We start from the raw sequence: 142779 nt of genomic DNA, 5'->3' as shown, positions 1-142779 counted from the left end.
GTCAAAGCAGGGACAGGGCAGCCTCCTCTACATGCCGTGGCACAAATGAAGCCCCTGGAACAGAAATAAAACCCCAGGGGGGAGTGGGGAAGTGTCTGTTACCTAGCAAATGGCATTTGAAATGGTAACTAAACTGTACATGCATTAGAAAGAAAACTGTATAGATACATGAGTTTTTGAACTAAGACTCTACCAGCTCTCCAGACATGATCCCCCACAGCCCTGCTAGGCAGATATTATCCCCTCATTTTAAAGAAGAGGAAACTGGAGTTCAAGGGGTTAGAGTGGCTTGCCCAGGGTCACAGGATTTGAACCAGGGATTCTGTGCCCAAATTCATCCCCTTTCTGCCATCACACACATGCAACCTCCCGTCTTCAAACCAAGGACCTGGCCTGCCCAGTAACTGGTTGTACAACCTTGAGTCAGTCCCTTTGAGGCAAGAGAAAGTCAGGAAGGAGGAAACTCCGGAGGTGCCCCAGGGCTAAGACAAAGGACATCGTGACAGGACAGAGACGCTCTTCTAACACCGGTGGTTCCTGTTTTCTGGAAAAGTGCTGAATCATGGTGAATCATGAATGCACCTGCACAAAAGATGCTGCATGACCCTTGCTTCATTATAACAACATTATAATAAGTTAGCATTGTGGGACCCCTCTCCCCGGTGGCCAATCAAGGAAAATCATGGGAGACCACACGTGCAGTAGCATTGAAGTAATACAACTACTTGTCCATGCTCAATAAAACCCTACCAAAGCTAACCAGGAAATATCTGCCCTACAAGAATAGAATCCCTCCAGTAACTGAGGGTCAGTCTCTGCTTGGAGTTGGCCTGTTCCCATGCTCTATGGAGTGTGCTATCACTTAATCAATCTGTTCTCATTCTGCTATAAATTCCCTGTGTGTTCAGTTCAGTTCTTTGTCTGCAATCACCCAGAACCTGGTTACCTGTGCTCAGCTGCGACATCTTGACTTATTTGCCTCAGTTTCCCCTCAAAGATAGTAGCAACCTAACCCAACCCATAAGAGCTGTACCAAGACATCAAAAAATAGGACCCCTTCAAGGATGATTCACAACATACAAGCTCTAGGAAGAGTCTAGTGAGTGCCTCAAAGCCATGGCCCTGGCACGTTGGAGCCACTGCAGGGGTCTCACAGGAAGAGGCAGCAGTTCCAGGGAAGGGTGAGGGAAAGAGGCACATCTCACTGGTGACGGGGGTGACGAGACACAGGGGCAAGTTCTGACTCCACTGTTCATTCGCTGTGTGTCCCAGGGAAGCAGTTGCCCTCTCTGAACCTGCGTCTCCTTATCTGATATTTGAGGGACAACAATACCAACCATTCCTGAGTAAGACAAGGTTCAAATATGGAGAGCATCCAGCAAATAGTAGGTATCCAATAAATGCATATTTTTTACTTTCTTTCTGTTGCTTCTTATAAGGTGTTAGGTTTTGCAGGGCAGGACCTGCTTTCCCTGGTCTATGACCTTTATCTCTCCATGCCTCAGTTTTGTCATCTGTGAAATAGACTCCAAAGGTCCAAGTTGTGGGGACAAATATCTTATTACTTTCCTTTGGGGAAGGGAAGAAGAAAGGGCAAATGTAGAAACCTGGATGCCACAGCATCCCTCAGGCCTGGAATCCTGGAAAGACTTTCCCAGGACATAAAGTGAAATTTCATGACAGCATGAAATTCACAAATGTGGGAAAGCACAACAGTCAGTGAATGTACAGCCCTCTGAGAAAAGGCCAGAGAAAAGGCCAGAGCGTGATTCTGAGAAAAGGCCAGAGCATGAATGCCTCAGGACCACGTCCACCGTGCAACTCTGGGCGTACCCACTCACTCTGAGCCTCCATTTCCCCCGTGTCAAGTGGGAGTACTCATTCCTGCCTCACACAGGGCTCTGAGGATTCAAGAGATGCTGCCTGTGGAAATCAATGCAGTCCTGACTTACAGCAAGGGCTCGTGTCATCTGTTGACACTGTGTTTATTATTATCATTATCCAACGAGTAGAGTTCTAACTCTTCCAGATCCTCTCTGTGTCTTTGGAATCTTATCCCCATTGGACCTCAGTCCCCCACCCTGCAAAGGAGGAGCAGCAAACCCTCCCTCCCAGGGTTCTGGTGAGAATGGATAGCCCCCAGACAAAGGGAAATGAAAGACAGTTTGACTCTTTAAGAACAAGAGACCTCTAACTGGAGAAAAAGAACAGGACCAGGAACGGAAAAGGGTCTAGATAGGAGATTGAGGTCGCTTCCTGAGCTCTGGCTGGCTGCCATCTTCAGTAACATCCTCATCTCAGGTTTTTCTTTTCACAGCTTGTCAATCAAATAGCTTAATAGTTTCACTTACTAATGCAATTGGCAATTATTTACTTTGGAGAGCCCTGAAAGACACCACTAGATCGCAAAGTTCCAAATCCTCTAGAAACCTGTCATCTGGTTCCATGTTTCCTTATTCCCACACTATAAAAAGAGGCTGACTCCTCAGTAAAAGCCAACAGGAGAGGGAAGAGGAGACCAGGACAGCCACAGGGACCTCTGAGAAGCCCAGGTGAGATCTGCCCATCATGCTCCTGCAATGCGGCTCTGGGGGGCAGGGTGCCAGGCTCCTTGCTGTGGGGTGGGCCCTGGCTGAGTGCATTAGGATCACTCATTGGGGGTCTTCTAAAAGAAATGGGGATCGCCATTTTCACGGGCATGGGATGGCCATTCACTCCACTTCCCCAAGAGGCCAGTAATGTCAATACAGAAACGTTTGAATTCGAAATGTAGAAAACGTAGAAAAAGGAGTCTGTGGTTGCAGGAGTGACTGCTGAAATTCTCTCATGGGTATGCTCTTCATACCCTAAGTCCAAATCTCTACAGCACAAGTTTTGCCTCAAGGTTGCCCTTGTGAATTCAGACCATCATCTACAAACCTCTTAAAATGTTCCCAGTTTTATACATTTTGATGCATTTTTCTGGGATCAGGGTCCTTAGCTTCTAGTGGATTCATAAAAGTTCTGCTTCCCAAAAGAGATTCAGAGGCCCAGTCCCTAGGGAGGCCACAATAGGCTCTCTGGACCAAAAAGCCCTTTCAATTTCAGTTGGCCACAGCGATGATGGTACTTTGGCCAAATAGGTCAGTTGATGGAATATTACCCCCAATATCCAGACATCTCCAAAATATAGGTACCCTAGCTTTGGACACCTCTTTCAGCAGCCAGATAAGCCTGCGAGAGGCTGATGATATCTGGGAGGAGACTGGTGCGAAAAGCAGCCATTGTCAGGGGTTCCCCAGGAGTTCACCGAGGTCAGCTTGAGCGAGAAGAGAAAGGCATAGAAAAGAGTATGTGCGCATATGTGTGTGTTGTGTGTTTGTGTGTGGGGTGCGGGCAGGTTCAGAGACCGTCCCACCACAGCTCTGCTGTCCATTTGCTGTGTGATCTCGAGACTATAATTACCCTTCTTTGGTCCCCTGATTCTCCTTGTGAAATGAAAACTTTGAAAGACCCAGGATTTCCCAAACACTGGTCTGGATGAGATGGTGACTACAGCTAGGTGACTTCTGAGAGTGTGTGACATGCACAGGATGGACCCGGACCAAAAGACTGAACAGGAATGGTGGCAAAGCAGTTCAGTTCCTCAGCCACTAGCAGGTTTAAGTTTTTCATTTGCTTTGTCTAAAGAGCAAGCACTAGGGGCAATGATTCAAATCACTGCAAGTAAGCCCAATAAGAGACTAAATCTGATAGTCACTTAATTTAGACAGAAGCCTCTGGGTCTGGCTTCAAATCCTGTCCTCATGTGTACTTGTGATTTTGAAGGAAGTTACCTAAACTCACTAGACCCCCATTTCCTCACCTGAGCAATGCACATGATTAGTGCCACACTGTAGGGTGTGGTTAAGATAAAATCAGTTACCCAGCTTGGAGAGCTCAGCCTGATGCCTGGCACAGAGGAAGTACTGAGTAGGGTTAGCTATTGCTATTCTCTCCCCAGTGTTCTGGGGGCCAGAGACAGGCAGTGGCTCAATTTCCTTCTGTTATCTGTGCCATATTGGGCTTGTCATCCTGTCTACAGACACCAAAGAGAGATGTTTAAAATTGGGGGCCTCATTGTCTTCTGTGGGCTGCTGGCCCTGCCCTTGCCTGTGGACCTGGCTTCGGATCCTACAGATCTTGCTAAAGGGTTCACGGATGGTAAGTGAGAATCTCTGACAACCTCATTCAGGGGCCTCTGTGTGTGTGTGTGTGTGTGTGTGTGTGTGTGTGTGTGTGTGTGTGTAGTTTTCCCAACTGTCCAATGAGGAGAGAGGGCAGGGATGAATGGGGGGAGGGGGCTAAGAGCCTGAAATTGTCAGGCCTGACCCCTGAGAATCTCTATACCCATCTCCAGCTGTCAAGAATAATCTGCTTTCTGGGGACCTGTTGAACGGTCTCAAAAACATTCCATTGCTGGGTGCCCTGAAGAACCTGGGAAATGGTCCTGATGGCATCGTTAGCGGTCTTCTTCAGCAAGTGATCTCTTTGCTCAATCCTCTGAAAAACATTCTTGAGTGAGTAGCCCTAAAGCAGGTCCTTGGTCTCCACCAGAGGACCCCCACTGGAGATCTGTTTGCCCCAGGCCCTGGCCTGAAAGAGGAAGAAGGGTGGTCTGAACATGAGCCCAGGACTCAGTCTGAGACCTTTCTCATGGTCTGGCAGGGAACATCAGTCCTCTTGAACCAGCAATTATCCTCAGTCCTGAAGCATATCTTGAGTCCTCAGCATCATCTGTGAGCCTCATGACGGCCATCTGAGGTCAATTTAATAGTTCCCACTTTGCAGATGGAAACACTGAAGCACAGAAAAGTGCCTGTGCTCACACAATTAGAGTGGTACAGAGAGAGGTATCTAACTCTAATTGACTTACTTCCAAAGTCAAGGTTTTTTCCCACTACACAGTGGTAATTTTGTTCTCACCTGTAGAGTCCCTTAGAAGACAGAAGAACTATGATGTAGGCAAGAAAGTGTGAACCACTCTCCTCAATTACATTGTCAATGTAATGTCCATGGAATGATCTGATATGGTGTTTCCCATGAGACATCTGAGAGCTCGCTAAGCAAGAAGGAATAATGGAAAACTTAATGCAGTGAGCTGGCAAAGCCTGGGTCCTTGATAGGGCTGGATCAAAGCCATTTCCAAGATTCCTACCCACCTAGGTGCTTGCCCCTGACTTGAAGACAGACATAGTCTTAAGTTTGGTTTCCAAATGCACCATGTACTTGCTGGGTGACCTGAGACCAGGCACTCTGGGTTCACAGAATCACTCAGTTTCTCTATTTATAAAATGAAGATTATGGTACCCACAGAGAAAAACTGTTGGGAGAAGTGGAAAAGATGTAATCACCTGCCACAATGGCTGGCTCAGAGAAGAGGTTTACTTCCATCCTCTCTCCATCCTCCCTGACTTCCTGCTCCTCAATCTCCATGACAAACATTGTTGATTAACCTGCCATTGAAAGTCATGGCAGAATGAGTGATTTCTGCTCATAAATGTTTGTTAAAGACTTACTCCACTTGACCATACATCATCCACTTACCCATTCATCTATTCATTTGTCCATCCTTCCTTCCATCTAAATATTTGTCCTTCCATGCATCCACTCACATATTCATCTACTCACCTGCTCATCAGTCCATAAAGTTAACCAATATGGTAGACTCTTTCTTTGTACAGCTCTGAACTGGCATAGAGAATGCAAATACAATCCAGATAGAATGCAAATATAATTCAGTCTCTATCCTGGAACACCTCACAGACCCGAGTTGAAAAGAGAACCATAGGTATGTCAGGATCTGGTCCAGTGCCGAGGTTGGGGAAAACTGATGCAACTCAAAACCCATGTGCTTTTTGCTTCAAGACTCCCTTCCTGTCTCCCCCATCCTACCTCATGGGTAGCTCTTCCTCTGGGATAGTTAAGATTGGGATAAATGTGGTTTATAGGCTTGGGGTGAGAAGAGCTAATGTTTCTCCCTTCATCTCCTGGGCAGTATAAATATCGCTAGCTCCAAGCTACTGGAACTTGGCCTTGTGCAGAGCGAGGATGGCCATCGTCTCTACCTCACCATCCCTCTGGACCTGGATGTCGCTGTGCAAGTGTGAGTGGGCCCGAAGGGAAGTTGGGAGGGTGGCTCACCAAAGGAGACCCTGATGACAATGCATAGTCAAAAAGGGGGCATTTGAGCCTAATGGACATGAACCGCAAAGTTCGGTTCATTTGCTGCTATGCTCAGTGACCTGGAGTCACTTGGGAAACTCACTTGATCTCGTCGAGCCTTGGTTTCCCCTACTGGGAAATGAGACGTGTATATCTACGGTCAAAATGGAATGAGGTGAGGCTGGCATTCCTGGCAAGGAGAAAAGCCTCCTCTTCTTGGAATGTGTGAGGTCACTATCCGCTCTGCAGGCCCCTCATTAAAAAACGTCTGCTAAACCTGTCTGTGAAGCTAAACACTACTGTGGAATTGGCCCCTGTGAAAGATGAAAATGGTACGGTCCACTTGGTCCTTGGTGACTGCACTCAGCCCCCTGGCAAACTGGACATCACCGTGCTTGATGGGTAAGGCCAGAGGGTTGGCTTTGCCTTCCCAGAGACAATAGGATGGGATGAGGGATAGATGGTTGGAAAGAGAAGAAGGGAAGAATGGATGAGTGGGAGGATGAATGGATGGGAAGATTGATGGGTGGGAGGGAAGATGGATGGGCAGATGGATAAATAGACTTATCCCTTCTTAGGCTAGGCTGACCAATTTTATGCTGTATTAGTGAGCAAAAAGTCTGGGTTCAATCCCCATCTACCAGAGGGCATGGGGAGAAATAGGGGGCTTCCTGTGTGAAATTGGACAGTAATTCCCCAAACTGTAATATGGAGCTGCATTGGGGTTATTGATAACCCCACTAACATAATAGGTGTGAATGTGTTTTGTCCTGGTAAGGGGTAAAATAGCTATGGAGCCTCCCTGGGATACTTATTTCAGTTACCTGTCACAAGACTGGTCATGCACAATATTCAGGTTGTCCCCATCATGGCTAAAATTTACTGAACACATATATTGTGCTTGACATGTATCATCTCATTGGATCCTCATGACTACACTCTAAGCATTGTTCATCCATTTATGGATTCTGAAAAATCTCATTGAATATCTACTGTGTATTGGAACTACATGTTTATTCTACATGTTCCACTGTGTGCACTGCTGTGTAGGGTATTACTCCCTTTGGATAGGCCGCTTTGTGTTTGCCTGCATGTGAGTGTGGACGGACAAGGCCCAGTTTCAGTTACTTAACGCTGAGAGTGTGAGGGGCCCCGTGGCCCCTCAGAAGTCTTCCCCATACCAGCCCCAGACCTCTGCACTGCCCATGGCTTTTCTCTTTCAGAGCTGACACCTTCTTCCTTCAAACATTTGCGAATACCATCACCAACATCTTGAATAAAGGCATTCCACTGGTAGTGCAGGGTCCGGTAAGTGGGTTAAAGAGAGGGCTCCTAGCCTTTGCATCTTAGAGTCTCTTAGGCTGAAAGAGGCCCCTGGGATGAGCTTTTCTGAGCTTCTCAGTTTGATGAGTAAATTCCATGAGTGTCTGTCTGTCCATTGATCCACCTTTCCATGTTTCTTCTTTCCATCCTTCAAATGCACTGATTGGTTCTTGCTCTGAGCCAGGCCCTGGGCATATTCCACACTGCAGCTGAAATAGATAGGCCCTACCCAGAGAAGCTCTCAGTCCACCCCAGCCATGGCTACAGACAAACACTCTTCTAGCCTTTGCTTGGGTACCTCCTCTGACCAGAAATATACCCCTCCCAGAGAAGCCCACCTTATTAGAAGAAGATATCATGTCATAGAGTAAACACTGGTTCGCTGTGAGATTGGGTGCTTTACACACATGCTTTCAGTTTCTCCTTCTGCCCAACAGAAGTGTAAGCATTTTTCTGTGTGAATGCTTCAAAACAAACATTCTCAGACATAGAGAAGTGGTAGAAAATCTCCCTCAGAGAATCCATCCTAAAATGATGTTGTTCCCAGGATTTCCCTCCATGTACCACTTTGTCTAACTTTTCTCTCTGCCCCTGACTCAGGTGTGCACTATAGTCAATGAACTTTTAAGCCGCTTGGATGTGTCCCTAGTGCAGGAGATCGCCAGTAAGTACCTGCTTCCAAGCCCTCTCCCCGTCTCCGAAGGAGCAGCCCTTGTCCCAAGGAGCTCTGTCCCTGTACACCATGGGGCAGATAGATCCCTCCAGCCTCAACTCTTTCCGTTTTGGGTTTCTTTTTGCCTTGATTTATCCAGATAGTGTTGAGGTATAGACTTGTCTTCCCCCATCAGCCCTAACACTGAGAAGAGCTGAGCTGATTGGAGGAAGGAGGCATTGCTCCCGCCTCAAGCCCTGCCTGAGCTTGGTCAGACCTCCAGAGTTACCATTCCTTGTGCCAGGCCTAGGGAGGAATGCGGGAAATCCTAGATGCCATCACACTGAGACCATGACTCAGGCCTGCGATGGTGGTTTTTCATTTTCCAGACAAACTGCTCACTGGAGAAGGAATTGTCATCAACATCTAAACCTTCCAGGATGGGACTCAGCCTCTCCTGAGCTAGTGAGTGCTGTCCCCCACTCCCCAGAACGTTGGGGCTATTGCTCTTCCCTGGTTGAGGGCAGCAGGGGGCTTGTGAGCTTGTGACAGTAACATCCAAAGGAACAGACAAGTGCCACATTGACAAGTACAGATGTGTCCAGAGAAGTCCACAGAGATGCTGACAGTGGCAGAGAGACACAGCTGGCAGTGCAACACAATCACAAACACAAACACACATGGTCATGGATGTATGCACATACACACCCCCAAACACATGGTCACTCAGACAGACATAGAGAGACACACACTCTCACACAAGCACACTTGCACATGCACACACACATGCAAACTCACCACACCCAAGCCTTTATGGATACACAGATACACATGCACAAGGATCCCTCTGACCCCAGGCCTGGGATCCCTTTGTGGCTTAGATAAGACCTGTAGCCCCAGGGTGTCAGCCTCCTCCCCTCTCTCTGGAGGGTTTGATGATGGACCAATACAAACAAGAGTCAGTGAGCCTGAGCCCCCATTCTGATTGGGGTCTTCTTCCAACAGAACCACTTCCTGCCACTCAATCCATTCCCTGCCCAGCTTCTGAGGACTCACAGAATGCTGCCCATGTCCTGAACAAAGACACAACCACTGTTTGGGGACCAGAGCAGCCTTTTCTCCAAGGAAACTGTTCCCCCCCCCTTTTCCCACCAGTCATGTGTTACTTTCCATAGTTGCTCAGCAAATAAAACTGCTCTTGACTGCACAAGGTGCCTTGTCATTCCTCAGTGTCACTGGAGGGCTCATTGGTTGGAAAGCACCCTGGCCTGGGTGGTTGGAGCCATGGAACAGAGTGTGAATTTTACAGCTGAGATTGTAATGGTCCTTAGCAGGACCGGGAGATGTTCAGATGAGTGTGGATTTCTGAGTGACTGCTCTGGGGTCCTTAGAATGGGTGGACAGGATGTTAGTAGGGCAAGATGTAACACCCCAGGGAGAGGTGATGGTAACACAAGGTTACCACACAAGGAGTAAACATACTTCTTGTATTTTTTGAGAGGTGTTTGGGAGGTGGACCTGGACAAGTGTAGGTGAGGGAGCAGGTGAGGCTGCTGTCCATGTCTCAGATTGGGGACCCCAAAAGTAACTGGAAATGTGGGAGGATGAGTTGATTCCAGCAGGAAGATTATGTCTTTAGCTGTGGCCACACTGCACAGAAGTGCTTGGGAGACTCCAAGAGAGAGTACTGGAAACTGAGGATGCACAAGATGTCTACTGCTCCTCTTCACTTACTTGCAACCAGTCATACTGGCCTCTTTTCTATTCTCACAGCAAGAGGATGATAAAGACGACAAAAATGAAATGTAGGAGGATGGACAAACTGGCCCAAAGTATTCACTGCTGAAAGGCTTAAGAAAAGTAAGGATAGAGAAGAGTCATTGAGTTGCAACTGAAAAGATTATTGATGCCTCAGATAGGAGTCAAAGTTTTGAAGGAAGAAGACAGATTTAAAGGAGCTAAGAAGCAGAGACCAAGGATATTGAGACTGTTAATGCAGTTAAGATTTATGAACAAACTGAATGTAAGGAGGAAGAAGAACAGGCCTATCCAGAATGGGGAAGATTGTCCCTTCTAATAAAAAACAAATGCTATCATTGTGTGAGATCCTTGTAAGACTAGCCAACCCTGTCACTGCACACATGAGAGGACTAAGCCTTGGGGCATATGTGAACAACTTGCACAAGGTCATAGAATGACAAAAGGCAAATCAAGGACCAAAACATCTCAGACTTCACAGAAAATCTTGTCCCTTGTTCTTCAGGAGACCCCACTGACCTTGTGAAAACGAGCAGGTTCAGGCTGATGTTTCTCAACTCCTGCCAAACATTTGTCATCATATCCAGACCCACCACTGCCTGCACATACTATTGCCACCAACCAACAGGGCATCAGGAGAGGACAGTCTGAGAGTTCATAACTGCAAGAAGGTTAATTGTAGGAAGCCAGCATGTGTCTCCTGATGAAGACTTAAGAGAGGAAGCCTCTTCCACTCTCACAGAAGTAGGAGATCTTTGAGCTCAGGATCAGTAGTTAAATTCCATAAATAGCTGCATGATCATTGTAAATATCTGTCTAGTTAGTGACCTGAAGTATAGAGGACCTTCCTGAATGGAAACCAGCCATCAGGAGCTGACTGGGGTTAGGGAGGATTCAGGCATTAGCTACCTTCATGTCCTTTGTGGGCAAGCATTATGTCAAGACTGAGAGTCCTCCTTTGCTGAGGCTCCAAGAATCAAGGTGGATAAGGACAGGGACACACACCTAGGACCATCAGAATTGGCCCTGCTGTCCCCTAATCATGGCACCAAAATGCATTCCTGCCTGGACACACATCCACACCCATCTCTGGACAATTTTCCTACTGCCCCCCAGGACTACTTCTTGTAGCTCACAGAGGGGTCTTTCCCCTACCCTATCAACTTCAATTCTTAACTAACTATTCCAAGACCCCTGAATACAAAACAGTCAGAGAGATGGCAGATTAATCAGAACACATTTGTGACTTTTATATAGTGACAACATTTTAACATTATTTTTTTAAACAGTTGCTTTTTCAGTTTGTTTTTTTTTAGATTTTATTTATTTATTTTTAGAGAGGGGAAAGGAGGGAGAGAGGGAGAGAAACATCAATATGTGGTTGCCTCTTGTGTGCCCCCTGCTGGGGACCTAGCCCGCAAGCCAGACATGTGCCCCAGACTGAGAATTGAACCTGTGACCCTTTGGTTTGCAGGCCAGCACTCAATCCACTGAGCCACACTAGCTAGGGGAACATTTTAACATTTTTTAAAAACTCTCTAGAAAAAAAAACAACAATCAAGATGGTGGAGGAGTAAATGGAAGTCACACTGACCTCCCCCCAGGACCAATCTGGAATTATAACTAAATTGTGGAGAAATCACCAGGAACAAACAAGTGAAAAATAGCAAGAGAGGAGGCTTATAACCTCAGACAGACAGAAGAATCAGCTTTAGTATAACCTAACTGGTAAGGAGTGCAGTAGAGACTCAATAAGGTGGGTGGGGCACCCACGGGAGGCAGCAACAGAAGGATATTGAAACGGCCAGTTTTATCTCCCTGAGAAGAGAGGGGTCTAAATCATAAGCGGGAATCTCCAGTCTACAGCACCAAAGCCCAAAAAGTAGACAGATAACAACCAGTAGCAAAAACAGCAGGGTTGCTCTCTGCCAGAGGCAGGTGGCTAGAGACACAAAGAGCTTTGTAAAGGGCCAACACATAAATTATTATTTGCAGCAACTTACCCTGGTCTCTGGCAAAGGTGGGGGCAGAGTGGGCTAGAGACACCTGAGGAGAGGCTGGGGAAGGAGGCTTTGGGGAGAGAACTGAGAGAGTAGCCGGCAGGATTCCGGTGCTGACTCATCCCCCATGTGGCAGCAGCCATCTTGCTCAGGCAGACCACTCCCCTAAGTGACACCAGTGTGAAAGGACCCAGTAACCCCACTGCCAGGAGGGATTCTGCCCCACCCTGTAGTGTCTAAGCCTAATTGCTGAGTGCAGACTGACTAGATTGACAACTGACGGAGACAGCCACAGACAGGAGATTCCTGGAAGTCTCGAACAAACTGCCTAAGGTCAGACAGGGACGACATCTGACATCATCAGAGGCAGATCCAGAAAGAAAAAACAGTGGCCTCCTAACATACAAGTTCACACCACAAAGTCAGGAAATCAAGACAGATCAATTTAAGAAGCAGAAGCAAAAAAGAAGAGTCTCACAAATAATGGGAAGACATAGACACCCCCCAATCAAAGGGAAAGGAGCAATCCCCAAAAAGAGAACTAAATAATATAGAAGCAAGTAAACTATCAGATATTGAATTCCAAACAACAGTTTTAAGGAAGCTCAATGAGGTCAGTGAGCTAAGAGAGAATTACAAAAAACAACAGGGAAACTATGAGGAACTTACTGAAAACTATATCAGCATGAGAAAGGACATAGAAACTATCAATAAAAGGCAAGAGGAAATGAAGAATACAATTTCTGAATTGAAGAACACGGTAGAAGGAATCAAAAGCTGGCTAGATGAAGCTGAGGACCGAATCAGTGAGCTGGCAGATAATGTAGGAAAAAACTTCCAGAAAAAGCTAGAAAATGAAAAAAGATTCAAAAAGAATGAAGAGAAATTTAGGGAAATGCAGAACACCTGAAACATAATAATATCCATATAATAGGGATACCAGATGGGGAAGAAGAGGAGTAAGGGATAGTGAACTTGTTTGAAAAAGTAATAATGGAAAACTTCCCTAATTTGAGGAGAGGAAAAGTCACACAAGTCCAGGAAGCACAGAGGGCCCCATTCAAGAGGAACCCAATGAGGCCCGCTCCAAGACACATCATCATTAAAATGGCAAATATCAAAGACAAAGAGAAAATCCCAAAGGCAGCAAGGGAGAAAGAGGTAGTAAGGTATAAGGGAGCCCCAATACGGCTAGCAGCTAATTTCTCAACAGAAACACTGCAAGCCAGAAGGGAATGGCAAGAAATATTCCAAGTCACGAGAAGCAAAGGCCTGCAACCAAGACTGCTCTGCCCAGCAAGGCTCTCAATTAAAATGGAAGGCGAAATAAGGAGTTTCCCAGACAAAAAAAGGTTAGAAGAGTACACCTCCACCAAGCCAGCACTGCAAGATATGCTAAAGGGACTGCTTTAAGAAGTTGAAGAAAAAGACTCTGTGAATACCCAGTTCCATTACAGTCACCAATACTTGATATTACCAATATTTTCAATACTTATTAATCTGATTGTGACAATGATGTGTTATTTAATTGTTCCTTTATTACTTGTTGAAACTAAACCTGCTTTTGTATGTTTATTGCCTATTTCTATTATTTTTAAAATGTTTTAAAAGACTTTTTGGTATTCTTTATCAATTTTTTTGATTAAATGTTTGTAGAATATTTTCCCTAGAAAAACCCAACAAACTATTATCCCTTTTATAAATGTATTGCGAATACTTTCCTATTCTATTACTTGTCCTTTAACTTTTTAATATGTATATTACTGTACAGTCTTATATGTTTAATATAGTCATATTGTCAATATTTTATTTAATTTTAAAAAAAGATTTTACTTATTTTTATTTTTGTTTTATTATTATTATTTCATTTATAAATCATGTTTATTCTATTACAGTTGTCTCAGTTTTCCCCCTTTACCCGCCTCCACCCATCCCACCCCATCCCTCACTCCCACAGTCAATTCCCACTCTGTTGTCCATGTCCATGGGTCATTCATACATGTTCTTTGTCTAGTCCCTCCCCCTTCTTTCCACCATTGTCCTCTTTCCTCCTCCCCTCTCATCGCTTTCAGTCTGCTCCATGTTTCCATGCCCGTGGTTTATTTTGTTTGTTTATTTTGTCAAATAGAGTCCACTTATAGGTGAGATCATATGGTAATTGTCTTCCATCAACTGGCTTACTCACTTAGCTTAATATTCTCCAGTTCCATCCATGTTGTCGCAAAAAGTAGGAGTTCCATCTCTCTCTCTTTCTTAAATGTAGATTGATTTTATTTATTTATTTTTAAATGTCAAAGTTAATTATAAAATATTTTTAAAAATTAAAACCATTATAGAGTCTCAGCAATTAAACCAACATGACACCAGCACAGAAATAATCAAGTAGATCAATGAAATAGAATGAACATTCTAGAGACAAACATATATATCTGATTAATATATGTATGATTAAGTTGATATTTCAAATCAATGGGGAAAATAAAGCTTATTCCACAAATAAGGTGCATGGACCACTATTACTTGAAATAAAACAGATATAGAGCCCTATTTCACACATTGTACAACAAATATTCAGGTGAGTTAAAAATCAATATGTAGAATCTATGGAGTTTTAGAAGAAAATAGAACTAATAATTTTCATAACCTGAAGTAAAATATTTAACCTCGGAAGCTATAAAGTAAATATCATATTGTCAATATTTTACTTGCACCTTATTAGTTGAATAAGCCTTATTCCCCCCCCCATTGATTTGAAATATCAATTTAATCATATATTACATTGTTAGACAGATATATACATTTGTTTTTAGAATGCTCATTTTATTTCATTGATCTACTTGATTATATCTGTGCTGGTGTCATGTTGCTTTGATTCTGAGACTTTATAATGGATTTAAATTTTTTACATTTTGACATTTAAAAAAATAAATAAAATCAATCTGCATTTAAAAAAAAATAATGAAGGAACTCCTACCTTTTGCGACAACATGGATGGAACTGGAGAATATTATGCTCAGTGAAATAAGCCAGTCGGTGAAAGACACATACCATATGATCTCACCTATAAGTGGAATCTATTCAACAAAATAAACTAATGAACAAAATAAACCACGGGCACGGAAACATGGAGCAGACTGAAAGCGACCAGAAGGGAGGAGGAAAGAGGACAATGGTGGAAAGAAGGGGGAGGGACTAGACAAAGAACATGTATGAATGACCCATGGACATGGACAACAGAGTGGGAATTGACTGTGGGAGTGGGGTGGGGGATGGGTGTAAGAGGACAAAGGGGGAAAATTGAGACAACTGTAATAGAATAAACATGATTAAAAAAAAAAAAAACTCTCTAAAAATGTCAGTGAAAATGGTAGATTAAAGACCTCCGAAAATTCTCTTCTACATAAAAGCAATGAGAAAAATGGCAAAAAAAAAAATTGTAAGAACCAACTTTTTTAAACACTTGAAAATAGCCAAAGACTTACAACAACCTGGAAAGTATTTGATCAGTAAATATATCAATCATCCTGGGTTCTGTGAACCTGCCTCATCCAGTGACACTTGCTCTTATGTTCTACAGAGGCCACTAAGGACTCCAATGAATACGCAGGGTGAATATCAAAATTTTTCAGTGAGTAGGAGTTGATCCATTAGGGGAGTGAAGACTGGTTCTCACCATAACCATGAACCCTGTGGACCACAACAGGGCAGACACTGGACCCATCAAGCCCAGGGTCTTACCCAGCAGGGGTGCTCTCCAAAGGAAAGGAGGAAGGCAGGTCATTCACAATGACTAGCCATTCAGAACCACATCTATCTTAAATATCAGCCAGTGAGAAAGAGGAAATGTGCTTGAGCTCTTGTCTTTACAACATGCTTCATGTCTCTGCTTGGTCATTAAATTCAAACTTTAACAACTTAACTTGTTTTACCTCTCTTGTGCCCCTTCTGCCACTCTCTTTTCTCACAAAGGTCTGCATCTACTGTCTCTCAGTCTCCTTCCTCCTTCCCAAGTCTTCATCATAAAACTTCAACTGTTTTTCTACCACCTGCTTTCATTCTCTTTCCTGTTCACCACCCTCCCCCCGCCATGTCCTTCTTCTCATAATTATCCTCAGTAGTAACATCTCAGAATTTGCTCACTTTTTTAAAAAATGGAATCTAAATTTCCATGGTATTAGTCAGGACAGAGCAAGTCTGTACTGCAGTAACAAAGGAGCCCTGAAACCTCGGTGGCCTAACACAATAAAGTTGGATCCTTCACTCACACACTTAAGCCATGCTCCATTTTGGAGCTACACCATCTGAAATGCACGACCTCCATGGTCACCAAGACAGTGCAGTGAGGACAGGCAAATGAGCAGGGCATTATTAAGGGCCCAGCTGAAAAGTAGCATGCATACATCACTTCCTCCACTTTCCCCTGGCCAGACACTCTGACCTCCAGTCTCCTTGTCTGCAAAAACGCCCATCCTAGAGGGGTTTTGTGGGGATTAAGTCAGCTGATGCATGTAAAACATGTGCCTATCACAATGCCTGGAATGTAGTCAGGGTTCAAGAAACATAGCTATTATCATCATTTGTGCAAATTATGTGAACCTCATTTCATTATTTGGGGGAAAAAAAGAGAAAGAGATCCTCCAATTCTTCTCACCACTATACCCAGGAAAGCTTTCTGTTTCATTTGTATCTACTTATGGTTAACTTTTATTTCTGAAAGTTGATGCTGGGCTTTTCACTGAACAATGTAACATTTCCTATTACAATAGACTTCTTTAAAGATAGTGACACAGTTTAAAAGAGAATAAAGAATTAGTAAATAAAGGTAACTGTGGATGGTACTTGGCAGAAACTGTAAAGGTAGTATGTGAATGACTGGAATCTAGGGAGCATGGGGACTGGTCCTCTGATGCCTGACTAGCCTGGATACTATGGGATACCCTGAGCGGAGAAGACCTCCCAGATCCTAACCTTGCACCAGCCTTCACATGAATGTCCTATGACCATGAGATACAGCTGTTACATGGCAACCCAGCAGTCGGCTTGAAGTTTAACATTTATTTAGCATTAATGATGGGATCAGCACCTTGCTCAGTCCTTTAAATGCAGGATTTGATTTAATCCTCACAAACTTGAGGTTGTTAAGGCTCCAGGTCATACAACTGGTGAGCAGTGGATGCAGGATTCAAATTCTGGTAGTCGAACTAGAGCCCAAGCTTTTTTCCAAGGGTTACAAATTCATGAGCACCCAGCCAAATCTGGCACATAGTTTTTCATTTTTACTTTAAATTACTTTACATGCTGATTATTATCCAATTGGCTGCTGATTATAAATGCTTTCACCATTTTCCCCACCTTCATCACATCAAGTCATCTTATGCTATTAAATGTTTGGCCCCTAAAATAGGGTTGCCAGATTTATAAATAAATATATAAGACACCCAGTTAAGCCTGAATTTCAGGTAAATAATTAAAATTTTGCAGGATTTTAATATTTAATATCTCAAATATAGCATGGCGTGTACTTAAACTAAAAAATTATTCATCTTTTATCTAAAATTCAAATTTAAATGGGCTTCCTGTATTTTTTCTGGTAACCTTACTCTGCAAGCATTTGCATTTATAACTCTCACCCTGTACTCCATCCCCTCCCCCTCAAGGGGCTGGAGAGGTGGGCAGAGCAATAAATGTCTATGCAACAGCTCCAGGCTGCAGTCCAAGCAGCACTGTCACTTGAGCCATGTGATCAGGCAGACTTCATGATACTAGAAGTATCTGTGCTAGATGAAGATGTCATTGTGGATTTTCTGACAAACCCCAATAAGCAAGTCACAGAGAAGACTGCCAAAATTCTGGACCAAGGTCATGCAATCTTCAGCAGAGAACTGTACACTATCAGAAAAAGGGCTCTGGACATGTTCCTGGGCTCTGGTAGAGAAGAGGCCTCGCTCAAGTGACTACGCAGCCAGAACTTCCCATCATGCACCAGGCACAGTTATTCACCAAGTCAGAAAGTCAGGCAGAACTGACAACAATCCATCATCAGGTGGAAGTGGTATATCTAATTTGGGCTCAAGAAGGTCCAGCGGGCGTAAGTAAGCTGCATGAATAGGCGGCCGGGACCTCCTATGTCGCTTATGTCGCCTCCCAGGGTTTCACTGATGCCTCTAACTCAGTTCACGCCAACAGAGTCATTCACCATGCCCAGCTGATGGAGAAGGGAAAAGCCCTGAGCTCTGTTCAGGGATGGGTCAGCTCAGTATGTTGGTATAAGCTCAGAATGGGTGCTGTTCCACTACAGGCCCACTTGGAGTAACTCAGAAATGCAGGATGAAAGGACATCTTCCCAGTGTGCAAAGCTGCAGGATGCACACTTGGTCATCCTCTTTGAGAAAAGAGAGAAGTGGACAAATATTTATAGTCTCATAGGCTGAGGCAAATGATAGTTTAGTCAGGGACCTGGAAGAAGCAAGGTTTAAAGACTGGGGACATCAGGCTGATTTATTATAATAACTACCACTCAATGTATTACCAGTCAGCAACAGGAACCAACAATGAGTTCCATCCATTCAGGTGACCAATCAGCCACTTGGCCCAGGGAAAATGCTGAGAAGTAGGGCAAACCGAATGGAGACCAGAGGAGGAAGATTATGCGCATCATTTAAGGCCTCCTAATCAACTACAACATCACGAACTCTAGTTAGCATTGTAAATTTCCCATAAATTATGACTATCAGTTTGCTAGGGCTGCCATAACAAAATGCTATAGACTGGAGGGCTTAAGCAACAGAAATCTATTTTCTCATGGTCTGGAGCCTAAAAGTCTAAGATCAAGGTGCCACCAGGACTGGCTCCCTTGGCTGGTGGATGGCTGCCCCCTTGTGGTCTCTTCACATGGTCATCCCTCGGGCACACACGCCCCCGACGCCTCCCTGGGGATCACCCCAATCACCTCCTCTCGGAAGGGCACCAGTCGGGTTGGATCAGGTCCCCCTACAGCAGCCCCGTTTGAATTTAATCACTGATTTAAAGGCCCTATCTCCAAATACAGTCACATTCTGAGGTCCTGAGGGTTAGGACTTCAACATATCAACTTGGGGGGATACAATTCAGTCCACAGCGATGGCCAGCCAGAATCCTGGGGCAGCTGTACCTGGATAGAGTTGAACTTACTATGAAAAGCAAGTTGATTCCAGCAACGTAAGAGTGGACCGTGGACACTGGCATTGCCTGACCCAGACTCCCCTTACCAGGCACTAACCCCCAGGAGCTGTAAATGTTGACCACTGACGACTCAGAGCCTCCCCTTTCTCTAGAGAATTGCCTTCAACTGGCAGGAGTCTCTCACGCCCTTGAGGGACAGTCCACAGCCAATGGCTAACTTTCCAACGGGAAAAAGGCCAGCCCCTGCGCCTCAAAGTAAAACACCCTGTGGTGTGTTCTTATGCTCCCTTTCATAACCGAGTGGTCAGAGCTGCTTCAGAAATAGCTGGGAGGTACCACCAGGGCCCCGATGGGGGGATGAACTCATGTGAGTGAAATGCCCATTACCGGAGGGGAGAAGTCACGAACGACACCGCCTGTGAAATGAAGTACTGAAACTACATATGCTGATGTGGAAAAATCTCCAAGACACATTAATGAGGGACAGAGGAACAAGGTGCAACACAAAATGCTGTTTGATCCTTCCAACATTTTAATATAAAAATATTCATACATACAGGAACTTTGAAATAACTTCATAATAAGCACCCGTATACCTACCACCTCGATTCTCTAATTAAGTGTGTTATGCTTGCCCTATCATGTATCTGCCTGTCTGTCCAGGCTTCCATCCATCCAACCATCTTATTTTTGATGCCTTCCAAAGTAAATTACAGATAGCAGCCCACTTTATCTTTAAACACTTCAGGATGCATTTCATTAACCAGAGTGCAACATTTATGTTCTTTAAGGAAAATTTATATGGGATAAAATGCACAAATTGTTAAGTGTATTTATGTTTCATCTTTATACCTGGTCTTCTTAAACTTTTTTGAAAAAGAGGGTGCAGGTCCTGGTGTCCATTGCTCCACTTACAACCAGCACTTACTGTGCCCCTACTGTGTGTCACACAGTGTGGCGGCATGCTGGAACAACAGTGGACATAGAGCTGCAGTTCTCATGAGCTCACTGTTGGGAGTGGGGTGCCGTGATGAGCGCATCAATGAGTAAATAGAAAAGATCATTGCTGGCTGTGACGGCGGCTCAGAAGGTCAAAAAGTGGGGCCGTGTAATGGAGAGAGATTGTAAGGCTGAGGATGGGAAGAAAATGTAAGACAACCCCTCCAGGGAGGGGGCATCTGAGCAGATGCCTGAATGGTGGGGAGAGGCCCAGGCACATCCCAGCTTTAACAAGTCCTGGCCGTTTCCTGGAACAAGTCTCTTCACCTCTCTGAGCCTCAGTTCCCCCATCTGTTACAGCGGTGGTGATAGCTCTGCCTCATAGGATTGTGGTGAACATTAAATGAGGGAATCGCTGGGCTTCTCACGGGGCCCAGCACACGGGACCACGTGACAAAAGTCAGCGGCTGTTCCAATTGCCACTGCTGCCACTGTCGGTGCTGCCCCTACGATGTGTAGAGCCCGCGCTGGGTGCTGAGGACATGGGGGTGAGTCAGACAAGTGCCTTCCCTCACAGAGTTCACAGTCTAGACCAGGCGGGGGTGTCCAAACTTTTGGCGTGTCTGGGCCACAAGGGAAGGAGGAGAGCTGCCTTGGGCCACACATTAAATATACAACACTAATGAAAACTGATGGGCAAAAACAAAGGTTTTAAGTACATTTACGATTTTGTGTTGGGCTGCATTCATAGCCCTCCTGGGCCACGGGTTGGACACCCCTGGCAGAGGGCAAGACAGTTGCAGAACAGGGTGATCAGAGCTTCAGGAGAAGTAGCTAGAAAGCATCCTTATGGCACTAAGGAGGGAGTGACTTCCTTCGAGTGAGAGGACCAGGAAGGCTTCCTGGAGAAGGTAACGTCTTAGATGAGCCTAAAAAGAAAATTGGGATGTCATCAGATGAGTGAGGGCAGGATCACAAGCCAGGCTGAAAAACCAGCCCATGTAAAAGCAGAGAAAAATGAACTGACCTGTTGCATGCAGGAGGGGAGGAAAAAAAAAAAAAACAACTCAGTTCAACAGAGTCAGAAAACTAAATGGGAGATGGAGAAGCCTGGGCAGAGAAGGGCTGGACCTGGGAGGGCTCAGAGCTGGACTTTGTCCTGAGCCATTGGGAGCCTGGGAGCCATACTTTGTAAAAAGACATCCTCGACACTCCCAGCAGAAGGCTAAAATTAAAAAGACTGACCACACCACATACTGGTGCATGAACAGAGCAACCAGAACTCTTGTACACAGCAGGCAGAAGTGTTAAATGGTACAACCACTTTGGAAAAAGTTCTGGTAGTTTCTCATTAAGTAATCATATCCCTCCCCTGTGATGCAGCAATGCCAATTAAGAAAAATGAAAACATTTATTCACAAAAAGATTTGTCTTGAAATGTTCAATAGAAACTGTATTCTTAATAATCCCAAACTGGAAATAGTTCAAGTGTCCATCAACAGGAAGAAGATGAATAAATATTGTAATGGACTCACAATGGAATATTGTGCACCCATATAAAGGGAGGACCTACCAATAGCTGCAAACCACGTGGATAAATATCAAAAACATTAGGCTGAGTGGAAGAAGCCAGATACAATAGATTGTATACCGTATGTTCCACTTACATGAAGGCCAAGAACAGATACAACCAATTTTTGGTGGTTAATAAAAAAATAAGAACCCACTCCCATGGTGAGGGATCCAGGGAAAATTGACTGGAAAGGGGCACAAGGAAACTTTTTGGAATAAAGATGAATTTCTGTTATCTTAATAGGGGTTTGGCTTATACAGATGTATGCATTTGTCAAACCTCAGCAAAAGGTCACTTAAGATTTGTGCTTTTCATTTTATATTGATTAAAATGTTTTTCATTGCAGCCCATAGGCTGGACAGTCCCCAGGATCACTTTAATTGTTCCAGAGTGTTCTCTGGCTAAAGATCAAAGCCACATCTGTCAGGCAATGTTGATGATTTAATCAAAAGTGATATTCCCACTGTATTTAATGTTTTTCTGCTTCTTTTGGTCTCTGCGTGGCTCCCTGAGGGCTGGGAAAATCAGGACGGAGGCAGAAAGTACCCATCAATCTGGGCCTGTCTGTTCTGAATAGTCAGTTCCACAGTAATCCCCAGAACCCTGCAGTCCCCAGCTGTCTCAGGAATGTTATCATCAACTTTTCCTGGAGACAGACCTTGAGGGCCAGGACAGATGTGGCACCCACTTCCCTACAGCACATGACTTTGGTTTCACTCGGTTAAACCTGGGTGTCATGGAGGAGGCGGCTGATGTTAGATGAACTCAGACCAGAGAAAGGTGCACTTTGACCTCCTCTGAGCGGAAAGCCCAAATGCAGACAAATGTCAACCTCTAGGTAATGATACTCAAGCTGAAGAACTTAGTGCGAAGGGCACTGATATCTACAGCTTGGGTTGAAATGCATCACACCGGTAAGCTGGATGGGCAGAATTTACGTGGTGGGTAGACAGTGTTATCTGTAAAACTATGCTCTGTGTCTGAAAACTTTCATAAGAAAGGATTAGGGGAAGGGAAAAGGCTCTGGCTACAGTGCGGAGAGGAAATCTGAGGGCTCTAGCCCAGACTGAAGGAGACCAGAGGGGAGGCTGCTGCAGCTGCCCAGTCAGTAACTGGTGAGGCCTGAGGTGAGGCCATGCAGCAGGGCTGAAGATAAGGGAGGCCAGACTCCATTTGCGGGGACACTCAGGAGGTGAGAGATAGAGTTGGGGAATGAGTGGGAAAAGACTGGAAGTCAGGCCCTCTGTGGAAAGAGGCCTTAGAATGACCTCCCCTCTCAAGAGCAGCAGACTCTGAAAGTGCAGAGAAGCAGAATGGAATTGAGCAGAGGGCACAGGGGACAGAGAAGTGTTCTGAATGTCCCTATCCAATGAGAAGGAATACATTAAAGAGTTCCCACGATGCTCCCACCTTCAGATGGATCTCCTTGTTTACCCACTAATTACCTTTCTCCTCTCCCAGAGGACTGGGTGACTGAGTAAATGTTAGCACAGGAACTTACTCTTATGTGGGTGACTTTGAGGGAGGTGCCTTCTGGGTCCCCATCCTCCCCCTCAGTCCCTGGGAAATCCATATAAGCCAAGAGCAAGACATTTGCAGTCCAGGCACATTGCGAGTCCAGAAAAGGTGCAAAGAATTTCAAGAGCACACTGCATTCGAGTTGCAGAGCCCACTGCCAGCGGACACAGCTGCCCACAAGGTAAGAGATTTGCAATCTGGTTCACACACTCAGAAAGAGCGCTGCAGCATTCTCGATGCATGAGAGGTAGCTTGCTGCAGAGTTTTCCTCAGTGGGAGAAAGTGATTGGCCTTCCTACTCTTCCTCAATCCTTCCAAATATAAAACTTTCAGCAGGATGCTAGTCTGTCTTCGACAACTCTCCAAGCATGGAATATTCTCTCCAGGTACCCCAAACAGGCAGCAGGGCCAGAGCTCAACAGCACATTTCTGCTTGTTTTCACTGTGACTCTAGAAAAAGTATTTTGGCCCTGGCCAGTGTAGCTCCATGGGAGTGGAGTCCCATAACCGAAAGGTCACCGGCTCAATTCCTCGTCACAGCACATACCCAGTTTGCACGTTCTCTCTCTCTCCCCCTTCCTCTATCTTTCTCAAATAAGAATAAAATAGAAATTACAACTAAAATATAGAACAACCATAGCTCAGAGCTAACAGAAATCGAGTTGAACTGAAGTCTGACAACTATGGAATTAAAGAAACCACATCCATCCAGACTGATAGAATGCAAACGCAGAACAGGCTTGTACCACAACCATGTGTGGTGGTAAAAATTCAGGAGGGATATCTTGGGAGTGAGGGGTCCCAGATCCACACCAGGCCTCCCAGCCCAGGGTCCCAGTGCCAGGAAGATAGGTCCCCAAAACTCCTGGTTGCAAAAACCAGCGGGAATTGAGTTGGCAGAAGAAATTGCTGGAGCCCCAAGCAGTTCCTCTTAAAAAGCCCACACACAGACTCACCTGCTCAGACTCATTCCCTCTGGGCTCTGGCAACAGGGTGGCAGCTTGAGGGGCACCTATGGCATGCAGGGGGACTGAGGTGTCTGGTATCAAGGCGAGCAGAGGCCACTGTCCCTTTTCTGGGCCCTCTCCCCACAGAGCTGGCAGACTGGTACTATATCTAAGATTCCATCAACCTGGCTAACACTTTTGACCCACCTTGGAGATCCCCAGAGACTCTGCCCCACCCAACTTACAGGCCCACCCAAGCTGCTTTTCCATATGAACAAACAAGAAACAGTTGGCCTCAGTGAGCCCCAGGCCTGGAACTAGCAGCCTAGATACACAGCTTGGTTTTGCTTAGAAATCTCCAAGCCCAGCACAAGTAGTAGCCATCTCAGATTGCTTTATAGCTCAGGGAGGGTGGCCCCAGGCAAACCACTGGTCGGGGCTGATCCTGGCCTGCACCACCAGAGAAACCCCAGGGGCCAGCCCACCCAGTGGACAGCCACAGACCACATTGGAGCACCACCACCCTGCCCTTGCACAGCTGATCCTCCATGAAAGGCAGAGGTTGGTGGTCAGTGGTCACAGCCAGTCCTTACAGCTGACTGGCCTGGGTAAATCCCTCCCTTGATCTGCCAACAGCAACCAAGGTTCAACTACAAGAGGAAGGTGTACGCAGCCCACACAAAGGGCACACCTTGCATACCCAGCATGGGTGATAGGGAAGGCTATGCCACTGGACTCTACAGGACACCTACTACATTAGGCCACACTACCAAGACATAGAGCCAAAGCAGCTCTACCTAATACATAAAAACAAACACAGGGAGGCTATTTGACTCCCAAGATAGCCAAAACAAGGAGACAAAGAAAGATGGCCCAAATGAAAGAATAGATAAAAACTCCAGAAAAAGGACTAAACAAAAGGGAGATAAGCAATCTATCAGGTGCAGAGTTCAAAACTCTGGTTATAAGGATGCTCAAGGAAATTTGTGAGGACCTTAACAGCATAAAAAAGATCCAGTCACAAATGAAAAATACACTGATTAAAATGAAGAAAAAAACAGTAGAGGGGATGAAGCTGAGAATCAAATCAATGATTTGGGAACATAAGGAAGCAAAAACAACCATTCAGAACAAGAAAAGAAAAAAAAAGAATCCAAAAAAAATGAGGACAGTATAAGCAGCCTCTGGGACAACTTCAAGAGGTCCAACATTCACATCACAGGAGTACCAGAAACAGAAGAGAAAGAGTGAGAAATTGGAAATGTATTTTAAAAAATAATGAAAGAAAACTTCCCTAATGTGGTGAAGGAAATAACATGCAAGTTCAGGAAGCACAGACAGTCCCCAACAAGATGGATGCAAAGAGGCCCACCCCAAGACACATCATAATTAAAATGCCAAAGGTTACAGACAAAGAGATGGGAGAGTGGGTGTGGGAGAATGGGTGAGAGGTGAGGGGATTAAGAAGTACAAATAGGCAGTTACAGAACAGCCATGGGGATGTACAGTACAGTATAGGAAAGGGAGGAGCCAAAGAACTTACACACATGACCTGTGGACATGAACAAGCGTGGGGTGATCGCCTGAGGAAGTGGGGGTGCTGGGTGGAGGGGGACTAAGGGGGAAAATCAAGAGAGCTGTAATAGCATAATCAATAAAATATAATTTAAAAAAAGAATAAAATAAACCCTGAAAGAAAAAAGAAAAGGTATTTTACCTCTCTAAAGGGGGCTCATCCAAGCCTCATCCACAAAATGAGGGTGAACAGTGCTGACCTAGAGTTATAAAATTTTCTGTTAGAAATAGAAAATCAAGTGTATTTAAGTTTTAAACATGATTCTATTTGCCAAAATACATGCTGAGTAAGCAGTAACCCAGGCTCGACAGATGGTGCCAACCGTGGAGGTCGGTGTGACCTGCGGAGGAAGGCATCGCACAGGCAGCAGGCGTTTGGGGGATGTTGGCTGAAATGTTAAGAGCGCGAGTTTGGAAGTCAGACTGACCAGAGTTCAAATGCTGGCCTCTCATCCCAGTGGCTGCGTGACCTTAAGCAAGTCACCTGGCCTTTCTGCTCCTCCATTTCCTTATCTGTACAGTGGAGATAATAGCAGTGAACTTGTGGGCTGACGACTCAGCCTCGCAGGTAGTGAGAACTCAGAAATGGTAGGGTCGTTCCTATTCTATACTTCAAGCAGCCCTTCCCTTTATACATAATTAACCCCCAAATTTGTGTCCCCAAAGTCAAATATGTGAAATGTAAAAGTTAAACAAGGAGATTTACACAGGAGGGGTGTGTGTGTGTGTGTGTCGGATGTTGGGGGAGAAAACATCCACTTCAAGCTAAAACTGCTTCAATCCTCATGATTCTCGGGTGGTAGAGGTCCAACCTTCCATACCTGTTCTTCATCTTTGTTCTCTGTCCCCACAACTGAGACAATTGAGCTCTGTGTTTTTATATTTCTTTTTCCATTTCTGGCTCACTCTGTCTCCGGAAGAGAATGTGAGCCCTGGGAGGGCTTGGGGTGGGGGGCCGTTTGCTCATTGCTATGTCCATAGCACACAGAACTGGGTCCACACACAGGGTGTAATACAACTAGCTGACTGGCCAACTGACCTGCTGGCTGATGCGTCTGTCCGTCTCACGGTCCTGAGTTACCAAAGGGAATGGGGAGCGCGCATCGCTCTGTCTGGGTTTCCCTTTCCTAGGGCCCTTTCCAATGCCCAGCCGACCTCCACCCAACCACAGGCTGCTCGAGTGGACAGGAATCACAGGGCTTAGCCTTTTGCCTGTGCTGATCCTGGTCATGACGGTACCTAGGAGTTTGACTTAGCCAGGGTTTGTTTGCATTAAAGCTTATCTATTCCTATTCCACAAAAGAGGGATTACGCCCTTGAGTTTCCAGGTCTGATTTTTGTCTTTCTTGCCCTGTGGTTCCGGAACGAGCGTGACTGGGCTTTTGTTGCAGCTGTCGGCCACGTCACCGCAGTGTTCCCCAGAAATCCTGTGTCTATGGATCAGCCCTGGGAAAGAATGGGGTTTCCTCCCTTCCTTTGTCCTCCACCCAAGTTTTATTTACTCATTTTCAAGCTATTTCATAAGGTTGTTTGCTGATCAAAAAATGCATTCAGTGTAAAACTTTTTTTCATTTTGAAAATACAAAGAAGATGGTTAGAGTCACCTGTGATTACATCACTAAGAAATAAGCATTGTTACCATTTTGGTGCATTTCCTTCCAGTATTCTTCCTAGAGAAAAAATAACTGAATAAACAATAGAGGAAAAAATTTCTTTTTTTTCACTTGCTAAGAATCTTCAATACATTTCTCTATATTGCTTTGGGGCAGCCCACAATTTATTTAATAAATCCCCTGTTCCTGGACATTTAAGCTGGTCCCACTTTAGGGTTATTATACTTACCGCTGCAATGAGCAACCTAACAGTACATCTAGCCCCTGCCACGGGGCAATTCCCTCCCACAGACCCTACATAGACCCTGGGCCAGTGGGTATGAACTTCCTAAGAACAAATTTGTCCCCAAAACAGGCCATTCTTCACTGCATATTCACTCAGCTCCCTCTGCTATGAGCCAAGGTATATTGGAGCCTACCTGACCCACAGCATCAAAGAACCCAACATCCTTATCCAACAGCTGGGGAGACTAAGGCCCAAAGATAAGAATAGTCCAAAGGCATTAGCCAACTTCCTGTTGTCCAGAGATTTTTCTCCCCTCTCTGCTATCCCTTTGGTATTTGGCAAGGGGATGCAGAACTTCAACCAGGAGGCAGGCGGTTGCAGCAGGGGTGCAGGCATCTGTGCTGCTCATGGCAAACATTGCTAATCGATCATCACACTCCTCTGCTGAGTCCTGACCCTAAGGACTCCTTCAACAGCCAGTACCAGCCAACAAGAGGTGAAGTGTTTCTGCCATTCTGGGGGCCCCTTTGGTGCCAACAGACAGCCTTTGTAAATTGTGGACTTGAAGCCACTCAAGTGAATTCCTTAAGGTGGTTTCCTTCTTGCCTTCCAAGTCAGTGACAGTCCGCAAGTCCTCCTGATTTTCACCTGTCCAACCCTGCCGTGTCCTCAGGAACCATTTCTGGTTTTCTACAGAACCACAGACTTCCCAGAAGAGGACGCCCCTCGTCCCGGCCGGAGACAATGAGGTGCGCTGGGACAGAGCGGGAGAGCACAGGCGCCAGAGTCAGCCAGAACAGGCTCCAGATCCTGGCTCCACATTTTATGGCTGTGGGACCTTGAGCAGGACACTTCCCTCCTCCAAAAACCTTCCTTATCTGGAAAATGGGGGCAATACCACCTCTATTTTCTCCAGTCTAGGCCCTGCTATTGTGATCTGTAGACTGGAGACAACCTTTTCCACTCTGCCACCTTGCTGTTTCAGTGTCCAGCTTCAGCTGAACATCAAACTCTCCCTCCACCCCTAACTGAGGCTTCTATAGACCAGCTTGGTAGAGAGACAAAGGAGAGGAGTATCTCCCCCCCCCTCTCTCTCTCTCACCCTCTCTCTCTCTCTCTCTCTCTCTCTCACACTCACACACACACACACACACACACACACACACTTTTTTCCCCTCTATCAGGCAGAAAGGAGTGGAAAGGGCAGGAGAGGTTTCCTGATGGATGGCTCCCTACTCTCTGGGGAGACAAAAATGTTTAGAGCTCAGTCTCGTGGGCATATTAGGGGTATTTTCAAACCTCCCTGCCAAGCCTTTCAGTCTGTAACCTCAGATAAGGACAGAGCTTCTCCAACTGGTCACCCTGCATGCCAGCCCCAGCCCCTGGCTCTCGGGCACCCCTTCCTCTGGCTCGCTGCCCAGGGATGGTAGTGGGAGGACTTAACCAGCCCCAGACTAGATCTCTATCTTGCAGGGTCCACACCAGGCCCTTGAAAAAACGCATACATAAGCTTTGACCCCATCCAGAGGGAGCAAAGAGCCGAAGTTTTCCACTCACAGAAGCCACTCTTCCCACCATAACTTCAGTTAATCAGCCCGTTCGTCTCAGGCAAGAGAGAGAATCCAGTGTGTTTCACGCCCCAGATCCAGGAACCCTCAAGACCCTAAACCATCACTGGAAAGCCCCCTCCTTCTAAGCATGCATCAGGGGCAAACAACCTTGCTCTCCTCACTGGGAGACGGCGGGGGAGGGACAACAGCTTTGTCCTTTGCCTTTTTATCACTTCAACCTGGGTCAGGAGCCCCCACATGAGGGACACTGTGGTCTGGCCCTTGTCCTTGGTACACATCATCCATGGAATTGTGGCGCCTCAGATGGCACTGAGTTTTCAGATTTCACTAAGGGCTGGTGAGGATATCCATCAGTGGGCAGTGAGCAAAAAGAGCTTTACTTCAGACGGAGTGGCCAGGAAAGGCCTTTCTGAGGAAGGGACGCTGAAACTGAAACTTGGTGAATGAGAAGCAGCCAGCCAGGGGAAGGGTTGGGAGAAGAGCACTCCTGGGAAAAGGCTCAGCATATGCAAAGACCCAGAGGCAGGAATGAGAGGAGAGAGGGGGAAAAAGGGATGAGTGATGAGGATTGAGAGGTAGACAGCAGCCAACGATGCTGGGCCTCGCAGAGCTTGGCTTTTCACGCAAGAGCTGCAGAGACCTTTGGAGGGTTTTGATAAGCAGGGAAGTGACAAGGTGTCGGTAATATTTTTTAAAAATTAACTCAAGTTGTTGGGTGGAAACTGGATTTTGGTAGGGGGGAATAGGGGTGGAAAAAGGAAGACTTTAGAGGAGACTGGGATGAGTAAGTGAATAAATGAGTAATGGATGGATGGATGGATGGATGGATGGATGGATGGATGGATAAAACAGACATCTCTCAAGGCAAAGGGGAATCCAAGCCCCAAGGCAGTAAGTACTTAGTACTTTAGGGGCTCCCAGGAGGCAAACGGATACCAGGTCTAGGTGGAGCACAGATCAGACCACTTCATGCAGGTCCTGCCTTTTGAATTGGGCCTTGAAGGTCAGCAATATTATTTCAACAGTAATAAGACCATTTACCATCTACTAAATTCTCTGAAGTTCCAAGCATTCCACACTGTCTTATGTGACCCTCATAACAGTTCCATTTTGCAACTGAGGAAACAGAGGCTCCGAGAGAAGAAACAATCATCCCAGAGCTGCACAGCCGACCAGCCCAAGAGCAGAAATTGAACCACATCTGTCAAACTCCAGGCATCCCCTGCTCCGCTGCCCTCACAGGGCAAGACGGGGTCGTCAGGGGGTGCACGAGGCGTTCCAGGAAGAGGACACAGAACAGTTAAGGGCCTGGGAGCTGGAAAGCGGCGTGGCCGGGATAAAGAGGCTCTCTGCAGGCTCGGGGGTGCTGAGTGACACTGAGGGCAGGGCCATGCAACCTGGGGGCTCCATGCCAGGCCTGTAGTGACACAGTCATGCTTGCTGACCCCAACAAATGTGCAGAGCTGAGAGGCAGGAGGCAGGAGCTGATGTGGGTCCAGGCCCTGGCACTGGGCTCAGGCCTTCTACAGAGAGGCATTGTCCATGGGCAGTGGGCATGGCCAGCTGGGAAGCCCAGGAGGGGGCGTTTGTCTCTCTGGAAATTTGCCCAAGAGACATGCAGGGTTCCTTCCAAGAGGCCTCATCTTTAGAAGTCTGAGGACCTCAGCGCATTTACAAACACAGCCGCAATGTGCCTGGTCCAGTTGCCTGCCAGGTGCCCCAACACCCTGCCCACCCTTCATGACAGCTCAAGACCTCCTTTCTCCAAACCTCAGGAAGCCGGAGTCCTGGGGCTGCCTCCAGGCAAGGATGTGGTTCAACAGAAGCCACAAATATTTTCCTTGGAGACCTTGGCCCAGCCCAAGACCTTGGCCCAAATGCAAAGAATAACTGCCCAGCCCAGGGTATGCAGGATATAAACCTGGACTTCCAGACCCACTGCCCAAGTGAAGAGTAAGCTGAGGACTCTGGCACATCCAGGTAAAAGTGCAGGGAAGGGACTGAAAGCCTAGGGTGCCAGAAGGGTTCTGAGTTGGACACACTTGTTGGGGTCAGGTCAGAAGCAGGAGGGAGGCTTGGCCCTGAGGTAAGTTCCCTCAGTCAACTAGGACCCTCTGAACGGGTGGAGAGGGGCCCAGCTCCCTTACCAGGAAGACCAAAGAGTGATACTGAGAGATAAGAATGGCTGAGTCTTTCCCTGGCTTCATCCCAATGACATAAATCCATTCTGCACACATCACTTGCTCTGTGCCTAGCCCTGTGCTGGGATGATTCTAGGGACAAGAAGTACCAGACAGTCCTGGCCCTCAGGAAACTCCTAATATGGGCCAGCGTGGTATATGCTGTGTTCAAGGAAAGCCCAGTGACATGGTGGTAGAGAGCGGTCAGGGAAGGCTTCCTGGAAGAAGTGACAGGACAGTTAAGAAACTGAGTAGAGGCTGGTTGAACAAAGGAGAAAAGAAAGCCACCCTCTATGAAGGGAACAGCATACACAAAGGCCAGGAGGCAAGATATGATGTGGTAGGTGTGTATAGGGTGCTGGGATTTGGGGAGGAGACACGTATCCTCAGGACCAGATGCTGCCATCCTCTTGGTTCCCTGAGTGGCTCTGTTAGAGGGCAGAGAGATGTGTGAAAATAATGGAGGGAAAAAGAGAGCTAAGATGCTGGAAAGGAAAAAATTATAGAGTGGGGGTGGGGGGCTTCCTGGGCAAATGAGTGGCGCGCCGAGAGTCATCTCTGTTTTCTGGCTTTGACTGCAAGGTGATGCTTTCTGACCCCAGTATTATTAATAATAACTGTCATAATCATAGCAGCTAACACACACTGAGCTCTTGCAGCATGCTGGGCCACAAATGGATTGTCTCATTTAATCCTCCCAACAACCCTATGATGTAAGTATTATTATTATCTCTTATATTATAGATGAGAAAACTAAGGTTCAGAGAGGATCAGCCCCTTGCCCAGATCACACAGCAATTGGTAGAGGCAGTCTTCCCATACAGGTCTGTCTGACTCTGAGGCGCATGTTATTTCTCCTTCATCCTCAGGCCTCCTCACACACAGGGATGGCAGGGTCCTGTGATTTGACAGGGATCCTCATGGCCTAGACCTTTGTGGATCAGCAGCCTCAGATTCCCCATTCTTCCAGGGCTTCCAGAGATCATTGATTCACTCAGCAACCATTTGTTTATTAAACATCTGCTGTGTGCCAGGCACTATGCTGGGGGCTGCGGACACAAAGTGGAGCAGGTAGAATCAATGCTCCCTCCCAGAGCTCATGGCCTGGTCAGGGGGGCAGGTGTCGAATCATTATTGCAAGTGTCTCTAAGAGTTTGCACTATTCCAGGTCAGAGAAGACACATGTCGCCCAGATGCTGTGTTTGTCTTTGGCAACAAGAAACCCATGTGCTAAGTAAAGAAAGGGCTCAGGTCTCTGGGTCAGTGTCTTCCCTCCCTCCACAGGAGGCAGAAGCTTCCATCGGGGCTTGAATGCTGAGGCAGAGGACAAGCTGGGGAGCTCAAGAGCAGGTTATAGGTGCTGATGCTCCACCCATGAAGGGGACTAAGCAGCCAACGGGACAGAATACCCCCAGCTCTTCCAGGCAACACCCACCGGCCTCCCCTTCTCTCTCTCTGCCTTTCTCTTCCTGGCTCCAAGACGCCACCTATTCCTTCCTCAGGCCCTTTAGAATCGCAGACTAAGTAAACAGCTTTCCTGCCATTTTGAGTCCTACCTGAATTCGCATGTCCCCCCACCTCCAAACTTCCTGTCCTGGACACACACCACTCAGCACCCAGAGCGATATTTCTCCAAGTGTGGTCCAGGGTCTCTGGCTGCTGGAGAAAACTAACAGAGGAAAGGGACATGTGGGCAAAGTTTTAAAGGATGAATAGCCATTCAGCAGGTAGATAAGGAAGGGGAAAAGCATTACAAGAAGAAGGAAGAGCAAGGGCAAAGGCACAAACACAAGAGAGAACAGGGTATATTCTAGGACCTTCAAGCAGCTTGGAATGACTGGGGAATTTATAGAGGAGGATGGGAATAAACAGGAGGTGGAGTTGGCTGAGGTTGGGCCATTGAGTGTTTTAAGTGCCAAAGGCTATGAAGTAGGACCCTATTTTATTATACCCACTTGCAGGATGAGAAAACTGAGGCACAGAGTGGTTGATTGTCTAGACCACACAACTGGCACCTGGCAGCAGAGGCAGGACATGGACCCCACCAATCAGACTCCAGAGCCCACTCTTTTAATCACTTCACTCAACAGCCTCTCTTGGACTCCTCACCCGAAGTCACCAGGCATGGTGGACCTGCCTCTCTGCTTCGCTAATAGGGCCCTCTGTGCTCATCCCACGTTCTGACACCTGCCACCTGTTGCTCCCCAACCCCCAGGAACATGACCAGCTCAAGGGCCTTCACCCTCCTCTGTGGTCTGCTGGCAGCCACCTTGGTCGGAGCCACCCTCAGCCCTCCTGCAGTTCTCATCCTCGGCCCAGAAATCATCAGTGAAAGTAAGTCTTTGCCACCCAAGCCTCAGCACCATAGGGCAACGGGGCAGGTGAAGCAGCTCTCCAAAGAAGGGAGGGGTCTCCCCCTCACCAGGGGTGTGTGAAGCATGGCTGGGACCCCAGTTGTAGGTGAGACTCAAGTGGGTGAGTCATAAAGGTTGAGAGTGTCTATGATCCCAAGAGTCCGTGATTTTAAGTCACCCTCCCTAAACTCCGGGATTCCAAAATCCCACTGCTCCAAGTTACTGCCGCCTGCAGAAGGTGGGTGTGGCACTGAGTGTGATAAAGCTGCTGCTCCTACTGCCCTTGCTTAATACCCCATTAGCAGAGCACCTCCTCAGAGTCAGAGTCCGTGTGCAACCAGTCAGTCCCCAGAGCAAAGACCCTTGGCTGGAAATCCGGCAGCCTGGGTCCCAGACACAGTTTTATCACCCTCCAGCTCTGTGGCCCTGGGAAACTCCCTGAGTCTCGGTTTTCTCCCCTGGAAACAAACAAGAGCGCCTGCTTCACCAGGTTGTTGGGACTATCCAATAGGACAGGAAGTAACAATGACTTTATGAGCTCTATGGTCAAGTTTCTCAACCCTAGCACTTCTGACTTTGTGGGCCAAATAACTCTTTATTATAGGGGCCTGTCCTGTGCATCTAGGGTGTTTAGCACCATCCTCAGCCCAATTGAAACAACCAAAAATGTCTCTAGACATTCTGTCTCTTAGGGGATAGAATCTCCCTGGATGGAAACCACTGCTCCAAAGTGTTGTCCTCTGAGAGGATGATAATAAGTCGGCTCTGGAAGTCCATCCAAAGCACTTAGAGACCAGCCTTCTGCACGCAGTGAACCTGGGCTGGGGCTGGATAGGCAGGGGTGGGGCCAGGTCCTGCAGGGCCACACAGACTCTATAGGCAGAGGAGGGATCTCCAAGCAGGGACAGGGCGCAGAGAGTTCTAGGTGCTGTGGGGGCAGGCAGAGGTGCCCTGGGCCCACACTGAATCGCAAGCACCTGGAATGTCAGCCGGAGGAGCGTGGAGATGAGCAACCATGGTGTGGGTGTCCCCGCAGCAGAATCTGAGTTAAGGGGTTGTTTGCAAGCAGTTGGTTTTAGAGGAGACGTCAGAAAAAGAACACTAGCAAGTGAGTGGAATACAAGTCAGGCAAAGATAGTCCAGCTACCACTGAGAACTGGAGCTCAGCTGTGTTAGTTAGGGCCAGTCAGGAGGCAGAAGCCACACAGGGAGCCCAACACATGAGTTTATATAAAGAATTGTGAGCCGGGGATAGGAGTCATGGGAAATTGGCTAAGAAAGAAAATAAAAAGAACTCCGAAGAGGACTGGGGAGCGGGGAGAGGCTAATCCAAGGACAGAACAAACTTGGAGGGGGAGAATCCTCCCCAGACTTCATGGGAGGAGTGTGGTTGAAGTCCAGTGGATGGCGGGGCAATCTGCTGGGTCAGAGCTGGTCCACAGTTGGCAGGCTGAGCCCGCGGGCAGAGACCTTCCTACGGGGAGCTGATAGAATTCCCTGGGAAGCTGCCCCCAAGGAAGGGGGTTGCTGTTGACTCCCTGGGAAACATTCTCCGGGAAACTTCCTGACTGGGAGCTGGGGTGCCCACAAGTACTCACGGGCTGCCCTGGACAATGAGACCACAGGAACCTAGCGAGGGAGCCCCCTCCTCCTCCGTGGCCCTCCAGAGCCTCTACTGACAGGGCTTAACGTTGCACCAGCTGGCAAAGGAGGACTATTTACAGGGCCCATCTCCATTATCACAGAGCAGGCAAAAGGGTGGTTTTGTTGCCCAGAAGCAATAGTGCACAGGGATCCTGGGACACAGTGGGGCATACAAACCTCAGTCATCCTGCCCGAGGGCTGAGGAAGCTGGGGTGTTTATACATCAATTCCCATCAGTCATTGGATGGGGGCTACTTCCCAAGCACCAACTCTGCAGCACCTCTGACCTGCTCTGCACACAAGCCAAATGGGCTCTAGCTGCCAGGGAGAGTCCAGCAGGGACCAGAACCCAGGCTCCTGGCTCACAAACCCCTGACCTTGCCCCCTCCTTTCTCTGCTCAGCACTTGATACTCTTTGAATAACAGGCCCATAGGATATGGATGCCAGAGAATTGTAAGCAAGTATGGTTTTGGCAGCAAAACAGCCCCAAACAGGGCCTTATGAATCCCCCGCCTCTTGCCTCCGGAAGTGTGTGCTGCTGACTAATGGGAGGGCTGCAGAGGCTGGCACTGTTCAGGAGCGTGAGTGGTCCACCTATGCCCCAGCCTCAGTCTTCATGTGAAGATGACCCATCTTCATCCACGTCCTTCATCCATCATCCACAAGGCCACATCTATGTGGTGCAGATGGTCAGGATGGAACCATCCATACTGTTGACTTGCGTCCAGGTCCAAGTAGTCGTGAGCAAGGCTCCCTCCCAGCATGGAGCGCCGACCAAGGCATCTTTCTTGCCCCTCCTGCTGGATCCTAATCCCTAGAATCTATCTCCAGGGCTGACTCAGGAGCTGAAGGAACGTGATGCTCTCAACATCCTGCAGCAGCTGCCTCTGCTCAGCGCCATTCGGGAGAAGCCAGCCGGGGGCATCCCCATACTAGGCAACCTGGTGAACTCTGTTCTGAACCTCATTATCTGGTAATTGGAGTGGGACCAGGCTGCGAGCTTCCTGCCCTCACTTCTGCTTAGGACACACTTTGCGCACTCAATTTGTCAGTCAACAAGCATCAATTCCTATCAACTCTGTTGCCTGACCACAAAGAGTGGGGAAAGTCTCTTCCTCAGAAGCTCCTAGAGGAGTTAATAGCCATGAAGGAGTCACACAGGAGCTCTAATAGGGTGACTCCAGAGGGAGGTCACCTGGAGTGAGATGGTGAAGGGATAAGGGGACACTTCTAAGTCTCAGTGACAGGTGAGTCATTGACTCCATGCTCACCAGGAGACAAGAAGAAAATGGTATTCCAGGCAGAGGGATCAGTCTGGGCAAAAGTATAGTGGGGTGACAGTTAGAATGGCTGTTGTTCAAACCCCAAGGTGAGGATAGGGAGGTCAGTGGGGGCCAGGTCACAGAGGGTCACTTAGAAGTTGGGCCAAGGAACTGGGATTCATGTCTTAAGTAATAAGGGGGAGGGGGCATGAGAGTGTTGTGAGCAGAAGCAGGGATTGGGGAGGGAGGGACGTGGCAAGACCACGCCGGGGAAAAGTCAGGGGAAAAGTCAGTGGACAGGGCTTGGGTCCAGCTACTGCCTGGGCAACAAGGGAGACAGGAACGATGGAAGAGAACAAGTTTGTGGCCAACTCTCAGATGAATCTCATCTCTCCTGCATCCCACCCAGGCTGAAAGTCACCTCAGCCAACATCCTCCAGGTGCAGGTGCAGCCCTCTGCTGACAACAAGGAGCTAATGGTCAAGATCCCACTGGACATGGTGGCTGGATTCAACACGTGAGTATCCCCTCGGTCGGGTACAGCAGGCCTGACAGATTCATCCACGCATTCCCCATTTTCCTTTATGCAGGTATCTGGAAAACAGTTTTAAGCAGAGGAAAGAGCAAGTGCAAAGGCTCTGAGGCGAGAGTACACTGGCTTTGTTCAAAGAATGACAAAGACCAGGATGGGGGGGGTGAGAATCATGGGGGGTGAGGCCAGCAGGCAGCCAAGGCCCGATAATACAGGGCCTTGTGGGCCAAGGTGAGGACTTGGCTTTTACTGAGTGAGAAAGGAGCCATGGAGAGTCCAGAGCAGAGGAGAAACATGGCATGTTTAACATTTTCAAAAGAATCCCCCTGGTTGCTACCCAGGAACTACTAAAATAATTCAGAAGGGGACAATGATAGCCAGGACCATAGTTTGTGGGAGCAGGAAGGTAGCAAGATTCTGGATATGCTTTGGAGGTAGGTAGAGACAACAGGATTTCCTGATCAATGAATGTAGGGAAAGAGAGGGAGAGAGATTGAGGAGGTAGGCTGACTCCAAGGTTTTTGCCTGTGCAACTGGCAGGATGGAGTGGCCAGCAACCGAGATAGGGAAGATCGTGAGAGGAGCAGGTTTGGGAAGGATCCACAGTTCAATTTTGTACATGCTGAAGCTGAGACACCTGTAAGACACCTGAATAAGGAGTTGTGTATAAATTTGAAAGCTGTTGGCATATACAGAGGATTTAAACCAGGAGAGAAATCAAAATACAGCATCTGGGACAGGGCTAAGGTAAAAAGTAAAAATGGGGATATGAGGAGAACCCAGCAAAGGAGCCTGAGAAGGGAGGTGAGAGAGCCAGAAGACAGAGAGGGACAGCGGGCTTGCTCCAGCCTGGAGCTCAGATGATGCTTACGGTGTCGGGCACCGTCACGCTCAGGCCCCTGGTGAAGACCATTGTGGAGATACACATGGAGACAGAGGCCCAAGCCACCATCCGAGTGGAGACCAGCAACAGAAAGAAGCCTCACCTTGTCCTCAGCAGTTGCTCTAACAGCCACGGGAGTTTGCGCATCAGCCTGCTGCAGAAGTGAGTGTGGCCACCTCCCACTGGGCTCCTGCCATGCCCGGGAGGAAAGCCAGGTGGCGGTCTTGCCCCATTTTCCAGATGGAGAACACTGACACCCAGAGAAAGAAAGGGGCTGACCCTCCTGACTCTTGATCTCAGGCTCCTTTCAGGGCATCTGTGATGCCAAAGAAACTTTAAGACATCCAGGGTGGAGGTCACAATGGCGGGATTTCAGGCATCATGCCAGGCAGTGGAGCAAACTTTTAAAGGTGGAGAGGAGCCACCTTCCTAAGGCCCCTCAAACCAGCCCAGGCCGGCTAGGGTGGAGCCAGGGGTAAAACATGCTCTAGAGTCAGGCAAATGCACCTCCTCATTTACTATCTGGTTGATGCTGGGCAAGTTGCGTCCCTGTGCCTCACCTTCCAAGCTGCAGTGAAAGGATTAGCTCAGGCCACAGCTGTAAGTAAGCACTCAGCTGAGTGTGTGGCGCACAGCAGGGGCTCAAAAACGTGGCCCTCCCCTTCCTCTTAGTGGGAGTATGGAGGGGGTGGGGATGCCATCTGCTATCATACCAGTGTCCAGCACAAATTTCTATGACAATCCCCAGCCCCTGCTCCCTGAGAACTCTCTGCCACCATCTACATCAGGGTCTACTCCCAGCCCTGTCTCTAACTGGCCGCCATGTAAACTTGGGCAAGTTCCTTTCTCTCCTGGATTCAGTCTCCCCTTCTGTAAAACAAAGGAGGAGCGATCATCTCTGACCTTTCCTAATCTCTCCCCTTTTCTCCTCTCTGGAAGGCTCTCCTTCCTGGTCAACCCCTTAGCCAACAATGTCCTGAAACTCCTGATGCCAGCCCTGCCTAAACTGGTGAAAAGCCAGGTGAGTGGAATCAGGATCTCGCTGGGCTGTAAATATTGCTCCCCCTGTGGGACTGGAGTGGAACTGCAAGCTGGTGCTGGGGGACCTGGGTCTCCTCGAGCGGGAAACTCTGGGTCTGGATTATTCTTTCAGCAGTGGATCATTGAGGTCATGGTACTGGAACTGCCAAAAGTCATCCACATGACCTTGAACAGTGATGTGCTGATAAATTGTTAACAATTGACTCTGGAGCAGTCAAGGGGAGGGAGACCAAATTTGTAGCATTTGCTGATTTGTCTGGTGTAAACACTCCCTCCAAGGCCAATTTCAAGCTACTAATGTAATGTCACTGAGCAGAGTTGGGAAGAAATGTGCAGTAGCACATCATTGCACGATATTTCCATCACAGGGATACAATAGACATAAATGACCCCAAGAGTAAGAGATAATAGTAAGATATAACAAAATAACTAGGAAGTTATGAGTTTTAGTTAACTTTGCTTTTAGTATAATTTACTTAGTTGTAAGTGTATATACTTTAACTTTTAATAATGTCTGAATTTGGCACTGTCTCAGAAATTCTTGAAAATTTAACAACTTACCCTCACAAACCAGTACGAGCTGGCTCTAATATACTAGTGTTTCAAACCAACCTGTGGTCCTTAGAGGTCTGTCACCCACCAGATCCTGTTGGGTTTATTTTTCTGAGTTGGTAAACACGAGTCAGTCTCATGTTATATGTCCCTTATATGCCACGGGTAAGTTAAAACTCTCTAAGTTGATTCACCCACTTTGACCATTGATTTCCACTATGAATTCCAAGATATGTTTACAACAGTGAGCCTCCTGGGGTTCAAAATACCTTGTCATATAATTAATTTTTTTTTACAATAAAACATTTTTAAAATGAAAAGACGATCTAATAATGAAACAACTTTAGGGGGGAAATACTCATAATCCCTCTACCTTAACTTAACAGCTGTTTTTCCTTTTGCATATTGCCTTCCAATTTCCATCCACATGCACTCATATGTTTATGTGGCTGCACTCAGTGTCAATACTATTTTATATTATTTAAGTGATATATATTTCCTATGCCATTGTACATTATTATTGTACATAATTATTATAGCTGTATCATAGTTAATACTTTGCTAAACCATTCCAGAGAGCCTTCTAAAAGGAGTCCCAGTGTGGGAAATTTTGTCAAATTTGGCTTTTCTTGCGGGGCGCTGTCCTGTACACTGCGGGATGTTTAGTAGCATCCCTGACCTCTATCCACTAGATGACAATTACTTCCTAAGTCATGACTACTAAAAATGTCTCCAGAAATTTCCAAACGTCTCCTAGGGGACAAAATTGCTCTCTGATGAGAACTTCTGGTGATTTGGGAGGAGCCAGAAACCCACAAAGGACAGAGATTGTTCACAAGTCTAGTTTGGTTGGTCTTGCTGGCCTCTGTTCTAGAGTCTGACATGAAGAAGAAACTCAGTAATGAAAATTCATGAAAAACAGGCTCTCAGGAACAAGTCTGATAGGGACAGCACCTGGTGGACCAGGTGCACCTTGGGCATAAGGCAAGGAGCAAACCATTGCAAAAGAGCCCAGGTTCACCAGGGACTGCAGAAGCGGGGAGGACTCTGAGCAGCTGGGTTGGCTGGGAGAGTGGATGCACCAGAGTCCTCACCCCCATAGACAAAAACCTGGCTGGCCATGAGCACAGCCGTGGGACTCGGGCCATGTGGGCCAGATATGGGCCACTATGGGACCCTCTTGCTTATGGAGCTCCTGTATTTGTGCTATCACAGCTGTGTCCCGTGATCGAGGAGGCCTTTGAGGACATGCATGAGGACCTCCTGCGCCTGGTGAGCAGTAAGTGCACTGCTCTCTCCCACCTTTGTCCTTTACTAATGAGCCGGCCTTCAGGCCCTGGCTCTGCCCAGGGGGTGCCTCCCCAGCCAGGGCTGAGCAGCAGGTGGGAAGAGCATCAGTTGATCCCTGCCTGGGATGAGCAGATAGGAATTCACAACTCTGACTTAACTAGTACCTACTAAGGACAAGTTTCCACATGACCCAGCAGGTGCCCCCAATAAACCTGAGTTCAAATCCCAGCTCTACCATTGATTCGTTCCATGACTATGGGAAGCCAAGTCCATCTCTTTATCCTCAGCTTCCTCAACTATAGAATGAGACTTATGCATCCCTGCCTCACAGGATTGTTAGTGAGGATTAAAAGTTTACAGGAAAGTTCCAAGCACAAAGCAGGTGCTCTGGCAGCATAGAGAAGTGTTTTCAGACATGTGCTGAATGGATGGATGGATGGATGGTACAGCAACCACTCTGGGCTTAGGGAAGCGGGAACAAGGGAAGAAACCAGATGCCCTCCCTGAGAGTAGCAGAAAAGGAAGGTTACAGGCTTCCATCCCCACTCAAGTTTCTGCTGTGCTCAGACACCTCAGAGTGGGGATTGGCAGGAAGAAGAAAATTCTACTGCTTACTGTTTTGGGAACTGAAGCAGCTCATTCAAAGAGGCCACCAGAGGGAAATGGGAAGAAGAGAATGGAATCAGTAGCACTAAACCCATAGAACAAATACTGGGCTGGGTGTTTTATACACTGTCTGGCTGACTGCCTGGGCAACACCATTAAGTAGTGATCATTACCCCTCATCACAGATAAGAAAACTGAGGCTCAGAGAAGTTAAATCATTTATCCAAGTTCATAGAGGAAGTTCATGATAGGGGAAGGCTTAAACCCAGTTCTTCAAATTTCAAGTATGGTGTAATGCAGATTCAAGCCAACTTTACTAGGCAATAGTCCTGTGAGTAAACTGAGGTCGAGGCGTAAAGAGACTACCTAAGGCTACTGTGGCTAGAATGGAAGTCTATCTGGGTCCTCTACTCCCCAGGGGCAGGGCAGGAGTCAGAGGATGGAGGAGAAGGTTAGTGAGTGTAGAAGGTTCAAGACCTGCTCCCCACCCACCCCTTGCACCTCCTCCTGTGCTACCATCCCCCATCTGTGCCCAACAGCTAGGGCAGCTGAGACGCCACCAGCCCATCATGGCCAAGTGGGGAATCCCAAGGCGAGCACGTGGGATCCAGTGGCCAGATCCACACCTGCCTGGGTACAGATCAGTCTTGTGGGGAGGTGGAGAGTTATAAGCAACAGGTCAGTTTTGTTCCAAACCAGGTTGCTGGCATAGAACCATGGGGTTCAAATTTCACAGTGTGAGCAGGTCATTTCACTTTTCTGAGTCTCGGTTTTCCTATCTGTAAAATGGAGGTAATAACAGGACCTACCTCCTAAGGTTGTGAGGATTCAATGAGCTAATCCTCACAGTAGGTTTCACACAGTTCAGCACTCAGTATATGTTCAGTATATCTCAGTGATTATCATTTTCATCATTGTCATTATCAGTATCATCACTCCTGCTCCCCTCTGCATACCCCACCCCATGCGATGATGCAGCTCCATTCAAAAGCAGCCCCGAAACAACCCCATCCAATGCTGCCCTTCGCCCTCACACAACTTTCTTCTTGTCCCTGAGCAGTGCCTGTTCCCATCGGCCATGACCACCTGAACTTTGACTTTCTGTCTCCTGCCATCAAGGGTAATGTCATCCAGTTCAACCTGGGGGTGAGTGTCATGGAACCTTGAGAGTAAAGTGGGGACATCATTGCCCTTCTCTGACCACTGAGGGTCAGATACCATGGATGTCTTTCAGAGAAGAAAACGCTGATCACAGTTAGGGCACAGGATGATTTAGAAAAATCTCAACAGGCTGAACATGTCCGATGGAAGCCATTCTGATGTAGAAAAAACAGCAGGTACAATCTAAGGGCCAAACGCAGAACATCGACCTTGATGATCTGTCCTCTGACCCTGATTTCTCCAGTCACGGGCCAGAGTATTTGCCTTGGGGCTTTTGGCTTTTCTCCCAGGCAAGCTTCTGCCAATCCCCAACTATCTGGTTACCTTGACACAAGGGCCCAGGATCAAAACACATCACTGAGAATCACACAGACCTAAGTTTCTCTCCCAGTTCCACCAGTCCCTGGCCGTGTGACTTTGGGCAAGTTTCTTCGCCTCTCTAAGCCTCAGTCTCCTCATCTATAAAATGTAGATAGTCATAGTCACCAATGAGAGAATGGAATGAGACTGAAGACTGGCAGGCAGGAAGCACCCCGGTAAATGGAGCTCTACACCCTGAGGCTGGACTCCCTGAGGGATCAGGCCAGCCTGAGGAGATTGAATCCCAGACCAGTTTTCATGGATCCCTTGGAAAACTGCAGCATTAAACATTTCTAACAATTTTGCTGCAGTTCTAAATTTCCCCATCATCCAAAGGGTTTGTGAGGTATCTGAAAAGTTGAAATCTAAATGCCAAATAAGACATTTAAGGTTTAAAAAATATCCAAGATTATCTCAGGGGTGCAGGTGGAGTACATGTTGCTAGGCACCTGAGACAACTCATCACCTACAGCAAGGCACTGAATTCCAGGCTAAGCTTCCTGGCAGCAAGTGCAAAAGGGGAAACAGACTGAGTGGTGGTGCGTCCCCCTTGGTTGTTATTGGGTATGCTGCAGAGTTAAAGTTCCGAGCCAACTCTCTGCTCTGTCTCTCCTTAGGCCAAGCTGTTGGACTCACAGGAAAATGTGGAAAAGTGGTTCAATGAGTCTGCAGTTTCCCTGACAATGCCCGCCCTGGACATTGCCCCTTTCAGCCTCACCATAAGGCAGGATGTGGTGAATGCTGCAATGGCTGCCCTGATCCCTCCAGAAGAAATCATGGTCCTGTTGGACTATGTGGTAAGCCTCAGTATGGGACAAAGGATGAAGCCACATCTGCATTAAGGGAATTTCCTAAATCAAAGGGGGTGCAAGGAGCCCTAAGCCCCTGGGCCTGAATCCCCTGTCAAGCTCAGTTTGAATCCCTCTAGTAATGGAGAGCTCCCTCCCTGTCCCACCCCCCAATAGTCTCTGCCTCTGACATACAGCTGTAAAGCTGAAACTTTCTCTATAATATCCGGCCCTGGTCCTAGCTCTGCCCTCTGGAACCTTATAAACCTGCTTCTTCTACCAAATAATAGTCCTGCTAAACCAAAGGGCATCTTAAATACTGTGCTGCTGCTCTGCTGTCCACTATGGAGCCCATAACAGACATTACTAATCAATCAGGGCCCTCCTTCCTATTGAGCTAGATGCTGAAACAGCCTTGGAATCCTTATCAACACAGCAGAGCAGGCAACCAAGGTATGCCACCTCCTCCAAAGTGACTGATTGGGAAACTGAGGCCCACAGAGGGAAAGCTTTGGCCCAAAGTTATGAGAGGGTATCAGGACTTGAAGTCAACTGACAAGCTACAGATAACAAAGCTCTTTAGGATTAGAACTCAGAATGAGGGGCTGAGACGATGAGAGAAAAGGAGTGGTCACCAGCAACCACATTCATGACTATAGTTAGAATTGGGTCACTTCCTGGTCTCCTCTGGGAGCAGTGAGCTGCCCACAAACCCACAACCAACACCAACCCACAGTAAAAGTCCAGGCCAAGGAGGACCCCATGTTCCACAGCAGCTGACATAGGGCTGTTTTCCACCAGTGGCAAACATGGAGCCTGGACCACCAGGCCCACCCAGCTTTTCCAGGGTTCAGTGGGGCTACTGCAGGTGTGCTTCCCCGTTCCCCTCAAGCTGACCTGCTCTGGCTTCTTCTCATTTTCAGCTTCCCGAGCTGGCCCTCCGGCTGAAGTCCAACATCAGGGTGATCAGTGAAAAGGTTGGTCCATTGGCCATCTGTAGCTTGATGGCTGTTTGCTCTGGGCTGTCTATGGGCCTCTGGGGAATAAAAAAATGTGTGGGATCACTCTCCTTCCTTCCAGGACTGACGACTTTCACAGACTGAGTCCTTGTCCTCAAGAAGATTCCAGTCTAACAGGGCAGGTTGACCTGAATCAAATAATTACTCAGATAATATTTCAGCTACAAAGGACAGATTCCAAGGGTTATGAGAGCATTACTGGGGCACCAGATAGAGTCTGGGAAACTAGGGAGGGCTTCCCTGGAGGAAAGGATATTCCAGGCAGAGGGAGAAGCAAAACCAAAGGCTGTGAGATGGAGAAAGCAACAATCCATTACAGGATTTGTGAGGACAGTATGGCTGGAGCACAGAGAGGAAGCAGGGAGGCCAGGAAGTTGGGCCTGGCTGAGGCCACATGGGGCATATGGGCTAAGGTGAAGTACTTGGGAGGCCACATACAAGTCTGATATCCTTCCAGGCTGCGGATCAGCTGGGGCACACACAGATCGTGAAGATCCTAATCCAGGAGTCCCCAGAGATCCTTCTGGACCAGGGTAATGCCAAGATGGCCCAACTCATCATACTGGAAGTATTTGCCACCAATGAAGTCCGCCGCCCCTTCTTCACTCTGGGCATTGTGAGTTCAGTTGCCTGTGATGTTGGCAGCAATCTGGGGAACCTTCACTGTTCCCATTCACCACCCTTGCTTTGCTAAACGTTTCCACCACTCTTGTCACCCAGCAGGGTTGGAGTATAGGAAGCTCTAAATTTAAGGATCAGGAGCTTTGGGGGCCCAACTCTGGCCCTGTGACTTTATTAGTTGGTCAGGCCTTTTGCTCCCCTTTTTCAGTCATTCACCGGCCACCAATGGTCCACAGGGGTAGGAGGGACATAACCTTCCAGCAAGGCAGCTCTGTTCAAGCACAAACATTTCTCCAGAGGAGGGGCAGCTGTGGACCATTAGCTGCAGCACTCAGCAGTGGAGGGATGGATGCCCTGCCCTAGAAAGGGGACCTGAGTGGGCACCAACTGCACCGACTGCAGAGGCAAAGAGAGGAGAGAGAGACAATGCAGGATTCACGGTTGAGTGCTGGAATCGTGCTTACCCAAGGAGTCTGGACAGTACCTCATTGTTAGTAGGAGGCTACAGGGAGCTGAGCCAGCTCTCCACACACAATTTCAGAGGTGCCATCCACCAGAGCTAGAGGAGGGACAGCACCCTAGCTTCCTGTGTTAAAGGATATTCTGATCCCTGACCAGCAGTGGGAATGGGCTGCCTAGTGACCACAGCCAATGGCAGGCACTTTTCAAAAGGCCATAAAGCCCAGGCCTGCAAAACATGTTTATTCTCTGGGAGCAGCTCACCTGGAACTGGAGCCTGGCTCACCCCAGCCCACAGGTCAAGCTGATGTATATCTTTGGTGCTTATATTTGAGAAATGACTTTGTGTCTGGTCTTTCTGATAATGATAATAGTTAACATTATCAGGGGGTTACTGATCATCTTTGCCCCTCACTCTCCTCAGCTCTAGAATGGGTGGCCACTTCATAGGGTTGTGGGGATCAAAGGAGATAATTATATAAACTTAAAACCACCAGACACACAATGAGGCTCCATGCATGTTGGCTGTCGCCATCATCATCATCATCATCATCATTCCCCGCAACAGTCCTACGTGGTTATTTGTTTAGTGGGGGGTGGGTACAGGTACTATCCCATTTAATAGAGGAGAAAAGTGAGACCCAGAGAGGCCAAACCATTTCCCAAGGTCACAGAGCCAGTGGCTGAGATTCATGTCAGCTTGACCCCGAAGCCTCCTTGCATAACCCCACACCCCACCCTTGATTTATCCTCTAAAAGAAATGGGGCCTGGCCTTCTCTTGTTGCAGGAAGCCAGCTCAGATGCTCAGTTTCATACCGAAGGTGACCGACTTTTGCTGAGCTTAAATGAAGTCAGGTAAACATGTATATCATTACGAAGAGTCTGGTGGTGAAAATGAGTCCCACCTGTTGATCACTGGGTTTCTTTAAACAGTGTTTTGAGTCTCCGGGGTGTGAGATACAGTGATAGCTACTCCAGGATGGGCAGAAAGGCTGCTTTACCCGGACTTGCGCTGTCAAGGACTGAGTGTGAGAGAGAGAGAAGGAAAGGGAAGTGGCCTTGCAGCAGCCATGGGGCAGGCTGACCCTGGCTGCAGGAACAGCCTGCCCAGCATCAAAACCTCAGCCTTGGGAGGCCCACTCTGGACCCCTCCAACACAGAGGCAATGACAGTCATGGAGCCCCGCCCAGAAGCACAGGGCTCCAGCTGCCTTCTGTACCCCCACCTCTTCCCCACCCCAAGCCCACCCTACTGCTGCCTCAGAGGGAGTTCAGGGGCTACCAACTGGAGTCTCCCAGGACAAATCAAGCCCATGGATGTGTTCTGATCAGCCCATATAGGGTTAGAGTTGTTTTTATTTTAATATAAATGCGTCACCAATATATAAAAATCAGAATTCCTGGCTGTCGTGAGCCTGCGTTCCTACATGGCAGCAACGAGTTGAGCTGGGAATCAGGTACCCCATTCAGGAGGAGACCGAGCTCCCCAGTTCACCGTGGCCCTCACTCCTGAGGACGATTTTTCTGTTCTCTAGGCAACTGTTTTCTGTCTCCCCACCCACCCCCAATTATAATGTAAGCTCCCGGAGGGATCATTCTCATGGGCATTTTCTGTTGCAGCCCTGATCGGATCCACCTGATGAACTCATACATCGGCCTGTTCAACGTGAGTAGTAACAGATTGTCCCTGGGGACAGAGAATAGCCCCGGGTGGTCCATTTCAAAGGGAGATATTGCCCAGAATGTGCTTTCAACAAGGTCCCCATGGGCAGTCCCTGAGTGCCAATATTATCAACCGCAAAGTCCAACCTCCTGGTTCAGGCATTTACTGAGTACCTACTGTATGCTGACTACATACAGACACAATGCTACACACTCACTTTCCTTCTGTGAAGTTTTGACCCAAAATTAGAAAACAAATCTCTTTGCAGTTTGGGTTAGAAAAATATTTCATTATTTGGAACTGTTTCCAAATTGCCTATTTGGTTGCATTCATTTGTTGGCTAAGCAGCATATTTATTTCCTTTTTATAGTTTAATGTCATAAACTCATCTCAGTGACCCTGCACAGCCCCTTCCCTCTGGTCCTCAGTTTCTGCATCGGAGTCAGACCAAATCAGAGATCTGAAATTGTCTGAGTCCTGTCTCCTGACCTGGTGTCGGTTCTAGGGGTTCACTGGATTTTTGTTTTCTTACTTTCTTTTCTTTTCTTTCTTTTTTTCTTCTTAGTCCTTATGTTTTCATTCGGTTTTTTAAATTTTTTTTACTAAGATTTTTAAATGGGGAGATTTCCTCACAAAAATCAGGACTTCTAGCTTCCCTTGAGAAGCCTAACCTCAGGAAGCACAGGGCTAAATTTCCTCGGGCACATTCTGCTGGAGCCCTTGAGAGTGGGGGGCGGGGGTACATCGTTCTGATGTACCCCAACCCTTTCACCTGCTGGCTCCCAGGGCCAGCTGGGTTTGTGTCACCCCCAGGAGCTCTTGCAGCTTTGACTGGCAGGAGACGGGATTCTGGTCTCTCCACTGGCTGCCCTCACCATGGGGCTGAGGAAAGGAACAGCTGTGAGGACTTGGGATTCTCAGCCAGGGTAACAGTGTCCCTTCTCTCTCACAGCCTGAACTTCTGAAAGACATCACTACTGAGATCCTTGACTCTGTTCTGCTGCCAAATGAGAATGGTGCGTCTCTTTGTGATTCATCTCCCCACTTCCCAGGGCTTTGGGGGTGGTACAATACTTCCCCTACCTGAGTCTTCATTTGGGGCCCCTTTTATTCATTTGCCACCCTAGTTCACATTCCACCTCAGGAAGCCTTCCCAGTGACACAGCTGAAAATGAGCTCTCCCATCTCCAACTTCCTTTCCTGGTTCCAGAGCCTAGGCATGCAAAGATGACCCAGGCAATGTCCCAGCCTCATAGGGATGACAACAGGAGACAGAGGTGTAAACAATGAGAGCACTATTAATGTGCCTCAGGCAGACTCGATTCAAGCCTTGATTCCCCCTCTTGCTGGCTGCCTGTTTATTCTGATAAGCTGCCTTACTATTCTGAGCCTGTTTTTCTGCGTGTAAAATGGAGAAGTAAGAGTACCTTCCTCAGAAACATAAAAGAGATGCGGTGTGTAAGGTGCGGTGGGGGTGCAGGGAGGTATGTCTAGCACTGTTGGTGCTCAACATTTCTCAGTCATTGCTATTGTTAAAAATGTTATTTGTGTTAGTAGTGGAGGAAGCCAAGAGAAAAGGTGGAATTATTCTAATTTAAGGCTCAGGTCATGGGGCTGGGGAAAATTGGTAACCTATGCCAACCCATCTTTTTCATTTATCTTATTAGAATGAGAAATCTAAATTTCCACACTTCTGCTGTGGGTGATGGGAGGTCCTGATGGTTCTTAAGCAGGAGTGTGAGAGGATGCGAAGGGAGCCCTTTGGAGCAGCCACAAGCCGGTGCTAGAGGCAAAGGTTAAGGAGATGAGGCTGAGTGGATGCTGGGCAGGGGAACAGATGAGCAGAGGCAAAAGGGACAGTGTGAATTGCGCGTGCCAGGTCCTGAGTCCCCCTCTGTGAACTGTGAACTTGCCCACAGCTTTCCGGTCTCGCCCCAGGCCCACCAGTCTCTGACCATATTTGTTATTTCAGGCAAATTAAGATCTGGGGTCTCAGTGCCCATAGTGAAGTCCTTGGGATTCAAGGCAGCTTCATTGTCTCTGACCAAGGTGAGTGGGGTTAACTTCCTTCCCCAGGGGAGGGCACAGTCACTGGGAAAGCCCTGGACTGGGAGGTCGGGCTCCAACCTTGGTCCCTCTGGTCACCTATGGGGGACCTTGGGCAAGTCTCTTCTTCTCTCAGGGCCTTACTTCCTCATCTGTAAGTGGAAGAATACAACGGTCCTTGCCTGGGATCAATACTCCTCCAGCTTATTCCGCCCTACCTGTCATTCATTTGTCCTTCACTCATTCAGTAAGGCCTGGCACAGTAGATGCTCAACACATGCTTATTGAGCATATGACTCTCCTTGGCAGCTGCTGGGGAGAGGAGTTGTAGCAGCATGTGTAACACACACTCCCAAATATTATCATTAATAATATTTAACATCCCATAATCATTTTGTGATAGGCACTGGGGTATAGGAAGCATCTTGCTCAGTTTTCACTACCACCCATGAGGTACATCCTATTGTAATCCCAATGTTACAGATGGGGAAACTGAGACTGAGAGATGACAAGTCCATTTCCAAGGTCACACACCCAGTAGGTGGCAAAGTCGAGATTTGCACTCAGCACCTGCCCAGATAACCTCCTGATTTGGGCCCTAATATCCACATGAACAAATGACAGTGAGGTTGTTCCATCTCAGTCAGCTGACCAGCAGGAATTTACTAAGCATTTATTATGTGCCAGGTACTGATCACAACTGTGAACAAAACAGACAGAAACCTCTGCCTTCTTGGAGTTTCTAGTCCACCCTAGAGAGGGAGAAACATTGAAAGCAGAATTATTAACAATTAAGAAAATCCACAGGTAACTGTACACCCTTCTATGGCCAAGGTGCCAAACCAAAGAGCAGGGAGGCATTTCAGACAAAACCTGTAACTCTTATTAGTCCTGATTTGTCCAAAGTTGTGGATGGTACCACTGAATTCCTGAGCTGTTCAGTTCCAGAAAAATCTTCAGAGTAAAGAAGTCTCGAAAGTGCCCCACCCTTATTTAGAGTCAACTTTGGAGGAAGAGCAGGAGGCTTTGTTAACTAGCTTCAAAAGCAGGTTGACACTTATTATCAGCTGCCCACCTCAAAAACTGTGTCCACCCTTCAGCTGTCTGTGATGGAGAATAATAAGAACAGTACTGTGGATGGTACCAAGAGGCTGAGAGTGTAGACTCAGAGGACCCATTCAGATCCCAGCTCTGCCTCTCTCTAGCCATGGGACCACAAGCAGGTCCTCTGGCCTCTCTGAGCCCAGCTTCCTCACCCATAAAGCTCAGCAGATGTCTGAATATAAAGGTCATGCACTAATGGACTACACTACAATAACCTGGTTCAAACATAAGGAATTTATTAACCTAAGACATATACTTGCACTTGATTCATGTTGGATGGACAACTGGTGTCCATACAACTGTATGGCTGAAACTTGGTTTATTTCACATATCTTATTAGGGGGCATTTGGCAACTGTCCTCCTTTATTTTTTTTTTCCTTTTAATCAACTTACATTGCATCATTCACAGTTCAGGTTGGAAAAGTATTTGATTCTTTAGAACTGTTTCCAAATTTCCTATTTTGATCTATTCATTTGTTTTGGACTAAGCAGCACATTTATTTCCTTTTTATAGCTTTACAATATGTTTTAAAATCTAGTTGAACAAATGAATGAGTAGTTAGATATGAGATAAAGCAAGTATGGTTTTAAAAAGTTAATAGTAGAATCTAGGTGATGAGTATATAAGTGCTCACTATAAAATTCTTTCAACTTTACTGTATGTTTGAAAATAATCATAATAAAATGTTGGGGGAAATCTAGTGGATTAAGTTCTTCATATCACACTTAGTTTAAAAAAAAGAAAAAAGGCAGAGCCTTGTTAAAAATGTAGCTGCCTAAGGCCCAGTGGATACAACCAGGAATCTCCACTTGATGAAACTTTGGGAGAGTTTTGGTGATCAGCTGGGATTGGGGGCAACAACCCTATACGATCCCACACTCTGTGCAGATACTTTACCTGTGCTCCAGACCCCTGTGTGGTATCACTTTTCACACACAGACCCTATTCCTCTGACCCTTCCAGGAATTCTGTATGAGTGAGTTCATGGTCATGACCCCCAATACCAGTGGCCACCTTTAGGAGGACAAACCAGCATAAATCACAAGGCAGGAGATAAAAAACCCATTTGACTTTTCTCCTCCAATTCCAGGATGCTCTTGTGGTCACCCCGGCCTCCGTGTAGAACCCCAGACCCTTCTCCTCTCTTCCAGTGAAGACTTGAACAGTGGCCATCCAGGGTAGGCTGGATTCCAGTGAAAATCAACTCTGTATGTGTCCCTCTCTGCAATAAATAAATACATAGTTGCCTATGACTTCTGCAGTCTGGAATGTATCTTTGTCCCAATTCTGGAGTCACTGTGCCCCTGGAGGGCTTGGGACCCAAGGCACATCTGGGTCGTGTTCAGGCACTTCTGAGCCAATCTGGGCCACATCTGAGCTATGTTTGGGCCACATCAGACTACCTGTGGATAGTATCCAGGGACTTGGACACCTCCCTGAGCATCAGGAATAAGAAAGCCAGTTGTGCCCTCCTGCCTTCTGTGCTGGCCTTAAGATCTCCACTTATGCTGGGACAACCTCTTGGCCAGGAGTGCTTTGTTGATCTTGGCAGTGTGGTGGGTTGAGGGCTCTCTAAACAATGTGACTTTGGAGGTCTTGAGTTCTCACCTGGTCCCTTTCAATGGTTGTTTGACCCTAGGACGCAGTCTCCCCTCAGTGCACCCTGGGTTTCTTCTCTATAAAATGGGGAGGATCATGGTCCCATCTTGGAGGGCTGTAGTGAGGATGAAATGAGAGAGAATGGTTCCAGACACATGGGAGGTGCTCCATGTCATCTGCAGGTGATGTCATTGTCACTGTTGTTATTTGGCCTCTAGGATGTCGGGCCTTATCACTGAAGGCCATTCCTACTTGGACAGCAACATGACTGCCATTGTCTCCCTGACCTCCCTGAAGCCAGCAGGTTCAGGACAGACAATAGGGCTTCTGTTCTCCAGACTCCAGGCCTGGCCCAGCACACACAGGCCTTCAGTTACACAGGGAACAGGGGCCGGGGCGGGGTGGGGGCTGCCTTGCAGGAAGGGATGGGGGAGCGTTTCAGGAAAGGCATTCCTCACCCCATGGGGGCAAGGTCTAGACAGGCATAAGAACAGCTCACTGCCTGGAAAGGCGGCCCAGAAGGAGCTTCCATCTACAAGACACAGGCAAAGCCAAGAGGGACATGGAGGGGCCAGGATAAGACCCTGCATAAGGTGCTTGTACCAGGGTCAACGAACACCTACTAGGGAGTTGCTGAGCTCTAGGTGCTGCAGCTCCCATGCACCGCTGACTCCTAGCCACTCTTAGTGTGGTCTGTGTCCCCACACATCACATGCCATTCTTTCTCTAAATCATATTAAATCTGAGTGTGAACCCCCCACTAACAAGGCAGATAAGAAAGTTGATCTCCATCTTGTCTGGGGTAGGTCGGTCTGGTTCCTTAGAGCCATACAAGGACCTGTTGGGATTTGAGGAGCCTGGAAGATGGGACAGAGCCTATGGTCTTGGGTCCCATCTGGTGCCGATGGAAGGACCTCTGTCACAGCTGACGCTATCCTGTCAGAAGTGAGCAGCTCTGATACCCAGTCCAGCTGGAGCACTTCTCCCAAGCAGCCATGGCTGCAGCTCCTGGATTCCAACTACCCACAAACCATGGGGCTTCCTGGAGGTTAGTGGATAAATAATCCCACTTCCTCACCCCATGGGGGTAGGGAACAACTCCACAACACCCAGCGGGCCTGAGCCCCAGGTGCCCCTGGAGCCACTTGCTTGATGACACACCTCTATAGGCTGTCTCCTTCCCTCACTCTCCCTCTTCCCTACCAGTGTCTCCTGGGATCACCTCCCAAATAAGCTACCTGCATTCAAATCTGTCTGGGGAATCCAAACTAACACAAGCACCTGCTCTACAGGTACTGTACTAAGTGTCGACAGACTTTTACTTGCCCAGCCTTCCCCACAACCTATAGCAATCCCACTTGACAAATGAGGAAATTGAGGCTCTGACTACATGACCACCAAGCAGCCCCTAACCATCACTCCACAATGTCTCAGTTTACTTTCTGCAACTTCATCACTCCTCCTTAGGTCTCTGTCTCCCATAGGAGAAGGTGTCCTCTGTGCTGGCCTCCTTCCATTTGAGCCCTGAAACACAACACCATACATGCACCCCTGAGGCAGGAGCCCCGAATCCAGAACTCCAAGACCCTACCACCTTCCTGGGCTTGGGGAGGGGAAAGTTGTTTGCTTCTCTCTGAATCTTATTAGCCACAGAAAATAAAAAACACCAAGTGGTATTTCAATAATCTCTCCTGCCTAGAGAGAAGTATTACTGTCTTTGTCTTACAGATGAGAGATCAAGTAACACCCAGCCAGTGAAATGATGGGAACCAAAGCCTCACCCGCTTACCCCAGCTTCCCGCCTGAATCCGCAATCAGACAATGTCCCAGTTTTCTCATTCCTCAATAGAACAGTAACAAATAACAGCCTCTGCTCCCTGAAGGCTACTCAGTTCCAAGCATGGAGTAATGCCCTTGCTGTGTGTGGGATTTACAGTTCCATTTTACAAGATCAATAAAGTGAGGCTCAGAGAGAGGCAGTAATAGATTTTGTACCTCTCTGTGTCCTTCCTAGGCTTTCCCTTTTATGGAGGGGACCTCCAGGAAATCTCTCATCAGAGATTAATCAATGAGGTAAAAGAGATTCCATGAGGCGCTAGCTAAATTCTTCCCTCCTGTCTCATTTAGAGAGGCCAGATTTTGAAAGAGAAGGGAGATATCCAAGTTCCACCAATATTCCTGATCTGACCCTAGTGACTCAGATGAGGAAATTAACCCCAGATCCTTTCTCTGCCCCAGGCAGAAGGAAGATCGCATTTGGCAGTAATGTTGAGACTCAATCAACAGAAATGTGGGAGACCTGCCATCTTTTAAAGCATCTTCCAACCCAAAATGACACTTAGATTCTAGAATAAGTACATCCCATTTAAAATATGCTCCTGAATCATACTAACATCAGCCATTCACTTTTGATAATAGCCAAAGTAAGAATTTCACAACTAGCTAACATTGACCTAACATTGCGAAACTTTTTTTTTTCTAGTTATCTTTTCCAAACTTCTTAGGGTAAACATGGTTGACTTTTACCACGAAGGGGGAAATGATCTCATTTATTCAGTAAATATGATCTAGCACCTACTCTGTGCCTGATGAGCAAAAACAAGGCAAGGATGCTTCCAGCCCTCATGAAACTTTTGAGGGGGATGACATTAAACAAATCAGCCAACAAAAGCACAAATGACTACAAATTCCAAGAAAAAGCAAAAAGGAAAACTACAGTGGGGTACTGAAACAGAGGTTTATGCAGGACAGTCTGACTTAGAAAATGTGCCAGGAAAGGCCTCTGGGAGGCGGTATTTGAGCTGAGACCTGCAGGATGAGTGAGTTGGGTAAAATGAGGAGGGAGGGGTCGGGGCAATGAGAATAGAGTGTGAAAAGGTCCTGAGCTGAAAACAATGTAGATATATCCCAAAAACTTAAAGAAAGCCAGCGCAGCTAAAGAGATTAGCAAGAAGTGTTAGGGAATGAGGATACAGAGGAAGATGGGAGTCAAACCACATAGGGCTCCCACAGCCAAGGCAAAAAAATAAATACACTAATCTGTGTGCAACAGTGAATCATTGACAAGTGTTAAGCAAAAGAGTGATATGATCTGAATTCTATTATACATTTGTAAGAGGGAAGACATGAACCAGAGCTACAAAGTGACAGATTCCCCATAACTTTGGACAGGGAGGGTGGGATGGATAACAATGTCTGTTTTATTGTGAGAAGTCAGGGAATTCATTCCTGCAGTGTCCGAACTGACCACCACACTGGAGCCCATTTCTCTGTCCAGTGCCTTTCTGAAAAGGGGTGAAAACAGGGCAGAGGGGGCCTGAAGATGGAGGGAACTCCCTCCCTTACGTATGACTGGCACTTCACACACTCAGAGCTGCTGTCTTATCTGATTCCCATACACCCCATGTAGGAGAAGCAGCCATGTGACACAGAGAAACTGAGGCTCAGAGATGTCGGCTCATTCTTTAGCTCATTCATTCGCTTATTTGACATTGATTGCACACTAGGTAAAGACAAGAATATACATGCCCCAGTCCTTGAGAACCACGGACAAGTGGAAGAAGACAAATGGCATGTCCTGGGTCAAGATCTAGTTTCAGGAACACCTGGGCTGGAATCCCACCTCTCTGCCACTTTTGTAGAGGGGCAGCTTAACCGCACCGAGCCACTTTCTCTATTGCTTAAAAGGGATGAGGGTGATGATGGCGATGCTGCTGCCGCTGCTGACAGTGATGACGGCTTGTTGTGAGGGTGAAAAGCATTTCCTGAGTGCTCATTAGTAGGTATTTGTAGTGTAACCACAGCCTTATAACTCAAGCTTCAGGGTGATTTTCATGACATGTCCCTCTTCTCCATCTCGGGCAAAGCGAGGTCCATGTGAACCTCAAGGGAGCTGAATCAATAGGCAAATGCCACCACGGTGACACCAGCAGGGATATATGGAGCCAGCTGCTGCATTTGCAGAAGACGATGCCGACTACCAGCACAGTGTAGCCACTAAATGGCAAACCAACAGAAGGTGGTCAGAGGAAAAGCAAGATAAACAAAGTGCCCATCAGCCACTTACCCCTTTGGGAATGAATGAAAAGCACTTCTTGGCACATATATACCATAACTTACAAAGCAGAGACCACAGGCCTACGACTGAACATCTACATCTGTGAGGCCATTGAGTGGAAAGGGAACAAAGCCAAAGCCCAGATATCTGCAAACATGTTAGAGTAAATTCTGGGCCTTATCATACCTCTTATGCATGTATGATAAGGTATATTAGCATGTATAGTTGTAGTTGAAGGTGTCAAAACTCTCTCCCCCAATAGAAAATGAATACTTCAGAGTGAGGTTAAAGGTTTCTATACTTGGCTTCATTCTGGTAAAAGCGTTGAAAAAGATCTGGATAAAACTATTGGATAAAGAAGCATAACCAAAACATCCATATTTTCTTGTTATAAACAAGGTGTAAATAGCTGCCAAAATCTAGGCATACACTATTGATAGGGAAATGATATAAAATCTGAGATAAAGGTGAATGACTGAAAATACCTGACACAATAATAACTAATAATGATGATGACAGTAAATTATGGAATGCTCACTTATGCCAAACATATGCTAATTATTTGACATATTTCACCTCCTTCAATCATCATGGTGGCTCCACAATAGATACAATACTATCCTCACATATGGATAAGGAAACCAAGCCAAAGAAAAATAGTTACTGTCCCAAAGCCACACACTGAACCAGGACTCACACACACATCTGTCTGGCCCCAAAGTCTGTGCACAGAAAACCTGCCTCTTAATGAACAGTGATCCATCACCTTTGATAAAACACAAGGCTTGTTGAAAAACCTCATGAGACATGCACCTAAGAAATAAAAATTAACTCAAATTTTACATACAACTCCAGAGTATTCAGATACACGTATTTGCTGCAGGAGGCCCCTGTGAACTCCCTCTACTGGGAAAAATCTGAGACTGATTACACGAAAGAAAACAAACTAGACAGGAGTACTGGACACACTGCTGAGTTCCAGGAAACTGGATACACAGAGAAGCACACACGTATAATAATATAAGTGCATACACATGTGTGTGTACTTCACTAAGAAACACCCATGACCCTGGTTCTGTAGCTCAGTTGGTTAAAGTGCCATTTTGATACACCAAGGATGCAGGTTTGATCCCCAGTCAGGGCACATACAAGAATCAACCAATGAATGCATAAATAAGTGGAGCAATAAATAGATGTTTTTCTCTCTCCCCATTCCTCTTGCTCTCTAAAAATCAATATATAAAAATTTAAAAATAGAAAGATTTAAAAAAAATACTGATGAAACCACAAACATCCTGATGGTGACGTCTCCACCCACAGTCCATTAAGAATTGGTCCTGCATTATCACCAGCAACTAGGATCCCAGCCAAGCCTTGGCCAGCCTTGAAAGGACCCTCTCTGTCAAGAGGAGGAAGGTCCCATCACTTAGGGTTTGGCTACAAGGAGCCCTGCTGTTCAGCCCGCTAAGCCACCTTCTGGGAAACCGCTCCATGTGGGTCTGGGATTAGCAGAATTCAATGGCTGCCCCACCTCCTAAGGCTGAAGCACAGATAAAGACAAGGAACCAGGAAGCCCAAGGGGCCATCAAAGGCTGCATCCCGGATGTGCCTCTCCCCACTCCTGCAGTCGGGTTCACTCTTTGGGTCCAGAAAAACCATTAGCGACCCCAAAAGCAAGGGCCGCACCCACAAATGGGCATCACAAATTTCACCTAAATGATCACTCAGTTTTCCTCAAATGTCCAAGAAAAATAAGACCCAGGACAGCTGGGTTTTGTCTTCTACTTATCAACACGTGCAAAATGCTTGGTTCTGCTCTCTGAGAAAAGGTCAAGGGACATTCGTTCTATGCATCTGATACTTCTGCAAAGCCCCAAATGGGGCCGCTGGCAACCGAAACTGTACTGGAGGTTCACAGTATGAGAATCGCATGGGGTTGGAAAGGGCCAGGCAGCAAGCACGCTGAGCCTGCTGGAAGGCAGGGACCCAACCCAGTCCCCCCTCTCCCAGAGAGCAGGAGCAGACGTTAACCACGCCCTTTGTCAAAATCATCTCCCTCTCCCAGAATATCGCTTTCCGGGGCTGTGATCACACCACACAGCAAGATCGTGACAGGGTGTACAAAATCACAAAAATCCCAGTGGTAGGAGCTGAACAGATGACTGAGCATAGCCCTCTTAAATAGGGGGAAGCCTGAGACCCAGAGAATGGGCTCTGGAAGCTTGGGAGCCGTTAAAAAAGGAAGGTGAGAAGAAGGCTGGCTTAGAGACTGAAATTTCTAAAATGCAAGTGAAGAGGACAACACGCATCTGAAAACATTTCACTCTCACTCCAGAGGCACTCTGGGAAAGGAAAGGGGCCTGAGCTCATCATTATGGAGCAACCTGCCGATAATGCCCCCAGGCCTGCATTCAAGCTCTCGCCCACTCCGGGCGCTCCGCACATTTCCAATCCTCATGCACCCATCGCTCCATTTCCAAATATTTGCAAGTCTGGATGCTTCCTATCACATGCACGTGATATAAAATGTCTTTTAACACAGAGACACCTTGTCCAAAGCGACCCCAAGTTCTCTCTTCGGGCCCCACCCTAGTATTGGTCACTCAATGCTGAGTGCCAACTATGGACAGGGGACAGTGCTGGCACCTTTGCTAAAGGGCTCTCAGTGATTGACACCTGTAGCCTTACGGACTGTGCAACTATGCCATTGAACCAGCTCCCATGTGACTCAGAGATAACAGACCTGTAAAGGTTTAAATTAGGCAGGGGACAGTACCTGGCCAGGCTGCCCCTCTGAGAAAGTTCAGGCACAATGAGCATCTTTCAGAAGGAAACAGACAAATGCCACAGTCATTAGCAGGTACTGATCTTGGAAATCAGCCAGTATCACGCCACCCTTATCGGCACACCTGAATCACATGTCTTCATGTCTGATGACTCTCTCAAGACACATGGGTCTATAAGAGTGGGATGCATTTTCCACCTGACAGGTCTAGGCAACCAGCAGGAGGAGACGCAGCTTCTGAAAACGTTCACGTATCAACACCGACTCATCGACACTGGGCAAGGTAAGACCTCACTATCAAACTCAGGAAAGAATGGGTCGAAACTTGGAGTTGGAAACAAGCATAGGAGATTCATCAAAGGATGGTACTAGGGTTTTGCATTTTGAATCTCTTCAGCCAGGCCCCTTCCCTGCTGGAATGCACACAGCACTCTGCCTAGCACGGTAGCTGTCACAATTGCTGGCTATGCCACTGCTTTTAGAAAATGGGGATTTGTTACTGGGATTCTCGAAGAGCCCCACTAAAGACCATGTCTAACAATATTGCCATCAACTCAGTCACAGGCATGGAATTCTATTATTTTTCCTCACGGGATACTTACATGTCACTTGAGACAGTAAACACCAGTTTCTTACAGATGAGGGTAAAATTAGAAAAAAAGGAAATGTGATTTTTTTTTTTCATAAAGCCTAATTTGTTCAATGTGAGGGACTGTCGCTGGCTTCCAATTATGTCCTTCCAAACTTTCTGCAATAGTGGCTTTTTGGCGATGCTGGAAAATAGCAGGCAGCTGGATGTAGTCAACGCCTACCTACCCATGGCAACAACAAAGGTTGACAAAGCCCGATTTTATAACACTTGTCTGGAGAAAAAAATCCAAACACAGAACTCCAGAGACTACTTGCTTCACTGAGGGCAAAGGCCCTAAACACAAGCCTCCATGCACCCAAAGTGTTAGAGACAAACAGACCTCGAGAGTCACGGTAAGGGAGGAACACGACAGTCAGGAAAGGAAGAGGCCTCCACTGAGTCACACAGCTGAGCTCAGAGCCGAACGGGGCTCTCCTGTCTGGGAGTGAAGCCAGCTCTGTGCCTTTGCTGGAAAGAGGAGTAATAGCACTACCTAGTGCCTGGACTTGCTGGGACGGTATAGAAGATGTTACAGATGTTCGCAGACTGACCAGTGCTCAGTAAGTACATATGTTTGGACGGACCCAACCAACATAGGTAGAGCTGAGTACACACATTTATACGATCACTCCAGTTACGGCTGCTCAACCCCAGAGGAGAGAAAGAGACCACATGACCTGTGGGCCACACGTTGCCCTGCACACAGAAGGGGCCTCAGAAGGTGGATGACCTGGTTAACACAGCCATTCCCTTCATACACAAGGAGCCCATTTTGGGCCAAACACTAATGCAATAGTGTAAACTGGCTAATGCCACCATTGAACCATGCCAGTGCTTTTCCGAAGCAGAAGAACGGGCTTAAAAAGACAGTGGACCTCAGATGGTCACACAGGGAGATAACTCTGGCCTCTGCACACTGAGTTAAAATGACAGGACAACCCAATAACCAAAGAGGTGCCAGGTGCCAGGTGTCAAGCCTGGGAATATCTAATTGGGAGGTTTAGTCCTAACTGGTAAAACTACCAGGGGGCTGGACATTGGGCACAGGCAAACGTAACTGCCCCCTCTATATCAGTTTCACCATCTGAATAATGAGGACACAGGCCTTCCCTCTTGAGGTTGTGCAGAGACTTTAAAGCAGTTGATATCCATTAATATGCCACAAAGGAGTGGGCCCTTGGTAAGCTCACACCAACAAAGATACTGCTGTATATCACCTGACCAGAAACAGGAAGAGACACTGACCACCACTGGAGAGGTAACACCTGTAGCTGGATCATTCAAAACTGTCCAATTCCCCAGACGGTGACTCAGAGCACTCCAAGGATGTCTGAGTCAGGAAGACTGGCAGGAGAATGTGGGACCCTGAAGGTAAGGGTGTAGCCTGTACTCAAATGGTGCCACCAGCCCATAGACACCTTTATGCAAAGGTGAAATAGAAGTCAATAGAGGCCCTTATTGAGATATTGACTGCCATGTGCTGAAACATTGCCCCTTGAATACACTATGCAAACTACAATATCTACAATGTGACTGGCACCTTCCTACAAGAGCTAGGATCTTGCGTGCACATCCAGTACAAACATCCCGGCAGTCCTGTAGCCTGTCGTGAATTGGTGTCTGACGAAGCCCTCCTTTGCAGATATTGGCTGCCAAGATGCTGACCCTCTGGGCCCTGGCCATCACACTGGCTCTCCAGGCAGAAGCGCTTTACCTGCTGATTCCTTCTTCGCTGCCAAACATTTCTGCCAGAAGATTCCCTCTAGAAGTGAGACAGCCCATCATAATTCCCCAAATTCCAGGTGGCTCTTACTTTAGAAAACAACCAGCTGTGACAACCCCTGCAGCCAATGACTTCACGTCTAGCAGCACACTCGATGACTGTAAGTAAGAACTGTTCTACCTGTACACATTTAACTTTCACAGCCCTCACACATGCTTCTCATTTCCAAGACAAAAGGCTAGTTATTCCTTCTGATCAAATTGTTCTCAGAGAGGAGGTCGTATCAGAATCACTTCAAAAGCTTGTTAACAAAACAGCCTCCTGGCCCCACTTCCAGGCCTGCTGTAGCAGTACCACAGTAGTACTGGTTTTCTTTCTTCTTTCAATTTTTATTTATTGATTTTACAGAGAGAGGGGAAGGGGGAAAGAGAAACAGAAACATTAATTTATTATTCCATTTATTTATGCATTCGTTGGTTGATTGTTGTATGTGTCCTAACCAGGGAATCAACCCTTAGCCCTGGCGTATCAGGACGATGCTCTAACCAACTGAGCTCCCCAGCCAAAGCAGTACTGGTTTTCTAGTAAGATCAAGATGATGCTGAGGCTGCTTGTCCGCAGTCCACACATTGGGTAGCACATGTCAAAGCAAGCTTGGAGAAGCTCTTGGACCCAGAAACCTTTCTGCTCGCCTACCTTTTATATGGTTCTTATCACCTGGACTGTGCCAGAAAATCTCACAGCTTCTCAGTGCTGGGCCCTAGAGCTTGGCCCAGACACCCATGGGTGCTTAAAGCACCAAACGTGTTGCCCAGGAGCCAGAAAATAAGAAATCCAGGACGATCTCAAAATGCCTTGACCAGATTCATGCTTCAACTCCCTTCTCAGATGTGGAATTCTGTCCCTTAGCAATTCCCAGGGCAAGAGGGCAAAGGAGTCAGGAATTGCAAGACTTAGCAAAGAAGTGACTCAATGTGGGGAATGAGAAGGGAATAATACTCATCAGCAAACAAAGGCCAGCAGGAAAGTCCTCATGCATCCCTTAACGGCCATGAAGCCATGGCCTAGGTCGGCCTTCCAGCATGACAGGACAGGGTGACAGAAAGTCAGGGCCTGCCTATGAACCACAGGGCCCAGCCTCACAGCTCACCCACCACTGCTTTGCTTCTAGGAACATGTGCTCCACTCTTCTAATCATCCTGCCTTATTACAAATTACTTCAAATATACAGAAAAGTTCAGACAGTGGTGAAAAGGAGAGCTGTGTACACATTAAGCAGTATTTGGCGGTGGTGGTCATTAATTTCATTGTCAAACATTCAAAAACTGAAAAGATATACAGAGCAAACACCTTTGTAACCAACATCTACTTTAAGAATAAAACCAAGATAGGGCTGAAGGCGCTAAGACTCCCACTAAGCTCGATATCCATCCCACCTCCACTACCTCCCAACCAAAGGAAGCTTCTAGCCTGATCATTTTTCCCTTGCCTATTCCTTCTTGTTATGTCATGTGGCTACTCATTCTAAAAATCTGTGCACCATATTATAAATTTCTCAAATGAAGGCCTGCTTGAATTGGCTCTCATACTCACATTTGTGACATGATTTTTCCATGAGAAATTTTTGTCCATTTCATTGAAATATTCTACCTGATGAATCCTTCATGATTTACACATCAACTTTGTTTTTGTCCAGTTGTGTGCTACTCTAAGCAATGTTCACCTAAACACTCTTGTGCGGGTCTCCAGGTTCGCGTGTGCAAGACATTCTCTAAGACATATACCGGGGATGGAGGTGCCTCCATATCACCCTACACAGGCAAGGCTCCTCCAGATTGAGGAGCCCTGGGCACAGGAAGCAGCAGAAAAGCTCTGAAAGCTGTGGCCGAGCACCTTGACAGGGGCTGATATAACTAGGCTTTTTCTTCCTGCTACTCTACTGGGCCAAGAATCTTGTCCCTCAGTCCAATTCACTTCCTTGCTAGGCAGTCAAGGATGTTCACCCTCCAGGTGTGACAGCTCTTCTGAGTTTCTTCCCCCACCCAAGACTTCAAGAGGAGCATGACAGGATAGAACCCTGTGACTTCAGAGCTCTGCTACTTGGCTTCTGACCTTAATCCCTTCGCCACCATCTTCGGAGACCCAGGTCTCTGACTTGATTCTCTCCAGTGTGGAGGCAAGCCCATGGTTAGCACCTCCTCCACCCTCATGATAACAATGCTGCAGGAGGTCCAGTAGAGGCAGCATGTCAACAGGCAGGACCTCCCAAGGTTACACAAGGGGGAAATGAGGCCTACAGAAGGAAACGCCTTATTCAAACTCACCCAGATGGAAACCAGGAAACTCCAGACCTGTCAGCTCCACCATTTCCCTCACCTACCTCCTGCCTACTTGGCACTTAAAAAGCCACTCACTCATTTCATCCAGCACCCAGTGACCCACACTGTAGACCCTATTATGCAGTTGCAGAGACTGGGGTTCAGGAAAGAGAAACTGCTGCCTTATTCACTCAGCAGTCAAGGGGCAGAGCCCAGTCTATATTATATTCTGGGCTACTGGGCTCAAAAGCTAAACATGATCCTTCCATTCCATACCCAGCTTACTTCAAAGTAACATACTCAAACCAGGCTAGACTCAGGAACGTGCTAACGAATGTTAAATCTTAACAGGGACGAGGATATTTCTAGGTGGCCAGGCTATCCTCAGGGAGAACAGAGCAGGGATTGGTGTGTCCAGGGGCAGGAGGCAGAGTGCCTGTGGGCCCCACAATTCCTCAGTGCTGGCCATCCAGCTGGGACGGTTCCTCTGGCTGCACCAGCTGGGCAGCTAAAGGTAACAACCTGTCTCTTTGCCATTAACAGATCTGAACAGCACCCTGCCCCCACAGATTGAGAAGATGCTGATGTGTGCAGAGGTGGATCTGGCCGGGGTGCTTGGGACTGTGTTAGAAACGGTGTCCAACTTGGACCTGCTGTCGGTGTTAGACATCGCTTCCCCGCTCAATCTCCTCGGTGGAGGTGGCAAGAGTGGTCCCCAGGACAAGGGGAGCACGAGCAAGCCCTCAAAGCGCCCACCTCCATTGCTCTCCAAAGCCACTGATACTGTCAGTAACCTGATACCCTCCGCCCAAGGGGTCGTGGGAAGCCTACTAGGCAACAGCGTAAGGAGGGATCCTGCAAAACGAGGTGACACTTCTCTTCTCCCTAATGCCCCCCTGCCCCTGAGTGGTGTGCTCAACCAAGTCACCGTGCCCGCAAGTGGTGTGCTCGACCAAGTCGGCAAGCTCAAAGAATCCACCGAGGGCATCCTGAAGAGTGTGGTGCCAGGTGGCATCACTGATGCGCTCTCGGGCATGCTGGGAAATATTAACCTGAAAGAACTCTTGCTAGGGTAAGTGCTTCCTTGACCCTAAGGTATGCCACAAGACAAAGCTTATGTTCGGGGATACTGAAGTTCGTCCTCCCATAATCCCATGGAAAGAGACAACCATGTTTTCACAAAGCAATACTCCAGCTCTGCTAAAACTCTGCCCTTTGTGTGGTAATGTGAATGCAACTTGAGTCTAAATACTGGGCAGGGAACAGGACTGGGTAATCCAGGGGATGGATGGGTTAGCAGGTTGCTAACTGGCTGCTTCAGAGGCATTTCTCCTGCAGCTCGGGCTGAATCCTTGAGCCAGGACTCACCCTGGGTGCTGTCACTTTGCAGATTAGAGGTTCAAAAAGCAACTGTGGAGAACATGATGTCAACGATGACAGGCGACGAGATCCTCGTCCAAGCTGCGACTACTGCCTTGATCGGTGGAAAAGGGTGAGACTGTCCCCCAGTCAGTCAGTTGGGTTGGCCTGGACCAGACCCTTAATATCCAGTGTCCCAGGGCCAGGCAGGGACAGCACAGAGTAAGGAAGGATGTCTGAGGATGGGGTAAATTAGGCACCAGGCACAGCTGTCCCTCTCCTCAGCCCAGAGGACCAGGGCAAGACAATGACCCCATAAAGCGCTACACTCAAAGAGTGTTAACAAAGCCAGAAATCCACATTTCCTTGTGAAAGATGCACATTTATACAGATGGCCAATGGAGAGAGGAACCACGCAGAGCGTTATCTCGCACTGACAGCGCTGGTATTTCAGGAAGTGTACCTACCAAGTGATCTGCACTCTCTAAAGAGAATCAGCCTGCTGTTACAAACGCTGTCCTGCGCAGCTGGGAGAGAGAGAGATGTTTAATAGCACCCAGCAAGCTACCAGAATTTAAACATGCGTGCGCGCACACGTTCATCGATCCACCTGATAGGCAGTTAATAAACACTACTCTGTACCAGATACCAACCTGGGCACAGAGGGATGACAGAAAGCGGTCCCTGTCCGTGACAGTCAACACCTGGGGGAAACGCAGGTTAACAGTATAAGCCCGCGGCACACATGAAGACAGGAGAGGGGCAGGACTCCACACTGGGAAGAAGAAGGCTTCTGCACTGACACACACAGCACTGATACCCCTCACCGACCCAGCTCCACACGGGCACTTAACCGAGGCGCTCTCGCCTTCCTGAAACCTCCTGACCACCTCATCAGGGAAGTGGTCCTGTCTCAAGATTAGGAAACCAACTGAGACCAACAAGCCTGTTACCAACCTTGCTCAAAGCCACCCTGCTGAAATATGGTAGTGAAAGCATTTGATTCCAGGCATCCTGCCTCCAGACCCCTCGTTGGTGACCAGTACATTAGCAGTGGCAGGAAGAGTCATTCATCTTCTCCAGAACATTCGATGTTAATAAGGCCAGGCTCTGGTAAACGGAGGGTCTTTCTTATGCTGCCACCCACACAGTAGACAGCCAGAGTGCTAGGCACAAGCGTGAACCCGTAATGGGCATCTAGATATAAGGCAGCCTGGTGCCTCTGGCGAAGGAAGCCCTCCTCGAGTTTGCTCAGGGGAGGGATTTTTCCATGTTTAATGGAATGCCTGCCATGAACCAGGCTCTGAATCCTGTGTACAGGGGACTGCCTTGCTCTTTGGGAAGCACCAATCTTTCTCTCTCCAGTAACCTGGAAAACTCGTGAGGCTCACTCCCAAAATGCCCATCGCTTTAACCGAGCACTATCTTGCAGTCAGGTCTGGTTTCACTTGTATCTTGCTGTCCGCAGCCTACTAGGACCTGTAATCAGCCTCCTGGGATTTCAAGTGAATGGAGACGTGACTCTGAAAATTGGCATTTCCACAAATGACACCCAATGCGTCAACCTCGAAGTCCAGGACAAGAACATCAAGGTCAACAAAGTGTACCTTCAGTTGCTAAAGACGTACGTGAGACCATTTTTCTCATTTTCTGGATCAGTGGGCCTGTGTACCAGAATGTCCCCACTGGTACACGGCGAGGGTGGGGGGGCGGGATACCCTCATAGATTAGCTCAGCCACCTCAATGGTTTCAATGACCAATCAACAGATGCCCAGGCAGGGGTCACTGCTGGGGAACAGCCTACTCTGTTTCAGAACAGCCTTCCCCCTCTCGGCCTGCATCTTACCGGCTAGGCACACTTGTATTTTGTTGTTTTGTGCATAAGCAATGTAGTCATCTTGGTCAAAATTCAGAAGATACACAAAGCCATACAGTGACGTCTCCCGTCCACCCATGTACACCAGCTGGCTAATTACACTCCCTGGAAGCAACCAATGAATCCAGGCCCTTTGGTTGGCTTTCAGAGGTACTATTTGCACAGGCAACTAAAATGCATGTACATACACAAAGAAACGGGCACATATCACAAAATACCTGCACTCCAATTGTTTCACATTTTTAAAAATGGCTTGGAATCAGTTGCATCAGTAAATAGCTTCTTCTTAGGTTAAATCTACCTGCAACCCCATTATGAAGATGCAGTATAATTTATTTAACCAGTCCCTTAACAAGGAATAGTTGTTTTCCCAATTAACTTTGTACCCTACTCCGATATGGAACGTCCCCCACCAGTGTGCTCAACGAAGTGCACGGTATCTGAAGGATAAAGTTTTCCATTTGGGAACGCTGGTCAGATGTCTGGCTTTGGAAATATTCCCAGGTATCTTTGCATCTTCCTTCATGACCAAAACTGAAGGTGAAAGGGCTCAGGTGGTTGCAAAATTCAAGCAGCAGGACATCACTGCAGCTGTACCATCGACCGAGGGGCTATCGCCACTGTTTGGGCAAAATCCAGAAATGCAAAATCATACAGTTCTCCCCTTGTATCTTTCCCAGGGTCACGGATATTTTGCCTCTCCCTGTCCCTCTGCCCTTGGACGACGTCATTTCTCAACTGCTGACAGTTAAATTGAATGAGAATGTAAGTCACAGGAAAGGGGAGGGCACCGTCACAAAAGTCTATGTCACTGCGGGGGAGACAGGAAGAAGCCCTTTCCTCACTTCTGGCCTGAGGCCGGGAGAGATGTGGGCAAGACACATTAGCCTTCAGGAGTCCAGAGGCAAGGGGATGCAAGATCTGCGCTGGCCCAGAAGACCCCAGCAGCAGGATAGGACAGTGCCTCAGGCGGGGAGGAGGCAGAGAATGAGTTCTGCCCAAAGAAGGCCAGGACATAGAAGGGGGAGAAGGACAGGAGGACAGAGGAGGAGGAGAAGAGGAGGTGGTGGAGGAAATCGGCGGGCCTGCTGCGTTTCCTCTACAAACCTAACTGCTGGTTCATTCACAGTTGAAAGAAGCAAAATCATGTGACATTGATGTCAGTGATTTCACCGAATGCAAGAACTGTGAGTACAAACACCCAACCTCCTTGGGGCTCCCCAGGTCAATGGAGTAGATGGCCAAGCCTCCCTAGGTATCCATATTGGGTGGCAGACTGAAAGGATGGGACTGTGAGCTGCAAGCACCCAACAAACTCCTCAGCACACTCAGGGAAGAGAATGTGGCAGTTTCCCTGCTTCTCCAAATTACCGTGACTTGTTATCCAGGATATAACAGGACAAAAAGCCCCTTAGGGGTCTTGGTGGTAGCTCCCCAGGCCCATATGGTTTGCAAAATGCACACATGCATGGAGTCTGAGCAAGGTGCAGCCCCAGTGCTCCATACCCGTCTGAAAAGCTGGAATCCCCCGTAGTGTCCCAAACACATCCGGAAGTCAGACATAGGAAGAATTGGTGGGACGGTGGCACCAAGACAGCCAAAGCTGGAAATTTGTGACAGTTGCCAAGTCCAGAGAGAATAAACAAAGATTCTGGGCAACAAACCTTTTCCTCCCCTTGGAGGTTTCTTTAAAAAGTTAAAAGAATTAGATGTTTATTTAAATTTTTCACCAGGAAAACACTAGATGATGAGGGTAGAACTAGGGAAGATGTATGAGAGAGTAAAATAGTTTAAAATTGTCACCCTTAGATGTTCCATTCCTTTTCTTTTTTTTAAGATTTTATTTATTTATTTTTAGAGAGGGGAATGGAGGAAGAAAGAGAGGAAGAGGAACATCAATGTGAGAGAAAAACATCAATTGGTTGCCTTTCACACACATCCCGACAGGGGACTGTACCCACAACCGGAAATCAAACTGGCAACCTTTTGCTCCATGGGGCGACGCCCAACAAAATGAGCCCCATGGGTCAGGGCTAGATGCTCCATTCTTAATAAACATGCTTAATGAATATGGTATCAGACCAAAAAACAGTATCTTCTTTCATGTTGGCTCAAAATCAGAAGTTGTAAAGTCCCATTTTTACTTAGTCCCCAAACGTCCCGTATCTGAGGCCAAATCAATGACCAGAGTGGAGAGTGTGGTAAAACCAGCCTTTGCCTCAGTGTTGGTCCCCTGCCTCCTGCTCCTACACTCCATAGCTCTGAGTGGCCTGGGACACATCACTTGGCCTCTCTAAGTCAGCCTTGAGTTGAGAAATTGGATCAGATGAATGCCAACTATTCTTCAGCAACAAGTGACAGAAAGCACAACACAAACTAGCTTAAGCAACAGCAACACTAAAATTGTAGTTACTGAACACCCACATATGGTGTTAGCTTTGGCGGTGGCTTGATTCTGGACACGAGCAGTGACGCCAGAGTCCATCTCTGGGCTCTACCGCTTCTGGGTAGGCTCTACTTTGGCTCCACATGGAGGTGGGCTCCCTGGGCTCCCCCGGCTGACTTGTTCCCTGTCCCCTGCCTTAGGGCAGTGCCGTGGCCAGGGAGATGGAGTGTGCTGGCTGGCATGGCCAGCTTATACATTAAGAGTATAATTAGTTATGTTTTATCTCCTCACAGAGAAACCTTCAGGCAGCAAACTAAACCCAGAACATCTGATGCAAAGGAATTTTCGAGAATGAAAGCACTCTGAAACTTCCTGAAGAAATACTGAGCCAAGGGCATCCTTGTGATTAAGGAACCAAGTTGGGTATTCTGAACTTGTCAACTGCCCTTTGCAATTCACCAATGTTACTTGGAATTAACAAGTGCAAGAAAATCAAGAATAGGGATTTTTGGCATTTTGTAATCATCTCTTCAATAATTATCCTGTTTTCATGCATAAAATGGCTCACTTGTCTTCAATTTGTACAAAATAGGAATTTCATGGTACATTCATGATAAATACAAAAAGCACTTAGTAAGTAAAAGCACTATACATACTAGGGACATAAAAATCAGTAATGTAAATGATGAGGCAGCAAAACCAGGATTAAATTACCTAGTGCACTAGGGGCAATCATCACAATGATGAAGGCTTTTCTTTCCACATCTCTGCCCTGCCCTCTCCAACTCCAAGTGCTTCCCTTTGCCCACTGGCCAAACATGAAAATCACCCAGGAGCTAGAATACAATGTCCCCAATGTTACGTGTCACAAATGAAAGACACAGACCAAATGCTAAAAGATATATGGAACAGAGCATGCACAGGGCAGCAAAGAATCTAGATCCCAGCTCAGTGACAATAGGCCATGCCAAATGCCTGTCAGAAAGAAGCCAAGCCATGCAGGGAACCTGAAAATAGAAAGAATCCCAGAAAAGTTTACAAGAATGGTGCTGAGAAATATAACTGTGATCTCTATACCAGACAGAGACTCTTTGCCCTGTGTCCAGTGTCTGCATAACATATCTGCTCCAGAAACCAAAAAGCTCAGATTGTGGACACCAACACTAGACAGACCAAGCAGGGCCAGAGACCAGGCTTTCGTCCCAGTAAGGGGCAGCACCCCACAATATTAAGGTCAAATCATACTATTACCTTCGGCCCTTTGTGAAACCTTAGGACCTGATTTCTCTCCAAACCAGTACCTCCCAGAGTCAATCCCATCTTGGTAAATACCAGTACAATCCACCCAGCTTTCCTAGCCAGACACTTGGGAATTGTTCTTCATTCCTCCCTCTCTCACAAACAGATCCTGTCCCACTGATCCTGACTCAAGGGCATCTTTCTCTGTCTGTTTCTCTCCATCATCCTAGTCCAAGTCACCAAGACCAATTGAGATTTACTCTAGACATGCAAGATTGGCTCAACATTTGAAATCAATTAATGTAAACTATCACATCAACAGGCTAAAGAAGAAAAAGTGCATGCTGAGACAATAGATGCTAAGTATTTGACAAAATCCAACACACATGATAAAAACTCTAAGCAAACAGGGAATAGAGGGGAACTTCCTCAACTTGGAAAGAATATCTACGAAAAACTGTATAGCTGACATACTTAATAGTAAGAAATGAGAAGCTTTCTCTCTAAGACCAGGAACACATTACTCCTTTCCAACATTATATTGGAAGTGTAATGGGGTGCAAAGCAGGGGGTCGCCAGAAAATGGGAGAAAACCCCCCACAAACCTTGACTGGGGGATGGGGGAAGTCGATGATATGGCTTAAGAAACTTTGCATAACAAAAAGACGAGCTAATAGCTGTGCCACAGCACCCTCCCACCCCCACCTCCACCCCCAGCAAAAGGTATCTACCTGACTCTGAAAGCATTCAGGGGCTGGTGACATAGCCAGCAAAGGCAAAGGCCCTCACCGGAAGCCTGTGTCACAGGAACTCTTTCCCTAAAGATGGCAGCCAATATCATCAAAATGTCCATACTACCCAAAGCAATTTATAGATTTAATGCGATCCCTATTAAAATACCAATGACGTATTGCACAGATAGAGAATCAACAATTCAAAAATTTACATGGAACCATAAATGACTCCAAATAGCGGCAGCAATTTTGAGAAAGAAGAATAAAGTAGGAGAGATCACAATACCTGACATCAAACTATATTACAAAGCCACTGTAATCAAAACAGTCTCGTACTGTCATAAGAACAGACACATAGATCAGTGGAACTGAACAGAGAGCCCAGAAATGAACCCATGTCTCTATGGTCAATTAATATTCGACAAAGGGGGCAGAAGCATAAAATGGAGTAAAAATAGCCTCTTTAACAAAAATGGTGTTGGGAGATCTGGACACCTACATGCAAAAACATTAAATTCGACCGCCAACTTAAACAAAAATACACTCAAGATGGATAAAAGACTTAAATACAAGCCGCGACACCATAAAAGTCCTAGAAAAGAACATAGGCAGGAAACTCTCAGATATTCCACACAGCCATATTTTCACCAATATGTCCTCTAGAGCAAGGGACATAAAGGAAAGAACAAATGAGACTTCATCAAAATAAGAAGCTTCTGCACGGCTAAAGAAAACATCAGCAAAATGAAAAGGGAACCAACTGTATGGGAAAATATGTTTGCTAATAATTCCCTGAATAAGGGTTTGATCTCTAAAATATATGAAGAACTCACACAACTCCACTCCAGGAAGACACATAATCCAATTAAAAAATGGGAAAAGGACCTGAACAGACACTTCTCCAAGGAGGACATACACAGGGCCCAGAGACATATGAAAGGATGCTCAGCATCGCTAGCCATCAGAGTAATGCAAATTAAAACCACAGTGAGATACCACTTCACACCACTCAGAACGGCCATCATAAACAAATCAACAAACAAGTGCTGGTGAAGTTGTGGAGAAAAGGGAACCCCAGTGCACAGTTGGTGGGAACGCAGACTGGTGCAGCCACTGTGGAAAACAGTTTGGAATTCCCTCAAAAAGCTAAAAATGGAACTGCCTTTACCCAGCAATTCCACTGCTGGGATTATACCCTAAGAATCCCAAAACACCAATTCAAAAGACTGCACCCCAATGTTCATAGCAGCACAATTTACAACAGCCAAGTGCTGGAAGCAACCTAAGTGCCCATCAATAAATGAGTGGATAAAAAAACTATGGTGCATTTACACAATGGAATACTATACAGCAGAAAGAAAGAGCTACTGTCTTTTGCAACAGAATGGATGGAACTGGAGAGCATTATGCTAAGCAAAATAAGCCAGGGGGTGAAAGACAAATACCATATGATCTCACCTATAAGTGGAACCTAATCAACAAAACAAACAAGCAAGAAAAATATAACCAGCAACATTGAAAGAAAACAAACCAACAGTAATGAGAGGGGAGGAGGGAGTGGGTGAATGGGGAAAAGGGGAAGGGTCAAGGAATGGGAATAAAGGACCCGTGGACAAAGTCAAAGTGAGGAAGGACTGAGGGCGGGAGGTGGGGGTGGGTGGGGCAGGGGAAAGTGTTACTGGGAAAATGGAGACAAATGTATTTGAACATTTAAATAAATAAATAAATAAATAAAATTTTTAAAAAGACAAAAAAAGATGGCAGCTGAGAGAATGTAAATGACATGGGGAGACTGGCAAATGCAGCACATTGTAGGAGGAGCTGGCTAGGAGGTCACATAGAAAGCTCTGGGTCAGGATTTAAACTAAACTAAGGGTGAGCAGAGAGAGAAGGGGGCTGGTCTGCCATGGGGTAGTGAGAAAGCAACAAGCAGCCACGCCGGTCTGTAGTGAAGAGGGCAGCCGTGTGAGAGAGATTCATCCATGCTGCCTATAGTGAGGGAGGGGCTGTATCTGTTCCTCTGAGGACTTGGCCATGCCACCTGGGCTAGTAAGAAAGGGGCATGACCATGAGAAAGAAGCCATGAGCCAGGAGGGACTTGGCAGCAGCAGCCAAGAAGAAGAGAATGACATGCTGCTGTTCAAATTGTGCCCACTCTAGCTGACTCCGAAGCCACCAAGGTCTCTGGATTGCAAGATGTTGACCTCCTACCTCACAGACCCAGACTCTATCTGGACTCTTGGAACTTGGGACATACGGAAAAGCCGCTCTCTAGGGACTTGTGCCTTCCCAGACTTCACCATGATCCAGAGCAAAATGATGCATGTTTTCCTAGACTATTACATGGAGGCAGAGGAAATTGTACCCCAGATCCTGAAAAGGAGAGCTGCTGTGAGAGGATGGCAGCTTTGAAACCCACAAGTGTCCTTTCCAGAGGAGGTGGAGTCCTGTTTGTGCAGCTGGCTTAAGAACAGATAAAAATGTGGAGAACTACTGTGTCTGGTTTTGGCTTGTAGCCTGGTGGGGAATAAGGGAAGTTCTGGGTCTTGCGGGAGAACAGGGCTCTGAGCAGAAGCGCTCTCATCCCCCAATCCCCAAGGTTTCATGCCTGTAAATACAAACCTGTTTCTTTCAACACTAATTGCTGGGTCATGCATTAAGGGGCCATGTGCACAAGTCCCACTTTGCTCAACAGAAGGCCTAGCAATAAAACAAAAAAGTAAGTAAAAAGTGTACAGATTGAAAAAAAGAAATAAAAATGTCTTTGTTCACAGCTGACATGATTGTCTACCTAGAAAATCTGACAGAATTGACCCCTCCTCCAAAAAAAAATCCTCAGATATGTTAAGCAATTATAGGAAGATTGCAAAGTACAAGGTTAACGTGTAAAAGTCAATTTCTATTCTATATAGCAGCAGTTAACTACTGGAATCTGAAATTATACACAGATTTACCTTAGAATCCCCCAAAATAAAATATTTAGGTATAAATCTAACAAAATACATACTAGATCTATCAGAAGAAAACTACAAAACTCTCATTAAGGAAATAAAAAAGCTAAATAAGTGGAGAGAGCCCATGTTCATGGGTAGTAAGACTCAACATTGTCAAATGTCAGTTCTTCCCAACCCAACACAATCCCAACAACATTATCCCTGCAAGTTATTTTGTGCATAGTGACAAACTGATTCTAAATTTTATACGGAGACACAAAAAGACTCGCAATAGCCAACACATACTGAAGGAGAAGAATGGACTGACACTAGTCAACTTCTAAACTTATTATAAAGCTACAATAATCAAAACAGTGTAGTACCGGCAAAAGAATAGACCTACAGATGAATAGGACAGAACGGAGATCCCCAAAATACATCCACACAAATATTGGGTTGGCCAAAAAGTCCATATGGTTTTTTTCTGTAAAATAAGACACATTTTTCATTTTCACCAATAACTTTATTGATTTGGGTATTTTGAGTATGTCGGCTTACCTCCCCCTATTGGCTGTTCTAGTGGGCAAAGGCCAGGGGTGCAGCTAAACATCTTCCAATGCATAAGAGAGCCCCACAGCAAAGAATTATTTGGCCAAAATGTCAACAGTACCAAGAAACTTTTGCAAACCACTTTTGATATGTCTGATTAGTCACAGCACCTTCTCTATACACTATACAAATCTTTTTTGGTGTTTCAGTTCAGTATTCACCTTCTTGTGAAACAATAAAACAAAATATGCCAAAAATGTTGCATATTTTCTTCCATCTTCAATATTAAAAGGCTGCACAAAAATTCACCAATTTTGATAAGTTTTTTGTTAAATGCACACTGATATGATAGTCATCACAATACAACCTAACAAAATTGTTTTGAATGAAGTTAAATACATCATACAGAAAAAACTAAAACTTTTTGGCCAACCCAATAAAATCAACTGCTCTTTGACAAACAAGCAAAGGTAATACAATGAGGAAAGATCATCTTTTTAACAAAAGGTGCTGGAATAACTGGACATCTACATGTGAGGGGAAAAAGAAAGTGAATCTAGAGACCTTACACTTGTCACAAAATTTAACTCAAAATGGATTAAAGATCTAAATATAAAATGTAAAACTATGGAAATCTAGAAGATAGCATAGGAGAAAAATCAAGATCATCTTTAGTTTGGCAATGATTTTTTAAGGTATAACACCAAAGCACAATCCAAGAAAGATAGCATTGATAAGTTGGACTTCATTAAAAACTTTGGCTCTCTGAAAGATACAGTTAAGAGAATGAGAAGATAGGCCACAGTCTGGAAGAAATTATTTGCAAAACACCCATCTCATAAAGGACTGGTATTCAAAATATACAAGGAACTCTTAAAATCCTGCATTAAGAAATTAAAAACCTGCCCTGCCTGGTGTGGCTCAGCGGATTGAGTGCTGGCCTATGAACCAAAGGGTTGCTGGTTCAATTCCTCGTCTAGGGCACATGCCTGGGTAGAAGGCCAGGTCCCCCAAGTTGGGGGTGCGTGAGAGGCAACCACACATTGATATTTCTCTCCCTCTTTTCCCCTCTCTAAAAATAAATAAAATCTTTAAAAATTAACAATTGATTAGAGAGTGGACAAAAAATCAAAACAGACACCTCACCAAAGAAGATACAAAGGCAGCAAATAAATGTATGAAAATAAGCATCAAGGAATTGTAAATAAAACAGAGAGATACCTCTACACACCTACTAGGATGGCTAAAACCCAGAACACTGACATTACCAAATGGTGACACTGATGTGGAACAGGAACTCTTATTCACTGCTGGTGAAAATATAAAACAGTGCAGCCACTTTGGAAAAGCTCAGCAGTTTCTTACAAAACTAAACATAAACACATAATCTTACCATATTATCTATCCAGCAATCATGTTCCCTGGTGTTTACACAAATACGTTGTAAACTTATGTCCATACAAATCCATGTACACAGATGGTTACAGCAGCTTTACGCATAATTGCCAAAACTGAAAGCAACAAAGATGTCCTTCATTAGGTGAACGGATAAATACATTTAGCCCTTGTAGTACATCCGTACAATGGAATTATATTCAGTAGTAAAAAGAAGTGAGCTACAAAGCCATAAAAATACATGGAGGAACTTTAAATGCACATTACTAAGTGAATAAAGCCAATATGAAAAGGCCACATAATGTGTGATTCCAACTCTGTCAGTCTGGAACAGGCAAAAATATGAAGACTGTAAAAAAATTCAGTGGTTGCTAGGGATTGGGGGAAGTAAAAAATGAATAGGCAGAGCACAGATTAATTTTAGGGCACTGAAACTGTTCTGTATGATACCGTAATGGATACGAGTTATTATACATTTGTCAAAACCCACAAAGTGTATACCAAGAGAGAACCCTAGTGTGAACTATGGATTTTGGTTGATAATAATGAATCAAGGTAGGTTCATCAAATATACCACTCTGGTGTGGGATAGATAGTGAGGAAGGTTGTGCATGTATGGCGGCAGGAGGTATATTGGGAATTCTCTGTGCTTTCAAGTCAATTTTGCTGTAAAACTAAAACTGCTCTAAAAAAAAATAAAGCCCTTTTTTAGAAAGACCAAGAAAAATAAGAAAGATCTTGAATCAATAAATTACCTTCTACCTTAAGGACTAGAGAAAGAAGGGCAAACTAAACCCAAAGCAAGCAGAAGGAATGAAATAATAAAGATTAGAGCAGAGATAAATAAGTGAAATAGAGAATAGAAAATCAAAAGAATCAATGATGCCCTGGCTGGTGTGGCTCAGTTGGTTGAGCATCTGCCTGCAAACCAAAAGGTTGTTGATTTGATTCCTGCTCAGGGCACATGCCTGGGTTGTGAGCAGGTCCCCAGTTGGGGGCATGCAAAAGGCAACCAGTCCATGTTTCTCTTACACATAGATGTTTCTCTACCCTCTCTTTCTCCCTTCCTTCTCTCTCTCTAAAAATAAAATAAATAAAATCTTTTTAAAAAATCTATGAAAACAAAAGTTGGTTCCTTCAAAATTCAATTTTAGCTAGACAAGGAAAAAAAGAAAGACTCAAGTTACTAATCAGAAATGAAAGATGGAAAATTGCTAAGTATTACTACCTATCTTAAAGAAATAAAAGGATTATAAAGGAATATGAACTGCATGCCAACAAATTAAGATAATCTGATTGAAATGAACAAAGTCCTCAAAACACACAAACTACCAAATATGACTGAAGAAATGGAAAATATAAGTAGACCTAGAAATAGTAAGAGGAATGTAACAGAATCAATATTCTATTAATATGTAGTATTACACGGATTGACATTATTTTACCATAAAAAAGGAATGAAGTACTGACACATTATGCAACATGAATAAACCTTGAAAACATTATGTTTAGTGAAAGAAGTCAAACACAAAGGCCACATACTATATGATCACATTAACATAAAATGCCCAGAATAGGCAAATCCAGGCACAGAGCTACAGTAATGTTTGCCAATGGACAGGGGGAGGAAACAATGAGGAGTGATGTGGAGTGACCACCAATGGGTATGGTGTTTCTTTTGGTAGAGATGAAAATGTGGTAGAATTAGACAGTGGCAACAGTTGCACAACCTTGTGAATACACTAAAAACCATAAATTGTATACTTTAAAATGGCAAAATTAATGCTATATGAAATTTTATTCTCAAGAAAAAGGGAGTCAGCCAAAGTGATTACAGTAATGTTAGACAATGTAGATTTCAAAACAAAAGGTATTACTAGAGTCAAAGAAGGTCATTTCATAATGATAAAGGGATCTCTCAATCAAGGGAACATAAAAATTCTAAATGTTTATTATATCAGTCCCCATTTTGCTTTTATTTACTTAACAATATATCCCAGAGATGATTCTGTATCGATAAAGAGCTTCTTTATTCTTTTTTCTTTAAAAATTAAAAAAAAAATCTAAATGTTTATTTGCCTATTAACAGAGCCTCAGAATACACGAAGCAAAACATGATAGAATTGCAAGAGGCCAAGAGACAAATCCATAATTATCTTCAGAAATTTCAATACCCCTCCCTCAATAGTTGATAGAACTTGATACTTGATAGAAGATACTTCATAGATATAAAGCAAGGACATTATAGACTTGAACAACAACCTGAATTGATTGGCATTTATAGAATGCTACACCCAAGAACAGGAAAATACATATTCTTCTCCAGTATACACTGAATATCTACCAAGACAGATAATATGCTGAGCCATTAAACAAGTCTCAATAAAGTTAAATAATTAAAGTCATACAAAGTATATTCTCTGACCACAGCAGAATTAGAAATTAGTAACATAAAGATCTCAGGAAAATCCCCAAATATGTGGAAATTAAATAACCCAGTTCTAAATAATCCATGGGTCAAAGAAGAAATGAAAGTGGACATTAAAAAAGTAGTTTTTAAATTAATAAAAATGAAAATACAACTTGTCAAAATGTGTGACAGGAAAATCCATGGTTGCTTGGGGATCGGGGATCAGAGAGGGACTATAAAGGGACATGAGAGAAATTTCAGGGGTGATATATTCACTATCTTGATTTGACTGTACACTTCAAATATGTACATCAATTACACATACCTCAATAAAGCTATTAACAGTGTGCATAGTGTTTAACCGTTAGTGTCAAATAAATACACACACTACCCTATATACAGAGATTATTTCTGAAAACACATATTAGAAAATTATCAAAAAGTCTGGCCTTCATAAAAGGGAATTAGGGGACTACGAAAAAGTGGTAGGAGGGAAACTGATCAATTATAGATACCTATTGGATTGTCTGAATGATTTACAATGTGTTTTTTTCATAAAAAGTACAATAAAATATCAAAATTTGTTTTAAAATGCCTTTTGAAGAGAGGATGAAGGTGAAGAGCCAAAACAAATGTTTTCCTCAGTAAAAGATGGACCTTGGGAGCGGAAACCAACCTTCCTGGGCCAAGCCAGCACCTGAGGAAGAGGTTCCTAGTCTGGGGTTCCCAAAGGCATTCGTGCAGGTCAGTGAAAGAGTCAAAAGACATGAAGGGCAGACACACAATAAAAGCCTCAGAACATCCTAATATATGTCCCCTGTTTTAGGAGCAAAATTATTCAGTGATTGCTCTCACTTTATAAGAACTTACTATGTTCCATACATAATGCTAAATAAACTCTACAAGTATAATCTCACTGGACTCCAGGTGAGGTAAACATTTTATTATTATTATACCCATGTTCCATGAGAAAACCGAGGCACAGAAGAATAAAGTAACTATGCAAGTTCATACAACTCTTAAGCAACAGAGTGGGGAGTTGAACCAAAGTCCTTCTGACTCCAAAATATCCCACGCTACCCTATTTTGGATTTTTTTTTTTTATGATACCCACAGAATGACATAATCTTAGTAGTGAATGGGCCAAGAATGAGTGTTCAAAGCCTTCTAATAGGTAATGATGTCTTCGAAAACTCCAAGTGCTGTCAGACCTGAAGGCAAAGAATTAACTGACAGGCTATAAAAAGAAGTCCATAAAAGAAATCTTCTGGTAAAATATGAGAATAAAATGAGGAGATAAGCAGGTGAGTCAGTGTCATCAAACCAAAATGTTAGAAAGATCTAAAGCAGTTTTTCCCAAATAAATGGTTTTCTCTGCCTTCCCTTGCCCTTCAGTCTCTAACTCCTAGGGCCCAGGGGAGAAAACCAGGAAGGTTAGCAGTGTCCACAGCTGAAACTGGGCTGGGAAACACTTGACACACTCTAGAGTCTAGAGAAAATCCCAGGAACACTAACCAAGACAAAAATGACATAAAAGTAAGAGAGACAGAGGGACTACTTTAGTTTAGGTAAATTTAATGATTATAAAGGCTGTTCATGTAGCAACAAAGAGATACATTTCCCATTTGTCATAAAGTTGCTTCACCACTTGCAGCTTGTCTTCAAAGCTTCATTACCTCTTTCATTAGTGACCAGTCACATCTCCCTTCCTGTTGGGAAGGACGCCCACGTCAACTCTGAAGCCATCACTCCACTGAGCAATGTGCTGAGGAGTCCTTCAGCGTCGTCCTGCAGAGAAGGTGCCCTCTAAGTGTCTGAGAGCTGGCGGAGGTAATCTGAAAGATAACCAGTCAGGAGAAGGCAAGGTAACCAAGGCTGCACCCCATGGAAATAACGTGGAGCCTCAAGGGGAGGGGCCACCAAGAGGGACCTGACGGGGATGACAGGACAGCAGAGACTGCATGGTTCCTGTATCCCCCCATTCCTGGGAGGAAAAGGTGTCTGATGCAATGGTAATGCATGTAATTTTAAAAGTCCAAAATTAGTCAGTCCCAAACAGCCACTTCTTCCTTTTCTCTTGGAAGATGGCTCCTTCCCAGCACCAGCCAGACAGGTGCAGGAGTGAGATGCCCATCACAGACTTACTACAGCAGTGGTAAGCTGTACTCCAGGCGGGACCGGTCAAATCCTTCCTTAGGACACCTTGCATTTCGTGCTGGCTCATATGAGAAGCTTTTGGAGGGCTTAAGCAGAGGAGTAAATAATCTGATTTATAAGGGTCACATTGCCCACAGTGGGACAGATAGACTAGAGGAGGGCAGGAACAGAAGCAGGAAATATGAAGCCTCTGGAATTCTCATGCACAGCTGGTGGGAGTGTAAAATAGTACAATGACTTCAGCTATTTTATTAAATCAATTCAATTTTAAAATATAGAAGCAAAAGACCAGTGTAGAGGATACTTCAGTCTCCCAGCCAAGAAGTGATGGTGGCTTGGAGATGGAAAAAAAATGGTCAGGTTCAAGATATATTCCGTAAAAAGAGCTGACACAGATCGACTGTGGATGGGAGTACAGAAAGCGAGTATCTAGGATGATTCCTAAGATTTTGACTTGAGCAACTGAGTGGTGCCATTTACTGAGGTGGCAACAAAAATGGAAGTGGGAAGAATTCATTCTATTTTGGCCACATTAACTCTAAGATGCAAGAGAAAGCAGATAATGCAAAACTCTTGAGAAGATGGGGAGGGATGGAAGAGAAGGCACACGGAGCAGCTGCTCCCTATACAGTGCCATGCAAGCAGACAACATGCATGGGTAGAGATGTAAGTGAGCTGGTGGCAATAATGATGAGACAATGGAGTTTCATCTGACTATATCTATTCTCTCTATAAAATATAAGGCAGATATCACTGAGACTCAAGTTTGGATAGGTAGATGAAGATTTAGAAAGAGAGTGGGAAAGTCAATATACTAGGAAAATATCTTAGGGTCAGGATTTCGGAGCCATGCTCAGTGCTCATTTGAGTTTTGTGGTCATGACTTTTACCTGAGTGCAGTCAGTTTATGTGGACGAGACTGTTACTTATCTCCCAACATTTCTCCTCTTCTTTCCTCAGAAACAAAACTCCCTATTTTTAACTAGACACGTGGTCATTCAGAATGAAGACCACATTTCTCAGATTCTTTGAAGCCTGGTGTGCTGCGTTACTAGGACAGATATAGTGTGTGGAACGTCTGCAGTATCCTAAAAGGAGGAGGAGGGCATGTCCTTCTCTGTTCTTCTTCCTGCTACCGAGAACACAGACAGGTAGCTGGAGAAGCCATCCTGGACCATGAGGCAGCCTTGAGAATGGAGACCACACACACACAGAACAAAAACAGAAGGGGCCTGGGCTCCTGATGATCATGGAGCCATCATAATCATCGGTCCTGGACCTCCCATATCTAGATTCTGAGAAACGAAACTCAACCTTATTTAAGCCACTATACTTTGAGTTTTCAATCACCATCATCTGACCTAATCTGTATAGTACAGATTAGCTTTGTGCTTTTCCCCAGCAATGTTCAGCTGATAGGGTGCAGATGTACAGGAAGCAGATAACTACTTTTGCCAGAATTAGAGTTTAGCCAACCAAGCACCATGGAAGAATGGGAGACAAGAAAGTGAAATTTATGAGGGAGAGGTTCTAGCACAGCCCAAAGACTTTAAGTGAAGGCAAATGAGGACAGCAAAGATGAGCAACAGAAAGAAAGAGCCAACAGATCCCTGGTTCCACAGCTCCTCCTTCATTTTGATTCTCCTACTAAATCTTATTTGTAGAGCTTATGAAACTTGGGAATAAAAGAGAGTACCAAGTAATACAGCATAACTTTCTATCGTTCTTAGAAAATAGAATTTTTCCATTTTAGAAAAGAATATCATACTAACATCATGACCCAACCCACAAATTTCATCCCTTTTTTCAAGTGACCCTTAGTTACAGTGTAAAGAAAGAAGAAGGAGGTAAAGGAAAGCAACTAAAAATCAAAGAAACAAACATTCAGAAGAGAAAGAAATAAGAAATTAAGACCGACAAAAAAGAAAGAAAGAAAGAACAAGTAGAGAAGCCTATGTCAGATTATACTAGTAGGAATTACTCTACTTAGGAAATTCCTAGGCAATGTTTAAGACAATCCCCAGTCAGGATAAGGACAGAAAGGAGTAGGATCATAAAGTCACCAACCAGCAAATTGATAGTGTTGCAAGGTTTTGTCAGATGGACAGAACAGTAAAGCTCTACGTGTTGGTAAAAAATGTGCAGGCCAATCCAAAAAAGTTATGTGCTAGGGTAAGGAGGTGAGCCTCCCTTAGCTGCAAGCCATAGACAATAGCTCCCATGACTCAAGATGAAGGTAACAGTAAGAGCAAGTACAGGAAGCAAAGAATAGAGTAATGCACTAAGAAATAAGTAAGAGAACAAAACACTGATCAGTGGAAGAAGAAAAAGAAATATTCTCTCTTTTGCAGATGCTCCAGAGTTCAGTGTTGGAGAAGCAGCTTTGCTCCTGCCTACCTCATCAGTATGTGTCCTGCCAGCCTCTAGTTCTGGGGCAAAGTGGACATGAGGACCAAAAGGGAACTAAGATGGCAACAGCAGATCTGTGGTAGTGGAAGAAGAAAAGGAGGAAAGAAAGTAAAGGCAGGAGGGAAGAAAGGATGACTATCTCCAGTGAAAGGGGAAAAAGAAGAAAGGGGAAATTCCACAGTCATTTAGCTAGATCTGCTAGTCCAGGAAAGGGATCCAGGAACCTGGAGCACGTGTAGGTTAGGAATGCCTGGAGCCTCAGAGACCTTAAAAGGCATGCTAATCTAACAGAAAGAACTATCAGAAAGGCTGAATGATACAATGGTTAAAAATGTGGACACAGAACCTGGGCTGCCTCAGTTCAAATCCCTACTTTACCACTTGCTAGTTGTGTGACCCTGAGCTAGCTACTTTTAAATTCCTGGTACTTCAAGAACTATAAACTCACTAAAAAACACTTATACCTCTTGGCCTTTCAGCAACAGAAAACCACATGCTACTATATACTCCAACCTCACCAAACTCCCAGAAAAAGCCCTTACAGGGTAGAGGAGAAGGAAAACAAGAAGGTATGACTTTAAAACAGTCTAAAATTCAATTCAAGGTGCCCTTCTATTGTTCAGGTTGAGAAAAGATTTTTATTTAATTAAAGAATTTCTCTGGGGGAAAAAAAAAAATTGTCCTCTCAAATTATCCAGTCCAACACTCCATTTCACAGTGCAAAAACCCAAAAGGACATCTTACCTTCACCAGCACATAGTCCCCAGGCTGAGCTCTGACCCTGAGCCCAGAGTTAGTAACATCCTCCATCTCTACATCAGGGAATATCACCTTAAGGTTTCCATCATTCCGGCCATACAAGTCAGTGGCAGAGCGTTTACTGAGCTGCAGAAAGAACAGAAGAGACTTTATGAAACTGTCACAGTCATCAGTCCGTGGAAGGCATAAATTATGACTTCTCTGTCTCAGACCTCTAATGGTCTTACTCACAGAGCCTTCCTTAACCAAGGAATCTCTGAAGAAGACTGTTGACTACTGTTCCACCAACAAGGGCAGTACATAGCACACAAAAGAAATTCAGTAAAGTTTTGCTGACTCTACACTAGTGAAATGACTCAATCAATGAGTCTTTGATTACAAAATTTCTGTCAGCAGGAATACACTTCCAAGAGGCCTGAAACCAAGGATAGATGAGTGATGTCCTTGGCAAAGCAATTTTTACTTTACTCAGTTTCACAGTAATACCCAGGAATGTTCTGGGGTTGTTTGGCCTGGGTTATTTGCCCCTAATGAATAGGCAGGCTTAAAATCAGAGTCTCCATCACAACATGCAGACAACAAGGTCAAGAGCATAATAAAACCAGAATGATGGAATTAACTTTTAGAATATACACAAGTCTTTCTCTTACAGGCATGATGAAGTGACAAGAACCAAATTTATCCTCCAGCCTTAAATAACCGGGAAACTGGACAAAAGGTATGAAATAACTATTTTTCAGATATTGGACAACAGAGATTGTATAAGACTGTGATCCCCAAGAAATGGGAGACAAATGAGATGAGCCCTCCCGTCACCCCTGTGTTTTGCCAGAAGGCGCATGCCGGGCAGAGTATGCAAAGCAGGGAGGAAAATCTCAAGGCAGAGCATCGTGACTCTCTTTGGATTCAGGGATCAGAGTACAGGGAGCCTGCATAACCAGAAATTGGGGAACAAGTTCTAGACGGGGGGAGATAAGCAGAAAAAGAGCTATAAAAATGTGCAAAGGGATGCCTTGGTTATTTGCTAAATACTATTACTACATGCTTCTCTACAGAGAGAAACTTCATGAAGTTAGGCAAAGAAAGTAACTGGGAACTGTCAGCTAATCAGCTCCCAGAGCTAACAGCTTACAGAGGGCTGGGAATCATTTGATCTACCACCAAATAGTCCTCATTGATTCCTTAGACTATGCAGTAGTGACTCGAGAGAGCCAAAAAGTAGAAATGAGGCTAAACTATCCCTACAATAAAAAAGCTTTCCTGACTTCCGGTCAAGATGGCAGCACAGATAAACATAGCTTGCCTCCTAGCACAACCACATCAAAATTACAACTAAACAATATAATGACCATCATTCAGAACCGTCAGAAACCAAGCTAAATAGAAGTCCTACAACTACAGAATTAAAAAACAAACTACATCACGACTGGTAGGAGAGAGAGACACACAGAATGGGCTGGTCCTACACCCACGTGTGGTAGATACATATTGGGAGGAATATCTCAGGAGTGAAGGGTTCCAGCGCCACAACAGGCCCTCCAGCCCAGGGTTCCAGTGCCAGGAAGATAAGTCTCCATAACTTCCAGCTGTAAAAATGAGTAGGGACTGAGGCTTTGAAAGACAAAAACCGCTAGAATCCCTGGAAGTTCCTCTTAAAGGGCCCACACACAGACACTCTGATTCACTCACTCTGAGCTCCAGCACAGGGCAGCAGATTCAAAGGCACCAGAAATATATAGGGAGGAACTGAACTGTCCAGCCTCAGGGCGAGAGCTGGGAGACAGGTTTCTCCCTGACAAAAGTGCTGGCAGAGGCCACTTTTCCTTTTTTGGGCCCCACACAGCCATAGAGCTGGCAGGCGGGCTCCATATCGGAGACTCCACCAACCTGGCTCACCCTGTTTGCCCCGCCCTGGTGATTCTCTGAGGCCCTGCCCCATTCAACTTGCAGGCCAACCCAAGCCGTTTCTAATGGCTTATCCATACCAATGGCTTTGTCTTGGCCCATGCTTCAGATTTTCTTAAATCCTTTCAAACAAGCAGCATCTGGCTTCAGTGAGTCCATACCTCTCACTAAGTCACCCCAGGCCCAGCACTAGTAGCAGACAGCCTTGGTTCATGGCTAGGCCTTGCCTGAGCATCTCCAAGCCCAGAACAAGTAGCAGACATTTACAGATTGTTTTGTAACTTATGCTGTGTGACCCTGGACAGAATACAGGCTGTGGCTGACCTTGGACGTGCCAAGAGCAATCAAAGCTCAACTAAATAGAAGGGTGTACACAACCCATCCAGTGGGTGCATCTCAAGGACTCTGCTTTGGTAATAGGGGAGGCTGTGCTACTGGACCCTACAGGACACCTAGTACATTAGGCCACTCTACCAAGCTTGGGAGATATAGCACTCTACCTAATACATGGAAACAAACAGAGGGAGGCTGCCAAAATGAGGCAACAAAGAAATATGGCCAAATGAAAGAACAGAACAAAACTCCAGAAAAAGAACTAAACATAATGGAGACAAGCAAGCTACTAGATGTAGAGTTCTAAACACTGGTGATAAGGATGCTCAATGAACTTAGGGGAAGAGCAGAACTCAGAGAGAATTTCAAGACCTTAAAAGAGGACATAGAAACCAAAAAAAAAAAAGAAGTAGTTAGAAATGAATGATACATTAACTGAAATGAAGAACAATTTACAGGGAATCACCAGTAGGTAGGATAAAGCTGAGAATCATCAGTGATCTGAAATATAAGGAAGCAAAAAACAACCAATCAGAACAGCAAAAAGAAAAAGAATCCAAAAAAATGAGGATAGTGTAAGGAGCCTCTGGGACAACTTCAAGTGTACCGACATTTGCATCAGGAGGGTACCAGAAGAAGAAAAGAGCAAAAAATTGGAAACCTATTTGAAAAAATAATGCATGAAAACTTCCCTTACTTGGTGAAGGAAATAGACATACAAGTTCAGTAAGCACAGAGAATCCCAAACAAGATGAACTCAAAGAGGCCCACTCCAAGGCACATCAAAATTAAAATGCCAAACGTTAAAGACAAAGAGAATCTTTAAAGCAGCAAGAGAAAAGCAGTTAGTTACCTACAGGGGAGTTCGCATAAGACTGTCAGCTGATTTCTCAAAAGAAACTTTGCACGCCAGAAGAGAGTGGCAAGAAATATTCGAAGTCATGAAAAGCAAGGACCTACAACCAAGATTACCCAGCAAAGTTGTCATTTAGAATCAACAGACAGGTAAAGAGCTTCCTAGAGAAGAAAAAACTAAAGGAGTACATCACCACCAAACCAGCATTATATCAAATGTTAAAGGGTCTTCTTTAAGAAGAAGAAATTCAAAAATATGAACGACAAAATGGCAACAAATACATCTGTCAACAACTGAATCTAAAAAAACAAACAAGCAGAACAGAAACAGAATCATAGATATAGAAAACATTGTGATGGCTGCCAGATGGGAGGGGAGTGGGGGTTTGCGCAAAAAAGATGAAGGGATTAAGTACAAATTGGTAGTTACAGGATAGTCATGGGGATATAAGGTAAAGCATAGGAACTAGAGTAGCCAAAGAACATATATGCATGACCCACAGACATGGACAATAGGGTGGAGAGTGCCTGAGAGAGTGGGGAGGAGCTGGGTGGAGGAAGGCAAAGGGAGGAAAACTAAGACAACTGCAATAGCATAATCAATAAAATATAATTTAAAGAAAAGAAAGCATTATCCATTATCCATTGAATTACCTTCATACCTTTGTCAAAAGTCAGTTGGTCATGAATTGTACATTTTAAAATGATTAAAATGGTGAATTTTATGTTATGCGAACCTTGTCTTAATGAAATAATCCATCTTAAAAAAAAGAAAGCTTTTCTAACAAAGCTATAAAACAAGCCTTGAAAAGATCAAACTGAGCTGTAATATCACTGCCTACCACACAAAGCAAAATCCAGACACTCAAAAATGAACACTGCAATGTCCAATATCCGATCAAAAATCACTAAATATGCCCAGAAGCATAAAAATGTGACCCATAATCAGGAGAAAAATCAGTCAACCGAAATAGACCAAGAAAGTTCTGATCAAGATGGCAGAGTAAGTAAATGCTATGCTTGCCTCCTCCCACAACCACACAAAAATTATAGGAAATTAGCCCTGGCTGGTATGGCTCAGTTGGTTGGAGTGTCATCCCATGAACTGAGAGGTTGCAGGTTCGATTCCCAGTCAGGGCACATGCCTAGGTTGTGGGTTTGCTTTCTGATTGGGGCAAATATAAGAGGCAACCCATTGATGTGACATTGATATTTCTCTCTGTCTTTCTCCCTCCCTTCCACTCTCTAAAATCAACAAGCTTGTCCTTTGGTGGAGTTCCAGAAAGATGGAGCAGACATACTTTTCCCTAATGCTTTCGCTAAGTACAAAAATATCATTCAGGAATGAACGGGGAAATCGAGACATTCTAAGATAAAGGAAAACAAAGGGAATCTGCTGCCAGAGTGGTTAAAGGAAGTTCTCTACACAGAAAGGAAAGAATAAAAGAAGGAACATCAGGAAGGGGAAAAAAACACAATGACATGATTATCTACACAAAAAAGTCCCAAGAGAACTACCAAAAATAACCTCCTGGACCTATTATGTGAATTAAGCAAGGTCACAGGATACAAGATAAACATACAAAACTCAATTTTTTCTATATGCTAACAATGAACACATGGAGATCTGAAATTAAAAACAACAGTAATTACAATAGCTTAAAAAAAAAACAAAACTTAGGTGTAAGTCTAACAAAACATGTGCAGGATCTATACACTGAAAACTACAAAAACCAATAAAAGGAATCAAAGAAGATCTAAATAAAGGGAGACATATTATGATCCAAAAAAAAATGAATAAAATATATGTATATACATAAGGTCTCACCCCCTCTACCAGCACCAGCTGTGTACAACCCACGGAGGTATTGTTGGCTTTTGTTGCTTCTTCTCGGAAGACAGTGATAAGTTCCTTCAAACGCCTTAATTTTACCTCTTCCGGAACATCATCCTTCAGCCTGTGATATGCCCGTGTCTTCTGTTAAAAAAAAAAAGAGAGAGAGAGACAATGCAGGACAAAAAAGAGAGAGGGAGGTCACCAAGGACCTGTAGAATCCATCTTGCAGCACAGCAGGGGACCATGTTCATTCCACCTGCAAGTTACAGGCATACATACAGCAAACCCAAGCCATACCCCTAGGGTTCTCTAGTTCTGAGAGCCTTCTAAGAGAAAAAGGTAGCTATACAGTGAAGTCACTGTTTTCACAAAGGCTAAATTCTAAATTTAGCACATGAAAATCATAGGCTCAAAATTGTTCTTGATATTTTATAGAATGTCCTAAGGATAAAGGTTACATTTGTACATATACTAAGTAACTCATGTACCAGGTTACTCAGCCACAAGGTGCAAAGCAGCTTAAATGTTTGTCAATAGGTAACTAGCAAAACAAATTATGGTTTATTTACACATTGGTCCACTTACACTACCTATAGAACACTAGGCAGTGGGCTTTAAAAGACATGAATTAGCTCGATTAATGACAGCTGAGTTGACAGTGGCTAAGGTCATGGGTTCATTCAATCACCAGTCAGCTTTCCTGAGCCCCTGGCCACTGAGGCTTCTCAGCCTACAGCCCAAACACAGTGCAAGTTACCCCCAGGGTGACTGTGGGGATAAAAAATGACCTTCACAATTCATCCCTTCCACAAAGAAAATGGCAGCGGTCCAGGACTATCCCTTCTCTTCAGGATACAAGATACAGGACACAGGACACAAGATAAACATACAAAGCTCCTTCTCTCCTTCTGCATTGTTTATCTGGGAATCTGTGTTATAGGAGAAACTCCAAAGTGGGTATAGGTGAGTTCTTTTGGCCTAGAAAAATGGAAACTAAAAATAGCTGAGGATAGCTGGGAGGGTGACAATGAACCTCTGTAAAACAAATCACATCTGTAAGCCAGAGAAGAAGTTCTGCATGTTGAGAAATGATTTTAGATTTCTTGTAAAGAGAATGTCTCTCCCTCCACCTTCAAATCCTAAACAACCTAAAAACATAACTTAAAATATTCTAATAAAGAGAAAAGTTGGCCCAGGTAATTGTTTTTCATCTCCAATTGCTGAATTACATAAAATAGCAGACAGGTTGATTAGATAAAATAAAGAAATGAATGGAAAGATCCTTGTTTCTCAAGAGTTATGCCACTCACTTTTCTTCCCTGTTTTCTACAGTCAACCCCAAACTGGTCAGGAATGATGTCAGTCTCAGTACAGAAGCAGTTCCTCCCCCAACCCAAAGCTCACCTGTCTCATGCTGTAGGCAAACAGGAAGCCCATATTGTACTGAACTTCCCGAAGCAAAGACACTGTCTGGAGGTGATCTTCCTCTGTCTCACCACAAAAGCCAGCAATGAAATCACTGCTGAGGCTCACACCTGCAACACACAACAAAAGACAAAGGACAGCATGTACCTGCTGCTTACTTTCAAGAGAGGCCTTTGGCACTTGTGGGCTATAGGGCGAGGGAGCACAACTGTAAGGCATTTCCTGGAGCTATTCAGCCCATGTGCAAGTGTAAGAGCAAGGGGACAGGCCTACTTACCTACAAGTTCCCATGCCAGAGCCTGGCTTCTCAGTCTACATTCCCCTCAGTACTAGAAAAAGTATTATCACTTTTTTTTTTTTAAGATTTTATTTTATTTATTTTTAGAGGGGAAGGGAAGGAGGGAGAGAAACATCAGTGCGTGGTTGCCTCTCACATGCCACCTACTGGGGACCGGGCCCTCAACCCAGGCATGTGCCCTGACTGGGAATCAAACCAGCAACCCCTTGAATCACAGGCCAGCACTCAATCCACTGAGCCACACCAACCAGGGCTTAGAAAAAGTATTTTCACTTCAAATGTGGGAGTTAGGAATGCAGTTAGGAGTCGACATTTTCAAACTGGTCCTGCTTTTACTGGTAAAACCTTTCAGTGCCCCACACAAATATACTTTTGAAGTTAGTCGAACTCAATGTTCACTTAAAATAGTAACAATAACTACTATTTACTGAATACTTACTAAATACTATATTTATTATGTATTTATCCTAACCTATTTAATTATCCCAATAATCCAATGAGGTGAATACTATTAACTGCATTTTATAGATGATGAAACTGCAGCCCAGAGAACCTCCACACTATCCTGTCCCATCAAAATGAAGGTATCTATGCATAATACAAGTTACAATAATTAGAAATTTGGAAAAAACATAGACATTGTCAACCAAATCTAAACTAAAGCGGGGGTGTCCAAACTTTTGGTGTCTCTGTGCCACACTAGAGGAAGAGTTGTCTTAGGTCACACATTAAGTAAATTGCAACATGTAATCACATAAAAATTTCATAGTGTTTTAAGTAAATTTACAATTTCGTGTTGGGCTGCATTCATAGCCATCCTGGGCCATATGCGACCTGTGGGTCATAGGCTGGACACCCATGGCAGAATAATTTTATTAAAAGGAAAGGAAAAGGGTTAAGATAAATAGGAAAGGAATTACCTCTAATACACATTTTTAAATATAACAATTACACACAAATCAGAACTAATTTAGACCATATATAACTTAGCCAACTAACAAGAAAAACCAAAGTCTCTCCCGTATGTTCAGAAACACAAAAACTAGAAAATCAATCTCTTTAGCCTTGAGGCCACAAGCTGATCCATACCTCTGAGTATGTCTAGCAAGACCAAAATATTTTAAAAATTAGAAAATAGAGAGAAAAAAGACAGAAATGAAGAGAAGCAAAAGAAATGTAAAATGTGTCTCAATGTACTGCCAGAGGCGTTGCCTGTATCTGACAAAGCCTATGGTCACTGTAATGCAGAATACATTTCTTAAGTGTACCTGGAATAGACTCTCTGATATGATGAATTAACTCCACATAAGCTTCCCTTGAATAGCTGCAATAAAGAATAAAAAGAAAAGACTTAGATGAACCAATCTTCTTTAAATGACTTCTATAAAAGGATAACACTATGAATTACCACATGCAATCATTTCTCATCCTGAGTAGGTTAAAGCACCCAAAAGATCTCTAACTAGTCAAATCCTATACTTTAACCTAATCTAGGGCCTATGAATTTTTAGTTCAAGAACATAAATTATTTTAAGTAGCATTCTGTATTTAACTAATAATGAAGACAGATTGAATATTTAAAAAGATCTCTAAAATTTTGCCAATGTCAAAAACAAGGCAATATACTAGTTCCATAGAGCTTGCCATCTGTCACATGCTCCTTTCAGTCTTATCTCTGCAATATTTATTATTCCCAAAATAAGTGAGCACATAGAGCTACACTTAATTCCAAGACCTAAAAACTGTTAATGTTAAAAGCTGAAGGACTGCCCTGGCTGGTGGGGCTCAGTGGATTGAGTGCCAGCCTACAGACAGAAAGGTCGCTGGTTCAATTCCCAGTCAGGGCATATGTCTGGGTTGTGGGCCAGGTTCCCAGTTGAGGGCATGCAAGAGGTAACCAATCGATGTTTCTCTAGCACATCAATGTTTCTCTCTAGCTCTTTCTCCCTCCATAGTCTTCTCTCTAAAAAATAAATAAAATCTTTTTTAAAAAGTGTTTAAAAAAAAAAAGGCCAAAGGATTAAAAACTCAGTGTGCCATGCAGTAGGTGCTTAATAAAAAACATGCTAAACAAATGAAATGCGTGACCCACTCCTTAGTCTATATTTACAATGTCCATGAGTTTACTCATATAACACATATTTATTGAGCAACTACTAACTACCACATATTATGCTAAAAATTTAGGCACTAGTTCTTAAGGAGACATTGAAAGGTGTGGGACACCCCCTCCCCAAGCAAATCTGACCCCCTCCTCATGGCTTCCAGTACACGGCTACTTCCACTCTGGGCTGGTAGGTGGATCTGTTTACAGATGTTGTCTCTCTCATGAATCAGCTGCAGAACCTGATCAAATAGAACACATTAAAGGTCATCAAAGTCTCACAAAAGAATCTTACAGAAAAGAATACCACCCACACTGTTCTCTGCCAAAGGTAATTTTCAAGCAATTAAGAAGCTAATTAAACCAAACACATAAACTACCCACATCCTTTACTTTTGCTCAAACCATGTTCAGTCTGCCCCAGACAGAAAAGCTTAAGGATTCTAATATCAGTTTGACACAGTTAACTATCATTACTTACCTCATCAGGAAAATCCTTGGGGTGAGGAGAGGTAAAACGGATTCTCATTTCAGGATCTATTCTGGAGACCTGATCCAGAAGATGCGAAAAACGAAGGCCTCCTTGCTTGGTTTTATAGTTGGTGGAGAAGCCACGGCTGAGGTTGGTGGACACTGCATTGTTGAACTGGACCTCTGAAGTGTCCCGAAAACTATTAACATTCTGACCAAGTAGTGTCACTTCTTTTAGCCCCTGAAAAGGAGGAAATAAATATATTGAAAGCAATTTAAAAACTAGTTTGATGGTTTCATGCCTAATCACTAATTAAAATGAGCTGAATCTAACATTCTGGTTTCTCTTCAGATCGTATAAATCTTTCGCCTTAAAATTAGCTGAACCTACCAGAGCTACCCAAAAACGTGTTCTGTCTTTAACCCAGTAATTTCATGCTTGGGTATCTTGTGAAGAATGAACTTCAGAATAACATCTTATGTAAACATTAATTTTCAAAACGTTTCTTAGAGTAGCAAAAAACTAGATGCAAACTTAATGTTCAATAATGGTTAATTCATAACACTATAAATCAAATCAGGACACCATTCTGTCAGGTGAATGTTATATAAACATTGCCTATAAAGTATTCTTGCCAAAAATATTTAGCCTAAATCAAATCAAGGTTTTATACCTAACTCCAGTTTACCAAAATTCAGGGGAATAGTTTAAATGAGGACGCAATCAAACAAATCCAGATGTGTCTGGCCTCGCCAAAAAAAGTGCATGTATCATTTAAAGCAAACAACAAAAAAAATAATTAAGAGATTGAAGAACTGTACCAACCAAATTAAATTAAACTAATCTTAAGTTTACCTTGGTTTAAAAATCAAACAGCAATAAGATATTTTGGGGCAATTAATAAATTGTGAATATGGTTTGCATATTAGGTAACATTAGTTAATTATTATATTTCCTACATGTGATTATGTACAATGTATTATGGTTAAGAAGGGAAAAATCCTTATTCTGAGAAGGTGCATACTGAAGTATCCAGAGTTAAGTGGCCTGATGTCTACAACTTACTTTTAAAAAGTTCAGAAACCCTGACTGGTGTGTTTCAGTGGGTTGAGCGTCATCCTGCAAACCAATAGGTCGTCACTTCAATTCCTGGTCAGGGTACATACCTGGGTTGTTGGCCAAGTCCCTGGTTGGGGCCATGGGAGAGACAACCGATGGATGTTTCTCTCCCTCTCTTTCTCCCTCCCTTCCCCTCTTTCTAACAATGAATAAATGAAATCTTTTTTTAAAAGGTTCAGAAAAAAATGTGTTTTTACATCTATAGAGATAGGTGTATAAAGCAAAAATGACAAAATGTTAATCAACTTATGTATTGTACTATTCTTTTTTTTTTAAGATTTTATTATTTTATTTTTTTTAGAGAGAGGGGAAGGGAAGGAGAAAGAGAGGGAGAGAAACATGGTTGCCTCTCACACACCCTCAACTGGGGACCTGGCCCACAACCCAAGCATGTGCCGACTAGGAATCGAACTGGCAACTGTTTGGTCCACAGAGCAGCAATCAATCCACACCAGCCAAAGCAGTACTATTCTCTTTTTAAAGATTTTATTTATTAACTTTTTTGAGAGAGGGAAAGAGAGGAGAAAGAGAGAGATAAAAATATCTATTGGTTGCCTCTTGCATGCACCCTGAACAGGGGACCAAACCCACAACCCACTTTTGTGCCCTCGTTGAGGATTCAAACCAGCGACCTTTAGGTTTGCAGGACAACACTCAACCCACTGAGCTACACCAGTCAGGGTGAATGCACTATTCTTTCAACTTGTCTTGTGACTGAAAATTTGCAGTACAAAATTTCAGAAAGAAAAATAATGGTTGCTTATATAAAGACTATTTTTTGTAACTTTATTTTGACATCAGAGAAATTACAATAGTACAAAAAAACCCCATATACTCTTTGCCCAGATTTCACTGATCACTAACATTGTGCCCCATTTATTCATCATTCACATTCACACACTCATATATACAAACTCTCTTTCTCCATACACGTAAACATACATTATAAGCAATCTGAGAATAAGTTGCAAACATCATAAACTTTTACCCCTAAATATGTCAGTATATATTTCCTAAAAATAAGAAAATTTTCCTACATAATTACAGAATTATCAAAATCAGAAATATTGATACAATACTATTATCTATCCAACATTGCATAAATCAAATTTATACCAACTGTCCAAATAATGTTTTTGCTTTTAAGATTTTATTTTATGTTTAGAGAGAGGAGAGAGAGAGAAACATCGATGTGAGAAAGAAACCGACTGGTTACCTCTCATAAGTGCCATGTACAGGGACCAAACCTGCACCCGAGGCACATGCCCCACACTGGTCAGGGCCTGACTGGGAATCGAACTGGCAATCTTTCACTTTGCAGAGCGATGTCCAAGTAACTGAGCCATACTGGTCAGGGCCACATAATGTTCTTTATGACTTTATTTTTTTATTTTTTTTAGTAATGGCATGTCTACAAACTTATGGGTATTACCATCAACATGAAAAAGAATTAATGCATAGAGATGTACTTCACAGTGCTGTTTCAACAGGGGAAGAATTGAAAGCAATTTAAAAGCTGTTGACCTACAAGAAATCACAATGCATCCATAGCAAGGAAGGCCACATAGCTACCAAAAAAAAACAAAACAAAAAAAACCCCCAAAAGTTGTTAATGACATGGGAAAATGCTCATACTATTGAAGACAATGTACAAAATTGCTTAGACAGTGACACCACAAGTACATCTAAAAAAATTTCTTTTTGTAAAATTTTTTTTTCTCTGATCAGAATCCCACTTCAAGACATGCTATATATTTAATCATCATGGCTCCAGTCTCCATAAAGATTATTTATTTTTGCAAGGTGTCATAATGTTAAAGCAAAAATACAAGATACACTAAATGCAATGTGGATCCTGGATTGGATCCTGAAAAAGAAAAAAAGACACTAGTGAGGAAACTGGCAAAATCAGGAAAAATGTCTGAATTTAGTTAACAGTAATATACCAACATTTAGTACTTATTAGTTTTGACAAGTGTACCAAAGTTAAGTAAGATGTTAATATCTAGAGGTAACTCAATCTCTGCAACTTTTGTGTAAATTTAAAGTTATTTCAAAACAGAAAGTTAATAAAAACAAACAAAGCAGGATTTATAAAACTAAGTAAAATATACACACATATAAAAAGACAGCAATTAAATGCAAAAAGAGTGACAGGACAATTAAGGAAATTTAAATATGGGCAGGCTAGGATTAAGATAATATTTAGCAATTTTTATTAATCTTGTTAGAAGAATTAATGGTATTGAAATTTCCTTATTGTTTTAGAGATGCATTATGTAAGGGTGAAATGTCATGCTATACTTTGAAATACTTTACAAAAAATAATAAAGGAAATATGGCAAAACGTAATAATTATTAAATCTAAGTGGGCAAGAGGGATCATAATACTATTCTCTTTCCTGTGTAAATTTTTTTCCATATAAAAAGGTAATAAAGAGGCTTTAAAAAAGACTGCTTACTTAAATGACTCCCAATTGATAACCATTGTTTGAATGAGTAAACAACTTTCTGTTAAAGCAGCAATTTTCAACCAGTGTGCCGCAAGAATTTTTAAAACATTGCCCTGGCTGATGTGGCTCAGTGGGTTGAGCACTGGCCTGAGAACCAAAGGGTCATTGGTTTGATTCCCACTCTAGGGCACATGCCTGGGTTGCAGGCTAGGTCCCCAGTAGGGGGCGCGCAAAAGGCAACCATCCGTTGATGTTTCCCTCCCTCTCGTTCTCCCACCCTTCCCCTCTCTAAAAATAAATAGATAAAATGTTTGGGGTTTTTTTAAGAATTTTAAAAACATGCAATACCTGACTATTTAGTCAGGGACACTGACCTCTTTTCCCTTAGATTGTCAAATTAAAAAATAACAACAGCTAGCCCAACAATAGCCATCTGGTATGAATGAATGAAAATGGTATCTATTTTTTTGTCAGATCAGCATAATATGTTTTTTCAGTGTGCCACAGAATTTTAGTAATTAATTTATGTGTGCCATGAGATGAAAAAGGTTGATATTCGCTGTGCTGAAGAAACAATAGCCTATTCTCTTTGCAACTGTAGCTTAAAAATCTAAATGAAAGAAACATCTTTTAAAAAGTTACTCTATAAGTAAAATAAATGACTAACAGATACTTTAAAACACAACGTAGAATCATAATTTTTCACAAGAAAAATTTTGGGCTCCGAATTCACTAAGATTCACCTTAACGTTAAGTTCCTTCTTTTATATGCAAATACCTTAGAAAGATTAGGGTGTTTTTGCCATCACCTCAATCTACTTACACAGAACGTCTCTATGCTGAGAGAGCGAGTTTTGGTACTGTGAGGAAGATGGAAAGGGAGAGGAAGGAGACAATTTAGACCAGGAAGCACTTAGAGAAGTAGGATATGGAGAATACCTCACAGTACCTGTGTGAACAGCCAGGGACCAAACCAGGAAAGTGAGAATCTGGGGATGGAGGAAAAAGAAGACAGCATTGCCAGAGATTATGAACAAAGGCAGCTCTGCCGGGTGTGGCTTAGCTGACTGGGCATCACAAGATAAAGAGAAATGTTGCCAGTTCAATTCCTGGTCAGGGCACATGTCTGGATTGCTGGTTCAGTCCCCAGTTGGGGCACATACAAGAGGCAACCAACTGATATTTCTCTCTCACATGGATGTTTCTCTTCCTCTCTTTCTCCTTCCCTTCCCCTCTCTCTAAAAACAAATAAATAACGTCTTTTAAAAAGGGGAACAAAGAACAAAGGCAACCTGCTGACTTAGAACTGGAGCAAGAGCTAGCCTCCCTTGGCTCCTGAACCAAGCAAGCAAAGAGGAAAATTCTAGCTGAAGAAAAGCTCCGCATTCCTACCTACTGTCCTATTCTGCTCAGCTAGAAGATTTGGGCCTAGGAGTAAGGAGAGACGGCCTTAAGGGTTGAGGGATCAGCTCCCAATAGGAGGAAGGTATCTCTCCCCTCTAGCCTGATCTGATTCACCATCCTCGTCTATTCTCTGTGAGCTGATCCATGGTAAAAAGAACAAGAGATTTGGGAGGTTTCCCTAGAATAGACAGACTAATAAAATAAATCATCCTGTAAAAAAATTACTACATGCCAGGTAGTTTAAAAACATTTAAACTACCATATCTTTCCAATAACCTGGAAGCAAAGGTATTATTTTATGCTCTTTCATAGATGGGGAAACTGTTTCTAAAAAGGTAGTTAAAAGACAAGTGCCAGGACACCAAGCCAGAGAGAGGTGGAGCCAGGATTCATACTCAATTATCTGATTCTAAACTCACACTCTCCTGCTCTCTCCATTCTACTGTGTTCCTCATAAGCAAACTTCACAGCAGATCTGCCTATAATTTGTGGGCAGGAAACCAAAGATGTATACCCAGGCTTTTCTTTCTGACCAGGTATAGTTCTAAATTAGTACAGCTTCAAGATAGCACAAACTGTAAAACTAGAAAATTGTCCTAATCCTCCCACAAACCCGCTCTCTGTAAGAAAGCCTGGAGAACTTCTTACCTGCTCAGAAAGCTTTCTCACTTCCTCTAGAATGGAGGCAACAGGCCGACTCCTCTCCCGGCCACGTGTGAAAGGAACAATGCAGTAGCTGCACATGTTGTCACAGCCTCTCATGATAGACCTGGAAAAGAAAACACAAGAACTTAATAAAAGCTGCAGGATGTCTTGGTCCAACTGAAGAAGCAGGTCACAGCTCCCTTGGCATTATCCTTTGGCTCTAAATTCTCTTGGCAACATGCTCACACTGGACCAATCTAAGAAGAACCAAGGCAGGCATTTTTTTATCTTTAAAAACTAACCTTTAACCCCAGGATATGAACCAAACCATATTCTTCAACAAATATAAACTATTTTGTCAACCATTTTTTTTTTTTTTTAATTTAAAGAGATCAGGGAAGAGAATAAGAGAATCAGGAAAGTTGAAGATATCTTCTTAAGTGAAAAAAATAAGAGTATAGAAGGCAGGATAGGAAAGACCTCATTTTATGTACACGAATACATATGCAAAAAACACTTCTCAAAGAATTATACAAGAAACAACTAGACCCTGGCCAAGTAACGCATCTGGTTAGAGCATCATCCCAATATGCCAAGGTTGTGAGTTTGCTCTCCAGTCTGGACACATACAAGAAGCAACCAATGAATGCAAAAAAATAAGTAGAGCAACAAATCGATGTTTCTTCCCTCTCTCTCTCTCTCCTCCCTTCCCCTCTCTCCCTCCCTTCCTTCCCCTCTCTAAAATCAATTAATAAAAATAAAACAACTGACACACCACCTATGAGAGGTGGCCTAGGAGAATGGGGACGGTAGATATAAAGGAGTCTTATATATCATTTTTTTATCTTTTGTACTGTGTACATATATTAAATTTTTTAATGTGATAACGTTAACATGTTATTTTAATTTCTTTTAAATCCTCATCCAAAGACATTTTTTCATTGCTTTTAGACAGAGAGGTAGGAAGAAAAACATCAACGTGAGAGAGATGCATTGATTGTTTGCCTTCGTCATGCACCCAGACTAGGAATCTCACACGCCTGAATCAGGGGATTGAACCCTGCAACCCAGGTATGTGCCCTGACTAGGAATCAAAACTGCAACCTTTTGGTTACTGGACAACACTCCAACCAACTAAGCCACACTGTCCAGGGCTTAACAAGTTATTTTAAAAGTGAGAAAGAAGAAATTGACTCTATCTCTCGGTCGGTAACTCACACAAAAGCAGAAGGAGCACTGGGGCTCGTCTGGACTGGCATGACATCGGCATAGGTCTCATCCAGGGAGAGCAGTACATTGGCAGCTTGCTGGCCTGACTCCGCAACAGCCAGCAGCCGAGGAAGGTCCCGATAGGCATCTGGACCAGCCAACACATCCACTATTTTCTCCCTATTGAGGATCTCTTCCTTCAATCTCTCAGCCATGCAACCTGGAAGGGAAAAGAAATAAACACCTGTTCCTGAATTCATATGGTCTCATGTCTTCTTACTATACATTATCTACAGTTGCACTGGAGACCAGGGCGCAGAAACTTCTCTGAAAGTTTAGCATCATCCCCCAAACTTGCCCAACACTTCCATAGCACTGGAACCTCCATCTTCCTACACAAGATAACAAGGAAAAGGGCTCAAAAGCAATTCAGTTAAATGCCTGGAAAAATTAAACCACTACCCAAAAACCTTTCTAGACGTGAACCACCTTTTTTTCAATTGAAAATTACTCATTGCTAAAAATAAAAAATATTTTGCATCAGTATTTTTAAAAATAAAATTTAATATACAACTGCATTTACACTCTTTTATCCCTCTTCTTGCCCATAATACTTGCTAAAACCTGTAAGAAATGAATTAACCATCCATGCTGGTGTCTTCCATATCCTAAAAAACCCTTTTTATTAGTAAGACTATGAGATTAATAAAAAGTCCATTTTATTACAAAGATCCTTTGACAATACTTCTTTAAGAACCCTTGTTCGTAGCAGCAACATTCACAACAGCCAACAGGTGAAAGCAACCCAAATGTCCATCAGTGGAATATTATTCAGCCTTAAAAAGAAAGGAAATTCTGCCCTGGTTGATGTGGCTCACTTGGTTGGAGCATTGTCCCATAAACCAAAATGTAACAGGTTTGATTCTGGTCGGGGCACACGCCTAGGTTGCAAGTTTACTCCCCGGTGGGGGCGTGTAGGTGCAGCCCCTGGATGGGGGGCCTACAAGAGGTGGCTAGTTGATGTTTCCCTCTCACGTTGATATGTCTCCCTCTCTTTCTCCCTCCTTTCCCCTCTAAAAATAAACAAACAAAATCTCCTCTTTAAAAAAAAAAAAAAAGAGGAAATTCTGGCACATAATTGACAACATTATTCTAAGTGAAATAAGTCAGTCCCCAAAGGATAAATATTGTATGACTCTACTTACATGAGGTCCCTAGAGTAGTCAAACCCATAGAGGCAGAAAGTAGAGTGGTGGTTGCCGGGGGCTGAGGTGAGAGGGGGATGGCAAGTTATCATTTAACGGTACAGAGTGTCAGTTTGGGGAGGTGAAAAAGTTCTGAAAATGGGTGGTGGTGATGGTTGCACAGCAATGTGATTGTACTTGATGGCACTGAAATGTACATTTAAAAAGGGTTAAAATGGTAAATTTTATGTTATACATTTTACCATTAAAAACCTCTTTTGGGGAGTTCTAAAATTCCCAACCAATATTTACCCAGGGACTTCTGTAATGAAGGAACTGAAATGGAACAAAACATTTCAGCTAATCCTTCCATCCTCCTGTATCACTTAATACATTAATCTGTACCACAGGATATGCTCTAACCATGTTTTGAACCATCATCAAAAGGGATTAAATATTCTAAAGGGACATATTCTGTTCTAAGGTTAAGTATATTAACTAAATTCTAGAAACAACAGGGTATAGAATATTTATTTTTAAAATATGCTTCCTAGCTATCTAGATCAGAGCTCTCCAGTAGAACTTTTAAGATGATAGAAATGTTCTTTATCTGTCCTGTTCAAACTGGTAACCACCAGTCAAGTGTGGCTACTGAGAAGTCACTATATGGCTAGTGAGACTAAAAAAGTAAATTTTTAGTATTATTTAAGTTTAATTAAATTCAAATAACCACATGTGGCTACTGGCTACAATATTGATCAGTACAGATCTAGATCTTCTCTTAGGCATACTTCAGGAGTCAAGATGAAACGTGCCTACACTGTATAGTTATGCTTGCTGACCCCTCAGACTCTAAATGCTGTCCTATCCATAACTCTGCCACTATGAGCCACATTAGACTCCAGGAAGGATAGATCACTTTCTGAGTACCTGTCACTTCAAGGTACTATGAAAAGACCTTTTGTGGGCTTTATCTCATTTAATTCTACAGCTTCTAACATTAAGTACAAGAGTTGCACAGGGTATATAAGATTTTTTTCACACATTGGAAATCTGGACTCTAAGGGAAACCCTGGCACAGAAAGCTACATGGAGCCCAAGTCTTGAAACTCACAAAATTTGCAAATTATCAGATACCTAGAATCCCAATCTTCAGAGGTACTCGGGAACGGAGCCGTTTTTTCTTCAGGGCTTTAAGCTGATGTAAACGATTCCAGATGGTCTGTTCAGCCTTCTCCCTACAGAGATCAACAGGTAGACCTGAACCTGCAAATAAACTACAGAGCAATCTAAAAGGGTAGAACAATGGGAATAGAATAAAAACCTTCAATGCTTTAAATGAATACCTAACCTTTAGGCTTACAGAAGGTAGGCAGGGAGCTAAATGAAGAAGCAACACTTGCTCTAATAATCCTAGAATGATGCCCTTCCTGCCCACCTTGAAATCCTGACAAGCCCTTAAGCCAAACTCAAAAACAATCTGTTTCATGAAGCCTTCCCCAACTTTACTGCTGGAGAGTTTATTCTCCTTGCTTTTAACTACCATATCACTTTAACTATACTTTTCCCATACTTAGCATTTATCATTTTTATTGTTTGATTTTTTTCACCTAGTGCTTTTCACCAGATATGGGATCTATTTGTGCATCTGTCCTAGTTCCCAGATCAGACTAACCTCCTTAAAGCCAGACTCTGTGAAGGAAGGGTTCATTTCTGAATCTTCCAAAGCACCTAGTTCTGTGTCTTGTAGCAGAGACCCTCAGAACAAAAACGCTGGATTAATTGATTGTACAGACATCTGAGGAAACGTTAACATTAACATGCCTTGTACATAGAAACAAAGTACAAAATAGAGTATATTTACTTCTGATGGGTGCCACTCATCTCTGCTCAGAACTGTCCCCCAGACCTAATGCTGCACCCTAGTCCTAATGATGTGAACAACATCATAAACATGTGCCATTAGCTACAAGAAAAAAACTTAGGAAAAGTTGAGTAACTCAGCACACTCTGTTTCCTCATCTATACAATGGGTATGAACATCACCTACTTCACAGAGGTATTGTGAGAATTACTCAGTGCATGTTTTGTACTCAGCACAGGACCTGAAAAACAGCACATGTTCAGCAACTGTTGACCAGTTCTACCATTAGTGTCTGCACTGCATAAAACTACAAATCCACTGGTTCGTCTCCTGACACTGTTAGATCTGGCATTATTATATAAGATATATTTGTTCTTAGGTAAAGAACGAATTCCCACCTGATAGAACATGTGACAAGAAGGATCACATCAGCCTGAGTGGAGAGCAAGGAAAAAAAAGAAAATTATGATCTTCGAAATTAGACTTGTAAAATCATCATCCATGGCCCTTCTTTTTTATTGTGGAAAAACATACATAACATTTACCATTTTAACCAATTTTAAGTGTGCAGTTTACTAGCATTAAATACATTCTGATTGTCATGCAACCATCTCCACTATTAACCTTCCAGAATTATTTCATCTGCCCCAAATAAAACTCTGTGCCCATTCAACACTAATTTCCATCCCCAACTCCTTGCAATCCATTTTTTTTAAAGAATCCCTTCTTCTTTTTTTTACAGAAGATTTTATTTATTTATTTTTAGAGAGGGGGGAAGGGAGAAAGAGAGAGAGAAGTCATCAATTGGTTGCCTTTCACCCATGCCCCGACCAGGGGCCAGGCCCACAACCCAGGCATGTACCCTGACCAGGACAGAAACCATTGACCTTTTGCTTTGCAGGACGATGCTCAAACAACTGAGCCATGCCAGTCAGGACATGCAGTCCATTGTTATCTTCGTTCCTTGCCTGAAAGTGAGTACCCATAAAATTTTCAAAAATAATGAAATAAATGTACACTTCGGTCCCATGCTATACACTTTACTCAAGAATTCACTCTCTGCAGGTCATACCCTGTTCCTGAAACTGCACCTAAGAACTGGCACAAATGTGGAGTCTTGCCCAGGCCCAGGGAACATAGGGAAACAGGAAATACGTGTACCTCTTGGAGATTACGGGTCCGCAGGTAGCCACTCTTCTGTAAGATGGACCAGGCAATCTCTGTGTCATTCACATTCATCTGGCAGCCATAGGTCTCAAGGTAGACTACAAAGAGAGGGGGTTCCATGGTAGGCAGGCAAAAGGGATCACGTACCTCAAAAAGTCTCCTTTGCAAATGCCCCAGAAATATTTGGTGCAACTGGTTACCCATTAAGTCCCCAGTTGCCTCAATTCTAAGATACCATTAATTACAGATGTACCACAAAATTAACAGCCTTTCAGAACAAAAGAAATACTACATCTTTTACATACACCAACTATAGGCCATGTCATTTAAAATACAGGGAAAACATGCACGTAAGAAACAAGGAAATATGGTTATAAAAACTATTAGAAAAGGAGGGATTAGCTGACAGCATTGATTATCAACTTAGAGGAAAAATAAAAAAAAATTTTTTAGAGAGGAGAAGGGAGGGAGAAAAAGAGGGAGAGAAACATCGATGTGGATTGGTTGCCTCTCACACGCCACCCGCTGAGGACCTGGCCTGCAACCCAGGCATGTGCCCTGACTGGGAATCAAACCAGCAATCTTTCAGTTCGCAGGCCAGAACTCAAGCGACTGAGCCACACTAGCCAGGGATAGAGGAAAATTTAAATCCATATATTATACTCCTCCTTCTCCAATGAGGTTGTCCAACCTCTGGAGGTAGTAACAGAAGCAAGAGGGTACATAAAGCCACAAAATAAAGATGATACCTACAGTAACTTCAAACATCTTAAATGAACGCAAGCATAGTTATAATGACATAAAACACATTTGCACCGCATTTTAAGAATGGCAACTTCACCCTCGGGCTAGCCCCTTCAAACTAAATTCCTGTATCAACCCCTGCCCTCACCAGCACACTTTAATTCACAGACTCAAATAAATTCTAAATAAAAAGTTGAACTCTGGCCTATGTAGCTCAGTGGATTGAGTGCCGGCCTGTGAACCAAAAAGGTCGCGGGTTTGATTCCCAGTCAGGGCACATGCCTGGGTTGCAGGCCAGCTGGGAGCATGGGAGTGCAGGAGAGGCATCCAACCGACCCATGTATCTCTCACACATTGATATTTCTCTCCCTCTCTTTCTCCCTCTCTAAAAATAAATAAAATCTTTTTAAAAGTTGAACAACAAAGAATTACATAAAAATGAATAGAAAATAGCAGTAATTTTAAAAGAGAGAAAAGGAGAGGGGAAAACATGAAGGGAGGGAGGGAAAAGGAAAGATCAGGATTTTTTAAAAACTTTCCTTGGCTCACTTTCCTTGTCTAAAAAAAGAAACCACCAGAGAGGGACTGAAGGAAACAAATTATAAAGGACTTTAAAAAACCTAGGAGAGGTCACAAGGCATACATACTCTGTGATTTACTAATTCAACTCCTAGAGATTTATTCTGGGAAAAAAAATTTAACAGAAGCAATATCTATCTATCTCTCTCTCTCTCTATATGGAGACAGATATAAAGACATAGACATAGATATAGATGAGACACTTATAGTATTATTTATAATATAAAAATTTTCAAACAACCTAATTTCCAACTATAGAGTGCAGGTTGGAAAACATCATGGTACCACACAATCTGATATTTTGTACCAATTTTTAAAATTTTAATTATGAATAATGTAGTATATGGGGAAACGTTAAATGAAAACAAGTTACAAATAATTTTTACCTTATGATGGCAACCAAATCTTTAAGAATTATAAAGGGAGCCCTGGCTGGATAGCTCAGTTGGTTAAAGTATCATCCCAATATACCAAGGCTTTTCAGGTATGATCCCCAGTAAGGGCTACACAAGAAGCAAACAATTAATGCATAAATAACTGAAGCAAGAAACTAATGGTTCTCGCTCTCTCTCAAAACAATAAATAAAACTTTTTTTTTAAAGAATTATAAAGGGAAAATGTTTTCTGAAACAAGGTAAACACGGAACAGTCTGATTGTCCCTTAATTTCTCTCCAAACTTTTTTAAGGCATTTAATTGATTGTATAATGTTTCTAAGAAAACCTCTGCCTAAACATGAAGAGTGAATTTCTACAGCACCAATTGTGAAAGCTGCTTTATAACTTCAAACAAACTAAAAATTAGAACAGAAATTGCAGGGTTTTCAAAGGTAACCAAAGAGAGAACTATCAGAACTCTACCCCTATCCCGGGCATGTGTATCAACAATGTAAGTTTCTTTATATTAATGTTACTTGGTGGAGTTTGATGATTCCATAATTTAGCGAGCCTTCTCACCCTATTAACACTCCAAAGCCAGGTCTGTAATAAAAGAACTGTTAAGAATCAGGCCATGGATGCTGGGAAAAAGAATAGCAGAAAGCCCAAAGAGAGACAAAAAGTAAAACCAACCTTTCCTCTGCCTTCCTAAAAGTTCATCCACTGTGAGATATGGGGGAGGGTCCACCGCATCTGGAGAAGACAGCTTCTCTTGAGGAACTGAAGCACTTCTTAAAAAATGCTGAAAGGTTGGTCCAGTGGCCAGTCTGGAGCTGAAATCCTTCCTAACTCCATCTTCCTGCAGCCCTTCCGGACTGGGACATGTGGTGGTGGAGAAAGTGCTGTGTGCCCTGCAGGTCCGGAGCAGCAGCCAGGACACAGAGGCCAGTGGCCCCCACCCCAGATACCTCTGTGCGTGGAGGACACACTGTAAATGATGCATGGCACTAAAACAGCCTAAAGTCTGCAAAAGAACGACAGGCATCATCAATATTTTTGAACATTGTGTACAGGACACTATAAGTACTTCAAAGGTATTAATACATTCAATCCTCACAAAAACCCAAGAAGAAGATACTTTTAACAACAGTATCCCTATTTTTACAGGTGAAAAAAACTGAGGCAACTTGCCCAAGGTCACACAAGGAGTGCCAGAGATGCTACGCAAATCCAGGCAATCTGTTTGCAAAACCAAGGGGTGGTAGAGATGAGATGAGAAGCCCTGACAAAATAAAGTAGCACTTTGTGCAGGAACAATTCCAAAGGCTTTAAGCATATTAACTCTTTAAATCTTCACAGCAATCCTACGTAATATAGGCAACGGACACTATGATTATGCCGTTCAGAGATGAGGAAAGGCACAAAAAGGCTGAGAGGTACTTATCTGGCTCCCACAGCAGAAAGCAGCAGAGCTGGCTACCTTGCTATACTGCCTCCCAATACTGTGAAAACCACTTACTCTCTGAAGGCATCTTTCTTTGAGTTCCTTCAAAAAGAATATATCTATATCTAACACGAGGCACCATTATGCCTGATCAGTGACGACTCCTACCCTTGAAGAGTCCAAGGTTACTGCCTTCAAACTCCCCACCCATGGTTGGAGGGATGGAAAAAGGCACCACCTTTACAGAAGGCAATTTACCACTTTCCATCAAAATTACACACACGCAAATCCTTTGACCAAGCAGTTCCATTCCTACATATTTATCCCACAGATATACCCTGACATGTGCAAAATGACCTATGTATATTTGTTGCAGCAGTGTTTTTAATAGCAAAAGAATGAAAGAGATCTAACTATCATCAATAGGGGACTGGTTAAGTAAGTCACAGTACATCCACACAATGGAATAAGATGCAACTGTTAGAAAGTGAAGCTGAATCTATACATGACAAAAGCAAGGAAGCAAAGCTCTAGATACTACCTATAGTATGCTGTACTGAATCTGTGGAGGAAGGGAGGTGGGAACATTAAGGTACATGTAAGTGCACACAGTTATCTCTAGAATGCATAAGAAACAGTGACAGCCTCCCGGGTATAAACCCAGGTGGCTCAAAGTACAAGACTCGGAGCCCTGGCAGGGTTGTTCAGTTGGTTAGAGCATCATCCCAATACACCAAGGTTGCAGGTTCAATCCCCAATCAGGGCACATACAAGAAGGAATCAATGAATGCATCAGTAAGTGGAACAACAAATTGATGTCAATAAATAATTTTTTTTTTTAATTTGGAGACAGACTTTCCACCATGTACTCTTAATGGACTGCCTCACTCCAACCATACCAAACATCCTTATAATTATTTTCACTAGTTTCCTAGGCTTTTACTCGTGCTGTTCTCTCTGGCTGGTATTTCTTCTCTCTACTGACTTGGCCAACTCCTACGCTACTTTTTAGGTCTCTGCTTCTGACCATCACCCTCAAAATCTAGGTGGGGGGGTCCTCCTCTAGGTTCCCAAAGCCTCCTTATAACTCTCTACAAGAGTCATACCCTTCGCTGTTACTACTTAATACTTTCCCATTTCTTATAAGCTGAGAGGTCCCTGAAAGCAAGAAACAAATCTCATTCATATCCACAGCATGTGCTGAACATGTAAAATGAGCAGATGCGCCCTGTTACCTCTCCAAGCTGATCAGCTGCTGTTTGTGCTACCTGTACTTGAGGCAGAAGCAGTGCTGACCTACTTTCAAGTGTCACAGAACAGCAAACTTTTAGTGTGAGCCTTAAAGTCACCAGTTTCTGCCCCTTACTTGTTATGTGACCTTGAGGTCAAATTCCTGACCCTGAGCTGTGAAATAAGGATAAAAGTATTATCTACCTCCCAGGGATGTTGCAAGAATTAAAGAGGATTTTTTAAATCCCAACTTGGCAAACGGTAAATTTTCCGTAACTTCACATCTGCAGCCCACACCCCTTCTCATGGTGAGTATAGAGCATTGTGGTTAAGACCCTAGAGTTAGAGTCTGACCCTAATACTCCCCAACCGGGGAACTTTGGGCACCTGGGAGCTTCTTAAACTCTGGGAGCTTCCTTTCTTCATGTGTAAAACAGGGGTAGTAGTACCTACCATGTCTGTTGTAAGGATCAAATGTGTTAACACAAATAAAATGCTCACATAGCACAATGTAGAGGACTCTGGCGGGGGTGAAGGGGGGGGCGTTCAGAAATTAATTGGTAGTCGGCAAAAACCATGAGACAACAGCCTCACCTCAGTATTAATAAATATAAACAATAAAGCCTCCCGAACATTTTACTGGGTGGTTACAACGTGCCGGGCGTGTCCCATTGATTACCAGTTAATCCTCACTGCAACTCCGTGAGGCAGATTCTACTATCATCCCCCCACTTCACAGCTGACGAAGCTAAGGCTCGGGGTGAACAAGGCTGACCTGCCTAAGGTCACAAGTGAGTAGGCAGCGGGACTGGGGTGCAAACCCAGAGAGTCTGACACCAGGGTCTGCGCTGCGACCACCGCGCCACGCTCCCCTCGAACACCGCGCATTGCCGGACCTCAGCCGCCCCTCCCGCCCCGGCGCGGACCGTGGGCGCGTGAGCAGGCCTACTTCACACGGCGCGCCGCTCACCTCCCGCAGCTTGAGCGCCCAGCGCAGCGCTGCAGAGGCTTCTCTCAGCGCGCAGGGTTGCCCTCTCACCCGTCCGCGGCTGCGCGCGCGCACACGCGCGACTTCCGTTCCTCCGCGACTTCCGTCCGGGCGGTTCCAACGGAGGTACCTCCTCTGCTAAGGTCCGTGTGGATCCAGGCTCCCGCCTTTGTTTTTAATTTTTTTTTAATTGATTCTGGAGAGAAACACCAAGATGTTGCTTCACCCATTCATACATTCATTGGTTATTCTTGTATGCGCCCTGACCCAGGCTCCTTGCTTTGAAAAACCTCCACTGTTCTTTGAACCACACGGTAGCCAGTAGCCGGCAAGTGGCAAGTGAGCGCTAGAAATGTGAGTGCGAATTAAATGGGCTCTAAATGGGAAATACACACTGGATGTCGACGAATGAAGGAAAAATGTCTCATCAATAACTTATATATTGATTCTTTTGTTGAAATAATATTTGGCATATATTGGATTAAGTGTTAATTTCACCTGTTTCTTTTTACTTTTTAATATGGCTACTGTGAAATTTTAAATTACATGCGTGACTCACATTCTCTATTGCACCGCCTCGTGCTATAGGTTAAAGACTTCTAGATTCAAGTATCTAGCTTGCACCCCCTGCTGGAATTACAGATCCATAGTTCAGGGGCCTAAGCTGCACCCCCCCTTAAGGTATCTAATAACAGCTTCTGACTTGATACAGAACTCTTCATTTCCACACACATCCTCACCCAAAAACCTGTTCCTGCCCAGTTCGTACCCATCTCAGTGAATTACACAAGCATCCTCCCAGTTGCACTAGGAGAAACTGAGGAGTCATTTTCATTTCCCTCAATCTCTACACTCAATCTGTCAGCAAATCCTCCTGTCAGGACTAACTTCAAAATGTCTCCAATCTGACCGCTCCCCATTTTTCTGTTCTGGCCTTGCCCTTGTCTCCTTAAGACTACTTACCATACAGAGCCTAAAAGGGTTTATTTGTTTTGTTAACTCAGATCACATCACTCCTCTGCCGAAAACTCAAAGTGACTTGCATTATCTTTGCAATAAATTCAGAATTCCTAGTCTGTCCTAGAAACTGCATGATCTGACCTCTGCTCACTTCCACTTCTCCAACCACTTCTTACTACTCACTTCTAGTATGGTCTCTCTAGCTGACTATACTGCAACTACACGATTTTATTTTATACCTTCAATACCCCAAGCACATGTTTATCTCAGAGCATTTGTACTTACTATTATCTTTCTGGGATGTTCTCCCAAGTTGTTTTATGGCTGGTCCCTCATCCTTTATGTCTCAGCTTAAATATCATCTCTTCAGAGGGAACTGAGGGAAGAAAACATTCCTTCTCCTTCTCTGGTGACCTCTAAGCACGGACCCTGTCCTTCCAGGCACAGCAGTTCCCTGGTTCAAGTCCTACTTATTACTTCACCATGGCCCTTCCCTCTTTACTCTCAGTTTTGTCCTCAGAATCACAAGAGAGAGGAATTTTAGAGCTGGTAGAAAGCCACTTTTTAGGGCTTCCAACATGGAAGTCAGTGAAGAGTTAGGATGTGAACCCGGGTCTCCTAGTCTCTTAGAAATGTGCTCTTTCAAATCTGGACCTTCACCCTAGCAGTCCTATGGGGAGGTGTCACCTTCTCCCTTTGTGGCCAGAGTAGGAGGCAGCAGGTAAGAGAATGTTGGAGCCACTCTTTTGCCAGTTCTAATTACCCATGGGGCAAAGCTGGCAGCATGAGGGATGTTCTCTGGTGCCTGTTATGCTGCCCCCTCCTACACACACACACATTCACACACTCAACAGTCATTTCTAACATCCCTAGTATCCTGCCCCATACACATGCTGGCCCACATGGGAGCCAGGGACCATCACCCACCACAGTCCAACCACAAGGGTGCACTTTCAGTTGTGGAGTCATACAGCGTTGTGTCTTGAGCAATGAAGATGACAAAAACAAAGCCCCAGATTCCAGGTGTTTGGGAGCACCATGTTCCATCCCACATTGGGATCTGTCACTTAGGATTCTATTACTTCTTCAGCCTAACTTCTACTGGTTGATGATCATTCTAATTGCTACTGAGCAATTACTCCTACCCTCCTTCTTCCCCACTGTTGTCAGGCTCAGTCACACGACTTGTTTTAGCCAAAGGAATGAGTGGATAGAATGCAAGAGGATATAAATGTGCTTGTGCAGTTTGTTTGTCTTTGAACTCCAGTGATTTGCCATAAGAAGAGCCTGCCCTAAGAGCTTATATCCTTCATCCTGGGCTCCAGAAGGAACAAACATAGAGTAGACCTGAGCCCTACCCACAATTTGGATCAAAACCACCCAGCCAAACTCAGCTTCTAATAGTCAAACCACAATCAACACGAAGCCTCAGGAGCATAAAAATAAATGCTGTTGCTATGGCCACTGAGATTGTGTTGTTTTTTCCACAGCATTATTGCAGTAGCAGCTGACCTTGAGCATGCCCCTTCAGATGGACATCAGCTTCAGGTCTCCTTTTGAAACCTACTCTAACCCCCTAGAGCAGGTCAGATCCCCACTAGCCTCTCTGCTATTTCCATATGTCTGTCCAATCTGAGTCACACATTTGATTGTGAGAGGTGCTGACTTTCTTTACCCTGTGCATGGAGACCTGTCAGTCTGGCTACCAGAAAATCAGCTCCTGGTCCCAAGGACAAGCACAGAGTAGCTAAGCCCTAGATATCTCTATGATGAAGTGTGGATTAACAGGTCCTGGAGGGTAGCTCAGTTGGTTAGAGCATCATCCCAATATCCCAAAGTTGCCGGTTCAATTCCCAGTCACGGCACATACAAAAGTCAACCAATGAATGTATAAATAAGTGGAACAATGTTTCTCTCCTCCTCCCTCTCCCTCTACATCTCTGTCTCTCCCTCCCTCTCATCCCTCCCTCCCTCATCAATTAAAAAAAGCATGGATTAACAGATGGATAGGCAGATGGATGGATGGGTGGGCAGGGCTGAAATCTCTCTGCTTACCTGCATTTCCCCAGGTTTCTAGAACAAGCTCTGGCCCTGGCTTGTTATATGACTTCATGTGGGCCTGTTTCCTCATGGGGAGACTTGATCAGAACTGCTTAGCCTAGTATTGTACAATTAGCCTCTAGCCACATGTGGCTACTGACCCCTTGATATGCAGCTAGTGTGAATGGGAAACTGAATTTAAATTAATTTCAATATAAGAACTGACACTAATTTAATTATTGGAAAACTTTGGTACATTTAGAAGAAGTTAGGTATGTGAATCTAGTTTTTGAAACTGTAAATTTTATGAAATCTAAATACAAATCAAGTTTTTCCTATGAAAATTTGGCATCTAAGTAGAGATGTGCATAGGTGTAAGATATACACCAGATTTCAAAGACTTAATACAAGAAAAAGAATGTAAAACACTTCATTAATAAATTATTAAATTATGTGTTGAAGTGATATTCTAGATCTGTTGGGTTAAATTAAATATATTATTAAAATTGCCCTGGCTGGTGTGGCTCAGTGGATTGAGTGCTGGCCTGCGAACCAAAGGGTCACTGGTTCGGTTCCTGGTCAGGGCACATGCCTGGGTTGCGGGCCAGTTCCCCAGTAAGGGGCGTACGAGAGACAATCACACATTGATGTTTCTCTCCCTCTCTTTTTCCCTCCCTTCCTCTCTGTCTAAAAATAAACAAATAAAATCTTTAAAAATAAATAACTATATTATTAAAATTATTTTCTTTTTTGAATGTGGCTACTAGAAAATTTACAATTACATATGTGGCTCACATTATATTCCTAATGAATAGTGCAGAGCCAGAAAGTCTGTAAGGTGAACAAGGGCTTAAAGTCAGAAAGACTTACTTTGAAAATTCAAGCTCAGACATTTCGTAGCTGTGTGACTTTGGGCAAGTCACTCTCCCCCTCTAAATCCCAGCTTTCTTACTTGTGAAATGGATCATTGTGCCTACCACAAAGATGTGTGGCAAGGATCCAGGGAGAAAATGCATGTACATAGTGTCTGGCAGACACTTTAAATGTAAGCTATCATTACTGTTGTCACTGTGATTTTCTGGACAATGCAAGCAAGGAGGTTGTTGTAAACATGGCAAACTCACATCCAGCCAACATAGTACAACTTCCAAAGGACGTTCCACTAAGCAGCTCCAAGTGTCCTCCCTTCTGCAGGAAAGGAGCCTAAGATTCTCTATGATGGTTTAAAAATAGGTCCACAAAGTCATTAACATTCTTTTTGTTCAAGAGATGGAAAAAGTTCCCCTCCCCTTGAGTGTGTGCTGGGCTCACTGACTCACTCCTAATGAATAGAATAAAGCAGAAGTGACAGTATGTGACATCTAAGACTGGCTCATAAAAGGCATGGTGGATTGCTCTTGGCCCTCTCTTCTGTGTCACTCACTCTGGGGGAAGCCAGCTGCCTTGTCATGAGCACACTCAAGCAGCCCTATGGTTAGGTCCATGTGGTGAGGAACTGGGGCTTCCTGCCAATAGCAATGAATGAGCAATATTGGAAACAGATCCTCTAGCCCCAGTCAAGCCTTCAGAAGAATACAGCCCCAGTCAACATATTGACTATAATCTCATGACCTACCCTGAGACAAGGAAAACTCAGCATAGCCCTTCTCAAATTCCTCATCTACAGTACTTGAAAGAATACATTTGTTGTTTTAAGCTGCTAAATTTTGGGGTAATTTGTCATACAACACTAACCAATACACTCTCTCTTTGACACTGTGGTTAAAGGCCTGCTTTTCTCCCCAAAAAGGGGCCCCAGTCTTGGGTCTGCTCCATCTTGGGACTTCAGGGACCACCACATGACCCAAAGGCCAATGCACAAAACACAGACACCAAGCCAGACTGCCTCTGTGCTCACAGGCTGTTTATTTATCCAAGAATAAGGAGGAAAGAAAGAATGAAGTGGAAAACCTCCTGCCCCGAGGTGATGGAGCTGAGAGTAGAAATGTACAGAAAGGCTCCTCCTCTTCCTCTTCCTCTCGCCTCACACCCCGGGGCACTCCAGCTTCAGTCAGGGTCTCTGTGGGTGGCTTGGGGGCCTCTAGGAGAGTTGGCAGTTGTTGGCTGGGGTCAGGATCCCCACAGGGGCAGGTCCCAGGCTTGGAATGGCTTCTGTGTACACAGAATATCTCTCTGCAAAAGGCACTGGCGGGGAGATGGGGGCAGGGGCAGCAGGGAGACTACCCCATCACAGACAGGATCCACTGTGTCCTGAATCTGGGTCCCAGTCCCCAAGACTATCCCAGCCCCCTCAGGGGCTGGGTCTCTCTGCACTCCTGTGCCTTTCCTCTCCCTTCCCTCAGCCCAGCAGTGAGCAGACAGTCGGTGGAGGACCAAGTCAGGCCATGGAGTGGGCACCCCCTCCTTGGGGCTAATGCATCTGGCGACCTCTAGGCCAAGAGCCCCAGGCGGGTGACTTTGGCCGAGAGGAAGGAGTGGATGATGAAGACCATGGTTTTGGGGCACGAATGCAGGTCCAGCTGCTGCAGGATGGATGGAGAGAAGGGTCAGGAGCTCCATCTAGCCTGGCCTCCAGGAGAGCACAGCCCCCCTCCCCCTCCACTCACAATCTCTCCTTCAGTGCCCCCGAAGTCCAGGAATAGGAGACTGGCACCATCGTCTGAGGACATCTGCAGCTTCTCGAAGGGCTGTCGGAGCAGCACAGCTTGGGCCGCACCTGGCTCAGCTGCCGACAGCGTGAAGCCCTTGTCAATGTGCACAGAGAGGCTGCAGGGACGGCCATTCCATGTGCAGGCTGCAGAGAGGACACATGGCCATGGGAGGGCACATGGAATGGGCACAGCTGGCCCTCAGAGACCATAAGCCCTCCTTCCAACCCCAACTGGCAGCTCCAAAAGTGGGGCTTGAATACCACCAGGGATGGGAGGCCCACTGTCTGCCATGCCATCTGTACACCCAACCAGCAAAGAGTCACCCCTACCCTAAAATAAGGAAGGTGGGCCCACAGCAAAATTATACCCTGCTTCTAGTCCCACTCCCAGGAGCACCAAAAGTGGAAAGGGGGACAGGAGGCCCAGGCCCTATGAAGGCATCAGCAGATCCACCAACACGGCCCTTGGAGACCTTAGAAACATTTAGAATTGCCCAGTTAAATGTGAATTTCAGGTAAATAATGGATAATTTGGACATGTTTATACTAAAAAAAATTGATATTTATCTGAAATTCAAATTTAAGTCTGTATCCATATTTTATTCTGGCAACCCTGCTCCAAATGCCATCTCTCAAATTCTCATCAGCAGAATCACAAAGCCAAGGCAGGAAAAACCCCAAGGAAGAGTCTTTCTATCTACCAGGGCATCCACACACCCAAAGCAGCGGGCCCTCGGAGACCCCAAACTCCGCATTCTATCCCCCTCCTGAAGCACCCTAAAGATGGAAGCTTGAGTGTCCCTCAGGATAAGAGACTCATTATCAGAGAGGCACTCCCAGACCAACCAACCCACCTGTAGACACCTCCTGCACACCCTCAGCAGCCCGGTGACAGCCATCCACTAGCTGGCGTGTCCAGGCAGCCAGATCCTGTGGTGACTCCACGCTGAACAGGTGAGTGTCCACACCATGGCGTGTGCCCGTGCGCAGGGCAAAGGAGAGCTCTGCATCGTAGGGCACCGAACCCTTGGAAGGGCCTGAGTGTACCAGCCTGGGGCAGAGGATGGGGAGGGCAGAGGGCTAAGTAGGAGGCCCCAGGCAGTGCAAGAAAATAGTTCTTGGCCAAGGGCAAGTCCTGGGAAGGAACCCTGTGACTCCTTTACCACCTAGTGGGAGACATGACTTCCAGACCAGCACTGACTGACTCGTAGATCATCTCCTGCCATACTCTTCCTCACTCCCTCAGCTCCAGATGCACCGGTGTCTTCAAACACACCAAACTCCTGCCTCAGTACCTTTACATATGCTGTTTTCTCTGCCGAGTACACTCTTCCCTGATTATCTGCATTGCTCACTCCCTCACTTCCTTCAGGCCTTCACTCAAAGGTCACCTCCTCTGAGAAGCCCTCGCTGTGTAACACAGTACTCCTGCCACTCATGGGCCTTACTTTTCATCACCGTACCAGAAATTATACTTATTTGTTTCAGTTAATTTTTTATTGTCTTTTTCACTAGAATATCATCTAGGGTACAAATTTTTATCTAAGTTGTTCACTACTATATTCCCAGCAACTAAAACAATGCCTGTCATATAGTAGGTGTTCAATAAACATTTGTAGCCAGAATTAATGAGTCACTTGATCAGGTCAGCAGTCCATGACCTAGTTATCCCTAGGCAGCAGGCTTCTGACACATGGGCCACAGCCTAGCCCAGGGTAAGGAGACGTGGATGACAAGGGCCCAGACCCTGCTTGACCTTCCATTTGCTATGTAACTTGGGCAGCTCACTGCCCCTCTCTGGGCTACACATCTCAGAGTTCTGAACTGTAGCTGTCTTTGCTCCTCACTCCATACTTCTCTTGTAGCTTCAGTTTTCCCTTAGAGCTGCTGGTGATACCTGGTCCCCCATATTACAGCCCTGAGTTACAGACCTACAAGTCCCCAAACTTCCTATCCAAGCTCCCTACCCATCCCCCACACCCTCCTGACTCAACTTAGCATCTTGCTCCAACCCCCTCCCTTTGTACTCTCACCCCCAGTCCCACTGCCTGCCCAAACACAAACTCCAGGCCTCCCATTCATCCATTCATCTGGACACCTCCCTCACCCTCCCCATCTGGCAAGTGCTAAGCCAGGTTAATTTTACCACCCATGTGTTTTTCAATGCAAATGCGGCCTTTCTTCTCCATCTGCTGCCTCTCCCCAGTTGCACGATCTCTCTGCAACAGCCTCCCAGCTTCCATCCTGCCCCTCAGGTGCATTTACCACCTGGCAGCCACAGGGATTCTTTTAAAACACAATCTGAGTGACCTCACTTCCAGGATAAAACTCTTCCATTCTGCCACAACTCTTAAGATAAATCTAACATTTCTTAACCAGGCAACAGGATCTGCAAGATCAGGCCCTGCCAACCCCCTATCTCATTTCTCTTCATTGCCTGTGTAGTTTCTACACACTGGTTATAGAACACTCATAACTCCACAAACACACTATAGCCCTTATGCATCTGTACCTTTGACTATGTTGTTCTCGCTGTGTGAGATACTCTTACACCCTTTCTTCAATAGCAAACTTCTACTCATCTGTCAAAGTCCATCTCAGATGTCACCTGCCTGAAACCTTCCCCCTCCAGGCCAGGTAGAGTTAAGTGTTCCTGCAATTCTGCATTGTAAAGGCTGTTCCTAGGTCAGTGTCCCCCACCAGACCTGGTGCTCCCTGAAGGCAGACTATGGGGTCAGCCCCTTGTCCCCCACACCATGCAGCACAAGTTTGGGCAGAGTATCAATGAACAAGTGTCTGGTGGGACTTCACGGCCTTCTGTTTCAAGCCCCTATTTTACAGATGAGGAAAACAAGGCCCAGAGAGGGTAGAGACTAGCTTCAGACCCCAGGGGAATAACTCAGGGCAAAATGGGGCTGAGGTCCCCAGCTTCTAAAGCGCATTAACGCATCACCCACTCAAGCTCCGGGTGAGACACACACTGCTGACTGCCTGCAGGTACCTGGTAGTGATGAGTGGGGCGGTCCGGGCTGGCCGGCTCAGGGCCTCACGGGTCTGGGGGAGAGAGCAGTAGAGAAGCAGCTCCTTTTCAGTCAGCAGGGCTAAGGTGGGTGCTGTGCCCCCACTGGGCAGCTGCAGGGGACAAGGCAGAAGTAAAGAGGGACAGGGAGGAGGGAGGTCAGAGGGCCAGGGTAGAGAGACAATGGGAATAAAGTCAGCTCCAGGGGAGGGGAAGGGAAGAAAAAATAGGTCCCGGCCCAGCAGGTACCTGCTCCGTCAGCCAGCCAATATGCTTGATGTCCTGGCTCCCAGCTGTGCTGGTAGCTGCCAGCAGTGCCTGCAGTTCGTCCTTGACCCAGGGCACTAGAGCATTGATAGGGGCTTGGATGGCAGTTGCCCACGACCTTGCACTAGCCTCATCCATGGCCCTCAGGAAGAGGGTGTCTTGACCATCTGCTGAACAGATCTCCAGATACCTGCAGGCACAAGGGAGGTAGAGGGGAGGATCTGTCCGCTGTTGCAGCTGACCAGCTGAGATCTGGCCCAAGAAACCCCATCTACCGCAAACTAGAAGAAACCACTGTGGTGTCCATGAGAGAATCAGAGGGATACTCGCTGCTAGGGATCCAGCCATAGTTGGATACTCATGCCTCATGGGGTATAGAAAAAAGAGACTATGAGATACACACACATAGGGATACACAGACAAACATACATACTCAAACACATGTAATGGGGCCAAAATTATTGCTGTGTGAGGATTCATTATCTGGCCTTTTTTTCCTGGTTTCTAACGAGAAGGACTGCCTTGCTAAGCAGTCCTTTGTGGAACAGAACCAAAAGTAATGCACTAATTAGGGGGGAAAAAATATAGAGAGAGAAGAGGCTTGCTAGGCCAAGTTGGTCTACGTAAAAAGAACTAGAGTAATGGAGTAGGAAAAAGGGAGGAAGATAAAAAGCCATGCAGACAAGTGTTGGGGAAGGTTTGCAGGGAGGTCCTCAGAGGAAGAGTGACAGGGAGGAGATTTTAAAATGTTTTGTGATACCTAAAAGGTCTACTCTCTTTTGGCCTTTCTGTAACAGATGAGGTGGGGCAGAAACAGGATGATGGTTCAGACAACACCCACTCCCACCTCATTCACCCTTGCCTTCCTCTACTACAGAGCTAGAAAGAAAAATACTTCCATTCCCAGACTCCGTTGCAGCCCAGGCTGGCCACGTGACCCAGTTCTGAATGAAAGGTAACGCTTTCCTAGATGCGGTAGCTAGTCTCCAAAAACAGCCTCCAACAAATCTATCCCTTTCTGTACACATGGTCCACTTCTCCTTTCTTTGACCTTGTAACTTAGTTTGACAAATAAAATGTGTCAGAAGTGACACTTGGGCACATTCCCAAGCCACCATGAAATCCAGCTACCCTGAGGCTGATTACCCTGAGAAGAGGAACAAGCTAGGCACCTGGGAAGACCATGCAGAAGGGAAGAACATAGCTGCTCCAACAATCCCTGCTAAGGCAACTGGCATGTGAATAAAGCAGCCATCTTGGGCATCCAGCCCGAGCAGATACCACATAGAGCAGAAGAACTGGCCAGTTGAGCCAGACAGGGTTGTGAGAAACGATAAACCATTACCTCCTAAGACACTAAAATTTTGGACGGTTTGTTATGCATCAATAGAACAAAATATCAGGAGAAAAATTCCCTTCCCTTTTGCCTTCATCCTGTCAGGAACATGGTGGACACATGCTTGGAGGTGCAGCCACCATCCTGCCTCGAAGAAGAAAATACACAATAAAGGTGGCAGGGGAGCAGGTTCTCTCTGGAGCATGCCCACCTCTTTCTTCCCTCTCAGGCATACATCTTTACTTTTCTCTCCTAAACTCTGAAGGTCCCCATAAGGATTACAACAGGAGTATGGGCAACAGCAGCTCATCGCTGGCTTACCCCTTGAGCCTATCTCCAAGTCTCCCTTTTCTCAGGCTTTTCAGTGAGCTAACAGCGGCCCCGCTATGGCTCACTTCTGTCATTGTGTCTTTTACTTCTCAGTGAATTCACGCAGCCCAGCATGGCTCACTTCTCTCTTGTAATGTTTCTAGAGAGCCAAAGCAGAGCACCACCTAGGCTCTCTCCTGTTGTTTCTCTACCCTAAGCCCTTCCTTTAGCTCACTATCTCCAGCTTTAATAATCATACTCTCAAAATTTAAAAAAAAAAAACGAGTGCAGAAGAAAAAGCTAGAAGCTTGATTCCCTAATGGCATTCTTGAGCAGTGATAGCAGCCTAAATAAACAGCTGACCCCAGGACTTTTTAAACATGTGGGAAAATAAACCTCTCATTTATTTAAGCCATTACTTATTGGGTTTATGCTACTTGTACCCCAATGTAACCCTCAGGAAAAGTGAAATATTTTTCATTATATTTCAGTTACCAAATTCTGTTCCTTTGACTGGAATATTAAAGTGATTTGGAACCCCAGTTATATTTAAGTTACTCATGTAGCTACAGATGTAGTCATATGGTCAAGCACATGTACATACATGCATATACACATATAAATATTAACATAAACACATAAACATATATGCACAAATCTACACCAATACCCTTGCAAATGCTCACACATGCAAACACTTGTTTTTGCATGCCATCTACATGTGCACACATATAGAAATACACGTACAGCCCTGGCCAGGTAGCTCAGTTGGTTAGAGTGTCATCCTGACACACCAAGTTGTGAGTTCAATCCCCATCAGGACACATACAAGAGGCAACCAATGAATGCATAAATAAGTGGGGCAACAAATCGATGCTTCTCTCTCTCTCTCTCTCTCTCTCTCTCTTTCTCTTTCTCTCTCCCTTTCCTCTCTTTCTCTCTCAAATCAATAAAGAAGTCTTTTTTAAAAAAGAAAGAAATACATGTACATACATGCTTCAGATGATGTCCAAGATCAGGCTGGAAATCACAATTAACCTAAGGTTCTAGGAGTCTCAGGAAGGACTAAAATCACCTCACCTTCACTTAACACAAACACAAAAGTCACCCTTGGTGGATCACCTGTAGGTGACCTGTGAATTACCTCATGCGGACCAAGTAGGGCTGGGTCATCAAGTAGGGCCAGGATATGTGGATGCTGAACATTAATTGGCCCTCCCGGCCAATGTTGGGTATTTGAATGACAATGAACCCTTAAATGTAACTAGGACCCACAGCACAGCCTTTTATGCCATATATACATTACCCCTAATACTGCATACCCCACTTGATCGACATTCAACCACCACCATCACTCAAGCACCTGGAGCTTCCAAAGCAGATAGGGATACCTGGAAAGAGGCAAGTTCCATCCCTTCATGGTTGTGTGATTAACCCCCGGTAGTTTACTTCCTCTCTCTGTCCTTATCTAATAAATGGGGTAAAATGATAGGACTTTTCTCATAGGGTCACTGTGAGAGTTAAATAAAATTGCATGTGGTAAATACAATAATGTTGCCTGGTATTAATTGTATCATCAATGAACTTTTAAGGGCTGCTCAAATGTGAAGGATGATAACCTTCCATGGCCCTGACACAAATGTTACCAGACATCTCAGAACCTCAGCAGAGTCGGAAGAGGCTTGAGAGGATCACTGAGTCCCACAACCTTAGTTCACAATGGGAAATTGAAAGGTCAGTGAGGAAAAGGGAATAGTTCAAGGAAAACCAGGACTGGGGACCCAGGGCTCTCCACTGACCAAGTTCCTCCTCAGATGTGAACTACCCAGAGGAAGAAGAGAAAAGCAAAGTACACCCTCGTCCCCATAACTTCATTCTTGCACCCATTCAACAAACATTTCTTAAGCACCTACCATGTTCAGGCATTATATCTTTCCTTTGGCCCCACCACCCAACAACATCAGGGCATGCCTGTCTGAGGTGCTCCCAAGGCTTACCTGGGCTCCGGGTCACTGGGGGTACACCTCCTCGAGACATATGCCATCTTCAAGGACATGTGTTTGGTACCGTTGAGGTCTCGGGGTTGGGGGCCAGGGGAGGAAGGCTGCCGCTGAAGGGGTGAGGCAGGAGGTGAGTCCCAGCCAACCGAGGTCCCGCTGGCAGAGTTCTTGAAATGTGGTGAGACCTCCTTCATGTACTTGACTGGTCAGGGGACAGGTCAGCAGTTACCACTGTGACATGGGCTCCCATGAAACACACACCACAATTTTCACTAATCCATTAAGAGTTTAATCTATGTCTAATGTCACTGTCCTCCTCTAGGTTAAAGCCTCTGACCTTATGGTAGAAAACACTAGATGCATTCCAACATCATTCTCTCATTTTTCCCCTGATTTGTAGACACAAGGCCACCTAAAAGAAAGACTAGATTTCCCAGCCTCTTTTGCAGCTAGGCATGATCATGTGACTAAATTCTAACCAAGTAAGTGGAAGTGTTTAGACCTTTGGGGTGGCTGCGGACAACAGCTGCAGCAAGGTAGTAAAAGGGCACCGAGATGGGAGTCAGGAGAAGTGACTGCTCTGCCACTGTCCCAGTGTCTGCCTCTATCTCTTCCTTCTTTTCATCTGCAAAAAGGAGGAGTTAAATGAAATAGTCCTAATTGTCCTCCAATTTAGTGACAGTCTCCCAGCTTAAGACTTCATTTTCTAGGCTCTCTTGCAGCTATGTAAGTGCTCATGTGAACAAGTCTGGCCAATAGGATGAGTGCAGAAAGGATGTGTGCAACAATCAAGTTCTGTTTATTAAAGAAAGGGGCATACCCTTTCTTTCCTCCTCTTTTCCCCAGCAGGGTTTGAGCTGGCTGGAATACAGATGAATGAAGCACCACCTTGACTATGAGGATGTGAGTCATACTCTAAGGAAGACTGACCAACAAAACAGAAGTAAATGGATGCTGACACTTTAGAGATGTCATGTCAGACTTGCACTGTTACCTAAGAAAGCAAGGAGACAAAGTATGTTATGGGTTTCTTGTTATAGCAGCATAGATTGTACTCTAACCAATATAGGTGTCTAGGGGTTCTTAGCTCTGACCAATCATCACTGAGTAAAGTGGACACCTTCTAGAATAGCATTGTCCAACAGAGCTTTCTGTGATCATGTAATTGTTCTATATATATACTGTTCAATACAGTAACCATTAGTATCATATGGCTCTTGAACATTTGAAATGTGGCTAGTACAGTGAGAAGTTGCTTTTTTTATTTTGAGTCAGACCAGGTCCCTGCCTTCACAGTGCTCCCAGCCTAGTACGGGACTTCTATACAGACATAGGGAAATAGGCTTTATATTTAATTTTAATTAATTAATGTTTTAAATTTTATTTATTTGTTTTTAGACAAAGGAGAAGGGAGGGAGAAAGAGAGGGAAACATCAATGTATGGTTGCCTCTCATGCTGCCCCTACTTGGGATTTGGTTTGCAACCCAGGCGTGTGCCCTGACTGGGAATCAAACTGGTAACCCTTTGGTTTGCAGGCAGGTGCTCAATCCACTGAGCCACACCAGCCAGAGCTCATTTTAAACAATGTAAAATTAAATTTAAATAGTCACATGGAGCTATTGGTGACCATATTGGACAGTACAGTTCTAGAATGGCAGTCCAGATCTACTTCTCTACCCAACTGACCTATGAAGTCATGTTCTGATACGTGGTCCTGCTTTCCTGGCTATGCTAGCAGGACCAGGGGTGAACACCTGACCCACACTTGGCTTCCCAAATTGAAACTGGAAAACATCCTAGACTAGTGTCTTGAGCAAATTTGCTATGGGGGTCAACCACCTTCTGCTACGGGGACAAAGAAGAGGGGAAAGCTGGTTTGTGGAGAGAAAATTAGTGGAGATGCATGTTGAGAAACAGTTGGAAAGCCTTGCCAGACACCTGCTAATTTTCCAGCTTCTGATACTCATCCTTTAAAAAGTCAGGCTGCCATATCTACAGAAGTTATGATATTTGCAATCAAAAAAGTCTTGATCAGGGCCTGGATCCCATGCTTTTCTAGAAAAAGATCTCACTTAACACTGGGAGCTACAAGTGAAAGGTACCATGATGACAGGGTTGATCTGAGAACAGCTTGGTGAGAGGACAGATTCAGAGACAAGTCAGGCTTTTTTGAGCACCTGCTATATGCCAGGTATTGGACTGGACCTGGCTAGGATTGTATATCAAGGTGATTAAAAGACTGGCACTACCACTTCTTTACTCCTTGTTCATGGAATACGTCATGAATCAATCAGTGTTCTACAGCAGCCATTACCAATCACCTGAGGGTGATTGGTAACAAAACATGTTGGTCATTCTTGCTATGTAAATTAGGTAAGTCTGGCTGCAAATAATAGGATATAGCATAACAGTGCCTTAAACAATAAAGATATTTATGATTTCACGTAACAGTAAGTCTGGAGGAAGGCGATTTCAGACACCAGATTCAGGGTAAGCCTCTCTGCCATTCTCTTGGCCCTTCCCTCATGACCACAAAATGGCTGCCACAGTTCAAGCCAGTTGACAAAACCCAAAGGAAGAAACAGACCAAAAAAAGAGTTGTCATCCTGGTAGGTATGGCTCAGAGGGTTGACTGGCACCTTGTGAACCTAAAGGTCACCAGTTTGATTCCCAGTCAGGGCACATGCCTGGGTTGTGGACTGGGTCCCCAGTTGGGGGTGTGCAAGGGGCAACTGATGGATGTTTCTCTCACACATCAATGCTTCTCTCCCTCTCCTTCTCCCTTCCTTACCCTCTCTCTAAAAATAAATAAATATATATTTTTTAAAAAGGCATTGTCTCCTAACACCTCCCTCTTATCAAAGCGGTAAACATTTCCATAAAGCCTGATATTTCACTGGCCCAAGTGGGCTGCAGGCTCACTCCTAGCACAATCATTACCAAGAGAGAATAATCATGACTTAGGCCCATGATTCATGACTTAGGCCAATCACAGTTCAGCCTCTGAGACTGAGCACATTTCCACCCAATAAAATCAGGCTTCTCTTAGCAAGGAAGAAGAGGAAATGGTTGGTAGGTAGGCAACCAACAGTGTCTGCCACATGTACCCTGTCATCTGTACTATTCCCAATTCTCATGAGCAGCAGAGTCCTCACCTCTAAAATGAGCTACTAGGAAGACATTCTGTATACCAAGAGGGTTAAAAGACTTGCCCAAGCACTAGTCTCTCCTCCCCCAGCCAGGTTGTCCCCTTTACTGCCCTACTGAAAGGTGCCTATCCCTGCTAGCCCTCAGACAGTCTTCATTCCTCTCCCTTCTGCCATCTGGCTTGCTAGACATCTGAGGTCTGAAGTCAAGATCCAACCAGTATGTTCTGACTATGAGCAGACCAGTCAGAATGGAGTGAGGAAGCAGCTCTTGGCACGGTGCCCTCAAAGAACCAGATAAGAAGCTATTTCTGTCACAGGAGACTGTCCTTGGAGGCTCAGATAGAAACCAAGGCCAACAGGGTTGAAAGTGAGAAGGAATTAGAAATGTTTTGTGGTTGGAAGAGAAGTTATGTTGAAAGTAAGAGCAGGTTTTTGTGAGAGAACTAAGCCTAGGCCCAAAGTTTTGGTGGACTAGGACTACAAATGACTCATCCTCATTATTACAGCAATGACTTACCCCAAAATTGAATGTTCAGTTATGTCTCAAGGGGTGACAGAGGTGGGAGACATCACAGCCTATCTGATATCCAAACCATCCCCCTGCCCTTTTCTCCTTGCTAACAAACCCTGAGCCCCATAGGCTTGGCTTCCTCCCAACCCAAGGGGAGAATCTTGATTGGCCAAAGATAATCATGATCTTTCCATTCCTCTTATTTGTGATTGGTTTAGAAAGAGGCAGGTAATATGATTCTGGCCAATGAGATGTAAAGGAAAGTATACTCCTTTCTTCCTCTCCTCTAGCCTTTAGAAGTTGCTGGAAGGAAAACTGGCCCTACACCAATGAGAGTCACTTTTTGACCACAAACGTTGGAGTCCACACAATGAGAATGATGAGGCCTTAACTTAATCACCCTGGAGCCAGACTACCTTTAGTTATTCTGGAAGAAAACACACTTTATCCACTGTTTAAAACCCCTTTGAATTGGGTTCCTGTGACTTGCAGTCAAAAGCAGCCTGATTAATAGCGCCCCGACTCCCACCCAGGGGTGCAGCTGATCTCCCTGCTATAACTAGCCATGCTCCTACTCTGCTCAAAGCCCTGCCCTGGCTCCCCTGTACCCTTCATCCAACTTCAAGGGTCACCAGGACCTGGGCCCTGCCTACCTCTCTGGTTTTACCTCTTGCCACATCCCTAATCTCACCATCTAGTCCAATCATACTGATCTACTGGGAGTTCTCAGAAGCTGTATTAGCTTCCAGACTCCCACATCTTTGAAAATGCAGTTATGTCTGCACAGAATACCCTTAATACATCATTTGGAGATAAGCACTCTTGGATTTGAATTCCACCTCCAGCACTGTCTAGCTGTGTGACCATGGACAATGTAATTCACTCCCCTTGTCCTCAAACTGCTAATCTATAGAAGAAGAATGACAATGTCTATCTCAGAGAGATGTTAGAATTAAATGAGATTATGTAAAACACATGGCACAGGTTAGGGACTCGAAAAATACAAGTTTCTTACCTATCAGCCACCCCTTCCCACACTTCTTAGGACTCTGTTATTTTGTGTGTTGGGGTTGTCTCTCCCACAAAAATGGGAGCTCCTAGGGGACAGAAGCTGGGCCTGATTCAAACCCAGAGTCAGCTTCTGTGACTGGAGAAATGAATGCCAGAGCAGTACAGGTTCATTCAGCAGGAGGAAGAAGGTGCTACAGCCCAGGAGGTCCCGGCTCAGCTCACACATCACCCCTCCAGGAAGCCTTCCCAGACGCCCACACTGGATCCACCATGGCTATCACTTGTGCAGTCCCCTAGACCCGCTCCCCTCTGTCTGTGTGGGGACCTGTGTCCTCCACCAGGCTGGGAGTGCTGTGAGGGTGGGGACCTCATCTGACTCATCTGTGTCCCCAGAATGCAGCAGGGATCTCCTATGCTATGTGTTCCACAAATGAACATTTGTCAACTTCTAAGCCAGAGAAACTGCTAGCGCCCCAGCACACCCAGGCTGTCCCAGAACTATAAATGGATAGCACACCAGCTGGTGCCCAAAACAGGGCTTGGATTTCACAAACCAATTGGCTTGTCCCAGAGCGGGGGCGAGGTCCTGGGGGCCCCGGAGACTGACCATAAATAGCCCAGTTCTGGGGCCTCCTCTTTGCTCTGGTTTCTACCTGAGTCATCCTACCAAGCAGGGCAGGGTTGCCCAAAGGCAGGGGCCTGAAAAGCTGAGGGCATGACCATGGCCCTGTGGCCAGCATTCTTGAGACTCTGCAGATAGACCCAGTTGGTATCCACACCCTCCCCAGCCAAGATCCTGGCCTAGGAGCCTGGTAAAGCAGTGACACATGGGCCCTTCCTTCTCCTCCTGAGAAGCTGAGACAGACACAAACCCCGCCTGTTCCAGAGGCCCTGATTCCCAGCTCTGCCAAGCAGACAAGCCAGGACCCAGCCCTGGCCCCAAGGGCCCATGAATAGGTTCCGCTAAAAACAGAAGGGACAGACAGGCAGGACCATTTGCCTAGCCCAGTACCATAGGGAGGGAACATGTGTATTGCAGAGAAAAGGGGCTACATCTGTTTTGGCTCAATACAGCATCCCCAGTACTTATCCCAGTGCTCAATAAATGATTGTGACTGAACATCTTGGCTTTGAGTCTTGGCTGGAGACTGTCCTCTACGCTCAAGCTGTTCCTTGTCTGTTCAGTAGGTGATCACTTACTGGCCCCCACCTGAAATTGCATGATCTATCATGTGTTTACTAGTCTACAGCCTTTCTCCTCCAACCAAAATGTCAGTTCCGTGAAGGCAGGGATCTGTTTTCTTGCTTAGTAGGGCATCCCCAGCATCTAGAATAGTACCTGACATATACTAGATAATCAGTAAATAAAAAATTTGTTAAATGAATGAATATTGACAGGCCTGGGGCTCCTCAGCCTGGAGAGATCACGTAGAATTAGACTCTGGAGTGAAGCAGGCTTGGGTATAATTTCTGGCGTGAGTATAATTTCCCTGCTCTGTGACCTTGGACAAGTGACTTGACTTTCTGTGAGCCTCTATTTTCTCATTTTTATAATGGGAGCAAAATACATCTACTGCTCAGCATATTGAGGTTCAATACCTGAAAGGCACTTTGCCCCACCTGGCATAGAATAGGTCTTCAGTAAACAATAGCATGGTTATTATTTCTGCTGCTGTTCTCAGTGTAACAGTATAAGGGGATTGGCACACAATGTGGTGACAGACAAAGATTTCAATCCAGGCCCTGTCACTTGCTATCTGGTCTTGGCAAGTCCCAAGGGGGTCTCTCTGAGTCTCAGTTTCTTTGCCTATGTAACGAGCATTAATACACCAGCTCTCTGAGTACAACGTTGTAATGATTCAAGTTCAGGCTGCCCACCCTCCTACCCAGGATGGTACAGAGTGGACGTGGAATTCCAACAGGCTCTGGAAGGGATGACCTTTTAAGTCCTGCTGGTCTAGCAAGGCTGGACTATAAATAGTTCGAGACCCTGGCAGGACCTGCAGCAGGACTGATCAACAGAGCCTAGGTTGCCACACCCTGGGACAAATAAAAAAATCTCACCTCACCACACCCTCATGCAGCATACGGGGCACCACCTATCAAGATCCTAAAGGCACGTTAACTCTTTAGCCTAACAATACCCCTTGCAGGGGCCCCGCTTCAGATAAATGCTCATAGGTGCACAGAGGGGTCACAGCACAATTTTCTTTGGTTCAAGAGGTGAGGAGCAACTAGAAAGTCCATGGGTAAGGGCTGCTAAGTACAAGACACAAGCTTCCTGATTCAGTCTTGTTCATGGCTATATCACCCATGCGTACATCAAGTCCTGGCACAGAGACAGGGCTCAATAAATACTTGTTAAATGAATGTACAAATCTCAATAATGGGATGTTTTGCAATCATTAAAAAGAATGAGCCCTGGCTGAGTAGCTCAGTTGGTTAGAGCTTCATCCCAATACACCAAGGTTGTGGGTTCGATCCCCTCTCAGGGCACATATAAGAATCAATCAGTGAATTCATAAATAAGTGGAACAACAAATTGATGACTCTCTCCCTACACATACTGAGTTGGAAATATGTCCTCACATTGTTAAATAATAAAAACAAATGTGGAGCCCTGGCTGGTGTGGCTCAGTGGATTGGGCACCAGCCTGCAAACCAAAAGATGACTCGTTCAATTCCCAGTCAGGGCACATGCTTGGGTTGTGGGCCAGGGCCCCAGTTGGGGGTGTATGAGATGCAACCAATCAGTGTTTCTCTTGTACATTGCTGTTTCTACCCCCCCCCCCGAAAATAAATAAATAAAATATTTAAAACAAAACAAAATGTAGAAACTTTCTAGAAGAATGTGAAAATATCAACAGTGGTTATCCCTATGAAAGATTATCGCTTTACACTTTTCTGGGTTTTGTTTTTCTTTAAAGATTTTATTTATTTATTTTTAGAAAGAGGGCACGAGAGGGAGAAAGAGAGGGAAATAAACATCAATGTGTGGTTGCCTCTCGCAAGCCCCATTCTGGGGACCTGGCCCGCAACCCAGGTATGTGCTCTGACTGGGAATCAAACCTGTGACCTTTTGGTTCGCAGGCTGGCACTCAATCCACTGAGCCACACCAGTAGGGCTCTCCTGGGTTTTTAACAGACATATATTAACTATTACATATTTTTTAAATCTACTTTTTAAAAAAATATATACATCACCACATTTCAAATCATCTAAGCCAGGATTCAGGACTGAGGACTTCATCAACTCTTCTAGAAGCAAAAGGTTCTAGGATATTTAAAAAAAATACTTGTTGAGCACTTACTATGTACCAAGCACCAAGCTCAGCTCTCACAAACACATCTTCAATTAATTGCACTATTTCAATGAAATGGATCTGTGTCCTTATTTAACAATTGAACAAATTGAATAAACTGAGTCTCAAGTGGGTTAAATGACTTGCAGTGCAGTATAAACATTTAAAAACACAGGTTTTTGCATCTGACAGATCTGCGCTCGAATTCCATTTCTGCTACTGTGTCACCTTGGGCAAGTAGCTTCACCTCTCTGAGTTTCATTGTTCTTGTCTGCACAAAAAGTTTAATAATATACCTGATTCACAGGGGTGGTTTTGAGCAATCAATGAGAAACATACGGAAGGCACTTAGCACAGTGCCTAGTGCACTGTAGGTATTCCATGAACAGCAGACACTACCATCACTGTAATTATCATATTATCATTATTATTTCCTTTACTACCATCAGCAGCCAGGCTCACACAGCTAATCACGGCCAGAACCCCCTCCAGAGCCCTACAGGAATTTTAATCAAGATCCAGAAAACAGGCCAAGGCTGCATTAAGCAAAATTTTGTCCGTGGGGAGTCATACAACCCAAAGCCGTGTGTGTGTGTGTGTGTGTGTGTGTGTGTGTGTGTGTGTGTGTGTGTGTGTGTCCAAATAATGTCCCCTTGAAAACAATGATTAGAACAAAACAGGTCTTTGCAGCCATAGGAGGACTGAACAGGAGATACATTCATGACTCTATTCCTAGGACAAGAGTCCCACAGGCACCTCAGGAACATGGCATCACTTGGCTAAGCCGACTCGGGTGACCTCAAATTAGCTTCAGTCATGAATAACATCCCTTTTGATGGTGGTGATGCACTGAGCCAAATTCGGGCAGGGCACCTGGCAGCGTCTATCTCCCTGGGGAGAAGTCAGCAGGAGCCTGGACTTGGAGTTGTAAGAACTCATAATAGAAATTCCCAGGAGTCAGTCATGCCCATCTTGAGCGTTGAGCCCCATCTTAAACATTTAGGAAAGTAAACTGCAATTGACAAGGTTAAAGATAGAGTAGAAAGGGTCAGAGATGTATACTAGTGATCATTCCCCAAACACTCACCAAGATCTAATATGTGCTGGGCTCAGTGCCAGCCCTGGGGCTCTGAGACAAACTACATGGTTCCTGCCCTCAAAGGCCTCTGAGTTTACTGAAGAAAACAATAATGCTGCTGACACTGATGTGATGATAATAAAGGCTGACTTTTATTGAATGCTTACCATGTGGAAGACATTGTGCGATGTACTTCAAACACACAGTCTCGTCCTTATAAACAGCAAATAAAATAAATAAGTAACTACTGTGGGCACTGGCCTCAGCATATTACATGCACTTTACACATATTTTTTTCAATTTTTTTTAAGAGTTTATTTGAGCCAAACTGACAACACATTCTGGAGAGCAAGATCTCAGATTCTCCACGTATTATTTTTTAATCTTGCAAATAATCATGCAAAGTAGGTATTATTCAAGGCTGAGGCAACAACAGTGGCCTCCGCAGCCAGATAGACCTTGGCCTGAATTCTAAGTTTGCCAATTTATTGGTTGTACGACTTGAATAAAGTTCTTTATTCTCAACAAAGCTTTGTGATTTTGTCTGTAACACAGGGATTATAGCAATTCCCATTACTATGTGTGCATTTTATGTACATGTTAACTCTATTGCTGTATCTTTTTAAAGCCTAATCTTTATGTGGGATGTACTTTCTTTTTGTACAAAGTACCAAAATTAACTTTATTAATTTTTACTGTTCTTTAGTATTATTTTTTTTAGCATATCAGAGGCTCATTATTGCCCCTGTCTTGCCAGCCACACAGGGGGTGGAGGGAGGGGAGGCATTTGGCTGTCCCCCCTTTTCCCACAGGCCTGGTCTCCAAGGGCCAGGCTAGCTCTGGCTCCAGGTCTGTGCACACAATGGGCCTCTCTAAGCAGCAGAAGGAGGCATGTTGGCTGCCAGCTTGGGCCCAGACTCCGTTCACAAACACATCCCTGTGACTGAGAGCAGGCTCAAGACATTTGTGCAAACCCCTGACGTCACAGAAGAAAAGGTTGAGGAGGCAGGCTGGGGATGCTGATGCCCAGCTGGGTCCCTGACTTAAGCTGGAGAAGTATATATCTGGCTGGCACCCAGAGTTTACTGTGACTTCTGTTCTTTCAGGACATTCTCAGGGAGCTCTGTACTCATCAAGACCCAGGCCTCAGGAAAGATGCCCAGCTGCCCTGCCAAGTCCTCATCCAAAGGACATGCCCCTTGGAGGCAAGTTTCTGAGAGGGATGGAGGCAGGGAGGGAAGTTCTAAACAATGTGGCCAGTGATTGGGTTCTAGCAAAGAACCCAAGCTCAGAGAGGCTCCCAAGAGCACTGGCTCTGACCTAGGCCACTGCCCAGCCCTTAGCTTCTCCACAGACTCCTCCAAATCTCAAGGATCAGCCATAACTCAGGATCTTAGCTCCCTCACGTCCTCAGGCTTCTCAGATCATCCGTGCAATTCAAAGATTCTTGACCCCTGTATCCACCCCCAACCCCACTCTCATCCCTTTGCTGCCTTGGGTGAAATTACCTCCTTCCATAAGCCTGCTGGGCCAGGAAAAGCAGCTCAAAAGAGGCTTCAACAAAGAAGAAGCTGGGGAAAATTAACAAGGTAACAACCTCCAGATTCTTGCTCTTATCCACACCTGCTTAGATCAAACCATCTCCTTCCTGTTCATGACTCCAGTCTCCTCATTGCCATTCTGTGTCTATTTGTGCCTCCCTCTAAACCAGACTGCTGATCCTGCTAAAGTCCAGAGCTGACTGTGCAAGCCTCCTGCTGAGAACTTTTAATGGCTCTTCCTTTCCCTCCAGAGAAAGTCCAATTCCTTTAGCTTGGCATTCAAGGCTTTGCAGGATCTGTCAGTCTGGTTGGCCTCCTCTTTCCATTCCTTTCCTCACAGCATAGGCTTAGGTAAAGCTGAATTATTTCCCAGGCAATTCCCCAGGTAAGTCAAGTCACTTCACCCCTCTATGCTTTTGTTCACACAGCTCTCCTGCCTGCAGTGCCCTTCCTCCACTCCATACTCAGCTCTGCTTATTGTTCATAAAGTGCCAGCATCCTCTCCTCCAGGAAGTCTTCCCTGACCACCCAGAGAGAAGGGACCACTTCCTGCTCCAATCCCTGGGCAGACTCTATCTCAATACCTGTGACATGTTGGTGATCTGGTAGGTTTGCTCAGCTCTGAGACTGAGAGTGCCCTCGAAATCACTGAATAGGGCAGTATAAATGGAGGGGAGAGGAAGAGAAACCAGAATAGAGCTCTCATCCAAAAGGGAGGAATAATAAATGACTTTATATCAATAAATCTGATAGCTTGGATGAAATGGAGAAATACCTTGAAAGACACAAACTATCAAAACTCATTCAAGAAAAAAAGTAGAAAAAGGACTCATGGAAATGGACAACAGTATGGTGACTGAATGGGGAGAGGGGAGTATAAGGAGGATAAATGGTAATGGAAAAAATACAATAAAGTAAATGGAGAAGGAAAAAAATATAAAAAATTATTGCAGTATTGAGAAAAAGAAAAGAAAAAACTAGATCCTCTAAATCGCCCTATTAAAGACATAAAAATCAGCCTTGGCCGGATGCTCAGTTGGTTCCAGCATCATCTGTATATGCCAAGGTTTCAGGTTCAATCCCCAATGAGGGCATGTACGAGAAGCAACCAATGAATGGATAAATAAGTGGAACAACAAACCGATGTTTCTTTCTCTCCCTTTCTTTCTCTCTGCTTCTCTCTTCAAGGTCAATTAAAAAAAAAATAGAAGAAAGCTTTAAAAAAAGAAATCAACCTGTGGGCCCTGGCTGGGTAGCTGAGTTGGTTATAATGTCCTCCCCATACACCAAGGTTGCAGGTTCCATTTCAGTCAGGGCACATACAAGAAGCAACCAAGAAATACATAAATGAATGAAACAACAAATCAATGTTTCTCTCTCCTTCTCTTTAAAATCAATAAACATTGCCCCAGCCGGATAGTTCAGTTGGTTAGGGCGTAATCCAGATGCACCAGGATTGCTGATTAGATTGCTGGTTAGGGCACATACAAGACTCAACCAATGAATGAATAAATAAATGGAACAGAAGGTTGATGTTTCTTTCTCTTTCTCTTTCTCTCTCTCTTTCCCCCTTTCCTTCTCCCTCCCCACCCTTCCTCTCTGTCTCTCTAAACTCAATTTAAACTTTTTTTTATTTAAAAAATAAATAAAGGTGGCTGGCTTCCTTGGAGAATACCACTAGACACTTGAGGAAATACTATCAATTCTATATAAATGCAATGAAACAGGAGGAGAGTTACTAACATTTATAGAGTGCCTATGTGCCAAATCCTATCCTGGGCAAGAGAGAGGCCTGGCTTCGGTTGGAGACCTGGAGCACGGTTTGCCAAGTTCTTGCCCTATGAAAAGTCTCAGAGAACATAAGCACTAGAGACGCTCAATCCTGGGATGGTACACATGTTACTTCTCTTCCCTGTGATATCCATGATAGACCTTGCTAATCAACTCCACCTCATTTCTGCTGAGTCCAGACAAGAGCTTTCAATCTTTCTAAGTATTACTTTCTAAGTAATTTCCCAGTGACCACTAGAGAAGCTGAAAATCAAAGTGAAAGCTATTGGTCATCTCTGTTCTAGTCTAACCCCGTCTGACATGGAAACTGAGGCCCAGAGAAGACAAGGGTCATACCCAAGGCCAGAGATTCACCACAGAGCAGACAGGATTTTAGAAACTGATTTTTAAATAGTTTGTGTAGAGGAGTCAGTGTTTGTGTTTTATCTCTTGCACCATATGATGCGTTCCTTCAGGAGAAGACCAGGTCTAGTTTAGCTTCTGACTCTTGTTCTGCACACCAGGTACACAGCAGGTGTCTGAAAATGTTTCTTGACTTAGAGAGGAGGGAGTGGAATGAATGAGTTAGATGGAAGGTCGGGGTATTAGCTCCCAAACCAGCAGATGCTTCAAGTATCTAACACTCAGAGATGCTACATTCTCAAAATGATCCACACTGAGAAGACAAATGGAGATATTTTCAATCTAAAGATGAGGAACTGAGGGTCTAAGGGAGACCTCAGGGTGGATTAGAAATGTGTCCACAGTAAAAATTTTACCATCTATAGACTAAGCTTTCAAACAGCAGAAACTAAAAGAGCTTTTCAAGTCAACCAAAATATGACATTTTGATGAATTTCAGCTGTTTCAAACTGCATTATTGGCTATAAATATCAAAGTAATGAGGCATCAGGGAGGAAAAGTCTCTTACATCCATATCATTTATGTGAGATCTTGTTATTGAACTTTGCTGTTAAAATATGATTGATGTATTTAAGCTTTTAGGGACCAATACTGCAGAGTTGGCTTTTTAAAACTATACACTGTATATTTAAAAAGTACACCAGTATGCCCTGGCTGGTATGGCTCAGTGAATTGAGTGCCGGCCTGCTAACCTAAAGGTCACCAGTTCAATTCCCAACAGGGTACATGCCTGGGTTGCGGGCCAGGTCCCCAGTTGGGGGCATGCAAGGGGCAACCAACCATGTATCCCTCACACATCAATGTTTCTCTCCCTCTCTTTCTCCCTCCCTTCCCCTCTCTCTAAAAATAAATAAATAAAATCAAAGTTTAAAGAAAGTGTACCAGTAAAATATAAATAAATTAAAATTAAATGTGCACCAGTAATAAATAATATTAATAATAATTATTATTATTATTATAAATAAAAAGTGCACCAGTAGCATTTAAATAGATGCACCTAAAATGTAAAAATAAAACTGAGAGAGAACCTAGGTCAGGGCCACAAGAATGCCAAAGCTCACCCAGAGACTAGGGCCTGTTTGCTTCTGTGGCCTCTTAAGAGACCCTGTTGGGGAAACAAAGGTAACCTGTCAGTATCTGGGCCTGGGGCTCAGCTCGGCATGGCATTCTCCATCACCCCCGCCACCTCCCTGTGTCTGTTCTGGGCCATGAGCCAGACACATTCCTCTGGCCCCCACAACTTCCGGAACTGGCAGTGTGGAGTTTGAGGAAAGGGCTGAGCAAAGCAGAAACCTCCTGAAAGAGATGGCAAAAGACAGATATGCAACAACCGCAGCAAGAGGTCTGTAACAACCAATGAGGAAACTGAGGCCCAGAGAAGGCAAAGGTCTCATCCAAGGCCATACAATGAGGGGATAGTGTAGGGGAACCTCCAAGGTTCACTGACAAAACATAAAAACAAAAACAAACCTCCTCTCTGATCCCTGCTGGATTTGATATTCTGCTACATAAAGGTCAAGTCCTCTAGCAAAGAAGGATGCATCTCAGGGTTTTAGGACCCCTAAATACTAGAAGAACCTGGACTTAAGAGCTCTTTTGGTTCCTTAGGAAAGAATCTTAGTGGTCCCATCTCTAGTCCATTCCCCTCTCTTCCCCTGAGTCACTCACTCACCACAAAGGAAGGGAGAGGGCCAGAGGAAATGAGGAATGTCTGGCTCTGGGCTGGCTCTCCTGCCACCATCCCATGCTATCTCAAGGCAGGTCCCCAAGTTCTGTTTCTGTTTCCAACTCTCCCCACCTCCCCGTCCCCATTGCTTGAGGCCTGGAGGAGGTAGGAAGGAAACAACCAAACACCCTAGGTTCCCCAGTGCTTACCCTCCAGTACCACCTCTTTGCCTGTCTTCTTCAGGACTTGTACCGCCTCATCATGGGTGGCAGAGGAAAGGTCTTCCCCGTTCACGGACAGGATAGCATCCCCCACAAAGAGAGCCTCTGTCTGGTCAGCCGCCAGGCCCTTGAAGATCTTGGAAATGAGAATAGGCATCTTGTTCTCCCGGCCTCCTGCACAGGCATAGAAAGAGGACAGAACTGAAGCAGACACTTCAACACGTGGGAGTCACATCAAGGCAAAATTATTTTTGAAGGCATCTTGCAGTGCCCAGCCCAGTGCTGGGAAAGGGTAGATGGCAGAGTAAAGAAAATCTCAACAACGAATTTTAGAAGTCTGAACAATAATTTAAAAATTTTTTTAAACAAAAAAAAATCTTAGAAGTTTAAGACATTAATAGTACTAATAAGTCATTTTCTTTTTGAAGATTAAAAAAACCCTTTTATTTATAAAGACTAAAATGATCATATGCAAATTTGAAGAGCTAGATTATATAAGAAATTGCTTGAAAATTCCTTTTTTGGTCTCTTCAAGAATTGCAGTCCATTGTACATGCTTTGTTTTTTCTTTATACCTAGAAAAAATATATGCTCTTTCAACATGTGATTTATTCTTCCTTTTCCCATGTATAGAAATCCTTATGATCCCTGACAGTTCTTTCTGGAACAAACTTTCCTCTTCTCCCCCCACCAGGTGCAGGGTTTACTTTTATAGGTTCTGCAACTAGAACAGGATTAACACACGTGAATGTTTTCTAACTGGGAAAAAGTCATTTTCTAAATTCTTAATGTTATAGTTTGGTCACTGGATCTTTTGGTCCAATGCTTTGGGTGTTCACCAGTGTTTGACTAATTTACAAGGTACTTCAGTAAATTTTTCTTAAATATTTTGGGTTTTGAGCAATTTTCCCACAGTGAGGGAAACCCACTAATATCCCATAATTTGGCATTACAATAAAATTAGTTATTGCCATGGTTTCAATCTAAGATCCAGGCTGGAAGCCAAGGCCTTAAAGTCTAGAGATTTCAAAGGCCTATCTGAATTGCATCTCTGATGCAAAAAACAACAACAAAAAGCTAATACATTTTACTGAATTGCTTTATTGCCAAGTTCTTGAATATCCTTCTAAAATAAGAAATAACAGTTCACATTAGTGTCATGTACCAAGTGCCAAACTGTGCTAAATGCTGTCAATGGGGTTTCATTGCATCTTCAAGATGCCCCAATCACACAGACATGCTGTTTCCTATCAGGAAAATGGAAGTGTGGAGAGAAGCCCCCTGACCAAGGTCATCCAGCTAGTAAGTGGCAAAGCCAGTATATATTTGAACCTAGGTCTCCTGGCTTCAGAACCAATACTGTTAACCCTATGGCAGACTGAAAGTAGGACCCTCAGATACCACACAGCGGTCCATCTCCAAAATACTAAAGATGGGGAACTAGTTGTCCAGAGGGGGCAGTCATTATCCCAGGGTTACAAAACAAACTGGTGCCAGATGTAGGATTGGAAGTCTCTCCTGACCCCCGCACAGACCCAATGGTTTGCTTATTATATTGCACAGAGCTTGAGCCCTAGGAAAGGAAGGGGTTTCTATTTATATCTACCCTGCTCTGCCTGAAACTGGGGGCTTCAGTTCAATGTGAAACTATGATCATTCCTGGCTGCCTGAGCTGGGCTGGACCCTAGAGGGGTGGTCATCAGGGCAACAGCAGCCCATCTATATATATAAAGAACTGAATGAACCTGGTACTTCCCCTGATACCTCCTAAAAGTTACTTCACCCCCACCTGGAAATATGGCACTAAGATGTAACTTTATATGACCTTGGAAAGTCCTTGCTCCTCTCCAAGTCTATTTGTCTATATGCAAAATAGAACTCCACATTAACTCTAAGTTCCTTTGACACATTACCTGGACACATTAGGTGTACAATACCTGGATTGATCTGTTGCCCAATCCCATCCTGGAGTTTAGGGGCAAGACTGGTGTTCACTCCCTGGATTCCCCATTTTCCTCTTTTATACCCCTTAGGTTGGCTGCATGGGGATTTGCCCTTCCATAGGAAAGATCAACTCCCCTGGGCACTTATCTAGTGGCCTGATAATTAAGATTCAAATCCTAGCTCTGCCACTCATTGACTGTGTGATCCTGGGAAAATTGTTTCTTTTCTGAGTCTCAGCTTCTTCACCTGCAAAACAATGATTATGCTCCCTACCTTTTACTACTTGTTGCCAGGATGAAGTGGATTATGAGCATAGAACACTGAGCACAGCACTTAGCACACAGTGGTAGCTGAGCCACCACCATTCCCACCCCCTCACCTATGGCAAAGGTCTAGAAACACACGAACAGAGCCAGCACCAGGAAGATGCAACAGTGCACATCCAGGATGATATGAAAGGCTGACAACCTTTTCCAAGGAAGACAGCACACTGCTGGGAGTTGAGACCCTGAGAAGTAATTGTGAGAGGAATGGTGAACCCAACAGCTGGGGTGTGCAGTGATTTTAAGCACACGTTTAGTTGCTTTAGAAATCTCTCCTGGCCTCCATTTCCCCTCCTACCTAACAGCAATAATTAACCAGGCACCTACTATGTGCTGGCAGGGTGAGTGCTTTAACCAGGCACGTACTACGTGCTAGCAGGGTGAAGTCCTTTTCTCATAGAAACATCACAACTCTATCACAAGCCTCATTATATAGTTGAGGAAATTGAGAAGCAAAGATGGGAAGTGACTTCAGTTCACATAGTTGATCCTCAAATAACGGTCTGGTTGCACTCTAAAAATCTGTCCATATTGGGAGCTGAGAGCTCACAGAGACGAATAACAATTATGTTCACCCCTCCCAATTCTGTGCAAGGTGGAGATGGTCAGACCAAGAAACTCAAACCTAGCTCTGCCTAGGTACATGGCATTCCTGGGTCCTCGGATTTCTAGGTCCTTTCTAGCCCCCTGTCTGTAAGCCCAGCCGGTGCCTCATCTCCAGGCACCCCTTTGCTTTGAACTCCAGGCCTTACCCCTAGCCCCCACCTTGTTTGTGTCTCAGGGACTTCCCCCTCCCTGCCCTAGTGACCTCCCAGGCCTCAATTCCTTTTTTCCAGCCTTTGCTATCCTGGGGGCCCCCTTGTCCTTCATGTCTATGCAATCCCTGACAGATAACCTCTCTTGGATCCCTATGCTTCCACACACAACTCCCCACCCACGTGTCCTTGGTGCGTCCCAAACCCCCTCCACACCTCTGTTTTTCGACTGAGACCTCGGACTCTTCAAACTCTCTCCGACCTTGGTGCTCCGGGTGCCCTCGGTTGCCTCTGTCTCCTCAAACCCTCTTACCCCAAGAGAGAAGTCCTCCAACTCCATATCCTTGGTACGCTGCCAGCCCCTGAGACCCATGCGCCCTTGGTGGCCCCTCGCCCACCTTTGATGCTGATGCCCAGCCCGCCAGCGTCGGCCTTGCGCACAGTCACCCGGCGCCGCTGGAGCAGCAGCGCCTCGGGCAGCTGCGGGGGCGCCGCGCCCGGCTCCGCGGCGCCGTTGAGCTGTGCGGGCTCCGGCTCCCGCGGGGCGCCGGGCTCCAGGCCGGCCTCGCCGTCGGCGGGGCTCACGGTCAGCGTGTCCTCCGCCAGACTAAGCAGAACCCTCTGCCACCGCTCGCTGCTGGTCCCCGAGCCCGCCCCGGTGCGCAGTTCCAGCAGCCCGGTACGCGGGGCGCGCCTGCCTGACGCCATCTTCGCCTACGAGCCCCCGGGCTGCCGCGTTCGCCCTGCCCTGCAGTGCCCGGCCGGGTCCAACCAAACGCCCAGGACAGAGGGCACCGGGGGCCCCGGCTGGGCCAGCCGCCAACCTACCCCCGGCTGCTGGGGGTGGAGCCTCTGGGGGCGGGGCTATCTGGGAGTGTGGCTAAGGGTGAGGGGCGTGGCCGCGAGCAAGCTAGCCCGAGGCTGGGGTACGCCCAGGATCCGAAGGATGTTAAGTGTGGGACACGACCGGGGGGTGGGATCACAAGGGCGTCGAGGCGAGGCCACGAAGTAAGGAGGGGAGCCTGCGAGGTGTGGGAGCTTGGCGGGGCGTAAAGGGGGCGGAACTTCGCGTCGGATCGGAGCCCTAAGATCCTGGGGAGGATACTCTGCTGGGCATGGCCGTCGGGGTCCAGGTCCGTAGCTCACACACGCAGGAGCACAAGAAAAAGACACATGAAATCCTGGTGCAAGGCTTTGGGCTTTAGAGCGGGGCTACGTATGGTAGAGCGCTCGACCCTAAGGACAGGTGTTGAGTTTCTGAGGTAGACACCAAACCGAAAACGCGGTTGCTAGGGGAGGAGATTCGGAAACAGCTAGCTCCCCACTGTGGGGCCGGAGCTTTGGTCTAAGGACGCAACTTAGTGTGGGCGTGGCTTTAACGCTCGCAGGCCACGCCTAATGGGATGAGAGCGAGCTCTGCTTAGGGTTTAGGGAGGAGGCCGACACAATCCTCACTTCCAAGGTAGCTTAGAAGGTTAATTCCCTGTTCTGTTCACAATCGAATACAGAAAAACCTGAAGTCCCACACTGAGAGACCTGTCTGGAAAACCCCAAACTACTCCCAGTGGGAGGGAAGAGGACTGGAAGATGGGACTCTGGGTCTGGGACCCCGGAGACTTAGTTTAGGATCCCTTCTCAGACACAGCTCCATGTCGACCTTGGTCTCATCACTTCACTTCTCTACGCCTAAATTTCCTTAGCTGTGAAATGGGAGTCATAATAATACCCACCTCAAAGGGCTTGTGTCAGGATCAAATTGATGTGAAGACGTGTTGAAAACTGTAAATCCCTATGAAATCAATATCACCTTCATTTATTGAATGCTTACTATTGGCCAGGCGTAGATCAGAATATTTTTCATGCGTTAGTTCATCTTTAGAGTATCCTCGCAGGGTAGCTATGTATACCCCCATTATAAAAAAGGGAAAACCTGGATTGAGAAGCTCTATTTGGCCCAGGTCACATATTTGTGAGTGGAGCAGAGCTGGGATTCAAACTCAGGCCGATTTGACACCAGTGCCTCGAGACTGACTTACTCTGCTTGAAAGCTGCCAAATATAGAAGTGAGGTGTAATAGTTACCAGAAAAATCCCACTACATCTGCACATGTCAACCAGCCCTCATATCTACTGTCTCTGTCCCCCATTCCTAGCTGGAATGTGTTCAATAAATAGCAAGGGCCACATCAATATGTAAACTCCCTGCATCTTCAAGTAGCACCACCCACAAAGGATGCCATAAAGACAGAAAAACTCACAAGAAAACAGATATATATATATGTGTAAATATATGTATATATGTGTATATATGTATATATGTGTATATATGTATATATGTGTATATATGTATATGTGTGTGTGTATATATATATATATATATAAATTGTCCACAGCGAACTTATGTTTTCAAATAACCAGAGATAAATCCAAATGTGCAACAATAGGGGAATGGCTCTATACCCCTAAAAAAACCCCGAGACCACCTACAGAATAACGGATTAAGCTACCTGGACAGGCTATGCATTGGTATTTTAAAAGTATGACTGTGCTTAATGATTTCAGAGCAGCCTGAGAAATATGAAGTTGAGCACTTGTGATCAATGAAAACTACAATCTACTCAGCTTTTGGAAACTTCTTGTTATAGTGAGAAGGGAGGGGAGAAGGGATCAAGCAGGAAACAAGGGACCAGGGGGAGGTGAGACTCTTTTTCCCAGGACCAAAGCCTGGAGCCAGATCTTTAAAAATCCCTCCACGTACTGCCCTGCTTAAAAAAGACTTAATGAGCCCCAGACAAACTTGGTGAGAAAGAGCTCTGAAACAGAGTTCCTCCCCTAGGGGACTGTTTTCTGTGATTATAATGGGAACGAAGGAAGGAGAGGGGTGATGTGTGCAGAATAAGAGTAGGCTAGCAGAGAAGAAGGATGCAGAGCCAAAGAAAACA

At 45.0% G+C, this 142779-nt stretch overlaps 5 protein-coding genes and 1 non-coding gene across 9 annotated transcripts; 3 read left to right on the top strand and 3 right to left on the bottom strand.

Annotated features, from left to right (window-relative positions):
• The first annotated feature begins 2448 nt into the window (after nucleotides 1–2448).
• BPIFA1 (BPI fold containing family A member 1) lies at nucleotides 2449–9368 on the top strand. Its single transcript, XM_054573436.1, has 9 exons — nucleotides 2449–2552; nucleotides 4064–4182; nucleotides 4379–4538; nucleotides 6017–6124; nucleotides 6433–6585; nucleotides 7407–7491; nucleotides 8107–8170; nucleotides 8548–8623; nucleotides 9164–9368. Exons 2-8 carry the CDS (start codon nucleotides 4077–4079, stop codon nucleotides 8586–8588), a joined length of 717 nt encoding a protein of 238 aa, XP_054429411.1. The 5' UTR covers nucleotides 2449–2552; nucleotides 4064–4076; the 3' UTR covers nucleotides 8589–8623; nucleotides 9164–9368.
• Nucleotides 9369–33438: 24070 nt separating this feature from the next.
• On the top strand, nucleotides 33439–51763 carry BPIFB1 (BPI fold containing family B member 1). The gene is made up of 15 exons (XM_054573435.1): nucleotides 33439–33553; nucleotides 36050–36191; nucleotides 36890–36997; nucleotides 37908–38057; nucleotides 38835–38916; nucleotides 40704–40767; nucleotides 42445–42530; nucleotides 43523–43702; nucleotides 44617–44670; nucleotides 45170–45328; nucleotides 46581–46648; nucleotides 47413–47458; nucleotides 48408–48471; nucleotides 49428–49504; nucleotides 51698–51763. The coding sequence occupies exons 1-15, from the start codon at nucleotides 33439–33441 to the stop codon at nucleotides 51728–51730; spliced, it is 1428 nt and encodes a 475-aa protein (XP_054429410.1). The 3' UTR covers nucleotides 51731–51763.
• Nucleotides 51764–61336: 9573 nt separating this feature from the next.
• Nucleotides 61337–68193, top strand: LOC129070926 (vomeromodulin-like). The gene is made up of 6 exons (XM_054574151.1): nucleotides 61337–61562; nucleotides 64264–64792; nucleotides 65111–65212; nucleotides 66548–66703; nucleotides 67637–67721; nucleotides 68086–68193. The coding sequence occupies exons 1-6, from the start codon at nucleotides 61337–61339 to the stop codon at nucleotides 68191–68193; spliced, it is 1206 nt and encodes a 401-aa protein (XP_054430126.1).
• An 11620-nt stretch (nucleotides 68194–79813) lies between these two features.
• CDK5RAP1 (CDK5 regulatory subunit associated protein 1) lies at nucleotides 79814–109615 on the bottom strand. 3 transcript variants are annotated; one of them, XM_054573884.1, is made up of 14 exons: nucleotides 109524–109615; nucleotides 106594–106924; nucleotides 104196–104299; nucleotides 103433–103467; nucleotides 102308–102408; nucleotides 99996–100206; nucleotides 98781–98901; nucleotides 93166–93396; nucleotides 92829–92926; nucleotides 91849–91904; nucleotides 90262–90392; nucleotides 88849–88995; nucleotides 83913–84053; nucleotides 79814–80437 (listed from the first exon to the last, which is right to left on the bottom strand). In XM_054573884.1, exons 2-14 carry the CDS (start codon nucleotides 106901–106903, stop codon nucleotides 80348–80350), a joined length of 1776 nt encoding a protein of 591 aa, XP_054429859.1. In that variant the 5' UTR covers nucleotides 106904–106924; nucleotides 109524–109615; the 3' UTR covers nucleotides 79814–80347. The 3 variants fall into 3 exon arrangements, with proteins under 3 accessions (XP_054429859.1, XP_054429857.1, XP_054429858.1); XM_054573882.1 differs by having other exon boundaries at nucleotides 79816–80437; nucleotides 88849–88998; XM_054573883.1 differs by having other exon boundaries at nucleotides 79817–80437; nucleotides 88849–88998; nucleotides 109545–109615.
• Nucleotides 109616–114450: 4835 nt separating this feature from the next.
• SNTA1 (syntrophin alpha 1) lies at nucleotides 114451–140670 on the bottom strand. 2 transcript variants are annotated; one of them, XM_054573880.1, is made up of 8 exons: nucleotides 140237–140670; nucleotides 136805–136990; nucleotides 122141–122345; nucleotides 118481–118688; nucleotides 118214–118344; nucleotides 116067–116263; nucleotides 115169–115356; nucleotides 114451–115084 (listed from the first exon to the last, which is right to left on the bottom strand). In XM_054573880.1, the coding sequence occupies exons 1-8, from the start codon at nucleotides 140544–140546 to the stop codon at nucleotides 114992–114994; spliced, it is 1518 nt and encodes a 505-aa protein (XP_054429855.1). In that variant the 5' UTR covers nucleotides 140547–140670; the 3' UTR covers nucleotides 114451–114991. The 2 variants fall into 2 exon arrangements, with proteins under 2 accessions (XP_054429855.1, XP_054429856.1); XM_054573881.1 differs by lacking the exon at nucleotides 140237–140670 and adding an exon at nucleotides 140055–140226.
• On the bottom strand, nucleotides 137461–137581 carry LOC129071038 (small nucleolar RNA SNORD22). The gene has a single exon (XR_008529198.1). It is a non-coding gene; the product is annotated as a small nucleolar RNA SNORD22 (small nucleolar RNA).
• Nucleotides 140671–142779: the final 2109 nt, after the last annotated feature.

This window comes from Pteronotus mesoamericanus, unplaced genomic scaffold (genome assembly GCF_021234165.1).
Source record: "Pteronotus mesoamericanus isolate MK-2021 breed Mesoamerican mustached bat unplaced genomic scaffold, CSHL_Meso_final contig_25, whole genome shotgun sequence".
In the NCBI taxonomy this organism is placed as follows: domain Eukaryota; kingdom Metazoa; phylum Chordata; class Mammalia; order Chiroptera; family Mormoopidae; genus Pteronotus; species Pteronotus mesoamericanus.
This window is presented reverse-complemented; position numbering and strand designations above follow the sequence as displayed.

Excerpts from the sequence above, each read along its gene's own strand:
- LOC129070926 (XM_054574151.1), top strand. The coding sequence starts at position 61,337 with ATGCTGACCCTCTGGGCCCTGGCCATCACACTGGCTCTCCAGGCAGAA. Across the intron at positions 66,704-67,636 it reads TACCTTCAGTTGCTAAAGAC|GGTCACGGATATTTTGCCTC; the intron begins GTACGTGAGACC and ends TATCTTTCCCAG. Across the intron at positions 67,722-68,085 it reads CAGTTAAATTGAATGAGAAT|TTGAAAGAAGCAAAATCATG; the intron begins GTAAGTCACAGG and ends GTTCATTCACAG.
- BPIFA1 (XM_054573436.1), top strand. The coding sequence starts at position 4,077 with ATGTTTAAAATTGGGGGCCTCATTGTCTTCTGTGGGCTGCTGGCCCTG. Across the intron at positions 6,125-6,432 it reads CTGGATGTCGCTGTGCAAGT|GCCCCTCATTAAAAAACGTC; the intron begins GTGAGTGGGCCC and ends TCCGCTCTGCAG. Across the intron at positions 6,586-7,406 it reads GACATCACCGTGCTTGATGG|AGCTGACACCTTCTTCCTTC; the intron begins GTAAGGCCAGAG and ends TTTCTCTTTCAG.
- SNTA1 (XM_054573880.1), bottom strand. The coding sequence starts at position 140,546 with ATGGCGTCAGGCAGGCGCGCCCCGCGTACCGGGCTGCTGGAACTGCGC. Across the intron at positions 118,689-122,140 it reads CCCAGTGACCCGGAGCCCAG|GTATCTGGAGATCTGTTCAG; the intron begins GTAAGCCTTGGG and ends TTGTGCCTGCAG. Across the intron at positions 115,357-116,066 it reads TGTGCAGGAGGTGTCTACAG|CCTGCACATGGAATGGCCGT; the intron begins GTGGGTTGGTTG and ends TCCTCTCTGCAG.
- BPIFB1 (XM_054573435.1), top strand. The coding sequence starts at position 33,439 with ATGACCAGCTCAAGGGCCTTCACCCTCCTCTGTGGTCTGCTGGCAGCC. Across the intron at positions 44,671-45,169 it reads TCAGGGTGATCAGTGAAAAG|GCTGCGGATCAGCTGGGGCA; the intron begins GTTGGTCCATTG and ends ATATCCTTCCAG. Across the intron at positions 48,472-49,427 it reads TCTGCTGCCAAATGAGAATG|GCAAATTAAGATCTGGGGTC; the intron begins GTGCGTCTCTTT and ends TTGTTATTTCAG.
- CDK5RAP1 (XM_054573882.1), bottom strand. The coding sequence starts at position 106,903 with ATGCATCATTTACAGTGTGTCCTCCACGCACAGAGGTATCTGGGGTGG. Across the intron at positions 91,905-92,828 it reads CTGGAAGCCATGAGGAGGGG|CTATTCAAGGGAAGCTTATG; the intron begins GTCAGATTTGCT and ends TCTTTATTGCAG. Across the intron at positions 80,438-83,912 it reads GGGACTATGTGCTGGTGAAG|ATTACCTCCGCCAGCTCTCA; the intron begins GTAAGATGTCCT and ends GTTATCTTTCAG.